This window comes from Daphnia pulex, chromosome 3 (assembly GCF_021134715.1).
Source record: "Daphnia pulex isolate KAP4 chromosome 3, ASM2113471v1".
NCBI classification, from domain to species: Eukaryota; Metazoa; Arthropoda; class Branchiopoda; order Diplostraca; family Daphniidae; genus Daphnia; species Daphnia pulex.
In genome coordinates, this window is record NC_060019.1 from 2798520 (window position 1) to 2935554 (window position 137035).

General features: G+C 38.8%; 8 protein-coding genes and 4 long non-coding RNA genes across 16 annotated transcripts; 7 read left to right on the top strand and 5 right to left on the bottom strand.

Annotated features, from left to right (window-relative positions):
- Positions 1–19372: 19372 nt before the first annotated feature.
- Positions 19373–20012, top strand: LOC124189942. The gene is made up of 3 exons (XR_006872724.1): positions 19373–19701; positions 19759–19884; positions 19948–20012. It is a non-coding gene; the product is annotated as an uncharacterized LOC124189942 (long non-coding RNA).
- Positions 20013–20343: 331 nt separating this feature from the next.
- On the top strand, positions 20344–21322 carry LOC124189930. Its single transcript, XM_046582445.1, has 5 exons — positions 20344–20371; positions 20426–20654; positions 20715–20833; positions 20888–21237; positions 21296–21322. Exons 1-5 carry the CDS (start codon positions 20344–20346, stop codon positions 21320–21322), a joined length of 753 nt encoding a protein of 250 aa, XP_046438401.1.
- Positions 21323–21409: 87 nt separating this feature from the next.
- Positions 21410–22331, bottom strand: LOC124189943. Its single transcript, XM_046582452.1, has 2 exons — positions 22036–22331; positions 21410–21980 (listed from the first exon to the last, which is right to left on the bottom strand). The coding sequence occupies exons 1-2, from the start codon at positions 22328–22330 to the stop codon at positions 21769–21771; spliced, it is 507 nt and encodes a 168-aa protein (XP_046438408.1). The 5' UTR covers position 22331; the 3' UTR covers positions 21410–21768.
- Positions 22332–32953: 10622 nt separating this feature from the next.
- LOC124189931 (putative nuclease HARBI1) lies at positions 32954–34014 on the top strand. The gene is made up of 4 exons (XM_046582446.1): positions 32954–33182; positions 33272–33501; positions 33566–33706; positions 33781–34014. The coding sequence occupies exons 1-4, from the start codon at positions 32954–32956 to the stop codon at positions 34012–34014; spliced, it is 834 nt and encodes a 277-aa protein (XP_046438402.1).
- Positions 34015–36122: 2108 nt separating this feature from the next.
- On the top strand, positions 36123–37056 carry LOC124190022. Its single transcript, XM_046582535.1, has 5 exons — positions 36123–36166; positions 36224–36341; positions 36438–36481; positions 36537–36692; positions 36755–37056. The coding sequence occupies exons 2-5, from the start codon at positions 36308–36310 to the stop codon at positions 36998–37000; spliced, it is 480 nt and encodes a 159-aa protein (XP_046438491.1). The 5' UTR covers positions 36123–36166; positions 36224–36307; the 3' UTR covers positions 37001–37056.
- An 8077-nt stretch (positions 37057–45133) lies between these two features.
- Positions 45134–45999, top strand: LOC124190242. The gene is made up of 3 exons (XR_006872923.1): positions 45134–45303; positions 45379–45700; positions 45762–45999. It is a non-coding gene; the product is annotated as an uncharacterized LOC124190242 (long non-coding RNA).
- A 6370-nt stretch (positions 46000–52369) lies between these two features.
- LOC124189933 lies at positions 52370–54025 on the bottom strand. Its single transcript, XM_046582447.1, has 7 exons — positions 53496–54025; positions 53178–53402; positions 53016–53096; positions 52875–52955; positions 52734–52814; positions 52440–52673; positions 52370–52374 (listed from the first exon to the last, which is right to left on the bottom strand). The coding sequence occupies exons 3-7, from the start codon at positions 53074–53076 to the stop codon at positions 52370–52372; spliced, it is 462 nt and encodes a 153-aa protein (XP_046438403.1). The 5' UTR covers positions 53077–53096; positions 53178–53402; positions 53496–54025.
- A 15-nt stretch (positions 54026–54040) lies between these two features.
- On the top strand, positions 54041–55426 carry LOC124190133 (thymidylate kinase-like). 2 transcript variants are annotated; one of them, XM_046582695.1, is made up of 8 exons: positions 54041–54091; positions 54256–54352; positions 54426–54480; positions 54552–54569; positions 54639–54729; positions 54798–54888; positions 54960–55148; positions 55202–55426. In XM_046582695.1, exons 2-8 carry the CDS (start codon positions 54281–54283, stop codon positions 55313–55315), a joined length of 630 nt encoding a protein of 209 aa, XP_046438651.1. In that variant the 5' UTR covers positions 54041–54091; positions 54256–54280; the 3' UTR covers positions 55316–55426. The 2 variants fall into 2 exon arrangements, with proteins under 2 accessions (XP_046438651.1, XP_046438650.1); XM_046582694.1 differs by lacking the exon at positions 54041–54091 and having other exon boundaries at positions 54100–54352.
- Positions 55427–57027: 1601 nt separating this feature from the next.
- On the bottom strand, positions 57028–57992 carry LOC124189936 (histidine-rich protein PFHRP-II-like). Its single transcript, XM_046582448.1, has 3 exons — positions 57989–57992; positions 57138–57793; positions 57028–57057 (listed from the first exon to the last, which is right to left on the bottom strand). Exons 1-3 carry the CDS (start codon positions 57990–57992, stop codon positions 57028–57030), a joined length of 690 nt encoding a protein of 229 aa, XP_046438404.1.
- Positions 57993–63809: 5817 nt separating this feature from the next.
- On the top strand, positions 63810–65132 carry LOC124191562 (lysine-specific demethylase 4C-like). Of its 4 annotated transcripts, none has more exons than XM_046584855.1 (3): positions 63810–63919; positions 64351–64538; positions 64602–65132. In XM_046584855.1, exons 2-3 carry the CDS (start codon positions 64407–64409, stop codon positions 64956–64958), a joined length of 489 nt encoding a protein of 162 aa, XP_046440811.1. In that variant the 5' UTR covers positions 63810–63919; positions 64351–64406; the 3' UTR covers positions 64959–65132. The 4 variants fall into 4 exon arrangements, with proteins under 4 accessions (XP_046440811.1, XP_046440809.1, XP_046440810.1 ...); XM_046584853.1 differs by having other exon boundaries at positions 63810–63891; XM_046584854.1 differs by lacking the exon at positions 63810–63919 and adding an exon at positions 63986–64132.
- An 18631-nt stretch (positions 65133–83763) lies between these two features.
- Positions 83764–84878, bottom strand: LOC124189915. The gene is made up of 2 exons (XR_006872711.1): positions 84802–84878; positions 83764–84671 (listed from the first exon to the last, which is right to left on the bottom strand). It is a non-coding gene; the product is annotated as an uncharacterized LOC124189915 (long non-coding RNA).
- Positions 84879–130819: 45941 nt separating this feature from the next.
- On the bottom strand, positions 130820–131687 carry LOC124190018. Its single transcript, XR_006872785.1, has 2 exons — positions 131321–131687; positions 130820–131239 (listed from the first exon to the last, which is right to left on the bottom strand). It is a non-coding gene; the product is annotated as an uncharacterized LOC124190018 (long non-coding RNA).
- Between the last annotated feature and the right edge of the window lie 5348 nt (positions 131688–137035).

Below are 137035 nucleotides of genomic sequence, written 5' to 3' on the forward strand. Positions count from 1 at the left end.
GAAACTGGTTGCTAAATGTTGGGTTATTGCAGCAATCCAACTCAGAATTTGACTGTTTCTGGTGCAAGCATTCAACAATCGGGTAATTTTCTATCGTCGTTCTATAAGTAGTATTTATAATATTTGATTGTAAATTATAAATTTAGATTTGAGCACATCATTATATACATCAGTAAATGGGAGATGGTAAACATATCAAATAGTGAGAAAAATGGCAGCCAACTAACGACAAATTCGACTGTTCCAAATAGAAGTATTCAACAATCTGGTAACTTTCCATCACCGTCACATCAGAATTATTTTCAATTTTATTTGTAAATTCTTTTTAAAGGTTTGAGTTTATCTTCATACACAGTAAATGGAGCGATGGCGAATGAATCAAATCGTGAGAGCAATGGTAGTCATATGCATTTAAAAACTCTTCTGCTGGCGGTGCTAACTTACGAAGACCTGATAATATTCTATGACATTTTATAAATTATCAATTAACTATATAATTGTTAATTATGTTTATGGTTTAAGTTCGTCATAAACAGCAAATGAAGTCCTTATGAGCCAAACCGTGTAAACTTAGACATCATGTACCCAGCTAAGAATTTTACATGTGAATTTAAGTAAACGTGAATTTTTAGTGTCTAAAATGAAATCGTTCGTGAACTTCTTCGAGCTTACGTTCAAAATATATAATTATACGTTATAATTTATGTTATAAATCTCACAACATACTTAATGCAACATTTAAAATTTGTACCTTTTATAGAAACTTATAGTTACTTGGAAAACAAAATGAATTCTTTGTCAACTAGTATCCAAGAAGTAAAAGATTTACTAAAGACAATTTTTCTAATGATTCAAAAGCCATTACATACTCCTAAAAAATTCCAACAAAAATGTAAAATATTTTTTGGACAACGTTAAGGGGTTGATACAAAATATGCCTTTTGATGAAGTGGAAAAGTTAGTGGCGCTTGAAAAAGTTTTGATGGGAGAGAAACACTCCAGAATTTGCATGTTATGTTCGGTTGAAATTATATTCTTTTAAAATGTAAATGTTAGTAATTATTTCTCTCATAGGTCTGCTACCTAGTGAACCAATTTAAAACTGCAACACTCAAGCAATTTTTGTGAGTCCTATCTGGAGAAAGATTTCTACAGAAAAATTGATGCAAGTACAGTGGAAAACTTGACGAGGAGACGATCAAAGAAACGGAATTTCCAAAATGATTCATCTCGTCTCAGTGATTGGAGGCAAGAAAGCATAGTTTTGGTAAGCACAGACATTTTATTTAACTCTGATTTTGTTCCAGTTTCTCTTGGACTTTACTGCCGAAACAAAAAGTTGAAGAACCTTTGATAGTTGAACTTAAAGACTTCATTCAGAAGGCGAGAAGTCAAGGCGGGTCACGGTTTCGTACTACCAATAAGATTTCTCATTCTGAAGCGATGAACAACCATCTTGCTGCTCTGGAGAAAGATCCTGATTGTCGTGCTGAGTCAGTTGTGACTTCAACAATCAAATCGCTCGCGTCTGTTTTATCATCGGATTTCAAAGCGTTCCAATTCCAATGAGCACTTAGGGCGACACATAAAAGTGTTATATTCGTCCTTTACACAGAAACTGAAACTTTGTCTTTAAAATTTGATTTCTTATATTATTATGAAATATTATTTTTTTAATTGGATTTTTTAAATCCTTAATTTTGAAATATTTTGGAAAATCAAACAGCTTACCACCTTAGTTGTTGCTGGTAAAAACTGAGTATTCTAAAAAGCCTAAGATATATGATTTATTTTTCCATTTTTTCAGTCAAACAATGTCGAAAATTCATGCAACTTTCCCAAGCATATTTTACGATTTATGCAACGGTTACATCCATAAATAATGGATAAGTTTCCGAAAACCATTCACTTGGGTACCTATGAGTAGAGGTTGCTGCGTCTTACCACTTCTTCATCAAGCTTGATAATCAGGTACTATAATATTATTATTACCATAGTGCTGACTTTGTAATTTGAAGATAATTTTTCGAGGGCCTTCTACATTCATTACCTAGTGATGGTTCAACATCATCTGAGACGCAATGTATTTCTATTATCGCAGCTTCTCCATCACCATCTTTAAATACAAAAACACGGCATTGTTACTATGCTGATTTCTAAACTTGTATTTGATTTACAAACCTAATCTATGCTGTGCCAATCTCGTCGTTTCATTATTGAATTCATTTAGTAGCTCCACTGTTGGATGAGTGCCTATTATCCGTATTCAAAAAAATTTCTATGACCTCATCTGATATTTAACTTGACAAGACACAGATCTCCTCGTAAAAGGGCTCATTCTAATTATGCAGAGCTTTCGTCATAGATATTTCTCCAAAATGAAAAAAATAAACAAACGACAGTTGTCAAACCACCCAAATTTCATAAAGTGTTTTTTTTTTGTTTAACAGACAATGTGTGTGGTTTTTAAATGATTTTCATCCTCTTCTTTTCAGGTAGGTGAAAAAGTAAAACAAATATAGCTAGTGGTACAGCTAGCCCCTCTCCCATGGTTACGCGCAATCTCCCCTGTCCGACCCCCCTTCTGGCAGGCTTTGGCTGCGCTTCAGTCCCGTAAAACTCAAAATTTGCAACGTAAACACTTGTTAAAAATTGTTAGTTTTATCTGAACTGATTTGTTTTGGTGCCCCAAATGAAGGCGGGGCAGAACGGAAGAATGACGGGCCTTGTGTCCACTGTTCAGAATGGTTGGGTTGCATTTTTTAATGCTGGGCTTCTTGTCTCCACTCGTTGGAGCCTTTCGTCGCCTCAGTGGCTTGGTTTGTCTCGTCATCGTTGTATAGGGGGGTTCAAAGTTGCCATCTTGGCACGTTATTTCTGGACCCGTAGTGCAGCACAACTGGAAAGCATTGGCTTATTTAGATTTTTTGGTGGAAACTGTGTTGTAGTTTAAGTTTGTTTAAGTTTGTTGTTTATGAAAATAACAGAACTTTCAAATTTTTCAAAGAATTCGGATGGTGAAGAAAAGTGTAGGTTATTGGAAAAGTTATCCCTATTACAAATTAACGATTCAAATTGGATTGACGACGATCTTTGGAAAAATACCATGATGATCTCATTGTTATTCCACCAGTACCTTGGCCAAATTTTATAGACTATTTCCAAAATGGGAGAAGTATAATAACTGGAGAGAAACTGTATGTTGACAAAATCGTAATATATCAGCCATGGAGCAGAGTCTAGAAAACAATTGATTCTGAGACTTTTCTGCATTGCAGCTTACAGCAACGCAGTCGTCATTAAAGCAAAAGGGTGTTATCATGAAATGCTTATGTTTTTTTTATTTTAATCGACTGTTACATTCTTCTTTTCTTAGGTTACAGCATTTTAAACACTGAGTGTTACATATTATCCTTGGGTCACTTGTGCTAAAGATGGCATGGTGCAGTTTGCCCATTGTACATGTACTGAAGGATAAAATTCCACCTAATGTTCATCTTTTAATAGATTATAAATATTAAATAGTACTATGTAAAATATGATTTAGTCTAGTTGAAATGCATGTGTACGCATCTAGCCACACTTTTGCATGCATTAATTTTGGACAATATAAACAAAAGTTGCACTGAGCAAAAATGTGGTTGGATTGAAAACACTTCTAAGCCGGTAGAGTAATGAAAAATGTTAAATATATGGTTGCATGAATAATCATTACCTTTCATAGGAATGCTTTACACGAGTAGTAATCTTCGGTAGACAATTGATTTCTTTAATTTTCAAGGTCAACGTTTCCAGAGCCTACTGAAGAACAGGTAAAAAAGCCAGAAAAAGACTGGCAGAAATGGAAAAAAAAACAGCTGCGATAGGGGCTTCTGATTCTGACAACTACACTGACTAAATATTCCAGATGCAGTAAAGAATCCCCCACCACCTTCGTTCAAAAACCTTTTCAGGAAAGAGCTATCTGGGGCACAATATGACTCTGTGTTGAAGGTGTGTAAAGATTAGGTGTAAAATGTGTGTAAAAAGTAAAAAGGTGTGTAAAAATACCAACACTGTTAAGTCAACTCAACAATAACAATTGCACTATTATTGAAAGACTAACTCGACAACAACAGGAAAGTAAATATTGGTCCATATACAGACTAGAACAGATTACCTCCTTATTCTTTAATAAATAAAATTTGTTATCCATCCCAAATCTGATTGAAATATGGGAGTATTTATGTTAAACAAATGTTTGACAATTTGAAACTACAATTTTTTGCTTCTAACTTTAAATTTCAACTAGATAAAAATTGGAGAAACTACCAGAATATTACCTCCTTCCCTTAGATGGGGAATAGAAAACGAGTCAGTAGCACGTGATGCCTTTTTGTTATTTCTTATAGAAGAAGACACTATTCTAACTTTCAGTATTCCGATTATGAGTAATATTTGTGTAACGCCATTGTTCAAATTTAACGAAATTTAATTTCTAGTGTAAGACAAAAATCGAAAATTAAATGGATTACCACTAAAAGAGAGTAGGAATTATGGCACGATCGACAATGGGATTGTTGAAAATACAAATGTGTACCGTCAGCCACACGGAATTTACTGCACAAATCCCGCTCACCAATGATCAGTTTGTAACATCAAAATGGATGTCTTGATTTGTGAGATTTGCCGTAAAACTGGTGCCCAAATAGTATCATTGAAAAAAGAGATAGAGTTTACCGAATTTGACGCCGCTACTAACATTTTATCCGGTGTTCTTCGTGGTTCTGGTTTCCAGATCATCAAATGGTTCGTGATTCCAAAAAGTGTTTTTGTTTCACTACGAGAAACAGTTATACGCAACAAAAAGTAAGTTTGAGAACGGAACGTCTCTTTTCACTCTGCTTTTTCATCTCGCTCTTCTTTTGCAATTTTATTATACTGGTGGAACTTATGAGTTGACAATAACTTTAAACAAAATAACATGCAAATTACCTTCCAATTCTATAACAATGTGGTTTGCTTTGTTCGAACAAATAGGGCGTAACACATTAGGAGACGATCACGTTTAGTTCTAACTATAAATAATATTTCTCATTATTCTCGTATTAAAAGGCCCAATTATTGACCAATTGTAGAGGCACTAGTCACAAAATCTTCGACGTATTACCTTTTGCTACTGGAATTCCTTTCTTTTTTAATATTGACCAGCTACCCAACGTGAGCCAAATGTTTCATCGGGCGTAACATTCAACTTTCTGCTTGAAAAACTTTATTGTACAAGGCAATATTCTATTTGCTCTCTCCACAGAGATCGATAGATGAGTCGCTCGGTAAGAAATTGTTTGAAGTCAGTCTAGTTACGCCATTTAGCAACGAATTAATAATTAATTTAAGCTCGTAATGTCATGTCATTCAATGTGACAATTCAATGTAACACCGAATTAAAAATGTCATTTCATGTCATTCTAATGAAAAATACTACATTTTTTTGAAAAAACTTGAGCTATCTCAAAGCCAAGACCAAAATTGATTTAGGATCTATTCTTTTCTTCCTATCTGATTGTGATAAACACGCCAGAGCAGAGGAAGGGATGGTCACCAAATGGACGGGTGATTGTTTGTGGTGAGGAGAAATGTGTCATTGAAATGAAATGCCCTTATGCCTTGGTACAACAAGCAACAATAATTGATTCGAATTTCCTACTTTGCAAAAGTGAATTAGATGGTGAACTATTTGTTAAAAATATCATCAGTACTATTTCTAAATGCAGTTACAAATATTTGTTGTTGGTGCAAAGGTTTCTGGTAATTTACACTTTAAAGATCTTTTCAAAATTCTGGTTCTCTTCTCCAGTTCATTTATGGAACATTACATCTCGCAATCCAGGTTATTCTGGGAACCATCTTACCAGAGTTTTTTTTATGCTACTTTAATAACAAGAATTGTATAGTATTTTAAATCAGATGAAGCTGAAAAGAATTACCAAATTGTGGAATTGTGATATGTGTACTGCGGTCCAACAAAATCAGAAGAAAAGAGAGCACTTCAAAGAAGGAATTGTAATTAAATTAACATTTTATCTTACATCTTCGTCCTTTAAATATATGCTACAAATACAGAAGTTAATCTCGAGGCATAATACTAAAATTTCAATAATTTAATGCACACGCTTATCAATATCTATACACGCTTCAATATTCAATGCGCGCACAATTTTATCCAAAAAAGAAATTTCTTTTTCGTCTGTGAACAGCATTTCATGGTGCAATGGTCCACTGAGAACTGAAAAACACTGTTCCAATTACTCTTTCCACATGTATTCTAACTTAAAATTCTTCGACTTTTAATTGACTTAGATGAGAACGCTTGCTTTTGAATTTTTCTGCATTACAAAGGTTTTTAAATCATTTATTATAAAACCTCTGTCAGTGCTGAGTACGAGGTCACCTTCTTTGAAATTTTCAATATATCCGGAATCCTCAACTATAAATTGATCACTTCAACGACCACCATATCCTAGTGATATAAATGAAACATTTCCTTGGCTGGTGATTGAAATTAAAAATTTGATTGTGTTGTTGTTTTTATATGACGAAAAAGTTGAAGCGCGTTCTCTAAAGTTGGTAGGTCGATGAACAAAAATCTCAAAACAATACATAATTGATTAAAATCAATGAAAATGTTCCCGAAAAATCATTGGAAGAGTTGTTATTATTTGTCGTTCACCAGGCCATAAAAGAACGCGGGCACTAATACCTGGTGCATCCCTGATACCCATGTGTGCACATATTTAGATGCAGTTGAATAGGGTTGGTGCATGAATAAGGGATTCGATTGAAAAAAATACCATTAGAATCAGTTTTTCACGTTGATTCTCATGGTATTTTTTAAAATTTTTTAAATAATAATTTCCCCCCATAATCTCACTTCAAAGTTCAGATTAGCTCCCCCCATTTTAAAACGGACCCCACGCCATTTTTGGTGGGCGATCTTTAAAATCTGATGAATTTCCCCCCTTTTCACCCTTTTCGTCTTTTGCCTTTCGGCTCTAAGGGCAAAAGAGTGGGTATAGGCAGCACGAAAAAGGGTGAAAAGGGGGGAAAAAGGGCAAACTTGCTTGCTGATGAAAATTTTGTCTCAGGTAAAGCCTTTATCCGAGACAAAATGTTTCGAAAAAATTAAATTCTCACATGATAAATCAAGTCTGTTTGAAGGGTCGATGAAAGCCAATGCTGAAAAGCCAATGCTTTTCAGTTGTGGCTGCATTACGGATCCAGAAATAACGTGCCAAGAAGGCAACCTCGAACCCCCCCCCCCCCCCTATAGATTAAAACCATCAAAGCTGCTGCTATAAAATTGACCGGGGTTGAAGTCTAGATTGACATCTGTCGGTTTGTCACGAGAAAAACCTGATTTTGATCGTCAGGTTAACATGAACGATGACAAATATTTTTTTCTTGACATTGTCATTGGATTCCTTGGGCTCTTCTCCTGTGAATTCTGTTTTGCGGCCGCTGAACTCTACACGTTTTTTCTGAATGGCTCCGTGTCCGTTGGCATCAATTTTTTTCGGAACGCTCTGTCTCTTTTTGCGGCCGTGACAGCCCATCAAGCTGTTCATTCGGGTTTCGATGGCTTTCATGTCCTTTTTGTATTTTTCGTTAGTCCCTCTTTTCTCATTTTCCAATAAAGGCTCAATATTGAAGTTCGGCCTCTTCGTGTTTCTCTTGTCTTCGCCATCTGCTCAGCTTGTTGCTGCATTTTTTATTGAAGCTCAGCGTTACGTTTGATTTTTCGGAAAGTTTCGCGGAATTGATGGTCTTTTCCGTCTTAGTTGCCGTCGCTTTTAATAGTTGTTCTTCGACGTTTCTCCTCAACTGAATTTCTTGGCGTAGACGCTGCTGAATCTCGTTCATGATGACGGCGGATTTGGGAACTTGGCTTCTTGATTTCGAAACTGATGTTCCAACGATAGAGTTGACGATCGACGGCTGGCCTCTTGACATGTTGTTAAGAGTGGCTTCGTCGACAAAGACTGAGTGGACGGAGGATCGTGGTGTGCGGATATATCTGTCAATATGCTCATATACTACCATCGTTATCACTTCCAACCTTTTAATCCATTCATCTGGATTTGCGTCTTCTTCTGCGTTACAATCTGGTGCATTCACATATCACTTGTTAGCCGCTATGCAGTCTTCTAATTGGTCGGCCAGTGACGCGCGATGAACAGCTAGCTCTTGTTTACTGCCAAAATTAGCGATGTGTTTGATTAATCAATTAGTGTGTCTGTTCTTTTCGCACATGCGCTCTCTCGCTTCAAATGCTTGGCACTAGTGAGCGGTGGAAATTCACTGTTGTCGGAGGTTTGGCAGAATTTGTCGAATGGGCCTGGCTGATTTTCGAAGTTGATGGCCATCTTCTATTTTGAGAAGCAGAAAGTTTGTTTGAACCGTGAATGGAGACATGATGAAGACGATAATGAAAGAATTATAATTAAGAGATGAACGATGATGAGATGAACGACGTTTGGCTTTACTGCACCCCCACTCGCATGACAGCCAGCTGGTCTTGCGTGGTGTGGGTACCGTAAAGATTGAGACGGATTGCGGAATTTGTTCCAATCGATTGCGGAAGGTGGAGTCAAATGCGGAATTCGGAGGCGGATGTTCGGAGGCGGTTCCTAAATATTTGGGATTAGATAGGAAATTCAGTTCCCCCAATAAGTTTTCTCAAGAATTCAAAATGAAGAATTATTTCCCCCGATTTCTTGTAAATCCTTCCAGTCCTTGGCTTTATGAACATTTTTATACTGAAGCCTTCGGCTCAACTACTTCTTTGAAGGGTGTTAACATAACATTACCTAACCTAACATAACATAACCTGTTGGGTCTTATTAATTTTCAAAATAAACCAATGGTTTTAATTAAAAAGACCGCTAAATGGCGCTGTATTTGGTCCAAAAAATGACCGCTAGATGGCGCTACTAATTGCCAAAACATAACCGCTAAATAGCGCTGCAAAATCACTATGATTCTTAGAGAAAAACATAATAGACTGGCCTCTATTATGAAACTATTCTTGACGAGCCTCCGGCTCTGTCCAAAGAAACCTATTTTCTTAGGTGTTAACATCTTTTAATATCACCCAACCTGACCGGGCCTAACCTAACCTAAATTACACTTTTTATCACCCGAAATATTTGGGATTGTATAGAAAATTCAGTTCCCCCAAATGAGTTTTCTCAAACATTCAAAATGAAGAATTGTAATTCATTCCAGTCCTTGGCTATAATTTTCCAAGCAAAGTATTGCAAAACCTCCGGCTTTATGAACATTTTTCTGAAGCCTTCGGCTCAATTACTTCTTTGAAAGGTTTTTACATAACATTACCGAACCTAACCTACCCTAACCTGTTGTGTCTTATTCATTTTCAAAATAAACCTATGGTGTTTATTAGAATAACCGCTAAAATGGCGCTGTATTTGGTCCCAAAAAGCGGCCGCTAGATGACGCTACTAATTGCCAAAAAAATGACCGTTAAATAGCGCTGCAAAATCACTATGATTCTTAGAGAAAAACATAATAGACTGGCCTCTATTATAAAACTATTCTTGACAAGCCTCCGGCTCTATTTAATGAAACCTATTTTCTTAGGTGTTCAACATTTTTTAATATAACCCAACCTGACCGGGCCTAACCTAACCTAACCTACACTTTTTATCATCCTAAATATTTGGGATTAAATAGGAAATTCAGTTTTCCCAATAAGTTTTCTCAAGAATTCAAAATGAAGAATTATTTTTCTAAATCCTTCCAGTCCTTGGCTATAATTTTTTCCAAACAAAGTATTGCAAAACCTCCGGTTTTATGAATATTTTCATTCTGAAGCCTTTGGCTACTAATTACCAAAAGAAGACCACTTAATAACGTTGCAAAATTCACAAAATGACCGCTAGATGGCGCTGCATTTAGTTCAAAGATGACCGCTATATGGCGTTGCAATAAGTTAGAAAATGACCGCTAGATGGCGCTGCAAATAGTTCAAAAAATGACCGCTAGATGGCGCTGCATATTGTCCAAATCATGACCATTAAATGACACTGTTACGACCACTAAATAGCGCCGTAAATAATTCAGAAGATGGCCATGGCGCATCTAATAAAATGGGAAAAGATCTTCTATAACAATTAACGGCACTTTCCATGCCCACAAAAATAACTCCTAAAAAAATCCAGGCAAAAATCTTTAAGTCCTAGAACACGAATAAATTTCTGTTTTCTTGGTTAAATATTTAAAAAAAATTAAAAAAAGTTGTATTAAAAGAAAGTATGAAAAAGCTCTGAATTATACACACTTGTTTCTTAAGTTATTTGAAAGAAAGAACATTTGAATGAGAAATTTTGTTTTTGTTTTGTATCCATTGGAGTCCCCCTAGTTGTCGGGTATATCCACCTCCATTTTTTACTTTTTTTCCGAACAATTAATTACGATTGATTATGGCCCTCTTTACTACCCCATCTCGGGTTTGAGTAAAGATTACCACCTTTTGGAACACTTCCCCCCTGGCCAGAGCATACTGCTCTCCCGCCTCACGAACCACCCTAACATGTTGTGGTTCTTCGACCAACGGTTGTTGGTTTTCCGGCTCGGGATCTCCTTCCTCCTCTTGGCGCTCGTTTCGGGCCCTAATTCCCTCTAAAAGGGCTCTAAATTCAGGATGACGTTTCTCTTCCCATTCCATTTCCACATCAAGATCTTGAGATGTGGACCATGGCTTGGTTTGCTTCCTTAAAAACCTGATTGCTGCCGCTCGCTTATGATAAAAATCATTAAAATTAGGCACCATGTTCGGCGCATAAGATTGATGAAGAGCTGCATAGACAGACAAAACATCATTCTTAAGGAATCCAGGAAAGATGTCACGAAGACTGCATAGAGCAATTTTAGCTGCCCTGAAAAAGTAATGAACTTGTTGAATTAAAGGAGTCACGACATGGCCACAGGATGGCTCCGATGTTGGAGTGCTGTTACAATGAGCTACCTCCAAAGCTATTCCTCCTTCAGTGACATTAACAAGATCCCAAGCACAATAAAGACCCTTCCGGGCTGCCCCATCGATCTCCTCACTTCTCTCAATAAATACACGACCATCCACGGTCTGGTAAAGGTCCTTAAACCCTTCCATACGTGGAAATTTCTGATAAATTCTGTTCTGGAACACTACACGGTCTCCCATTTTGTTGTACTAGCGAGAAAAATAAAATCTCTCCAATTTGTACTCTTTTCCAGGAGCGATTTTTGACACGTCTGGTTGGTTTGGTTGTTTTGCAAAGAGTAATTCTCCCGATAAATCCCTAAAATGAATATCTTTGCAGCGCTCACCCTGGGCCCAAAAACTTTTTTTTAATTATGAAAAAATATTTTCTTATTCAGTTTTTTATGCTGAATCCGAAGATTTTTTTATATTTGCTCTACGACGTACGGGAAGCTATTTAGCGTACCGTTGGTCCTACAGACCTGGAATTTTTACTATCTTAAAGAACTTTTTATGCTGATCACTAATCTAATTTAGCAGCTCAACCTCTGCTGCTCCGAATACCTCACCTCTACTGCAATCGTTTCCGTCACTGAAACCTCAGACTTCCTAGACACCCTTGTTGTTCAAGAAGTTAGTGTACGTTCATCAACCGATGAAAAAATGGTCGATTCGAGTTTCTTCCTCGACGGGGACAAAACCTTCAATTCAGTTCCTGCTAGACAAGACAAGTCGACTATTTGAAGAACCAAAGACCCAGCAAATGATCTTCCCGAGCTATCACCTGAGCAACTACCGGTCGATCCAGTTGCTTTAGCGTTGAATCACCTACCTGTGCCGAACGAAGAACAAACACCAATTATCTCAGCCCATTTACCTAAAACCCCACCACCAGATGGAGACACCACAGTTTCAAATTTACCGAGAAAAGTCATAGAAGCTTACCTAGTACCCGTCGAGAGCGAGAGCTTCCCACAGATATCAATCGATGACATTCGAGCAGAATATTTATGAAAAAAAATATCTAGTATGGTATTTGCTTTCAAACCGCTTGCTGCAACAAAATATTGTTGAATGATTGAACTTGGAAACACATTTCTTATACTTTCATTATACCGCCGGATGATTAAATTTATAGGGGTGCGTTGGACTCCTCGACGTCTCTCTGTGATGTACCTCTCTCCTTAGTAAAACCTTGTCAGCTTGTCTGATGTAAAGCAGGCTTTCAACAGCATGCTCAAAGTCCACCGGCTCTGAATGCAGCTCATCCGCCTGGCTTAGCCATTGTTTTGAATCAAATTCCATCTGGTGGCCCTTTTTTCCGCTTGCCTTAAGCTTAGCTGTTTTTTAACATGTTGGAAAACTGCCTCTATCTTCATTCTAAAAAAATGAATAACAAACAAAACTGCCTTCATTCTAACTGCTTCCGCCTCATCAGTATCCTAAATAGTTCCAGGCCAAACTCAAAGGCTTGGAATCTTCCCAGAACTGGTTCAGTCCGAGTCAACATGGCTTCAGGCCTGGTTTTTCAACTGAGACAGCCTCTCTTCTTAAGCTAACCGAAACCGATAAGAAAAATAAAATCTTCACTTGCTGTGCCTTTTTAGATATCGTGTCAGCCTTTGCGTGGCTTTACACCCAGCCATCCTGAACGGCTGGATATAAAAAACATTGTCCTCCTCGTCTGGTAAAGATTCTAGGTTGTTCCTTAGCTCCCGATCCAGTACTTTGACGAACTCTCGGTCCTCTTATGTTGCTAAAACTGAGCTCGGTTGCGGTGTTGCAAGGCAGTGTTCTCTCGCCTCGTAATAGAAAGAAAAAGTAAGAAATTGCTAATTTTTTGCAAAATAAAATTTCCAACAGGTACAGTTTCTTTGACGAAGTAAGTGTTACTTTGTAATACCTTTACACTAATAATTTGCTATTTTTTTACAGCAATTTGTCTTTGAGCCCACTGGAATTCGTAACGAGCACATGGCAGTGCGGATCGACATATCAAACAAACTTGGGGATGTCTTCGAGGCATCAGCAGGAGCCATGTATGTGGATAGCTTCAGTTCATATGAAACTATTTAACTATTTTCACCTTTTCTCCAGAATAGATTGGGTAAACCAGCAATTTTTTAAATAGTTCTATCTTTATAAATGCTCCTGTCATTCAACACGTGGAAGTGCTAAGTCGCCCAGCAAACTTTAGGTAATCTTATTATACCCCGTATCTACTCTAAATATCTTTATATTAAGATAATCAATTTTTAAATGTTATTACAATTTTTAGGGACTTGGGTTTCTTTAGCAATAGCGAGCATTGGCTCGTCTTAGAATCGGATTCCTTGATTTCAAAGGGGCGGGGTTTATTGCCCAAACGGCTAAGAAGGCGGAATCTAGCTATGCTCTTATGTATTTCGAGGTGAGTGTCGATTTAAAAAAAAAAAACTAACGCGTTGTTACTTATCATTGTTATTCTTTTAAAGCCAGGGAGTCAGCATACAGTTCCGGCCGCACTCCGTGGAGTTTAAGTAATTAGAGAAATGGATTTCCTTCGAAAATCTAATTCGACCTTTGTCAAAAACTAAAATGATTGTCTGATCTAAATCTGATAATCAAACTGATGTTCAAAATGAAATTTGAGAGCGGAAAGGATTAGATTATAGGACTGGAAAAGGTAAGCGTGTTGATTGTCTAATAAATTTCTTGTCAATCCTAATAGCTAATTTTCGCATCGCTTACTTCGTGAACTGATAACTGTCAAAAGAAATTGAAAAAAAAAATTCCCAAAATTTGGGTGCGCGGGTTGCAGGTGTGCTTACGAAAATAAATTCCTTCATCAAAAAGTAAAAAGAATCGGTACCCAATAACACTGTTTCGGCCCCACTCTGCGGAGTTTAACTTATATTTAGAAATTGATTTCCTTACGAAAATATACTCAACTATAAAAAAAAATTGTGTGTTAGTCAAACTGATGTTAAAAATTTAATTTGAGACCGAGAAGATTTCTATACATTAAAGTACAAAAAGGAATAAAATATAAAATCGAGCAAAAGCCTCGAGCACCTCAATAAAAAACTAGTCATCCCAACCAAGAATTGACGAAATGTAAAAGCAATCCAAAAGACAAATTTAAACGAACGGCGTGATGATTACGACAATTAGTATCCAAACTTCTTACTAAAACCACCTGTCATTGGGACTCTCGCGTAACGCCCTTCTTTATAAAACAACCATGGTTCCCTTTTTTCTTCACAATTATTGTTTTTGGGCTTCGGCTTTCCGTAGAAAGCGAGTGATGAAAGCTGTTCAACGCCCTTTTGCCCTAGCTTTTTTGAGTCTTCATAATTCTACGTCAAATGACGCGGTCCTCATCCTAGCCAAATTGCTTCCCTTACACCTCAAAGTTGAGGAAATGGTTTCAAATAAATCCTTTTCTGTCCATGCTTCTCTGCTGCCTCACTCCTCTTTTCTAGTTGCTGTCGATGTTCCTGCCATGATCTCGCCCTCCCATATTCACCTTCCAATTGATCACTTCGGCATCACCGTGAGAAACTGCTGCACTTAGGATTTTTGTATCTCTGGAATTATGCTCGGTCCATTGCCACCAGGAAATAATCGGCACCAAGACCGTCGAAAAAACTTTCAAAATATAAGGTTGATTATTTGAACGAAAAAAAGAAGTCGTAATCAGCAAAATGAAAGAAGCATTCGGAGTTTGCGACATGGTCGAATTGCAATTGAAAGGAAGGGATTTTTAAACAGATGAATTGGCATGAAATCAATAGACCGGATACTGTTTTCTACGAAAAGTGCCATATTTGCAATAAAAAACATTTGAAAATTTCACTGAAAATGGCTCACGAGCTTAGTTGCAAGAACGTTGCTGAGTTTATTTCTGTTTTGGTGGGAATACGTTGTTCGTCGTCTGGACCGTCTCAGTGAATTCCAAATTACAACTTAACCGCGGAGTAAAGTATAAAAACCATTGTTTCGATATTAAAGCTGAAGAATTTCTAAAATATCTGCAAGTTATTGTTGATGATTTCAAAGAACTACGAGAGAAATGTGATGTAGCCATCAATACAGGATACCAAAGGTTTGGAAATTCCATCACTGCAGTTAACCATTATCAAAAGCATTTAGATTTCCCCAAAAATGATCAAAAAGAAGAAGTTTCGCAAACCACCTCTTTTAAAATGGCTATCGAAATTTTCCAAGGTCCAATGGACGATCCGCAATGGACTCAAGACAGAAAGTCTTTAATGATATTTTATAAAAGAAAAATTACAGAAGCATTCGGAGTTTGCGACATGGTCGAATTGCAATTGAAAGGAAGAAGAATTTTTAAACAAATGAATTGGCATGAAATCGATAGACTGGATACTGTTTTCTACGAAACATTCCATAATTGCAGCAAAAAACATTTGAAAGTTTACCTGAAAATGGCTCACGAGCTGGGTTGCAAGAACGATGCTTAGTTTATTTCTGTTTTGGTGGGAATACGTTGTTCGTCGTCTGGACCGTCTCAGTGAATCCCAAATTACAACTTAACCGCGGAGTAAAGCCAAAAAACCATTGTTTAGATATTAAAGCTGAAGAATTTCTAAAAAATCCGCAAGTAATTGTTGATGATTTCAAAGAACAACGAGAGAAATGTGATGCAGCCAATACAGGATGCCAAAGGTTTGGAAATTCCATCACTGCAGCTAATCATTATCAAAAGCATTTAAATTTCCCAAAAAATGATCAAAAAGTAAAAGTTTCGCAAACCACCTCTTTTAAAATGGCTATCGAAATTTGCCAAGGTCCAATTGACGATCCGCAATGGACTCAAGACCGAAAGTCTTTAATGATATTTTATTTAAAAAAATGAAATAAGCCTTCGGAGTTTGCGACATGGTACAATTGCAATTGAGAGGAAGACAAATTTTTAAACAGATGAATTGGCATGAAATCGATAGACTGGAAACTGTTTTCTACGAAAAGTGCCATAATTGCAGCAAAAAACATTTGAAAGTTTTCCTGAAAATGGCTCACGAGCTTAGTTGCAAGAACGTTGCTGAGTTTATTTATGTTTTGGTGGGAATACGTTGTTCGTCGTCTGAACCATCTCGGTGAATCCCAAATTACAACTTAACCACGGAGTAAAGCCGAAAAACTATTGTTTCGATATTAAAGCTGAAGAATTTCTAAAAAAATCCACAAGAAATTGTGGATGATTTCAAAGACGTACGAGAGAAATGTGATGCAGCCAATACAGGATACCAAAGGTTTGGAAATTCCATCACTGCAGTTAACCATTATCGAAAGCATTTAAATTTCCCCAAAATTGATCAAAAAGTAGAAGTTTCGCAAACCACCTATTTTAAAATGGCTATCGAAATTTGCCAAGGTCCAATTGACGATCCGCAATGGACTCAAGACAGAAAGTCTTTAATGATATTTTATAAAAGAAAAAATATGAATCGGCTACGCGTTGCCACTTCTTGAAATCTCATTTGTGTCCAAAGCGCACAGCCTCTTTAAAAACGCTGTACGGTAATTTGCTACTTGGTAAACAAATGAAATTTAAAGAAGTGGCAACGCAGGATGTCCAACAACTCTATTGTTTCACGAAAAACATCAACATGGCCTCTCCGTCTAGCCTTTCTACACATTTCTTGACCCCACCACAAAGTAAAATAGTCTGCTCAGACTTGATGATTCTCGATGGTTTGCACCGTTTGCTAAAATAGTATGAATCAATTGGAAAAATCAAAAATCGAATCTTTACAAATAATTTTAAATTTTATAAAAAATGCAACTAACATTTTAAAAATGCTAAAGAAAAAATTGACATATTCTGCTATTTTTTAATTAAAAATTTTCTTGATTTACTTTTTTATGGGTATTGAGAAGAGACTCTCTAAAAAAACTAGGCTAACTTCCGAAGTTGCCAGTTTTATTTAAGCGAAAAATTGTTTTGACACGATTTTGTAATTACTCTTGCATTGCGGCTTATGGATTTTCGCCAGTGCCATTACTAGTTTAGAATTTTTCCCATTTAATACATCTCTATTTCCCATTCATAATTGGATGCCTTCATTATCAGGTGAGATTTTCGTGTTTGTTTCCCCTCGATATTCATTGAAGTTTATTTATTGTTAATTTTTAAGAAAAAGGCAATTTGTTTACGAAAACCACATCCTGCCTCGAGGATATAGAGAACCCCACGCACCCCGTCTCATCTTAGTTTCTTCTTCGTCTCTTCTATCCATTCTTCCCTTGGGGCAAGAAATTACACCTATCCCTTGGCACCTCCGCCAACCCACGGCATCCACCTGTCCCATTTGGCGCCATCTGCCGTGGCCTCTTCATAGCCCAACATACTGACGAGCGTCGGTCACGATCTTTCAGATCTTCAGGACGCCGACGTTCCGGAAGATAGCGTCAATGATACCGACAGTAAGAGAAGAATGCCTCCGGCAGCAAGTAAGTTGATCTTACATTTATTTCAGACTAGACTAGACGACGTTATAAAATGAAAAAAGAGAGAAAGAGGATCTTTGAGGGGTACTAGACGATCCTGACTAGGATTATTTTAATTGTGTTTCCTTATTTCTTTTGATACTTAACTTAAATCTCATCCGTCTTTCCATCCAGATTGGGTGAGAGCACAGGGACCTAAAGAGCCGTTGCTCCATGCCAAGCCATTCAAGTTGGCGCTCAAGAAATCCGGTGCTTTCAGATTGGCCAGTAACTCACCGTCAAATCATCCCACGCTGACGGTCAATACTCCGACCCAGGACTCGTCTCCGAACAGGATCAGTTACCGCCTCCTCCGCCACCGACAGCATCAAACTCTTATCTGACTTCTCATTCTGAATTCTGACACCTATCTTGATTTCGCTGGTCATCAAGCTAAACCTAAAGTAGCAACATTGAAAGTTTGATTTTCAACAATAAAATGGCCTCATTCCGGCAACTCAGATATCGTTCGGTTCGAGTGACAGCACAGTAGCCCTAAAATTTCTGTTGCCTCACAGTTATCGAAGGTATCGGACTTCAATCGGGACAGGATGGCAAGGAATAGAGATGTGTAGCCAAGTTACAACATCAATTGTTCACAGTTTAATAAACTGATGTCAAGTAGGTCCTTTCATTTCAATCATTTGTTTGTGTTTAAAGATATTTTTAAGTTATTTCTAGGGAATTCGAAAAAGCTAAAAAAAACAGTGTTGATTCTGCTCAAGTAAACTCGGGAAAGAGTGGCCGCCTAAATCACCCTTAATCTTTATGAATCCATTGTCACTTCATACAGATAGACAGATAAACATTATAGTTTCCATGTGGTGCAAATAACTATTTGACTGTTTATTCTCTTTTTATTGCTTGTTGAGTATTCTGGTTGTGCTGAAATTTTACTAAGAAAAATGCACTCAAGTGTTCTTTTAAACGGATCCATGCAGAAAGAGGAAAAATCAGACAAAGTAACAAGAATGTTCCACCACAGTAAATATATCTTAAACAATATGTCAAACTGAATCCGATAAATTATAATTTTTGATTTCATCAAGTACTTTTCATGAAACCAAACTCTGATTCCAATACACAAATTCCAAACAAACACCACTTTTTTTACAGTTTTTCGCAACGAGAAGCTCAGTTGCTTTATAGAACTTCTTTCTGTTTCGCCGTAGTTTTCTTGGCTTTCTTTGCGGGTGCAGGAGTGGCAATTAACGTTTCTTCTACTTCCCATAGCCCAGCACTTGAAGAAGGCATCGATTTAGAATCAACTTCAGCCACCTCCCATGTTTAATCCTCTTTATTCAGGTCTAAATACTAACGGATCAACCATTCTTGTAAGATTTAAACAGTTAATTGGTTGGGGATGAAATGAAACTTACATCATGCGACTCTTTCTCTTTCCTTCGTATGACTCGCTTCCCTCTAAAGTGTAGATTGAAGGATTATTTTTTTGAAATTTTTCTCGGATATATTTCTAATCGATGTCGCCGATGTTTTGGTTTCTACATTTTTTTATCAGACCGAGTATTAAATGTTTATCCTCATCAGACCACCCAAGTTTTCAAATTTCAGGGTTCAGTTTTCGTTTGTAGTTACGGAAGCAGTCAAAGGGTTAAACGACCCTTATTTATCCCTGTCCGACTTCAAATTAATCCCCTTTGTTCCCGTATTTACTAACGGATTCCTGAATGAAAAAGTTTTTTTTTTTTTGTTGTAAACAAAAATCAAATTTAGATTACTACTATAGACCTTATTCCAATGCAAAAGTATGGGTCAAGCCGACCCCCTAGCGGCGCGTTTCAGTGTGAAGGAGTGCCGTGAACAGCCGCTTCTGTTTTTGCTCGCCCGATGTGGTTTGCGCATAGCCTTCTCAATGGTAGCAGGCGACTACCACATTTTTCGTAAGTTTTCTGTCATTTGTTAGATTACGCGATTTCGAACAACATACAAGAAATGGGAAAGATAAGAATGTGTTGTATTTGTGGTATTTCTTCAGATTTTATAAAAAGAAGGATAGAAATTCCCGTAGTTTTTTTAATTTTCCAAACCCGAAAATCAAAAAGTTAGTGCCATTAAGGATCTGTTGGAAAGGAGGCTTGTTGCATGGAAAGAAGTTGTTGGAACTAATTATGATAATGTCCCTATTGGACTGACTTGTGTTTGTTCTGACCACTTCCAATCAGGTAAACTGTAGTTGTATTAAAACACTGAAAACTTTTATGTAACATAATGTATTTTAGGTAAACCAGCTCATTTTTGCAATGAAAACGATATTGATTGGATACCATCAAAGAATTTGGATCTGTTGGTCACTAACAAAACAAGAAACACTCAAAATGCTAACGAACATTCACACAATGACAATGGTAGATACATTTTGATAACATTTATGTTAACTACTTTTGATTAACCAATAGTGTGATTTCCAGATGAAGAATCAAATGTTGATGTCACCTTACTTGATGATGATAGTAATGTTGGTTGTTTTTTATTGAGCTCACAACGACTCCCAACTGTCAGATTGTGCTTCCTTCATCAACAGTGACATAGCTTCATCATCGGACATTGTTGAAAACTACAGCACTGCAGCTACAGAGTACAGCAGTTCACAGACTAATCGTAGTAAGAACAGTAAAATGAAATTGAATTAACAATTAAATGTATTCTAATCAGCATATGTTGTAGGTATAGATTTCATTTCAACAGCCTTGAAATACAGAAATGAAATAACAAGCTTGATCAACGACTTGAGAAAAGCTGGTGTTAAAAACCCACAAGAATGTAAGTTGGGTGACTTTATTAATTTTCATGAACAGGATACTGAAATGCAGGAGAATAGTGAACGTCATATAGGTAATTGCAGTGTAACAGTTGTTGATTACTACTACTAAGACATATCTTGTTTAGATGATTCTCAAACCGCTAATAATGCCACCACTTCCTTTGCCACGGACAGTTCAACGGAAGGTTCACAAGACGAACTGGGCGTCTCTGCTGATAATTCCAAGCCCGCGGATAACGATACACAACAACTGAAGGAGTTAATTGCTTCATTGGAAGAAAAATTACAAAAGAAAAAACTGATTAATCAGATCACAGATAACGATAAGATGACTAAGTTTTATACTGGTCTCAAGTCATGGAAGCTTTTTCTGATTATTTATAGATTTGTGTTGCCTGGGATTCAATTTTTTAGTTCGCCAAACACAAGCAAGAAATCACTTCCTCCAATGGAGCAGTTTCTCCTAGTTTTGATGCGCTTACGTTTGAACCTATCCGAACAAGATTTGGCATATAGATTCAACATATCTCAGGGTACGGTTTCCAAACACTTAAGGCTCTGGATTGACGTAATGTTCGTTCGCTTAGGAAGTGTTTTAATGTTGTGGCCAACTCCCGAAAGTCTTTTGAATTCAACACCTACTCCTTTCAAGAAGAAGTTTCCCCGATGCGTTAGCATTATTGATTGTTTTGAAATTGGTATTGAAAGATTTAAACACTTACTAGCCCGTTGCTCAACGTACTCACATTACAAAGGAAGAAATACCATTAAATCCCTCATTTCTATTACTCCTCGCGGAGCAATTTCTTTCATTTCGCAAGGCTACGGAGGTCGTAGTACAGATGTACAAATCACTTTAGATCCTAAAAATCGGAGTAACGAAAAGTTTTTTGACAACATTAGAGAAGGCGATGAGATTCTGGCTGATAGAGGTTGGGTAGGTCCATTGATTGATCAGGAAATTAAATTGAGAAAAGCTACTCTAATTACACCAGCATTTCTTGGCCGAAGATCCCGTTTGACAAGACACGAAACTGTTTTCTCCCGTAAGGTATCAAATGTCAGAATTCACGTAGAGCGAGTAATAGGAAAATTGCGCATGACTTACACTATCTTGAACAATAAAGTTCCAGTAAATTTATTGAGATCGGATGAAGAAAAAATTACCCTCTTTGATAAATTGTCTATGTGTGTTGCTGCTTGCACAACGCTAATCCTAGCGTTGTTCCTGGCTCTTAAACAACTGTACCACTGCTCAAGTGTGTCATTTTAGACGCGATTGAATAAACTTAAGATAGTCTTGTTTTCAATTTGTAATGTTCAAATTTTTACTACATTCAAGGCTTTAGGAGGTCTTCCACGCCTTTTTTTCATCACATATTCTGAACCGCTTGCAGCGTTGGAACGTTTTAAGGTAAGATCCACTTCGTCCAGTGATCCAGTTGCTTGTCTTTTCGTATTCCTCTTTTTAGAAACAGCAGACACCATATCGTAATCCGTCATTTTCTTTCTGTTGTTTTTGTCCTGGTCTTTTGCTACTCCTACTAATGATGGATGCCTTTGGTGTTGGATAACTTGGCAGTCGGTCTGTGGTGGCGAAAACAGTTGCCGTATCCTTTATTGAAGCCAGGGTCGCTTTGTTTGATTCCTTCATAGCAACAGGTGAGCCATTGTTCATACCTGAAATGTAAAAAGAATTATTTTTGGTCATTACTGAAATGCGTATTCCAAATACCGTTTGAAGAATGAATAACGTCATATGACATAAACGGATCAACGTAATTAAGTACAGGTTGAATGACTAGGGGATGATTTGTTTGAATAGCTGATGAATTGACTAGGGAAATGTTTGTAGATATTTTTGATGAATTGACTCGTGGAGTATTAGTTGTACTTGGCAATGAATCTTCCTTTTTCTTCTTTGCTTCTTCTCTCTTCTTTTTAGCATCTTCTTTTTTACAATAAATGCACTTCCAAGTTGCAGGAAAAATCTTCGATTTCGTACATGATTTGTGGAATTCTTGAAACATACAAAAGTTGCCAGCGCAACGAACAACCTCATCTTTCTTCAGCGGATCTTGACAGTCACAAATGAATTGGTTGCGATTCCTATTGATGTTTGTAGAAATAAAGGTTGTCGCAGGTTCCGTAGAAGGGGACTTTTTTACTTAACTGTATCGCTTGGACACTAATTCAGGAAAAATGAAACTAAGAAAAAACAGCTTCGATTTAGCAACCATCATTGAGATTAAATCTTCATCACGTTCTATCTGGACAAGTTTAATTTCACTTACTCCGTTGTAAACGCCGAATATCCCTTTTTGACTCTCAGTAACGTACAGCTGTAACTGAAATTGAAAGACGTATTCATGGTTTTTCACTAGATAAATTTCTTGAGTTTCTGGATTGATTTGAAGGAAGAAAGATTTTTCAGTTTTAACACGTTCCTCGATGTCTTTTCCTTGTAAAGTAGATGGGCATTTTATCTCCAATACACAACGGCCACAGCAGTCACATTCTGTTAAGCGATCTGGCGATGCCCCGACATAAGACGTAGAGAGGGCAATGACAAAGCCGACCTGTTTCAACGAAAAGTTTTTGTGAAGGTTGTTGTCTAGGATTTGTTTCTCAATAAGTTTAGCTGCAATTGGTTCGTTCTTCAATCCGTATCTAATTTATAAAGAAATGAAGATTAATTTGGATCATTCAAAGTTACTTCTACGAACTATACAAGTAATACCTGGTTGATTTGTTCCCTGTAAAGTTATTCAATTCCGGGTAACACATCTCAAGAATAAAGTTGATATCTCCTGGTGTAAGCTGAGATTGAAATTTGAAGTTAGATACGCGCTTTATCTTTGTTCCTGTTATGCGACCAGCTCGTTGCTTCTTCCACTCACTACCAGCACTTTGGTCTCTTGTTGCAATCTCAACAGCCTCTTGATCTTCTTTACGCTGGACGACATCGTTTGAAATATACGCTCGCATTCGTCGTTAACCACGACTTCAGGTTTTTCCTTCAAACTCTGGATTAAATAGTTCTGTAGTATGATTTGGAACATTGTGCGTTTCTGCTAATGACTTGAATCTGTCAGAGTATTCATTAATATAAGATAGACAAACAGGTAAAAAAGGTAGCTCTGCAAGCTCTGCCAAAAATTGATTGTACTCTTCTGCAGTAACTGGAGGATTATCAATTACCACATTGGCGTGTTTTCTTTTTGTTATGACAGATAAATCTGCAACTTTTCCAACAGTGACCTGTACATACATCATAAAATAATGTACATTGTATGAGTAAATTATATTTGATAAAATAAAATCTAGCAATAACTCACAGGTCCTTTGCCTGGTTTGTTCCACTCGCAAGCTTTTGATGTTGGTGCTAGTTGATCTTCATCAGCATTCCCAGAAGTTTCAGTTCTACGACTGGGGAGTTCATGCTCAGCAACAGCAAGTTGCAGCAATGCACTTACATGAATGCAGACTCTCCCAAGCCTATTTTAATACAACAATAAATGATTAGTAGCACACATATAAACTGTTGCCAACAATTGATTACCCAGCAGCACAGTCACAATATGCAACTTTAACTTTTCCATCACAATGTATTGCAGCCCACGGTGTTGTTGGGTTAATTCCTAAAGATTGTGAGTGAGTTATGTGACTGCGAATGATCCCAGTGCCATTTGGAAGTGGAAAGGCAAGAAGTTTCTCGGCAAAAGTGTTATCAACATATTGGGGAGAACCGTTTAGATTTTTGTATGCCTCAAACTTCTCACCATTACTGCCATTCCGTTCAATAACTAAATATAGAACTAAATGTTTCTTTTTTATTGGAGGAAGCACTTCTTTCACTTTCTTTCCACTTTTATACACTGATAGGGGAATTGTAAGTGGGTCAACACACCCTAATTCTTTTAAAAAATCACAGTAGAACTTCTTCTCCCCTGGGACTAAACCCTCAGCAAATTTAGAGAGCTTTAAACTACACATACTTGTATCACTAGTGATAATCCAGCATAATTGTTTAATCTAACAAATGACAGAAAACTTACGAAAATGTGGTAGTCGCCTGCTACCATTGAGAAGGCTATGCGCAAACCACATCGGGCGAGCAAAAACAGAAGCGGCTGTTCACGGCACTCCTTCACACTGAAACGCGCCGCTAGGGGGTCGGCTTGACCCATACTTTTGCATTGGAATAAGGTCTATACTAAACATTTGCCTTAAATTCTTGATTTGAGAAAGGAGATTTGGGGGGAGGGGTCTTCACCTTAATTTTATCGTATTCCATTCCAGCTAAATGTAAGAGCCGCAGCAAAACATTGGCGACCAGGAAGTGTCAGAAATGTTCAACGGAAGTGTGGTAGAGGAGGTGAAATCAGGGCCATGTCAGCGGATTCATTCTCTTTTCGAAGGGCGATGTTTCCTGCAGAGCTATCTTTATTCTTAAAGGATAGCTTCCTACACTACAGTCCCCTCCATAAGTATGGGATCACCCAACGCCGTTCAATAAGGTGACGTGTATTTTTCAAGTTGGTTTTTTGGGTGGCAAAAAGTGTAAAGATGCCATAAATTCACCAAACTTAGAATTTATGTTATTTTACGTTCTTTGTTTTGTCTGAATTTTTTTCAGATTTTTTCGTCTATTTTTTAGACCTATAAAAGTGGCGCAGAAAATATCGGATCACTCCGACGCCACACGTGTTGTCTTATGGGCCAAACTTGCTTTTTACATTGTTTTTTATACATTTAACTTTTAAGAAGGAATTTTTTTTTTAAACCATATTTACATTTCTCTTACATACATTAACTGTAAGTTTTTCATGATGATCTGAACCATTTTCAAATTTTCACAGATTTACTTATTTCCCGAGTTTCTAAATCAGAGACTACAGAAAAGTTCATATACGGTTTACAACTTCTCTCAGCTGGCGTAGGCAAAAAAAATTTTCTTTTTTCAGGTACACCTTTGGGAGTCACAATCTCTCTTACAGCCACATTTTATTATTTGCAACAAATCTGTTGGTTTTGCTTCAATGTTTGTTAGTCTTGGCAACAGCATTTCGTTCTTCATCACCCATCCCTAATCACAAGAATTCAGTGAATAACCCATCCATGATTGAACCTATTATTTAAAATTTGCATGTTATTAATGATTTCATATTGTTACGTAGCTGAATATGATTTTATACCTGAAAATATACTCGCTGACTGTGGAACTGAAGCGCGGGAAGTTGAGGGAATTTCTTGTTGATTCACAAATGAAGTAGCAATAGATGTCTTGCGCTGAAATTATTTGTATCTCAGTGTGTCCATTGTAGGTCCACCATAGATTATGAAAATTGCAACTTCCCGAGCTTTCTTAATTACATCAATCGCAGCTTCTTTTTAATAGAATTAAGCTCCCATATTTTGGAAAGTATGTCTTCAACTGAATCATTCTCTTTGAAGACATTTTCTGATACATTTATCAGAAGACAATGAACGGTAGGAAATTGTATCAGCCAGCCATCCCTCACGCTCCTGCGATAGGCTTTGGAGATGGCATGTAGGGAAGAAAGCTGCATAGCAAAAAAGGCTCCGAAAGCAGGCAGGGGTGGCTTGGAAATATCTTAGTCATTGGTCTTGTATGTAGAAAGTAGCAGTTTTATAAGCTGTAAATTATTGTAGCAGCGAAAAATCACGCTGGGTGGAGGACGCAGAGTACAGCAAGCTACTTCCATCATGCAGACCATTGACTGTGAAGAAGAAGTCTCGTCTTCCCCAACTTACATATCGTCAGAGTCGTATTTTAGAGGGGAGAGGAAGAAGGCAGGAAAAACCAGTTGTAGCTGATAAGAGCCCATTTTATTCAGTGCAGTAGCAAAGTCCGGTGACCTCACCTACTTGCAGCTCCAAGGAGAAGATATTCGAGAGGATAAACAACCTACAGTGGAGACAGTTTTAAAAGCATTGATTATAGAGGAAGGGCCATAAAACGCGTTTCTCTGTTGATTCAAATTTTCTATAGTCCCAAAGATTTTGTTGCAATTTTCTCTCATCACCGGTTTTCCTAATAATGAAATGAATCCTAATCCTAATGAAATATTTATAGTCTGAATTTTTAAGAAAATATGTAGTCATAATCTTCATGTTCAATCACTAGCAAAACAATCCAAAAAAGACGAGGACGATTTCACTTTGACTTGCAACGCAGCTTTTGACTGCGACCTCGACGAGCTTATAGCCCTAGACAGAGGCTCAGTTTTAGCCAAATTCAAAATCCATTTTTCTAACGCGAAAGAACAAGCTGAGGTGGCTTACAATGATTACCACCGCCTTACAGACGAACTCACTGCGATCCGTGCCAACTCAACACGTTCAAATTTGCTTTGGCCGATAAGAACGTCCAATTTTTCAAAACATCACGCTCGAACCAATTGGTTATAGTATAAAAAACAGTCAAGGCACACGCCTTTATACCCAACGCCTATCCGGTACAGACTGGCGGGCTCGACGATCCACCCTATTCTAGCCCACCTAAGTCAGTAGCTATCCCAAGGGCCGAACCCGCAAAGACAGTTTCCACCAAGTCAGCGGCTGTCGATACGAAGCCAACGTTAATCGCGTGGCTAAATAAAGTCTCATTGGATAAGATTGAGTCCCTCATGAACCTTGATTTCGATGGCCCGACAGTTCAAAAATGCAAAAAAGGTGAAGGTAGAGTTACTCTTACGTTCAAGGACGTAGCCAATACGGACAAAGCGATAACCTGAATCAACCAGAATAGTCAGCAAATCCTTCTCAAATCGGTCTCCGTCCTAAAAAAAAACTTATCCATCTATCGAACGCCTGAACGGTCTAGCGATCAAGGCAATAACTGGTGCGGGCAGCCAAATCAAAAAGCGTCTGCGGAGCGCCACGATTATGGAATCGTTACAGAAAGAAAATCCATCCCTTTTAGGCCATTTAGTGTACGCAGAATTTATCAAACCAGCCCGATAACCGATAACTTTTAAATATGAAAGGGTATAAAAAGAATAAAAAGACAGCGATGCGTAAATTTTCCGTGAATGATCAGTCTCTCTAGTGGTAAGCATAGCAACTACTTGTTCAGAGATGATAAATTTATGCGTTGCTGTTTTTGTAATCTTTTTATGCCCTTTCAAATTTAAAAAATAACAAATTTTTGTGCAACCCCATTCTAGGGGAAAAGCGAAATGTAACCAAAGGGGTCGCGTATTTTTTTTCATGTTCCCAGTTTTGAACCTCCCCTCCAAAAATCTTGGCCTTTCCCCCCTTTTTCACCTTTTTTCTTGCTGCCCCCACCACCTCTTTTGCCCTAAGGGCCTAAAGGCGAAAGACGAAAAGGGTGAAAAGGTGGTAAAAAGAGCAACTTTCATCACATTTCAAGGACCGCCCACCAAAAATGGCGTGGGGTCCGTTATAAAGTGGAGGGACCTAATCTCAACTTTGAAGTGAGATTACGGGGGGGGACAATTATTTTAAAAATAAATAAAAAATACCATGAGAATCAGCGTGAAAAACTGATTCTAATGGTATTTATTTAAAAGGAATCCCTTATTCATGCAAGGATCCTATTCTTTCGCAACGTACTTCGGGAACAGCTAACGCTGGGTTGGAAGAACGAGTGGAGAACGTCAACGTCAATTGCCCCGCTAACCAAACGTTTCGTCAAAAATGCGATGCAATTAATTACGCCAAATTAAGTGAATCCCGCACGAGTTAATCGCATATACATCACTAGCGACATGCGCGTGAAGACAGCACTATATCTAGCGAAAACAATTTTATTTAATTATTTTTTGCGCAATGAGCCACCAAAAACAAGGAATCGCCGACCTTAGCGCTTAAATAGCGACGGGCCCTTGCTAAGCGCTAAAATACGGACGGGCGTGCGCTACTCATCGAAAAGATCGCTGCAATCATTCCTTGTCACACTGATACGACCTGACCGCGCATATGGCGTTTTTCCAGGCGAGTTCTGTCGTTGAACAGGCGCGGTATTTGTCGTTGTATGCCGACCCTACATTCCGATCCGTCTTCGCAATCGTTATCGCGGACCCACGGCCAAGTGCGGTGGATGCAGTGCACGAGTCGTTGCTACTTTCATCCGCCTCCTTAATGTGTCGACGATAAGGGCCACTGATCAGCCGGGAAAGATCGACTTTTGACTATATTCTCCTGGTGTCAAATTAAGGGGATACCCGGTCAGTCCAGAATTAAGCGACGAAATAAAATAACGCAATGTATTCCAGTCGATGCAAGAATTGCGTCCTTTTAATTAAATTTAGTGCTTGTGCACGTTTCGTAACTATTGCAACGAAATGAATGGTGCTAAATTTAGCGCATTGCGCGCAATCTAATAGCAAAAAAACATCGCTAGCGCCATACGTGCTTAGATGGCGCTAGATCTAGCGCAAAACATTTCAATTCATTATTTTTCGCGTAATGAGCCGCCGAAAACAGCGAACGGGCGACAACGCTGAAATAGCGGACGAACCACCGATAACCGCTTAAATAACGGACGGGCTCGCGTTACTCGTTCGATTTGTCACCGCAATCGTTTTTACTTGTCCTTTAAATTGAATTTAGAGCGTTGCGCATTTAGTAGGGTTATTTAAGCGGTTGCACGTTTTTTAATTAATGATTTTAAAAAATGCTTGGTGATGGATGATACAAATTAAGTGCGTCGCGCGCAAGAATCCACTTTGTAGTTCTGGATTAAAACTGGCTATAAAGAAAGTGGAGATGTGGCATGAAGTTATTATTTTGACCCCTATGTGTCTGCCGTTTTTAACAACTTCCCAACTTACTATTGAATTTTTTGTGGTTTTTTTATTAAACTGTTTTCGGTTTTCATATGAACTTTTTGCTTTTATATAAAATTTGTTGTGGTTTTTATAGTTCTATTAGTTTTATATTCTTTTCTGTTTTATTTATTGATATTTCGAAAAAAAATTGAAATTGAAAAGTGGCAGTTTTGGGCCACCATAGTTTTGGGCTCCCATTACCCGAAGAGTTACTGGTCAAAGTTTCGTTTGCAGTATGGTTTACATGGGCACCCTCAGTTCTCGTAACACTACACAGATGGCTTTTTGCAGTTATCGTAACACTACATAGATGGATGCACTAGTTTTTTTAAATTATTGATTGTAATCAAAATTTTTATTACATTTCAATAGCTCTACTACGTAGCTGAGGATATTTTACATCTTTGATGAAAATTTGGCTGATATCTATTCAGGCGTTTGATCAGACGGAGAAATTGCTACTTTTTGACAGAATTTCAGTAGCTGTTATAGCATACGATAAATACCACAGAGACATGTGAACTGTAGGCAGCGATAAACCTTACTTGAACATGAATATAAAAAACTTGAACTGGAATAATACTTGAATATAAAAAATTTCTTGAATATAAATAACTCTCGTGTTGAATGCTTGTTTGATTGTTTGATCCAAGTAGTGAAGTGCCAATTATAAATGCCATAAGTGAGCCCAAATTTTTATTTCAAACCATTACTTCATACCTTTATCACCCTTTATTCTTACATTCTGACAACGTGAGTGCGAAATATTACATAATCATTAATTACTGCTCGATTTTAATCGTGTTGTACTTTTCTTTTTTTAATTATCATCTAGATAAAGGATTATTGTTTGATAGAAGTTACTGTGTGCTACCAAAAAACACAATCAGTCTCCAGTTTATGAAGTGAGTGCGATTAATTTCAAATGTTTTTAACTGCCTAACATTTTCTTTGGATCTTATCTAGGCTGATGTTTCTTCATCAATCCTTCATCAATAAAAATCCATTTCTCTACTAGTTTTGGCTAAACGTCCAGCATTGTTGACACAGCAAAATATTTGAAGTTCCCTTGGATTATTGTTTAATAGATGTCACCGTGTGCTTCCAACTAACACAATCAATCTTTAGTTTTTGAAGTGAGTTCAAATAATTTCAAATGTTTTTAACTTGCCTAACATTTTCTTTGGATCTCATCTAGGCTGACGTTTCTTCATCAATCCTTCATCAATATTCATCCATTTTTCTACTAGTTTTGGCCAAACGTCCAGCATTGTTGACTTATAAGAAAATTTGAAGTTCCCTACTTCAATTATGAACCCACTACCTAGTTCAGTAAAAAAGTCCCAGCGTTTAAGAGTTTTGAGAGACGATTTGGTATATTAATTTTTTTTGTCAACAAATAATTTGTCTAATTATTGTTAAATGTTTTTAACAGAATCACCCAGCTAGTGTTTCACAGCTTACGCTGTCATCAGTTAAACGGAGTATGGGAGAACTGGTAAAAAACCTACACTAGTCACTGAAACAAGTCGGAGGTAATTCGACAATTAAGAAATCATGAATCATCTAATTGAATTGATGATTTCAAATTATGTTTAGTTTTGATACCGTAGATGACGGCAGTGTCTCTTTAGATTATGATGAGTACGCTTCAAAACCTAAAAATAAGCGCAGACCTGTCTATCGAATAATGAAGCTTCTTCGTCTAGAAAACCCACAGTATTGATTGAAGTTAGTCTAAGGTTAACAAGGCAAATGAAAAGGGATGCAGCTGGATAATTTATTCATTATCATATTTTCCTTAATCATTAACACCTTTTTAGTTCTGGAACTCATGTGGGAGACAGCAGCATCTCTATTGAATATGATGAGAACGCTCCGATAGCAAAAAAAAACGTCGAGTTCCGTCGCTGATTGTTGGCCCACCTGTGGCCTGTCTGTCAAATTTTGAAGCTTCTTCAACTGAAAACCTCGCAGTTATGAATGGCCATCAAAGGTAACATGACGAACAATAAGGCATACATGGTTAATTTACTGATTATCGCATTTTCTTTGACTTTAAACCCTTTTAGTTCTGGAACTCATGTGGGAGAGAACAGCATCTCAATTGATTATGACGAGAACGCTCCAAAAACTAAAAAAAAGCGTAGAGTTCCGTCATTGAGTCCATCTTCGTCAAACGTTAAAGGAACTCGAGTGGAAAGATCTTTGGCAAGCACAAAAAGGAGCTCAAAGAGCAATCAACAACATCGCAATTCGTCAAATCAAAATTATCAGAACAAGACAAATTCATTTTTTACTGATGAAGAGCTGTTGGAACTAGACAAATTTGGTTTGCCGGAGCCGGTCACACCTGAAAACATCAGAATCATAACGAATCGTCTTCACGAAGCATACCACGAAGAGAAGATAGTGTGCGTAGTGTGCGACCAAATTTGCCGAATCTAAAAATCAAGAACATTGAATTTAGATGAACTACCACCAAGTTTCTTCACAGTACTTCTAAAGCCAACCGGAAAAGATGGAGAGGCGCCAGTGCGCCACCATAAACTCGTCGGTCAATACGATGTTTCTCGTCACTTTCCTGGTGATCGGAGATTTAAACATCTTCTACTATCACCCAGAGGATTATTGATGCATGTTGGCGACTGTCAGCAGAAATCGGATTGTTGCTGTTCTCCCCAACTTAATATCTGTGTGGCCTCGGGTTGTTTACAAGCGCTACGTCGGGGAAAATGTCCCAAGTTTGCCATAGCGCAAGGAAATTGGATCGGTCAGTTACCTCCCCATCTAAGCAACATGGCTTATGGGACCTTGGCTTTACTGCGGCTGATTCAGTCATTTGGACACATGGTTTCATACTACAGTTCTACAAGTCCAACTGGTGGTACTAGACTAACTGGCCATCTTTATTCGACCAGACTTAACACAACGCTTGTGAGACAACGGATCCCATTAGAACCACGAGATGCGCCTGTAAAAGCTCTTCTTGTTTCTCCATTTGCCTCGGATAAATCAGCGTCAGCAAGAGCAAAAATAGCCAGAACTAAACAAGACTACATAATTGAACCGGAGAAAATCAAGCAAACGCTTCAATTTTGGCGCGACGTCGACAACATAATTATGGCTAATATAGAACTTGATGACGCATGTCTGGATGGTTTGCCGAGAGATGACGTGTCGCCGGCAATGTTCATGATAGACGACGAAACCCTCCCAACATCTGACGGCGAAACATCTGATACTGAAGCAAGCAACGAAGTGGGAATTCCCTCTACTTAAAGATTGTGTGGTGGACCGTCGTTGTTAAGATCAATCTCCATCTAAAAAAATTAGTTTTCTTACGCTGGTTTTTCTTGATGGTAGTGGGGAAATTCGACCTACAATTTGGCGTGAAAATTTGGATTTGTGGCAACAACGCTTAATAGTCAACAAAGTGTATGACGTCTCAAATTTTAAGGTACTCAAATCTGAACAAAGGTATTCAAGAATTAGGCCTGGGGCCGTATTCTAGCCTTGACTTAAGCACGGAATTTTTTCTTAACTTACTGTTTTTTGCTTAAAAATCCAATTTATGCTTGGATTTTCCTAAAACCGTATTCTAGCTTTTTTCAACTCACCTTTTTTGCTTAAGAAATATTTTTAACTTGTCTTTTTAAGCTTAAGTTAGCAAATTTTTGTAATCCAACTATTTGTTGGATTACAGCGGTTATTTTCTTAAAATTCCGTGCTTAGGTTAATGCTAAAAGCTACTGTTGTCCTAATTTTAGTATTTCCCGTGTCATTGTTTTGATTATCAAGTAACATCATCGAGTGGTCCAGTGAGAATTGAAGATGAATAACATCGATGAGTTTGAACGTCACATTGATGTTTTGAACGAAGTCTTAAATAGTGACATTGACAGTGATGCGAATGAGGATGAATTGTATGAACAACGAATAGAAGTGAGAAGGAGAATGGTTCCATTTTATCGTCAACGTGCTGACATTTTTGATCTATTTGACGATAATCAAATTTACAAAGTATTTAGATTCGATAAAGCTTCTATTTGGTATATCGAAGGTATTCTCTATTTCATATTATAAGTATAGTCTTAAGGTACTACAATATTTTCATGTGTATTAACTCTTGTATTGGCTGATTAACCATAGGACTCATTTCCGACAAATTGGGCCGCAAGTTGTTTGGTCAAAGATGTTTGTTACCTATTGAACAAATACTTGTATCACTTCAATTTTATGCCAATGGAACATTCCAATCAACTGTTGGAAATGTGTTGAAGATAAGTCAGTCATCGGTCTCAAGATGTGTGAGAGATGTTTCTAAAGCTTTGTGTGACATAGCTTCCGATCACATATTCTTTCCTGACAATCTCTTAGAGGTATAAGTATTGTTGACAACCATCAGTGAAAAGTTTAATAATAGTTAATAATTATTATGTACAGATTCAACTAGGCTTTACTGACATAGCAAATCTTAGAGGTGTAGTAGGGAGTGTCGATGGCACTCACATAAGAATTGCTAGGCCCCATCTCAATGAAGAGATCTATGTCAACCGAAAAGGTTACCACTCAATCAATGTGCAAGTGAGATAAATACAAAATAAAAGTTTATTTCAACGCCATACCATTACTAACACATTCATTGTACCACCTTTTAGGGGATTTGTGATGCAGAGTGCAATTTTTTAAGTGTAAGTGCCTCAAAGCCAGGCAGTAGTCACGATGCAAATGTGTTTGCAGATAGTGCGATTGGCCAGGCTTTCAAGAACAACGAGTTTGGCCAATCTTATCTCTTAGGCGATAGTGGCTATGCTTGTACTCCGTTTCTCCTTACGCCATACTCTCAACCCCAAGGAAGAGCTGAGGTATATAGGTTTCTCAGCTTTGTTTGATTCTCAAAAAGATTGATGATCCCATTTATCAGTTTGTAAACTAAACTTTGTAGGAACGATTTAATACGGCTCACAAGAATACTCGCAACACCGTTGAACGCATTTTTGGCACAGTTAAACGACGTTTTCACTGCTTACATGGAGAAATTCGCCTTCAACCCGGCCGTACTTGTCGGTAGGCATAATCACTGAAAACTTAGTCCGCTTACCTCTATCCAATTTTTAAATTTCATAGAGTAATTATGGCTTGTTGTGTTTTACACAACATTGCGCGAAAGAGGAAGCAGCCTGACTTCGATGAAGGGGTAGAAGAAGGAGAATTGTTTGAAATTAGAATGCCTCCCGAAATTAATGACTTAAACGAAAATGTCAATCAAGAAAGACTTCGGCTGCGACGTGAAGGATTCGCAAAGCGACAAAGAATAACACTTACTCAATTTACGTATTAGACGTGTTGTTGTGTATTAGATTCGCAAAGCGACAAAGAATAATAACACTTAATCAATTTACGTATTACACGTGTTGTTGTGTATTAAACTGCATCTTTACACTTTCCGTACATGATATCGTAGAGATCTTTGGGGATTTCATCGTGTCTCATTGGGTCATCCATTATTTTACGTGCTGTCATGATGGAATTAAGAACGTCAAATCTATCACGAAGAAGACGTTTTGATGATGACAAATCAGATTTTTCGCATAGTTGACGTTTAGAACGATTAACTGTCTCACGTAAACTACAAGTAGGGGAATTTTGTTTCGGTTGGTTTGACAACAATCTAACACTTGAGATGCCTAAAGACGTAGAAGGACGTTTAAGTAATGATGGTGAATGACTTTTAAGGCTAATTTCCGTTGAAGACTGGGAACGGCTGGATGCTAGATTGTCTTCGTAATCTTCTTCGTCTTCTTGGAACTCTTCCACAGATTTGCGATTGTAGATTGCCATAGCCATTAGTAATTCGGGATCATCAGGCTCTATGTCTAATGCAATCTTTACGTTTTCATGATTAGAGCACGAAGGAAGGGGCTGAGAATCGTCAATACTCGGCGCATCCTTTTCATTGTTGGATCTTTCAATAAGCTCTTGAGTTGGGTCATTAGCAGTATCAGACTGCACCCCTCCCTATTATTCGAAATGCATAATAAATTTTAATTGAAACTCTGGTTAGCTAATATAGAATGATAAGTACTGTAATAGAGTTGCCTGCAAGGGCAGCATTGTTTTTGCCGAAGAGTTCATTTAACATTTTAAGATGCAACGGTTTCAGAATTACTTGTGGGCCACCTCCTAATAAAAAAATTTTTAAACGTCATACTTCAATAACATAAACTCTGCTATAATAGGCTACCTGTCTCACTTAAACTACGTTTATATTCAGCAATCTTAGCAGTTGCTATTGCTTTGATGTTACCAAATTTCTTTTTCGTCTCCTTCACATCATGAAGTGGTTCATCGGGGCAGGCATGTGCTAAGGCTTCTACAATTTGTGTCCAAGCACGTTTTTTGTGTTCTTTGGTAATACCCGGCTTCAAGGCACCAAGAATAACACCCTAGACCGATTACAATCAACAATCAAGTTTACATTAAACTAATAAGCAACACAATTACCTTTCTAGCGATGTACTCATCCACTAAATTTTCTACTTGTAATGCCGACCACGCTTTTTCTTTTGTCGCTGGGGCCATTTCAATCTCTCTAGTCTTTCACTATCACAATAAACACAGTTCAAGATACAAACTTTCAATCAAAAAGTCTTATAACTTTCAAAAATCAAACTATAGATTCTAGCTCTAGCAGACGCGTTGGTATTCTTGTAACAACAATAAACTAAACAGCATCTACTGCTATACAATTAATATGAAACGAATATTCCTATTGGCTGCGACAAGCCCCGCCCTCTAAGAAATTAAAAAATTCTATGCTTGAAAAATCTGATCTTATGATTCGAACTTATACTAAGTTCAGAAATAAAAGTAAGAAAATTTAAGCTAGAATACGTGTTTATTGAAACGACGAACTTACATTTTTTCCTAGCTTACGTGAGAAAATTTTTTAAGAAATTTTAGTAAGTTTAAGACCAGAATTTAAGCCAAGGCTAGAATACGGCCCCTGGTAAATACCAAATCAATTTTGACAAATGGACCAAGGTAAAGTTTTATCTATTCATTTTGAACTCAATTTGTATAATTTATTCATTTCTGTAGTGTGACGCTGTTGGCGACAGTGATCTGATTCCAAATTTCCCTGTGTTGAATTGGCAGTTAAAAACTTTTAGTGAGATTCAAACAATGAATCGTTACAGTAAAGATGTTATCATCGTAGGTATGTACCTAAATCCAGTGCAGTATGTTATATTATTTTTTTCCATTCCAGACATATTTGGCCTGTATATTGACTGTTATTTTTCCGGTATTTCAGAAAACCAACAATTGGTCATTTGCAATGAACTGGGAGGGAAGCGAGTAAGTAATTTGAATTCTGCCTACCTTTAATGCAGCTATTAATTTTTTTTTACAGGTATTCATAGACAAGATACAGCTTATTCTTGGCCAGCTAGGCAACTACAAAAAAGTTCTCGTCAAGGGCAAGACCATCCTCAGGTTAAAGGGTATCAAGATGTGGGGTTTTGAAACTCCGCTTCAAGCTGATGTTTATCAAGACACTGTCATTGAGGTATGTTATTCACATTAACCATAAAGATCATAAACTAAATTTTCTTTTTGTCATGCAATTAGGTGTTAACTTCTTCAGATGACTGCTTGCCTTTAGCATTCAAGGAATGGCTGGAGGAAATTTTTGATAGTGATGATGAGAACGACCAAGAGAAAGACCTGCTGAAAGAGGTAGGCCTGAAGGAGAAAGACTTGAAGGAGAGAGACTTGAAGGAGAAAGACTTGAAGGAGAAAAACTTGAAGCAGAAAGACTTGAAGCAGAAAGACCTCGAAGGGAAGAAAGATCAGCTTTCAGATGAAGATAATTAACTGGAGAAAGAGTTAATAAAATGTGTTTTGTATAACTCAAGTCCGTGACACTAGAATAAATCTCCAATGAAATGACATTTTGTTGTATTGTTATATTTGACACATCTTTATATTATTTATTGGTATTATTTTATTGAGTTGCTTTGATTTAAATTACTTATAGTGTTTATATTTACACTCCAATCCTTCGGGTACCTTGAGGCGTACGTACGCTGCCTACAGTAATAGACTGCCAGAATTACTTACATGTATTTTTTGGGAGGTTGAATTTCGTCTGTAAAAACAAATAAATTTGAACACTAACATTTTTAAGTATAGTTGTAATTTTGACCGCTAGATAGCGGTGGCGCTTTTTTTTATTTATTAATTTTTTTTTTGCCGTAACACTTACGATGTTGCGCCTTACATATGGCAACTTGCAGAACGATCACTTTCGCCATTTTGTTTCTTTGTAAAAAAAGGCACCATACGCCATCTAGTGTCATAATCGCAAATAATTTTCATTTTGTGAGGGGTTCGTTTGACTTTTTCCTATAAGAATGATTAAAAGATTTAATTATAAGAGATAATTAGAAAAAATAATTAGAGAGAAAAATTAAAATGAAAATTGATTAAAAAAATACGCAAAATCGTCAATTGCCCTTAACAACTTTCTACCTGACTAAACACTTTCCCTGACTGTACAAGATACCGTAAAGGGCTTAAATACCGTATTTTTTTTCGGCTGAACTTGTTTGAATTACTGTTATTTAGGTCATCAAGTTTCGTTTCCTTAGTTTTAATTTTCGCTAGTTTCGTTTTACAGTCGTTCGTATTCTTTCCATAAAGGAAAAAAAAACACAGATCCTCAAAAACTAGTTAAATCTCTCATTTTTACCTGATAGCCTTATTCATGTTTAAAGTGGTTTCCATGGCTGGACAGAATCCTACTTTAAATTCTTCCCCGACAATAATACTGGAAACACAGTTTGGAACAACTTTGCCACCCATTGACTCTATAGTCTTAACGGATCCCAATTCTGGGACCCTTGAATCCATGGAAACTGACGACGACTCTCGAACAATAAATTCAAATTCAAACGACTTGGTAAAATGGTAATCAGCCCCCAAGAGACCAAGAACAAAACAATTAAAACCGACATTGACAGCTAAGAACTCTCGACCGTCAAAGACAGATATAGCACCAGACCCCAAAAAATAAAAAATAAATAAATAAATGGCAAAACTTAAAGTTGTATTAATTTATACGGGGGGTTTGAAGTCGGTCGAGGAACGTCAACTTCTATTTAACTTTTGCAGGGACGGCTACTTTGATATTGTGGGACTTCAAGAGTTGACTTTTCATGCTTGTCCCATTATTGAAAGTATTAGCTATCACTTGTTCACAAATTTGGGTCCCAACAAAAATGGTAGTGCCATTCTATTACGACATGGCTTGAACCATTAGCAACCTTTGCTAGATCCCGATTGAAGGCTTATCTCTATCGACTTGGAACCGTTTACATTTATAAACATCTATATGCTCCGTCGGGTAGACAAGCACGTTTGCAGATAATTTTACAAGTATCTGCTTACAACCGGTGCTTATTAGTGACCATCAGTCGATACAGTCCCAGTTTAAATGCAATCTGGATCTCCCTTGTAGAAAAAAATCCAGTACTAGTTTATGGAAATTAAACACCTTATTATTGTCTCGGAAAAAAATTTTCAGCATAAAATAACTAAATTTGTTTCATAATCCTCAAATCATCCTCTTAGGGAAGGGAATGTAGCAAATTGGCGACACTAGTTTTGTACTTACCTTCAAATCTTTACTCCAACACCAATTAAGATTGACTCGTTGAGCGAGGCACCTTCAGTTTTGCACCGGACACTGATTATTAAATTAATGATTTTATGTACACCCATTGTATTATTATTTCCATATTTTATGTAGTAATTTTCATTTTATACGCAAGAGTTTAAGTTATATATAAATTTGTGCAATAGCATTAACTTTAGCTTGAGAATATATATATTAAAACTGCTTTTATCCATAACCATTGCATCGTTATTCATTAACGATTAACCTCAATTTTCTTTTTTAGATAAATAAAAGTCAGGTTTCCTTACACCCAACTTCCTTCTAGATCCTTTCCCAATCGCGAACACGTTTATTATTTGTTTCACATAAAATCTCCTCAATTTCTTTTAGTTCCTTCTTAACATATAAACGGTAAATGCATAGACACACTGAAAATTTAAAAAAAAATGGGTGAAACTTCCGTAACACGACACCACCCATTAGGAACAGCCAGCACATATCAACTTGAAGCAAAAATTATTTTACCAACATAGGCTGTAAAATACCACACTGGACTGCAACTTCGGGAGCACAATCTATAACCAAAGTAAAATGAAATTATATCATCGATGGAAATGCTGTATGATAAAACAAATTATGCTACTTTATATTATTTCAAATGAAGTTAACCGATATATTCTATGAAAACATTATCTGATACCTGTTATTGAAACGGATATTTGCAGGAAACTAGATATCTCATTTAAGATTTGTTGTTATTGCGTGGTGTAAGATTGTGCATGAAAACTTCTCTAGTTTTGCCTAAACTTTAACTTTACTAACTTCTGGACGTGGTGGACAGCACGGCTTCCAAGATTCTTCTACAAATAAATAATAGCAATTAACAATTAAATATAACAATTATGCAAACGGAGTTTACTCGACGTGCAAAAAATTCGTCACACTCACCATCACCAACCCTTCAAAAATAGAAACATCTGCCAATCCAGCTAACATCAAAAGTCCCAACAAAGGATAATGGGGTACCTTTCTTTCAAAACCCTTCAAGTAACAGAGAAGAAGGCTATCCAGAGAACATAATTCAGAGAACACATAATTTGGAGAACAGTTAAACAACAAATAAATCAACATACACTCAAATGGATCAACGAAGTTAGACCGCAAACAGATATAAAAATTGAACATAATAATCATTAAAAGATTCTTCTCAGTTTGAATTTGACATTCCAATAATGGGGTCGGGGGAACCCAACAAAGTAATGGCATCCTAATAACGAAGGTGAAAATCTTGCCAGAAGCGGCCTTCTTGCCAGTTGAGAAGGCATAATCAATCTTCAATTTCATTCCAACAGCTTCAGCAGGGTGAACTTGCGTTCAGAGCAGGGCAGCCTTCATGGAGAAGGCGCCAGTCGTGCTGCACCAACAACTGCAAATACGTAGTTGCGTGTTTGCATGAATCCCATGACGAGGAAACCGGGAAGACCACCATGCAAGTTTATTTCCGATGGCATGAAGTATTCGTTAATATACTTGGCAATAGAGGCCTTGCCGGTGTAAGTCTCGCAGTTTTAAAATTCAACGTGGGATTCCATGCCCAAGAGTTCGTTGGTTTTTTACGAACCACTTGTCCTGTTAGGAAATTAATTCATTTGTATTTTGTCAAATAATACAACATCTAGGATTCAAAAATTAGCTTTGCGGAATTGCTCACCTAGGGTTACCAAGCTTTGGGTTCGCACTCGAAGCAAGTTTCCTTGAAGCAACAGTCTTATTGCTCGTGAATAGTTAGGGAAGGGGTTTCTCTTCGTTGGGAGTGTTTTTCTTGATTTTGCCCTAGCTGTCGGAGGGAGAGAAAAATGGTGGCGGGCAAGTGGACGCGATATCCGCGAGCCTTGATGATCCCCTGGGAAACTCTCGAGAGGATTGTAAACGATTTTGCTTGGTGACTTCCAAATCGGCCTGTATGGAGCGGCCGTGTGTGTTGGGCTGGTTAACGTTGGCATATGCAAACTGGCGGCGATTGAATCCAGGATTTCTCACGGCACCAACGGAGAGACCGACATCGTTGGTCCTTCAGCTGATGTGTTGTCCACCAAGCATGGCCATGCTGCGGTCGATTCCAAATTATGGGAGATCATCTCGGCCAATCCCTTTCCATCCACCAGTCCAGTGATTTCTTCCATGGTCATATGACGGTCGATCAAAGCGTATCTTGAGAGCGCAAAAGAACTCAACAAGATCCGTCTTCATGGGAGCATGGTGGCGAAAACAACTTTCATGGTATTTTGTAAAAGATCCAGTGGGGTATCCAGCTTGAAGTCTTTGGGATTTAGTTTAAAAGACGGATGTAGATGGCCTGAATTGAGATTAGATTGCAAAATTGCCTAATTTTACGAAGCTATGCTGTTTACCTAAACAGCTATCAGTTCTTTAAATTTAAGATAAAGTGGAACGATTAAAAAAAATTTTATTTTCTGAGAGTAAATTATTAACTTAAATAATAAAAGTAGTGTCAAAATAGAAATGGCCCTAATCAGGGCAATGTCTTCCTAGAGAATCCCACTGTTCTACAATTCGAAGCGGTTATTTACCTAGTTTACGTGATTCCAGTCCCTCACGAGATTCATCAACTGTAGAAAGCGATGATGATTAAGCTTTCTCGTGTTATTATTTCATCATGTTACATGTTTGTTTTTTACAAATGTTTTGATTGTTTTGCATAATACTAAAATTATTATGTGAAATACAAAGAACATTATGCACAACTTATTCTGTTTATTTTATTATTGTCTAGATAAAGTAACGCAACTGATTCGGTAGCTTATGGCCAGGAGACGAATAGATTCCAAAACCCGTAATTTGGAAGTTTCCTGAAAACTATCGTTGGTAGCTTCACGGCTTGGAAATTGGAAGTTTGATGGAAAATTCAATGAAGTTTTTTCAAAGCTAGACACCCTTGGTATTTACCTAATCTTTAAAGGAAGCTGTCTGGTAGGTGCCTGGTAACAACTGGTGCCGGTTAAGAGCATTCTAAAACCTAGCAGGAAAAATTTTTTAAGAATATGTGGGTTGTGGATAAAATTCAAGTGAAATAAATCTATTGAGAACCGAAGGAAAGGAATAAATAAAAAAGTGCAGTAAATGGCATCACAAAAGAAAGAAAAAATCCTTGAACGGTAGCGAATGGAAATCAAGTCCTAGCATAGACAGACAAGACGGCACACTTAAGATAAGAAAAGACTATGAGGAATTGCCCAATCAATATTTCACTCAGAGGTAGCATAATGTCCTAGATGTAGATGAAGATGCAATCAAAGATGATGAAAGACACAGTTCTTCCGCTCCCAGATCACTCATAACCTGGGTTACAGCCCCAGTCACAATTAACCGTGTTTTGTTGGCTGAAAGGTTACCCAGTACTGGCCTGAAAGGTACCGGTCTGAAGGGACAAACTGAACGCCATACATTGTTAATTGTGTAATTAGCCTAGTTATTTATAAATTGTTTAGTTATACTTGGACGAAAATATCATTCCGTTAGGAATCACTTGAGCTACCAGACTAAACCGATAATTGTTTTCTAGTTCTCTAGTCCACCATTCACTCTGCCAATAATATGTAATTTTTGTCTTTAAACTAAACTGTAGGTCCGATGTGATTACAAACCTGACAAGAAAGCAATTGAAACCGATCCTTCCCTCGCCGATGTTCTTCCATGTCTAGCTGAATCGCAGACTAGAGAAGGAATGAGATTGCATCGGTTAGAGCATAAAACTCCCAGGTAAGAAATTAAGAGTAAGGGAGAATTGTCCTGATTGACACGCACTTAATTTTCTTTTCTTTCAATAGGTACCAGTGTGAATAAATACATGTTATCTATCGTATAAAGACCCAAACAATTTTAATCGCCACATCAGGGACAAACATAGAAACATCAATCCAGTAATCATCCATAGAATTTCATCCCGGAATGTCCACACAAAATCTCCTCCCAGCAAGGTTGTTTTAAAATAATTCTTTCTTAAATTAAGTCACTCAATAATTTTCATTGTAGTCTAGGGTCATTCACGACATTTCCATCGAAGCATTGAGGGATCTGCGTAAAAAAATGGCAAATTTTGAACGAAAGGTAGGCGAAATACAAATCGAGAAAGAGGATCTTCAAGGGAAAGTGATTGAGATGGACAACACCGTGAGCTAGGTTATGAGGGAGTTGAACGAGATTAAGGGAAAGTTGAACGAATTCGAAAGAAAGGTGGGCAACCTAAAAGATAAGGATGGCGACTAAGAACTTCAAAAATCAGCAGAAAGACGTGGAGCTCCAACAAGATAAGGCAAAATCTTAATTACTCAAATTTTAAATGCTTTATCCATGTCAAATAATTTATTTTGTGTAGACTAAACGTAGTGAGTTGGAACTCCAAATTAGAACACTTCACCATAAAGAGATGGATCGTACAGAGAAATTACGGGCATTTGTCAGAGTTCACTCTCATCAAAATGAACATGTGCCAATCGAAAAAATGAGCCTTCTCAAAGATTTGTCTGACAATACTCTTGAAGTGCCCAAAACTACACATAGCAGTAATACCCAAGGCAACAACCTCGGCGCTCCCGACAAAGGCAGTTTTTTACTACGCCTTTGACTTCAAGGACAAAATCCACTATTCCCGGTGTAGAGTTCCATTTTGATCGAGTTTTCTCCACCAAGGACTCTCAAGTGGAAGTGTTTATGCGTGTCAAACTCTTTTACAGTCAACTGTTAGCGGATTCGATTCCGCAATTTTTTCATATGGTCATCCTGGGTCTGGTACGACTCAAACTTATACCATTGAAGGTAAATTCTTCATTTATTTGCAAATAAATGTTAAAATTAATTATTTTCTCTTTCTTATCAGGTGGGCCCACTGGATATGAATCCGCAGGATTGATTCCAAGCAGCGTGTAGTTTTTTTGCTGAATTTCAATCACTTAAATCAAAAGGATGGGAATTTAAATTAGAGGGTCTCTTTTTATACTTTCTTCTTTTTCTAAAACTACAGAGCCACGTTTTTCGAAACGTTTTCCACCAACGGAGAAAGGTAAGTAAAAAAAATACCTACTAGTTTTTTTTCTTCCTTCGTCGTCTACTAAACTGAACCTCAATTGGTTACCAACCCTTAACTGTTTTAATAACCCTTATCAGCTGGAATAAGTTCACCCCTGCATGGAAATCTGATGTCCACCACACCAAACTCTTTCTTATCAATACTTGGAGTGGTAAAGATTCTGTGTTTTTAAGGTTTTGTTGTTTGTTTACCTTTAACTAATGATTACACTGTCTCTTTTGTAGGCTATTGCACGATCACGTTCATCCTCTGCCATTTTTGAACGAATTCCACCTCGACAGCTAATATTATTCAGAATACTGAATTCCTTCAGCCAAACAGAATTGAGAGGGAACATGTTGCGAAGAAAGAACAAGAGCAACAGCACAACATGACATTTTCTTTATTGCAGACTATGACCCAGTCCAGATTTTCTCGAGTATATATGTTCTCTTTCTATACAGGTGGACCCACTGGCGCTGAATCTGCTGGACTCATTCCACGTAGTATGGTGTACATTTTAAACCAGAGAAATATCTTAAAAGGAAAAGTATGGCAGAAATTTCGTAAAAGCTTTAAAGGATACATCCCTAAAATTCATTGGCATTTCCTTGCCCCGTACGTCCTCTTTATTTCGTCCTTTTTATCTTTCTACAGAACGGATCATTACTTCTCGAATGGATGTGAATAGATGTTTGTTTGTGGCTCAGATGAAGTCTGCCACCAAAAATATTTTACAACCACCGATCCTGTGTGTCGTTCGTAACCTCTACACCACTGCACACCACTGCACTTACGACCGCCATTTTTTTTACAATGTGTTTCCGGAAATTTGTGCGAGATATTGTGGTGAAAGTGCTAGTGTTTTTTTGTGTTACCTTGTGCGTTTTTTTGGTTTTATTTTCACCTCTGTGTTTTTTTTTTCAATTGTGTGTGTTTGACCACGCCACTTACGCAACCAAGCTCAAGGCCAGCCGTGATTCACCACCACCACCCCCCCCCCCCCCCAAAGATAAGACTGTTCTATCGTTGCTTGACCATTTTCCGAATGCCATTCTGCCAAATACGTTCCAATCCTCTCATCCACACACACACACACAGTATTATCATTGCAGTTGTGTGCGAGTGATTGCGGTGAAAGTGCCTGTGTTTGTTGTGGCACCTTGATTGTTTTTTTTACCTCTGTGTTTTTTTTCTTCAATTGTGTGTGTGACCGCCTCATTTACGCAACCTGTGGAAGAAATCCACTCGTTGACTTGGCTATAAAAAAGGCGGCCGTAAAAAACGAAGGGGGGATAGTATGGGTAGGTATAAACCCACTGTTAATTGAGGTGGAGTTGAATTACGTGAAAGATGAACAACAAAGAGACAAGTGAAGTGGAGGAGCTCCTGCGAAAAGAAAACGATTTTGAGGTTGCTCCAATCTGGGAAATTTAGCTATCCAAGATGACAACCTCGAACCACTCTTATTTTCAAATTCATTTTTAGGTACGTTGTGTTATAAAAAAAAAGTCTGACGAGTAATGCAATGCTACATTTGCATACGGGATCCTCGGAAGACAAGAAATGGAGGATCACCGAGTTTCCGAACATACGTAAACGGTCCGTTAACGTTAAATTTAAGCAAATACAAATGTATTTTGTTTTACTTGTCAGAGTCTATCAGTGCACCTATCCAGCTGAGTGGTGCTACTTTTCCTCAGATAGGAAGTCCAATATGGGTCGCCATTACACGATCGGCTCCTCTTGCTCCTCTGGTCTAAGTTAAGGACCAAGAAAGGGTATTATATAATTTGTTGGATACAATTAGGTAATTTATTAAGCCTTTTCTTTGTTTACGTGTTGTTAATAATCTCGCTTCCTATTTGCAGGAATTTAGACTTGACAGCTTCTCTTCTGGAAAACAGCTTAGAGAGAGGACAGTGAAATAGGACTGAAACGTAATAGGACTACGTTTTAGGACAAGTCGAAATAGGACTGCTTTTAGCAACTGAATATTGCTAGTCCTATTTCTCCATACGAACAGTCTTATTTCTACCTTCCTGTAGTTCTATTTCTACCAGTCCTATTTCACCAGGTACGAGATCTGGCATCCTTATCAGTTTGCTAGATATACAGTCATCCGTGAAAGTTTCTTGAACAGGCAAATGGCTCTCTATGTTTTAAGTTTAATTTGACGGAAGGGATACTACGGTGCCTACCGTACCCCCAGTATTTTGCGCCTTTTTCTCTTTTTCTTTCGTAGGTAAAGGAAGAGAAGAATATAAAGAAAAAGAGAAAAGGGCGTAAAATATCGGGGGTACGGTAGGCACCGTAGTATCCCTTCCGTCAAATTAAACTTAAAACATAGAGAGCCATTTGCCTGTTCAAGAAACTTTCACGGATGACTGTATATCGATATGCTAGAGCGGTGCTGAGATCCGCCACCGGTCATATACTATTCAGTCAATGAAACCATGTTAGTAATAGACCTGTTCGTTTTTAATTTGTTACTTTTATATTTCAAAATTTTTTAAACTTTTTTTTATGAAAAGGTTGAATGCAATGATATAAATAAAGCCCATTTGTCAGAAATATCAATTTGAAATACAATTTAAGGTGAACTTGGAAATAAGCTATTGTGTTAAAAGTTTCGAGTTTTACGGGACTGACGCGCAGCCCAAGCCGGCCAGAAAGGGGGTCGGACGGGGGGTATTGCACCTACCCATGGGAGAGGGGTAAGTGAAGGGGGGTTTACCTGGACCATACCATACGGTACCATGTTTTCCCTTTTTCTTTAAGTCAACGGTGATGTAATGGTAAGCCATCCGTTCTACCATGGTGGTGGACAGAAGTTCGATTCTCGGTCAAGGGGAGATAAATAAAAGTTAAATTTTGAAAATTTTGAATTACAACAGCTTCAGTCACTGTAATATCAATCGGTAACATGTTGCATTATATAAGTCAATATCTAAGCTAATGAATAGCAAAAAGCTCAAAAAAGCTCAAATCAGCAATGGGGTATTGGTCATCAATTTGAGTTTCGAATCTTGTTCTATCCGATATTGAAAACTAAGTTTGAATTTTTGAAAATAAACATCGTCCAAAAGCTTCCCGCAACCACGCAATCACGCAACAATCACGCACATAGCGGCAGATGTCTAAATGAAAAAAGTTTACTTATGGAAAGCAGAATTGTAACAAGATTAGTTACGGGAAATACTCTAAGGAAATATGTCTAACAAACTAAGTCTCTCAGTGGAAGAAATCCCTATGTATTTTGAAGATTTACCTGCTGCAGCTTCAACGCCATTGGAGCCTTTTGCAGGAGTAGTAGACTCCATTTTAGATAAGTCAATTTGAGTTAATTTTTTCTATGAGTTTATTTTTTCCTACTTTTTTATATTTTTTGATTTCCCCCTTTATTTTACACATGTTAAGTAGAACAACGAAAAAATGAGAAGGACGAGGAGGAGTCAACCATCAACAAAAGGTTATGCAACGAGGGGGGCGGCTCAGTGAACGTACATGCGGATGAAACATACAAAGGTATAATTTTTTTAATTTTTTTTTGTTTAAATTTAAACATAGCAATATAGGCGTTAATCTTTATTAATTTTTATTTAAACTTATCAATTATAGAGAGGGTAGAAGAACGAATTGACGGTGAAGAAAAGGGAAAAGACGAAGAAGGTGAAGACGAAGAAGAGGAAGGCGGGTGAGATCCTGCGATTGACGGGATCGACGGATCCCAAATCTGGTTTGAAGAGGAGGAGGAGGAGATTTACCATGAGGAGCCTGAAAAATGAGGAGCATGTGAAATTGATTGAGTTGTGAATTTTTTTTCCCAAATCATTTTTTTTTCATTCAGACCGAGGATCAACAATCCATCTTATAATGATAGCTATGGCTGATGGAGAGCCACCTCACAGACATAAGCTGTTTGTCTTCATGACTCAGCAACTTGGTAGCTGTTATCGCTTTTCACAGCGTAAAGAATTTAAAAAATGGCGTGTAATGATGACGATCTTCGGTAAGTAAACCCAAAATTTTTTAATAATTAATAATTAGATTTAATTGTTATTTATTTTTATAGGAGATCCTTGGCGTAATCAGTCTGCCATCCATGAAAATGTAGAAGAGGCGAAGGATTTTTGCGTCAGGAATTATATCACGTTCCTGTTAGAGGAAGAGATAATGAATTTGTAATTTTTTTTTTTAATTCTAAAATTTTATTTATTTTATTTATTTATATTACATTCTTAAATTAAATTATATCTTTTCTATTCTACATTCAGGAATTATCTCCCTGGAAGAGATTTTGATGACTATCAAATTTTCATCAAGGAAAACCTGCAACCGGGGGGTGGCGTATACCCCCACGTTGCACAAGTAGAATTAGACAAAGTCTTTAAAAAAAAATGTGGAAAAAAAGGGAATTTACATATCCCAAAGGATACAAGCATGCTTGCACACTGGTTGTGGACCTTCCATTTGGATTAAGTATGTTAAAATATTTTGTTTTTATTTATTTGTACATTTTTGGTAATAATGTTTTATTTCTATTTTACAGAGTACGATGTCACCATCATAGATGCGGTGAAGGACAACGCCATAACAGATGCATATCTGAAGATTTTCGAAACACTCTATCAGAGCGGAAAAATTAATGGATACGTTTTCCGCCAAAAGGAACCAGTTGCAGCTGATCATCTACCTATTGTGACTACCAGTACTGTCACAGCAGGTGTTCAATTCTGTAGTTCCGATGTTCGTTACCGCTCCCGCCCTTTGGAGGGCTACCAAGTTATTTTCGAGGGCCCTGCAGCCAAAGATGAAAGTTTCAAGACATTGGCCAAATCGGAAGATGCATTTTTAATCGAAAAAGATAAGAAAAAGGTGGAAATGGAAGAAAAGAAGAGATTCCTATTTGTAGGAGTTTATTACATTGTAATGAATCACCATCACTTACTGATGTATTTTTTTTTTACTTTTATAGATTTCAATCAACGAATGATTAGTGTTTTAAAGCATGTTCTAACAATTTTAACGCAAATAGGCATGCTAACAAATTTCATCCAGAGGAGTTCACTGAGACTGAGGGTCCTGCTTTAAGCAAAGCAAGGTTTTACTGTTAATAACTTTGGCATTCAATTAAATTTTAGGTACGTTGTAACCTAGAAACGTCGGAGGGGGAGAAATGCGACATAACATTAGCGAAGGGGATTGAAGGAGAAAATGGCAATGGAGCACAGACTAGCAGTGCATACAACGTAAAGGATCCGATATCCTTTATCACCATTTCAACACATTTTTTTTTACAGATTGGTGTTATGTTACATGTGGTTACAAACGTAATATTCCAAAACACATGAAAGATTTTCATCCTGAAGAATATGTGAGTAAAACGAAGAGGGATCCACTTGTCAATGAGGCTCTTAAAAAGGTGGCCGTCAAAAACCCCACAAAAATCCAATTGGTGACGTGGGTATAATTGGGGTTTATGGGTAAAATTCATTGTTCTTGTCCCGTACGTCCTTTTTATTTTTATTTCCCCCTTCATAAATCAGGAAATTAAGGGGAGGGAGAGCGAAAGACAGCGATCTGTCGATGTGAGAGCTGGACGTGGTCTGCCGTTTCTACTTTCTAGAACAAAGAAAATGTGATTTTTAAAAATTGGGGGTTGAGAAAGGGTTGCAAAAAATGAGGGGGGGTGCAACATTGCAACATAAATTTTTGTAAGAAAATTTGGCAGGCAGGCACGTAGACGTGTACGGCCATAATAGCTATAGACTTCTGGTCTCTTCTCGGCTGTGTTGGCTTCCCTATCCCGGTTTAAGGGTAAGAGTAGTCCGATTTTCAGATATTTTAGGGCGGAGCCTATCAGAATTGTGAAGTGAAAACGTTAAAAAGAGCCATCTAGGCTGTACGAAGCGGTACGAAGTAGCTGGACGTAGTAGCTGACACACTCACTAAAGGCGCTTTTTAAAGTTTCCATATCGGACTACTTTTACCCTAAAACCAGAGTTATAGATGTATGGTAGAACCACAAAGTTGTAGCCAATATCGCGAATCGAAAGTGGAAAAATGAGCTTAAGTATCGATTTATACCTTATTGTCAGCGCCAACAGCGACCATCTACTGAAACTTTGTTGATTTTGGTACTGGAAAAAAAATGTGTTTCCCAACACACCCGCTGTGGCTCTGCAACTAAGGTATGGCCAGAACACTTCCAGGGGGAAAAGCCGAAAAGGCAATGGAAGGCCTTTCCATATAAGTGGTTCTACCATCATCTGTGGCTCTGCTAAAAACCGGGATAGGGAAGCCAACACAACACAGCCGAGAAGAGAACAGGGGTTACGGAAAATTGACGAAAAAAATAAATTAAAACTAAATAGCCCTGTTTACACGCGATAATTCTGCCCTTTTGGTAGCCAAACGGCTGGAACTAGGGCTGTGGCCCGGGCGATGAAAACTAGGGCTGTGGCCCGGGCGATGAAAACCCGGGCCACCGCCCGGGCTGAACGAAAAAAAAACCAACCCGACTCGACCCACCGAGGCATTTTTTTAACGGGGCGGGCGACGGGTTAAACCCCCGGGTCCGCGGGCCAACCCGAGCGGTGGCGCCATCTAGTAGTCACATAGAAAAGCTCGTAATTCTCTATGCCTGTCAAAATATTGCCGCCAAATGCTCTACGATAATTTCGTAGCATGAAAAGTAGGATAAGTGGTAGAAAAGGGCGTTCAGGGGTGTTCAGAAGACAGAATTGATGTGTCACTGTTGGAAGAAGAAGATAATTAAGAAATTTAGGGAATTTTTTAAAGTTTGTAAAAAAAAAGTGTGTTTGACCCGATTTTTTACCCGGGCCGTTACCCGGCCGGTAAAATTTTTTTGACCCATGGGTCGGCCCGGTTCGAGTCCAATTTGCTCTGTTGGCCCAACCCGCGGAAGAAGAAAAACCCATCTAAAAAACCTATTTAAAAAAAAACGCTAAAAAACGTCCGAGCCACAGCCCTAGCTGGAACCCGATAAAAAATGTCATTGCTAGGACTGTGGCCCGGAGCTTATTGGGCGGTTTTTTTTTTAATGGGTTGCCTAGATGGGTTTTTCTTCAAACACGGGTTGGTTCGGCCCGGGCCAACCCATGGGTCAAAAAATATTAACAGGATGGGTCACGGCCCGGGTTTTTAACGGGTCAATCATACTTTTTCATCATCTTTTCAGTCTGTTTATCAATAAATGGCAAAATTTCCTAACGTATAAAAATTGAATTTTTATTCTGTTTTAAATGAACCAAAAAAAAATTAATACATGAGAATTGATGTAAACATACATCAATGAAACGAAAAGAAACTTGGAACTAAGTGTTGGAAGTGAAAATCCGAATTAACTGAGTTATCGAACAAATACAAAAAAATTGTTTTTAAAAATCTTCTTCTTCTTCGTTTTCCAAAAGTTGAAAAGTAAGGTATCAAAGTTTTCTTCCATAAATCGTAGACTTCTTTTACCCCCACTAATCCTGCTTTGTACCATGAACGTAGACAGATTAGGGCTTCAACGGTCTCAGGCTTCAAGCTCATTCTCGAAATGCCAAAAATATCCTTGCCAACAGTAAAGGCCCTCTCGCTAGCTGCGCTTGTCGCTGGAATGCTGAGGAGATCTCTAGCCATTAAACAGCAAATTAAAAGATAGAATAATTGATACCTTTCGATGGAGCTGAACTTGACTGATTGGTTATTTCTGTGCTTGTTGCAGGAAGTGCATCTGCATCATCCATCTCATTCTCATCATCACTTTCAATGCTTATGTTAATTGGTAAACTTCTTTTTTTCCCAGCAGAATTGCTCGATTTAGACAAACTTTGAGGTTTACGCGTTAACTGCTCGCCATTATTAGAAGTAGATTTACGTTTAGACATACTGCCTTCACCACTTCATGTGTTCTGCACTTCTGCCTTTTGAAGCTCTAGCGCGTGTCAGCGTCTACTTAAAACGTGATGACTGAACATCGAATGTCTGCAACACTGCAATGCATGGATTTAAGCTATCCTATCCCTCCAGATCTTTCTGGCCCTTTCTAGCTGTGAGATTCTTTATTTGACCAATAGATGGCGCCACATCTCGGGTTGGCCCGTGGACCCGGCGGTTCGACCCATCACCCGCCCCGTTAAAAAAATGCCTCGATGGGTTGAGTCGGGTTGCGTTATTTTTTCCTTTAGCCCGAACTTTGGCCCGGGCTTTCATGGCCCGGGCCACAGCCCTACTCATTGCCATGGTGTATTAGTATGGTGGGGGAACTTATGGTTGGAATCGGCTATCTCGGCTGAAGCCAGTGGTCACCTATGATCAGCGCTGCCTGGTGGACAATTGGGTGAACTATGAGCTAAAAACCCCCTTGAATGCTGTCAACGGTTTGAAAATTCTCTAAGTCCGATTGCTTGTAACCTATAACCAACTTGTAACCAACTTAGTAACCTATAATATCCTATTTTGATTGTTATTAGACTAAGTAGATTTGTGTTATATTAAAATTGTATGAAATAACCAAAAATATGAAAATAAATTGAAGCAAAGAAATTTAATTGAGATTACTTTGTATTTACATGCGCTGTAGTTCCGAGTTTGAAACTTATAACAACTACTAACATAAAATATAACAACAGTTTGAGACACTGTATAGTGTTTTGAAATACCAGGAAGAGTAGAACTGACAGGCACAGGAACTGAATCAATCAGAGTGACAGGCACAGGAACTGAATCAATCAGAGTGTCGTCTTCAACAATCGCTTGGCTTGACCCAGGATCTAATTTTACAAAATGAAATATAACAACAGTTTGAAACACTGTATAGTGTTTTGAACTACCAGGAAGAGCATAAGTGACAGGCACAGGAACTGAAACCATGATAGTGTCATCCTCAACAGTGGCTTGGCTTGACCCAGGATCTAATTTAAAAAAATGTAATGTAACAACAGTTTGAGACACTGTATAGTGTTTTGAAATACCAGGAAGGGCAGAAGTGACAGGCACAGGAACTGAATCAATCAGAGTGTCGTCTTCAACAGTGGCTTGGCTTGGCCCAGGATCTAATTTTAAGAAATGAAATATATCAACAGTTTGAATCACTGTACAGTGTTTTGAAATACCTGTTAGAACAGTAGTTATTGGCACAGGAGCATAACCCATCAGAGTGTCGTCTTCAAACATCACATGGCTGGAACCAAAATCTAATAAGAAAATAACAAATAAAAAAATTATTGATTTAAAGGAAATTGCTCAATCAACATAAGTTGTTGATAAAGTTATACCTGAGAGAGCATTTGTGCAAAGCAATTTAGTTGTAGGTTGGGAACTGTTCCTATGATCTGTGTGGTGAATAGTAGTTAACTGATTTTGAACAATGCTGGAAATAGGTGTCCCCAAAATTGACGTAATTGTTTTGCATCTTGGCTGCAGTTTCTTCTTCTTCACAGGACCATTTAGAGGCAAATCTTCCAATGCTGGGCGTCTGTTGTTCTGTTGTCTTGTAGGCCCTGAAAAAAATATGTTGCGAGGCCCTGAAAAAAATATGTTGCGTGTGAGTTATACTGACTGAAGAGTGAAGCAATTATAATTTACATTGTTACCTAAAAGATGCTTTGGTGCAGCTCCATCTTTCAGTCGTCATCGTTGTTGTGGATGAAATTGGCCTAAAATAAATTTACCCTTCAAGATGTCATCTTCATCAAAATGACGCCAGCACAAGCGTGACGAGGCCAAAAGCCCCATTTTTGGAAGAATCACTCTCCATTCCTCTAGACGATGTTTTGGAATTGTAAAGAATATAGCTGGACCATTTTCTTGGTCTCTGCCAGTACAACAATCTTCTATGAAACACCGTTTCACCATTTTTAGATAACTTTCAAATCACACATCAATGAAACGGTTACATCGCATTCATACGTAATGGCCGTATTCGAACGAACGAGAACCGAAATTCCTAAATTATGAAAGAAGTTAGTATTTTGGTTCATAGAGGGCACCGACAATACGTGACCAGCCCTGCAATTGGCTGTTAGGAATTTCGACTTTTGCACTAAGCTCCGCCTCTTGTCCGGAAACTGGCTTCATTCGAGATAGCCGATTCCAACAAAAGTTCCCCCACCATACTAATACACCATGTCATTGCTAATTGGTATTCATCGGAAGAGATCTGGCAACACGGTCCTGTCATGTTCGTCTGGTAAGTTTTCGAAAGTGACAAAAGGACTCTTTTTTTTTATTAAGTTCTTGTTCTTGTTGTTCTTTCTTGGGAAGTGTCAAATCAGCAGATTTTACTGCTTAACTTAACTGTTACGCACTTTTATTATTCCAGCCATCGACAAGTTATTTTTATACTTATTTTAGAGGTATACACTAATATTGCAATAAAATGATAAAAAGAGGCGCACTCATCGTATTAGAAGGATGTGATCGGTCAGGAAAAACTACTCAATGTCAAAAGGTAAAACATTTGTATTAATAAACATCTTAAAAATCAAATAAACAAAGTGCATTTGTTGAATAAATACCACAAGGCAATCAGGTGGTTACAAGAAAGCAACAAAGAAGCTCATCTAATGAGATTTCCAGGTAGCGAAATGTTTAATATTTTAATGTTGATATACTTCTTTAAATGATCTCAAAATCCTCTCAAATTTCAGATCGATCAACTATCATTGGTAAATCTCTACCACAATTTCAACCTAATTAACATATAGATTGAAAGTATTCTTTTTACATCCTTACAGGGAGTCTTATCAATAAATACTTGGAATGCAGCACAGAATTAGATGATCATGCAATCCATTTGCTCTTTTCAGCCAATCGATGGGAACTGTTGTACGTCTTTTTTAGTTTTCCTGTTTAAATTTTTCTATGCATTTAAGGTTAAATATTTCTACACACAGGCCAGACATTAAAAAATTATTGCAGAAAGGCACAAATGTTATCGTGGATCGTTACTCATATTCAGGAATTGCCTTCTCTGCCGCTAAACCTGTATATATAACAAGGATTTTCAGCTAAAATTATTCTTGTAAAACTCTAACTTGCCTTATACTTTGTTATAGAACATGGACTTAAGGTGGTGCCAACAATCAGACAGTGGTTTGTTGAAACCTGATCTGGTAATATTTCTTGATATTGATCCCGTTGAGGCACAAACTAGGGGACAGTATGGATCTGAACGCTACGAAAATCTCGAGATGCAGAAAGTTGTCCGATCAAACTATCTGAAGCTTCAAGATGAATCATGGAGGGTAATGCCATAATAAAATATTCTAGAATACTCCTTATAATGTTTTATTTTCAGGTTGTAGATGCCAGCAGATCTATGGAAGAAGTCGGGCGTGATGTCTGTCGATTGGTTCAGGAAGCATTAGACAATATAACACCCGATTCCGCATTGAAGCAACTGTGGATTTAATTTGTGTCAAATAATTTTGAAGTTTATTCACTTGTGTAACGACGAAAGCCCTTAGTGTATTTCGGATCCATTAATTTTAAAATTAAAATAAATTGTTAGTCATATTTTGAAGGAGCTGTATCCTGTATTTTAGTGCGATCGACGCTTTCATGAAATAGTAGAGAATATTGTAGTATACGTTCCTTGCAGAAAATCCGTAGATCGGTAAAGCATACCGATGCAGCATACATACAGCTACATAATGGTTTGTTGCTTTTACTTAACTTCACTGCCGTTGCGGTTAATCCCGTCTAATCAGTGGCTGCCATGGTATCCCCAAGTACCAGTAAAAGGTGACAATGTTTATTTTTTTAAGATTTTTAACTTTTTTTAGTCGTTCATTGGGTTAAGACGTCCTTCAGTTAAAAACTCAATTTTTTTCATTTTTTTATTTTAGCTGGATCTAATATTTCAGGAATTCAGGTTGTTATTTTTTTTCCTTCTGGGAAACGACGACTTTAAGTGCAAAACTAAAAAAAAAATTGTTTTAGATTTCAGGATATAAATTTCTTATTTTTTGGGGGGAATCGGTTGAAAAATCGATTTTTTTTTCTGCTCTGACCGTAGAGTAGAGTGAGTAGTTACGTATTTCTACCCAACAGTAATTTCTTGCACATTTTCCCCTCTCCAGCCAGTTTCATTCATTTCTCATGTACTGACTAAATCTGAAATTCAAGTTCTCCTGTATAAATCCGGAACAAGCTTGAAAACCAAACGTTACAGGGAGGGAATGATGAATCAAATGGGTGTGTTTGGTTATGAGGGTGATATCCTAAGAGTGCCAAACACACAGCGACCAAAGTTGTCGGACAAAGTAGAGAGGCGTTGCTGGGCTCACGGGAGACGAGATTGGACGTTTGCGTGCCGATGAATGGCCTCCGTGTTGAGTAAGGGTCAGGGGTCGGCTATACATAGACGGACGCAGACGACAATATCGAGAAATGCGCCCAGTATATGCACTGTATATACCTTAAAATCCGGCTAAAATCAGCCAGACCCCAGTCAGCATGACCGCTGGTGTCCATCGTCTGTCATTCGAAGGGCCTAGATCTGCTATCCAGAATTCCGTCCTATACAACAACGACAAGAGAGAAACATCACAACAACTTTGGTCGGCTACATCATTTTCTCCGAGTTAATTCCCCCCCCCCTAAAAAAAACTCGATTTTCTTCCTCTAAAACAAAAATTTTAATTAAATTTTTCACGCCCAATATATATAGAGAGAGCGATAATAATCAGACCTATTAAATTCTGTTTCTTTTTATTGTTTGACATAGAATGCAATTAGAAAGACGAGATAAGATTATACATAACAATATTAAATATTATTTTATCAAAATGAGCGCCTCAGCTTCTTTTTCTGTTCATTTTTCAAAAGCTGCTGCATATTATTTCTAGGCCGTTACGTGCCGTTTCATGTGTAGGGCAACACAAGGGGCAAGATGGTCGGATCTGGAGAATGCCCGTTCGCAGAGTCGGCACTGGAAGGGCCGGTCGCCATTGTGTTTGCGGTACTGGCGGGTGAGCTCGTTGGAGCGGGGGAAAATCCATCCGCATCCCTTCCAAGAGCACTGGTACGGCTTCGCGCCCGTGTGCGTCGGCAGGTGGGCCTTCAGGTGCGACGACTTCGTGTACGTCTTGGCGCATCCAGCAAACGAGCGAAAATGAGTCGTCACTTTCTTACGGCCTCATCGCTTCCGCCCTGCGCGAATGTTTCGCGTTCAATTTTCAAAATTAAACAGAAAAAAAAACGCGGGAGAAATTTGAAATTCAAATATTTACCGCGCTTGGCTTTGACGGAAGGGCCGGCCTGTTGGCCGGCATCAGAGGTTGCTGTTGCTGTTGCGGAGTGGGTTGATGGCTGAGATGCGGATGATGATGATGCTGATTCAATTGCAGTTGATTGTGATGATGAGCGGCGGAGTTGAGCGTCTCCAGAGGAGCAACGACCCGGGGCGAAGAGGGTGGCGTCGAGACGGACACCCTCCCGCCTTGCCCCTGATGGCGGTGGTGATGAGCAAACGGTGAGTGATGGACGGAGAACCTGCCGGCCGCCAGATGATGAGCCGGCCCGCCTTGATGCGGATGATGCAAACTGTTGGCGTGATGGGCCAGCGGGACGGCCACCGATCGGTGGTAGTGGTGATAAGCCGACGGATGGTGAGGATGGTGGCCGAATCTGGCGTAACTCCCGTTGTTGTTGCTGTTGCCGTTTGCGACGGTGACGGACTGCTGATCGACGCGCTGCCGCCCGTGTTGTTGCCGTGAATCTAATGGTGATGATTTGAATTTCCCGTCGGCTGCCCATAAATCCTGGCCGACCTCTGATAGCCTCCGCCGCCATCGGTCGCCGACAGGTTCTGCTGGTGATGGAACGACGAAGAGGCCGCCGGATAGTAGCCCGGATGATGATGATGATGATGCTGGACTGACGGATGCTGGACGTGATGATATTGCAGATCATTATTGCCGAAATAGGACGACGACGATATAAATATTCTGCAGCATTTCTTAAACTTATTCGACCGGATTCAAACATGGGAATCAAGCGTGGCCGTTGTGGCCTGTAGCAGTAAGCTACTATAATCACACGATTGACCAAGAAACATTCAAGAACAATTTCAGCTACATACCCATTTAAGGCTATGATCGATTTCCAGAGATGGTACAAACCGGATTTACGGAAACGGAACGAAAGAAGGCCCATCACTTCTAGCTGTCCTATTACTGATGAGATCCACTCCCTCTTCTTATTCTAATGGTCTCATCAAGGGCACTGACGCAACTGTACTAGCTAGTGCAAAGAATTCATCAGATAGTGATCACGTCAACGCGATCTCCATTTCAAGACAGAAATTTTCAGAAATGGTCCCAGTTGGGAACGCTACTTACACTTAAACGAAATTAAGGAGAAAAAAAATTAACGTTAACACGTCACTCTATACAGTCAATAATAATAAAAATCGTAATGATGACGCTCCGTAAATGCCACGCGCCGAAAAATGTATTTTTTTTTAAGGGAGAGAACTCAGAAGAGTAAAGAAATGGGAAATTCCAGGGGAAGTTTAAAAGTAGTAAAGAGTAATTTCTATATTCACAAGTCATTTCCAGTTTATAGCCTTAATTTTTCTCAATTTTTCCGGTCATTTTCTTCCAGTCGCTTTTTTTCCGTGTTATTCTTCCGGTCACATCCTTCCGCGTTATTCTTCTAGTTCACTTCTTCCATGTTCTTTTTCCCGTTCCTTTCTTCCGGTCAACTTTTCACTCGAAATACTAAAACTGGTTAGCGCTGCATGTACTTCTAAACGAAATTCCCTTTCTCCTTCCCCTCCCTGGCGCCTACTTTTTTCTTTTTTAAAACATTAGTTTAATGGCGTTTTTTTAAACCATTAAAGTAGCCTTCATCCCATGTTATTGTTGTTGCTGCCACTAATGTAATTGACAAAGCACCTTGGATCGATTTATTTCGTTGGCCCTTTTTTCTAGGTGGAAGCTTTATGCCGCTATATGCCCCAACCCAACTGAACTTCTCACTGCGTCGGTTGAAACTTTTGCCGTGAAGCCGCAAACCTTGCAAAGGTAGGGGAAAAAACAACACTAGGCCTAGTAATGATTTTTGTAAGCATTTGCCTACCGACTGTAAATAGCTTTTCGTTTGGTTTTGCATCTCATTATAATTTCAAGTGTCCCTCTATTTTATTTCCGTGTCATCACCAAAGGTAGTGAAATTTATGGATGCTAGATGGCGTAGTGTTTCGAATTATGCGCGGGATTTGAATTGAATTTGTTAAAAAAAAAATTGATTTGGGAGTTTGTTGTTTTATTTACATATTTCATGTTTTCCCAATATTTTGTCTTCAACTAATACAGTTATTTGTATCATCCTAGGAACTAGGTTTTCTTCGTCTAAAACTGATCAGCGAGCAACCGTTGCGCTTGTTTTCCCATTTTCAACTCGGATGACTACAGTTCACTCCACATCTCTTGCCATGACGTCCCCCGTGTATGTTCATGTGACTGTATTCACAAAGGTGCAGCGCAAGATCAGTTGTCCAGTCAACATCCACTGTTTCGAAAGTTAAGGTAAAGCCCAAGCTAATTGTCTTTTTTTTTTCGAGTTGTCATTTAAAAAAAATATATAATTCCTCAGTCATAATTCACATAGCAAGAATTTGTTTGGCGTTCTCCTTTTGGTGCCAAGAGAAGCGAAATTCTTACACTCCGTTAGACTCTTTAAGATCGACAAAACGAGAATCGATCACTTTCCAGTGTTATTTTTATTGTTAAAGTCGAAAGCGTTTTCTTTATGACAAAGCGTTTGCACTTCGCTAGCTGGTTTTTTGCAAACTAGGCCATTCTGTAACATTTTGGGAATTTTTTTAGAAGTCTGGACTGTTGTTAATTTCTTTAAAGCATTATTTTTGAGTCATCTACTCGCTTTCCTGTACACCCTTTATTGATTGAATAAGTTGGAACTAGCATTCCTATCGAGCTTTATTTTCGAGTTGAACTTAAGCAACTGTCATAAAGTACACGTCAGAATAGACTGAATGACCTTTGAAACATGAAATGGCGAATACTAACGAACCCTTTTTATCGCGGGCTACTACTTCCTCAATCCAGTTGAATGTTTATTCCCACTCTCTTTTACGATGGAAATTTGTGTCAATCAGTGACCCCACGTCCGTGTATTTTTGTCAATTCCTATAAATGTTCAAGTTGTAGCTCAAGGCCATGAGAAAAACGATTGCAAAATTTTACCCGTGACGAAATAAGCGTTTGACCCCGTGTTTGACATGTTGAGGCGCATGAAATCAATTAAATAGGAAAGTTGCCAATTGTTAAGCAATGAGCATTATACTTCATGAACTTGGGCCTCGTCGTGTATACTTTTCTTGCCATTATATGACATCTGATAAACTATAAATCTGCCAACATTAAAACGCGCTACCGCTCAGTTTCAGGGAGAACAATCGCTTTAATAGGCCTACTAGCTTAGCTAGGATTTTTAGTATCTTCCAGTATCGTACGACGTAACGTCAAATTATGACGTAATAATTGGTGATATCATCGTTGACGTTAATATTCTTAGATAAGAATGTTTTGAAAATAAATAAATGTCATTAAATGTAATTGCACATCATTATCTATTTTAATTATCTATTTTAATTATCCAGTTAATTTATGATTTCTACTTCCGGCGTTAGTCAGTTATTAAGATTCCAAGTACTCGTGCAACCAATCTAACTCTTAAGAATCCGTTTCCCAGATTTTATACGGTAACATCGGAAGGCTGAACTAAATTAAATAATAAAATGCAAATATTTTAAATTTATCTGACTATCTCTCTTCCTATAGCGCTTGTTGATGAATCGTTATTAAGTCTGCTTTTCCTCTGGGTACCCAGTGCAAAAATGGCTATGGCAATATCTTTTCTTACCGGCGGTAAGAAAGAAGAGATGTTCGTTTGACAAATCAAGTGTTGTTTGGCGTGTTTTCTTACCTTTAAATCTACATTGATTTACCACGAGCCTACTTTGACATTCACCACCATTCGCATTCAAATCAGCAAATCTTATAAAAAAGAAGCTAACTGTAACTCATTAGAATTTCCTTATTTTTTCGTAACTTTTGGTACATGAACTTCTTTCATTACGTCCTTGTTTAATAACTTAAAAAGTAAATAGAAATAGTGCTGATTTAAAAAATTGTAATTACAAGTTGTTCTAGGTTTAAATGATAAAATGACTTTACTTCATTCGAATACTAAAACTAAACTATAATTGACACCTGGTGGATTGATGCCGAATCGGTTAAAAAGACGGTGCCGAATTGTCACTAGATAGTGCCAAAAATTTTTTATGACGAGTCAGTGCCGAATCGTCTGGACACCCTTTAATTTAACCGTCTTGGCATCGTCATTTTCTTGTGACTGTCACAACCATTCAAGATTTTTGTCGAAATAATTTTGCTAGCTTTATTACTAAGGATAGGTATTATAAATTCTGGATATTTTCCAGTTAATAATAACGTTAATTTCGTGATACCCATAATGCTGCTTGACTGATGTGAAAGTAGGTGCAAACTTGTTCACATGCAGAAGGAGTTAGTGGGTATTTGTGAGAACACTGGGTCAAGGAAATTTCAATTCTTAATAATGCGTGCCCATTTTACAGTGAACTGGCATAAGTGTCTCAGTAAACATAAATGTCATAGGTAGATTCTTGTGTCCTGATAGGCTGTAATCCTTAAGCCAGCCGCTTTATGCGCCGACTGAAAATGTTCATTGATAGAAACTGAAATTGGTGCTGAAACTTTCGTCATTGCCTGATAACTGATAAAATTGCGAGAAAAGAATAGGAAAACGAAAACAGACGTGCTGCAAACGGTCAAGCCCTTTCGCTTTACGCCAATCAGTTTATTAGTTTTTGCGAGGCAATCAGTCAATCACCAATTCGTGTGGAATATTTACCGAAGTTTTGAATATAGAACTCTTAAGTTTCATACGCGAGGGTGTCATCACGTCGATTTCTAACTATTTCGGAATCGATGACAGAGTGCTACGAGGTGTTATTTTTAAATGGTTTTCACCGTCGAGTGCTGGATTGACCAAAGATTTATACATTCAGGTCGTGACGTATAGTAACATTTATTTTGGTTAATAGCGCTCATTGCTCAGCGCATTCAAATTCATTTGAGTTTAATCAGCCATTGTCTGCTTTTCTCTCAATAAAATTTTATCTAAAAAATACGATAAAATGCTCCCGGAAGCGTTTTAATAAAATGTAAGATTGCGAATTTAAAGTCAAAGTCATATGTTAGTTATTTTATATCAGTACATATCTGTGAAGAAAGCCGCGTAGGAACTAAGATATAATGCTTGGCATGGACACATATGAGAAGATAATGTATTTACCTGATAACTCAGTTTATATCATCAGGCCTGAAGAAATGACCGAAATGACTAATGCTGTTCATGATCGGAAACGGTAGCAGAGATTACGCGACCGTTTTTATAGTGAAAACTGTTATGGGAATGGAATAATAATATGACATCAGCTTTCTAGTTCTTACGGCTGTTTGTGTGCACATGTACAACGCCTTGTTAGCATACCTGCATACCCGTGCATACTCACAGTGTCGGAAAAAAGTTATCGTTTTTATCCGGTGTTTATCGTTGTGGGAGAAAGGTTATTTTATTCAGGCCAAAGAAATTTTATTCGTCAGAGTGCGACTTTGATGAGGGGGGTGGGGGATGACAGCCAGTGCATAAAGCGAAGATTTAAATTTGGAGTACGTTATTGCCTTCAATTTGCTGAGAAGAAATTCGGAGAGGAAAGAAAATTTGAGAGGAAAGTATTCATTTTCTTGAGACTGATAATTTGAAATGTCGGTATACTTTTAGAAAAGAAATTGCCCTAAATAAGATTTTATCGCATTTCAGTTATATACGATAGTAACAGGAAAATATTTTTTTTTCAATGTTTTTAAACGAGAGATGGCGAAACCCTGAATTGAGAACGTTAATAATGGGATTTCAAATTATATTATAATATCGTTCCGCGGTGTACCCTTGACTCATGATAGGATAAATTCATTAAAAATCTGAAACAACTATATTGCCAGACACGGACTGATGGAGATGGGGGCAGTGAGTGAGTGGGTTGACTGGGTTCCGTCTTCCGTGATAATTTTTAAAGAAAGGGACGTGTAATCGGAAATTCGGGATATTATAAGCAATATGTTAACACGTTTTAACACAAAACTGTTTCTGGAAATCTCATTTATTTTGGGGAGTAATTTAATAAATTGGACGAGTAAAAATGTTGAAATTGGTGGCTTGTTCGAATAATGAGCTTCATGGTTCACGATGAGTTTCGTCGTGTTTCAGCCACTATAAAGTTACATTTATTCATTTGGCCGCATATTGTGACGCGTAGCGTTTTATCGTAAATAGCAACAACAAATTTTTTTCACCATTTTTTCTCGCACTTTTCACTTCTAAACATTATTTACTTATTTGTTATTTCTTTGCACTCGTAGGTTGAAATTTTGACATTTAACATTCTGAACTGAAGCACAAGGGACGCATTGGGCCAGCGCCAGCTTAGCATTTGTTACGTAGGTAGGTCTAAAGGTAGAATAGAGAGCATTAATAACATTAACACATGATTTTAAACGGTGCCCGTGTTTAAATAGCTTAACTTTTTTCCCGTCGAATTCGAAGCTTCATTATTCCCCGATAACCCGTCAAGTTATCGGACTTTGGCACTGCGCCATGAATTTCAATTTTTGGGTACTGACGTGCAACCAGCTTTTTTAACGTATAATTGTTGGAGAGATTATTAAATTCCTGAAATTCTACAAAAAAGTAGGTAGAAAAGCGGTCGTGCAAAGTCGATTGAAAAGAAAAAGAAATAATAAAACTTTCGTTTTTACTCGCTAGGTGGCATGTTGATGTCACTGTCGTCTGCATTCTATTTTCTTGTTGCAAGGACCGTGAGAACACGAGGACACGAGATCGTGAGATCGTCTTGTAAATACTGAAGACAATTTCCATAAAGGTGCAAAAATTTTAAACTAAATCAGATAACAGTAAATGACGCATAAATTGGATTGATTGACATAGCTCAGCTACCATGTACCGGCTCTCTAATGACCAACAGAACAGATGCTGAAAAAATCTAAACACACTTGTTTGTTTGTTAAATTTTGAAAAACCTTACTTACTCAATAAATTGCTCTTATGTGGTATGATTCTGAGAGTGGTACTAAAAGTAGGTTTATCGTAAAATTTACTCCAGAGTGTCAACCACTAACAATTTTTTTCTAGTTATTATTTGCTATGGTTATTATGTTTAAAGCACCCCTAGTTAGTTATTTATATGTAAAACTCAAAATCCCCCCCCCCCCCCCCCCCAGAAAATAATGATTGTTTTAGTTTGAATCACATACCTCTGATCTCTTCTAAGCCTTTTTATTATTTACCCTCCAGGTCTATTTCGGGGAGTGACAAGTTTTGCAAATAACTCTGCCGATCTACTCTACAAAATGCAACAGCAACCAGCAACAAGAGGATGGCTTCGCAGAGACTTGTTAGCCAAGGGTTTAAATTTTCCTCAAGATTTAACTGTTGGTCATCAAGTTTATGCTAGACATCCTGAATCAGGTGAATATTGCCTGGTAAGTCTCGCTAAGGTTTTTAATGCTGCAAGTTGTACTAACGATTTCCTTTTTTCATTTAAGGGTAATGTGACAGATAATTCAAAGGCTGTAACCTACTACTCTGTTGTTTTCAACGATGGGACAAGCAGTCATGACACTTATCCGGAAGACATCCTCAATTACAATTGCACTGAGGACGGCCCTCCTCCAATAGGAGCCGCTGTCGAATTCATGTGTTTCGGGAAGCGTCACGTCGGCTACCTACGTAGCATTTCTGAGCGCCAGCTCTACACATTGAGTTTCCTTGATGGAGAGGGTACTGTCGTTACCGCCGAGCGACAAGAATTTTATCATCCCGACGAAGGACTTCCCAGCGATCTTAAAAATAAATTGGACAAGCCAGGGTATCTACCCCAACGCACACGGATTGACCCCTAAATCGAAGTGAGTCGAAACACAGAAATCAAGCATTCCCTTTTTATTTTTTAAATCGCCCTGACTCGAGTTTTCTTTACCTCAATCTCCCTCTCAGTCTCAACTGTGTATCAAAAGAAAACGAACTTTTATTTGCCGTCCTAGCTGTTATTAGCTTCGAATAAATGATGGAAAATATGTCTTGTGTTGCGGTTCATCAGTATTTTTTCGTGATATTTCAATATGTTGTAGAGTAATTTTCCACTTTCGGAATAGCCACAGGACTCTTTCGCTAAGACATGGTAATAAAGAAATAGGTTAACATGCAGTTAACGTCCAACGCTGCCTGGGGGCAAACATATATATAGTTCATTTTTTTGCGCCTAATTTCGTTCATCCTTGAAGGCACACTCCCTAAGTACATTAATCCTTAAGTTTAATTTCAAATTCATGTTTCATAGTTATTTGGTGAAACTCTGGAAAAATATTCAAAAACTGGTCTGGAAATCTCATTTGTGTCCAAATTGGCCAATGATCGTAAAGCCTCTTTAAAACCCTGTACGATGATTGGCCATTTTGGACACAAATGAGATTTCCAGACCTGGCAACGCAGGATGTGTAACTGCTCCATAGGGGGCTAAAATGCGGAATCCGCTGTGGATGCCACCAGGGGACACCACTAGATTTCAAATCGTCATAGGCTAAAGTTGTGCAAGTTTTAAGTTTATCTAGATTTTAATGCTTGTTTTATTTAAAAAATAGGCAGTAATAAATTAAATAGAAATTTTATAATGCAAACAAATTAAGAAAATGTTCCTGTATTCTCTTAAACATTCACGCATAGAAAACATCAAACTAATATTAAAAATAAAAATAGACATTAATTCCGAAAACAATTATCGGCGGAATGTCGTAGATAACTAGACCTCTTATAACAAGTTATAAAACAACGCTTCAATCAGAACCTCTGAGAATCTAATTATAATTAGGATTTCGCAAATAAAATAGGGTCTTAAAACGTGTAAAGGCCTACGTTTAAATATTGAGGATACACAAGACACGGAAGCACATAGGACGGTCAAGTCCATCACAACATGTGATATTAACAAGCGATCCACGATTCAAGTAGACCGAAATCATGGAGGGGCTTTCCAGATCTAAATCCGGAAAAGGCCTTAAAAATATAAAAAAAATATAGGCATGTTTGTCTTCGCACGCCGGATTTACCTGCGTTTGCAGAATTACAAAATTCCCACCCGATTAGGAGTTATTCAGCTCTAAAGTTTGGGTTTTTGAATTTTGTCAGAAAGTGGGGGGGCTTTGACATCCATTTTCGGAAAAGCGGGGGAGCTAGGGAAAAAACTAATTTTTCAAAAGGTTTATTGCATACTCAACCACCGAAATCCAAAAGGAATTTCCTTTCCGGATTTTATTGGTTGAGATGTGACTGATTTAGTGAAAGGATAATTTAGCTGGTTTCCCTCCCTGGCTTGCAGCCATTTTTTCGTACGGTCCGCTGCGCTCCTGGCGGAAGCCAGCAGAAGGTCTTATATATCGGCCTTCACATTAGACCCATTGCATTTATACAGGCCTTCATATATAGTGAACCCAGATTTCTTATTGGCCGATTGGTTTTTTTGTTCGTCTCCTGTAGCAGACGTTTCTAGACAGAATCGACCACGCTACGAACGAAATTCTTCTGCTACAGGAGACAACAAAAAAACCAGTCACAAACAAAAATTAATTAAAAATTAACCAGATGGAATTGGGGATAGAAATAAAAATTAGGTAATAGAGAAATGAATAAAGTATTCACTGTTAGGAAGAAAAGGGGGAAAATCAAAGTTATAGGTAAGAAAACAACTTTTTTAACGGGAAGAAGTTGGTTTTTCCATAAGACGCTGTAGGCGACACAGATCAAGTTGGACACAAATGAGATTTTCGAATTTGCGGAGAATGCGCAACGCAGGATGTCCAACTACTCCATTGCCTTTAGAGCGTAACGTGACATCATTGTTGCTTCGTCACAGATTATTAGGCTAGCATCACGAATCAATTGTGCGCCGTATTCATGTTCTTCTATTCTTGATGTTGTGGTCTCGGTAATGGGTGGGTAGATTTGAAATTTGGAATGGTAAGTGGCTCCGTTTGTTAAAAGCGTAGCAGCGATTCCAGTTGACGCCACCGAGATCACTTTTTTCCCTTGACCTTGCAGGACGTTGATGAGGGTGTTGTACAGAAACGTCTTCCCAGTGCCACCTGGACCGTCTAAGAAAAATGTACGTGGCTGAATCAAGTTTGTGCTGGGTGCATTAATAGAATGCATAATTTGGTCGAATGCTTCACGCTGGGATGTGTTTAGTTGGGCCACCATTCTCTCCCCCATTAATCTTCTTTCTTGCCTTGTTATCACGCTATTTTCACCGTTTTCGTTGGAAAACCAGCTGATAAATCATTTGAAAATCTGGCAACGGCAGATTGAAGTCTTCTAAAAGTCGACCGTTCATCTTCAGACTGTCTTGAATGCACTTGAGCGCCAGATTCTTCGCGATTTCAGCATCGTGTCCGCTTCTAGTGTAGTCCTCAATCATAAATGGAAGATTGTTTTCAAAAAGAAGAAAGGCGTTCGTCGGTGAACACAGACAGCAAATGTCAACAAAAAGTTGCCTCAATTCCGTAGGCATTTGAAATGCGGCAGCCTCCTGCATGACTCGTTCCCAAGTACTGTCCTCTTCAAGAAGGTTTCTCGAGATGGCAGCAGCCCTGAAACACGACATATCGAATTGATTTAGAAAAATAATAATGTAGATATAGAGCTTAAAAACTTACTTGAACGTTGGATGCTCAACACCCCTGTGAATTTTTAGATTCTCAAAGCTTGTCGCCCCTTTGACGTTCAAAGGAAGCAAGAGAAGACAGAATAGTTATATTTGCCGAATGCTGACAGAGTAGATCCTGCTGAGTAAGTTGGTTTGTCTTTTGCGAGGCTTCCAAGTACCGTCAAACACATAATGCAGGGGGATTTCTCTGTAGAACATGTCTCTGGCAGCAGGAGTGGTTCGATTCAAAATAAACCAAGCTGTCAGAGTGGTGTTTTTAGAGGCAGCTTTGTCCAATCCAGGTGTGAAAAAGACTAGCTCTTCTTGTGGAAGATGAACTGCTAGTCGTTGGATTGTATGGGATTTGTAGGCCAAAGGGAACTTTGACAAACGCCAGAAGGCTTCGGGTGCGCAGACGTACCTATTGTCCCGGTATTGAGCTATTTCATCCCACTTAATTGCAGATCCAGTACCTTGTTTTTTCGCACCCTGAGCCCCTTGTTCTTGCGTACCTTGGGCACCTTGTTCTTGCGTTCCTTGGGAACCTTGTTCTTGCGTACCATGGGCACCCTGTGTCCCGGTGATTGTTTTGGTTCCTTGACAGTCGACCCCCTTATGTATGTATTTGAAAAGATACCTAATGCTTTTGATGGATGCGCAGTACGTGACGTTGATGTGCGCGTTGAATTTCAAACAAAGGTATGGATTGTAAGGGACAACCCATCTGTTGTCCACCTGATAAATCTTGTTGTTCCGCTTTAAGGGATGTGTTTGTCCAGCTCTTCTGCGATACGTAGGGAACCCGTTGTTGCTCATGACAGTCTCAGAAACGAATTCTTTTGGGAAGGATTTGGTACATTCGCCATCATCCATGCACGGTGATTTGTCATTGAGATCTTTTCCACACGGTCCATGAATCATGTTGGACATGATGATTTCATAAAGTCTTGGGTGGGTTTCCTTATCAGGAATTTCTGCACAAATAGTTCGGTCGATGTTGGCTGATGTTCTGGGTATGTCGGGTTCGTCGATCCAGATGAGCATATGACAATGAGGGAGTTCAGGCTTCTGAAATTCGATAACGTGGATTCTTGCAGTAACTGCGCCAACAATTTGACGTTTTTGAATGTCTTCGACTATCTCATTTTTCTTCAAGTTATAAACTCTTGCTACGACATCAGGTCTGTCCGAAGCAGAGGGGTACCAAGGGATGCTCAGATGCTGTTTGTGATTTCTTGCCACCACGTGCATGTACAATCTAAGTTATAAAATACCTAAAATGAATATGTAAACAACAAGGGTAAATCACTTTTTGAACGAAGGTTCACCTGTAACAGGTTGATTATGAAAAAATCGATCTTTTACACGATAGGGACTTAAAGATACAATGAACGGCCCTAGAAGCTAAAAAAAATTTAACTAGCGCGCGCCCATGAGGCGGCGTTTAAGATACGCAAACTAATAGTGTTTGCGAATTTGATTATTAGGCCTGTATGGATATAATGATTGAGATTTATTTCGATTATGGCCACGCTATTGGGCATTTCATTATTTCCCGGGAATGGCTATTCATGCCAATTTGTGATTTTTTACGAAATAAATTGTTAAATTGCAATATTCTTGGAAAAAAATTGTAAAATAACCGAACGGTGTGATTTATTTTAATAATAAATATTTATATCTATTTAAAAATCTAAATCAGTCAATAGTATGTTACAAATCACTTATAAATAGGTCTACCTCAACCTATCGATATAATATATACGTAACTGTACTGTCGTGTACATCATAAATAGCGTGCTCTTCATTTTTCGTTGCACGAGGTTCAGAGTCTACAACTTCAATCAAGGTATTCTTTTTTAATTCGTAAGAGCACCATCTAGAAATTCTTTTTTTTAGATCTTAATTTTTTTTTACCTTAACCCTTTTGAAAAACCCTTGAGGCCTAAATTGAAGGTCGAATTCAATAAAATAGCTCAACTTTGTCGAATTGTTGCGGACTAACTATAAATTTAACCTCTCTGATTTTCAGATATGGTGTAAATCAATGTTTCTTTAATAATTAAAAAAAAAACGCGGTTACTCTACGAGGTCGCAGATTTCTGCTTCCGATTTTTTAAATCGGAAGCTTTTACACACTTTACATCAAATTTACTATACTTAAAATTAATTAAATAAAAAAAACAAATACAACCAATCGAAAGATCTTGAAAAACTGTTAAAGAATCTTTTATTTTAAATTCTTAAAAAATTAAATGGTCCGGTAAAAAGAACAATGGTCCGGTACACGCCATTGTTCTTAAGATACAGAATGGCTATTTTCATGGCTCAGAACAGCTGATGGAGGTTCAAGACTGCCTCCGAGACCACATTCCCATTCGGTGTACCGGGTTGACTTTTGTAATGGGTCAAACCCTCCTTCACTCGTTGTCTATCCGGAGTAAGGTTGACAACGTCAAAAGCACCCGCGTGTCAACCCCTCCCCACTTTCTCTACCCTCTTATTATACACTCGACCATCCCTTAAAAACAAATCGCATTGGCCATTTACCCGAGGGAATCTTCGCTAAAATCAATCCCTCTTCCTCAACTTTGTCCATAATGAAAAAACAGAAATAAAACACTTGAAACAACTGATCTTAAAATCTCTCTGCGGAGCAGTTGTTAGGCACATCCGTTCAGTAAAGAAGTCTGCTTCTTCCCCAGCCCAGCTTTATTATAAAAAAAATTAAATATTCGGCATAAAAACTATACACACTTTTGATAAATATATTACTTATCATCTCCACTAAGTTTTTATACAAAAAGTCTTCATTATTTATGACTTTTAACTTAAATAACTTGAATTTAATGAACCTCGCCTAGCTTTACGTAAAATAATAATAAAAAAAAAACTGTACTTAAAGGTTGATGGCTGAGTTGAGGAAGGGAACACCAAACTAAAAGGTGTTTCCATCCAAGCTTGACGATACCGAATAATTTTTAGTTCGGTAATTTCCCAATTTATTAACTATTAAGGGGGTGAAGGAATCTATAATTCCTGCAAAATTATTTTGTTTTGTTTCTCAATGCCTATTTTTTATTCCCTAAATCGACCACATCGCTTTTTACGAATGATGTCTGCTTGCTGGTGCTTCGAAGTCCGAAGAAGAAGGTCCGATTTCCAATGACTTTTTTAAAAATGAAGTTAATTGAAATGGTCAATGACAGATTTGATATTTTGATTATTGTTCATCTCTTTTTCAGCCTTCTCGAGTTGTGCTTGCTTCCAAGGATGTTTTTTCAAAGTAAAAACATTTACCTTTTTAAAGATACCTCAAGATATTGAACTTTTTCTTATTTTTGTTCATAGATAAAATTGCGAAATTTGCTCAAAGAGAGAAACCAACGCTGATTTTGTATTGGAAATTTTATGAGCTTTTCACATCCGAAAAGTTCTTTATTTGGAATCTCATTATTCTTTATTTAGTATTAATTTGGACAAATTATGTGAACATTTTAGCTTAGACGACGTCTGACTGCAGTCAGAAACTAATGCACATGATTACGTGGCAACATCGCGAGCTGTCATAACAAAAACCAAGTTTTTCCTTAACCAAGCTGTGGTACCCTTGGAGCCAAACAGTGTTTTTGGGAGACATTTTTCTGTTCAGTTTGGCGGTTATTTTCGTCTCAACAGTGGATGAAAGTCTTCCATCCCTGCCACACTTCATTCTTGGATAAATTGTCTTCATTGCACCTAAAATAAAAAATAATTTTTATTAAATGTTGGAGAATTACGAAGTATTTCAAATTACCTCGGATCTCCTTCAGCTCTTTGGGATCCATTGCAATCTTCAGTTTGTTCCCGATTGTGGATTCCTTGTGAGTTGGTTTGTACAGTTCAAAGAAGTTTGAATCTTGGTACAGTTCTTTAAAGAACTCAAGTATTCCCCTTTCCGGTTTTTTGCATTTCTCTTTTACTGATAATTTCACACTCTCCTTTATTGGAAAGCTTCCCAAAAAAAAACAGTATATGCAGAATTAGTAATTTATGAATATTATATGTAAAATGTATATTACACATAAGTTGTACAGTGTACGCAATTACCTCTGGCGCATAGAATCCAGCTTGATTTTTCTTAAGTTCTTCAAGCCTATCTTGAATTGCTTGTACGGACACCGTAAAAGTTTCCTCTGGTGCATCGAAGGTTGCCGCAGTTTTCATCAGCCTCTTCTGCATATTTCTCAATTTCTTCTTCATCTCATAATTCTTCTTCTTGAAAGACATCACTTTCTGAAAATAAATGATATGGAATAAAGTTTTAAAAAATTTCATGACAAATATTACCTTCTTCAAAAGACAATTTTTTTAAAGGCAGTTGTCAACTTCATCTGTAATAAAGAAGTTTGACGAAAACCTTTCCTTTTTTTCTCGCGGTTTGCCGGTTTGCCATTGTCGCCAAATGGGTTTGCCTCTGGTTGACCCAAGGAACGTTGAACGTTGATCCCCACTAACTTTTTATGCCACTTTTATTCATTATTTTTAGCTTTTTGCTATAAAAAACCTGAATTTTATAACCCTCGCCGAGCTGTGCAAGACCACGCTGCAACTTGGCATTAAAATATTCGGCATAAAAACTATACAGCCTTTAGGAAATTATACATAGGAAATTGTCCAAAACAATTACAAGAAACAGGACGCATCACCGTTATAATTTTAAGCATGGGTATATTTACAGAAAGACACAAAATTCTCGTTTGACTTTCTTTGCTTGCATAACAGAAAAAATATTTACACAATACAAAAATACAATGGTTCGTTGATGGCGGACGCCATTTTTTCCTTCAAAATTGCTGGGCTGGAATAATATGGAAAATGACTGGAATGGTATGAGTTGGGCCGAAGTATAAAACTCGTCAGCTCGGTCATCTGGAAGAAGAGCATATTCCACCCACTTAAACTTCTGGGATAACGCCTTGCAGCCAATTGTTTGCATGTAAACGATATATATGTAACACCGTTAGATAAGTTGTATTATAACTCACCGCCTTTATAACTTAACATTGTTCCTTGCTTCAAGTATATATCTATATTTTCATCGTCGAATTCGTCCTCTATGCGTCCTTATTCGCGGACAAAAAGGAACTGTTGGATGTAAACATCCAATAGTTTCAACGATAGAAGAAGATAGTGAAATATGTTTGTTAAAAAAATGTATTCATCATGAAATAATTTGACAAGTAAGGAAAGCAGAAATTATATTGGAAACATTTATGACAAAATATAATTCAATTTTGTGGTTTAGGGTGGTAAACTTCTTCAGTATCTGAAAATTAAAACAGATGTTAAAACTTCTACTTCTTCGACTTCTAGAACCGCTTTCAATATCCTCACTCCATCTCCACCTTCTTCAGTTTCTTCATCCACCACATCATTTTCCGATTTCGCCCCACCGTCAACTATTTCCTCTGTCTTGAGTTTCTTCATCCTCCACTTCTTCCGATTCTGCACCACCTTCAACTTCATCTCCTACTTTTTCAGTTTCCTCATTCCAGTCTACTCCGACGTTCCAAATTTTCCACAAACCTCTGACGCTGGTGCAAAAGCTGGCCAAAATTCCCTCAAGATCTTGGATCAATTGGCGAGTCGGTTAAATTATCAAGGCTTTTAACCTGCCACCACAAAAATAGGTAAAACAACGAAAGTAAAAGAAAACTCTTCTTTAAACATTAATTAACTTTTTCATCAAACGCTCTTTGAAGTCCGGAAAATCCGGACATAAGTACGTTGGGCACTTACTCGTCATGTGAGCTATCTGTGTAAGCGATTACGTTGGGTGGGCCGATTATGGCTAGAAGGGAGTTGAAAGTAGACGCGAGTGCTGTAGGTTGGCTTTGGCTTGCTTTTTTATAAGGGGGAACCATTTGGTGATATGGAGAGTAGGGGACTAGGGTGCAGGCGGAGAAGATAATTGGCAGGGATTGAAGATTGGTGTCCCCGAGGAACTTGACGTTTTTGGTGTTAGGGATTCTTTGATCATTTAGGAAAAGTAGTAGGTCTTCACCGGGGTCATAGGCGTGGGTGAAAACGACTCAGGAGGATTCCAAAGCTGAGAATTCGAATTTCCACTTGCATTTGGCCATTTTGTCAAAGTAGGGTTTGCTGGATTATTTCTGCATTCTACAGGATGTGTGACTGTGGTGTAGAATTTGACGTCGTTTACGTATAGTTCGAGGTTGATGTTTTGGGTGGGGGGATTCGGAAAGTGGTAGAGCATAAGTTTCAATAGGATGGGACTGATCACGGAACCTTGAGGGACACATTTACTGATGGGTTTGGAATCAGAATGGTGGCTGCATAGCCGGACACAAATTGAGCGGTTGTGGATGAAGTTCGTAAGCCAGCCGAGGCATATGCCTCGTATGTCAAGTTTGCCGAGTTTGTAGAGAAGGAGGCCTGATTTGATGCAGTAGTCCAGTTTTATTAGGTTGTCGGTGGTGCTGTGCTGTTTTCAGAAGCCTGCCTGCTCTGGGCTAAGAAGGTTTTGGTGCTCGACGAACCATGACAGACGGTTGGTAATGATCCTTTCGAATATTTTTCTGAAACAGGATGTGAGGCTGGTGGGCCTTAGGAATTGGGATCATCAGACGGTTTGCCGGGCTTGGCAAGGGGGGTAACTATGGTTTTTTTCCACACTTCAGGAACGTAAGCGTTGCTGTAAAGAGTGTTGAAAAGTCGAAGGAAGTTTTTTTTTGTTGTTTGGGGATAGATTCTTGATCATTTTATTGTGGATTAAGTCGAGGTAATTGCTTTGCTTAAGTTTTTCCTTGTTGCTTGTTCCAGCTCATTCAGGGTTAAGTAACCGTTCTGGTTGTTTGGGGAGTTTTTTGAGATTTGGGAGTGAATGTGAATGTGAACGTCCTTGGCATAATGTGTCTGGAGGGTTGGTTGGACAGCTGAAAAGATTTAGGAAATTGTCAGCGATATCATTTATCGAGGTGAGCTAGTCCCCGTTGGGTGTAGTTATGGAGGGGGAATAGGAATACTGTTGTTACCTCGGCCGATCATTGCTTTCATAAAGGTCCAGATTGCTCTTTGTCTGGCTTGGATTTGATGAAAAGTCTTTTTTCTTGTGGTTTCTTCCCTTTTCCATGCAGCTCTTTTTACGGACGATGGATGGATGGATCTTTGCAGTGACAGTTGAAAAGTTTATTCTCCCATTTTTACTTACTAGCGATTTGCAATTTTTATTGGGTTTGTTGAATTGGCTTCGGATTAGAGAATTGGAAAGAAGATTAAGCAAGTTCTTCGTGGAGAGTGATTCAAGAAGAAGGAAGAGTCACCCGGAATTGTTTTGATCTTATTCCAGGTGAGAGGTGAAAATGAATTTTCTTTCCAAAAAAAGCGGTTGCCAATTAAGCAGACAGAGCTTGGTTGATACTGCAGATGAAAAGATTGAGAAGATTGATGATGCAGAAGGAAAGGCTGAGATTGAAACATCTGCAATCGCCAACCAGGCTGTTTTACTCTCAACATCTCCTGATAAGGCGACGAATTCCACCAATCACGACATCCCGTTCATAACCGTCGAGACAACAGCGACTGAAGACCCTACAGTTTCAGCAGTGGGTGAGAAGATTCCTACGACATTGGAAGTTTCTACAATCTCGACGGATGGTGAATCAAATTTACAGGCTAAACTCCAAGAAAAAAAGAAGGAAGTTTCCTTGGAAAGAAATCAGCTTATAACTGAGCGATGAAGTTGGAAGATTTCTTACAGGATAGGTAATATTTCATTCTGTATTTTGCAATCCTGCTACACGTCACACAAAGACACCTTTGAGTTGGAGATGTACCTTCACCAGGAAGGGACTGGGGAGCTGAACGATTGCCTAGGTTGTTGGCTGAACTCAAAGACGAGCTTAAGTCACTCAAGCTCTCGGATACTATCGTCACATTGCATCAAGATACTCAAACGAACATCATCGACGAAATATCAACTGCTTAGGCTTACACTAGCACACACCAAATTCCCGAGCAGCCTCACCTCTGCTGCATCGAACACCTCACCTCTACTACAATCGCTTCCGTCACTGAAACCTCATACTGCAGACTGTCATACTGCATACTGCAGACACCCTTGTTGTTCCAGAGGATAGTGTCTGTTCATCAACCGATGAAAAATTGGTCGATTCGAGTCTATTCCTCAACGAGAACAAATGCTACGATTCAGTAGTTCCTGCTGGACAAGACAAGTCGACTATTGTAACAACCGAAGACCCAGAAAAAGATCTTCCAGAATTATCACCTGAGCAACTACCGGTTTATCCAGTTGCTCTAGCGTTGAATCACCTGCCTGTGACGAACGAAAAACAAACACGAATCATCTTCGACCAAAACTCTCCACCCAAAAACAGATGGAAACACCACAGTTTCAAATTTACTGAGACCAGTCATAGAAGTACCCGTCGAGGACGAGAGCTTCCCACAGATTTCACTGGAAGACATTCCGGCAGAAATATTTATGAAAAAATATATCTAGTATGGTATTTGCTTTCAAACTGCTTGTTGCAACAAAATATTGTTGAATAAATGACTTTGGACACACTTTTCTTACACTTATATTATACTGTCGGATGATTAAATTTCCTGCGGTGCGTTGGACTCCTCAACGTCTTTCTGTGATGTATCTCCCTCCTTAGGAAAACCTTTTAGCTTGTCTGATGTAAAGAAGGCTTTCGACAGCATGTGTTTCTCAAAGTCCATCGGCTCTGATTGCATCTCATCCGTCTGGCTTAGCCATTGTTTTGAATCAAATTTCATCTGATAGCCCATTTTTCTGCTTGCCTTAAACTTAGCTATTTACCAACGTGTTGGAAAACTGCCTCTATCGTCATTCTAAAAAAAGAATAACAAACAAAACTACCTTCATCCTAATTGCTTCCGCCTCATCAGTATCCTAAACAGCCTCTCCAAGATGTTTGAGAAACTCATTCTGGCCAAACTCAAATGCTTGGCATCTACACAGAACTGGTTCAGTCCCAGTCAACATGGCTTGGCCTGGTTATTCAACGGAGACAGCCTCTCTTTGTCTTCTTAAGCAAACCGAAGCCAATAAGAAAAATAAAATCTCAACTTGTTGTGCCTTTTTAGATATCAAGCCTTTCACGCGGCTTGACACCCAGCAATCCTAAACAGCTTGATACAAAATATATTGTCCTCCTCGTCGGGTAAAGATGTTAGGTTGTTTCTTTAGCGATTCAAACTATTTGGAACTTTTCTAAATTATATTGGGAGATTCACAAAAGGAAAAGAATAACAAAAACGTAAGCATCGGAAGAAAAAGTATGGAAAAACAAAGTACAGTAAAATTTATTTTTTAGCTATCGATCTACGTCGTCTGAATCTTTAGAATCTTCTTCCGACACCGACTTTCAGCGGAAAAAAGAAAAAAAAGAGGAAAAAAGGTTCAATAAAGTCAAGTCAGTCATTGACACGGATTGGTACCCAGCCATACTAAACAGCTTCATAAAAAAAGATTTTACTCGTCGTCTGGTAAAGATTTTAGGTTTTTTCCTTAGCTCCTGCTTCAGTACTCTGACCAACTCTCGGTCCTCTTTTGTTTCCAAAACTGAGCTCGGTTACGGCGTTACAAGAAAGTGTTCTCTCGCCTTTCCTATGGAACATACTGATAGAAAAGAGTTGCTAAGTCTTAACTTCCCTTTTTTCTTCTGCTTCATAGCTTATGTGGACGACATTGTTCTCTGTTAAAAAATTTTAACTGCTTTTGCTAATCTCCAATCACTGTGTGATTCCTCTGTAGCTTTGGGCAGGACGGTAAAGCTAAATTTTAATGGCTGATGCAAATCCTTGATAGGATGGCTGAAGTTCATTGTATGAAAAATGCGCCTGCAATCAAACATTACAAATGTCACAATCAAAATTTGTATCAGCTTAATAAATAATTTTACCATAAAAAACATTGTGCATGGAGAATTCCCCAGGTTAGCTGAACAAATCCATAGGTGAATTAGACTGCAACGAAGAAGAAGAAGGTGAAGCTAAGAGTTCAACTGGCTGTTAATCCTACTTTAAAAAATTAATCATGTGACGATAACAAAAATTACAGAAGTATAGCTAAACTACACAAACTCTTTGAATTATTATTATTAATGTTACAAAGTAATCTACAGTTGGCAAGCTTTACAAATTAACAAAACAATTAGGAAGTTGATTGAAAACATTACCTCAGTTGTTCCAAAGTTTTTCTTTATTGGACGAAACACACAGAAGTACAGGTAACAAGAAGAACACCCTTAACCAGCTGCTTGTATAAAACCTACAAGCACACTGAGCAGCAAGCTTGCAAAGAAACTAAGAAAACTAAGAAAACTTAACCAGGCTGTTAATTCTATTTCAAACACTCAATTACTATCGAGGAACAATGTCTCAAATAGAATTTAAAAATGTAAAAAGTTAAGTTGAACTAAGCAATCCTTTTACAAGGTAGAAAACTAAAAAAATCTACAACAAATAAGTTTAAGAGGTAGGCACCAATTAATTAAATCTGTAGTTTCACAGTAAGAAAGTTGAATTACATATTTGTCTTAATTTTTATATAGTTAGTGGAGTCAAGATAATTTTTGACTGGGAACAAAATACAACACGAAATTTTTTTCATGAGCTTAGTTTTTATAATTTTCTTTTTTTTTGTAAAAACCCTTCTGAGAAATAATTATTTTTACTGTAAAAAAAAATGTCAAAATTTGAAAATGTATTATAATTGTGATAAGAAATAGAAATATTTTTTTTACAGCTAATAAATGTTTCCCGTTTTTTTATTGATTAGGGTTCAAATTTTGAATGTTTAGTAGTTTTGAATGTTAGCTTTAACGATTGTTTAGTAATTAAATATACTATGAGGGACTATGCCTCAAATTTTATAAAATCACCAAAAAGTGTTTACAAGGGACCTTATGGCGGATAGTCCCTCAGTAAACTCATTATATCTAGTCATGTATTTTTCTTCAAATTTTTATCTTTTGTACAAAATTAGTTAAGATGAAATTTCCTAAATGTAAAAGTTGTTTTTAAAAATATTTAATAGCTCTTTAGTTTTTTAATGATAAAGTTTGCCAAAAAAAATTATTCGACACTATAGTTCATGAAAATGCGGCCGCATGCAGGTGGCGTTTAGTTGTTTGTTTATCTTTACGAATTTCAAATGTTTGTTATGTGAACAACATGTCTTTTAAAGTGTGTATTTTGTGTAATGAAGAATCTGGTGATTTATTAGTAGTTGGAGAAATCGGAATAAAAAGTTTGAAAGAGGCAGCTAAGGCAAGAGCAGAAGAAGACCGTGCTTTAAACTTTAATTCTGGAGTACTTGTGCATGAAAAGTGCAGGAAAAATTACGTGAATAAAAGTAACATTGCAAAATGGAAGAATAAGCAAGAAAACCATAACAAAAAATCGTCAAAATGTACAAGATCTCATGATCCACTTGAAGAGTGTTGTATTCTTTGTGGCTTTCCACTGTTCAGCAGAACAGTTGTTGAAAAAGAAATTCACATCGTGAAAAATCAAGCAGTTCTGGAATCATTTAGGAATATCTGTATTCGAAGAAAAGATGCCTGGGCTACAGAGATTCTGTCAAGAGTGAGTTCTGTTGGTTCATCGTTCAACAACATTTCTTATCATGAACATGTTCTGTGAATTTAGGAACAGAAGAAGAAGTCAACCTAAAAGTTTGCAGTCAAATGAAAGCAAGTTGACAAAACAAAAACAATTACGATTGGGAAGACCAGTAGATGAGATTCGACAACAAGTGTTCTCTCGTATCTGCGATCACCTAGGAAACATCAATGAAGACGAAACATACACACTATAAAAGTTATGTGACATGATGGTTGATTTTGGTTGTTGTGAGCCATATAGTCCAACATATTTAAAGAAAAAATTGATTGAAAAGTTTGGAGATAATCTAATCGTCACATCAACATCAGGATTGTCAGATATTGTTACTTTATCGCCAACATCAAGCAAAGTATTAAGAGAATACCATGAAAGCAAGACACAAAACGAAGAAGAAGAAAACATTCGGATAATTCAAGCTGCTGGTCGAATTATTCGTGATGAAATTGTAAGAAAGAATTGTAGTACCGAAAGTTACGATATTGACGACATTTTGTCAAGTCCAGAAGAATCTTTATCGTTTTGTACAATTAAGTTACAAATATTACTTGGAGAAATATTGGTCGCAAAGGAAAGCAAAAAAAAATTATGTCAATCGGTCAATCAATCATGCAAGCTGCCCGTCCGCGCTCACTGATTGCGCCCTTGCAGGTTTTTTTGTTATTGTACAGCTTAACTATTTTTACTAATTATGCAATTGTATCCTTTAGATCGGCATAGCAGTTCAACTGCACAGCCAGTATTCGTCAAAAATACTGATTGACCATCTCCACGCATTGGGCTTTTGTTCATCTTACTGTGAAGTAGTAAGATTTGAAAGAAACGCTGCTGTAATGAGTAATACAGTAATGGACGTAAAGGAGAATTCGTTTGTGCAACACATTGCCGACAATGCCGATCATGATACTTGCACATTTGATGGCAAAGGAACGTTTCACGCTATGGCTATAATCGCAGCTGTTACTCCTGGTTCAAAAAAGACAAAATGTTGCGTTCCCAGAAGAGAAGTATATTAAAAACACTTGATTAAATTAACAGTACCTTTTTTAATGAACAATTCTTACTCGTAGGTAAAAGATGAAGCTATCAGGGCGGCTGGAGAAATCCCTATTATACCACACACTATCGACGAAAGTGTGCTTGGTAGGATATCTTATCAACACTTAAACTGGGAGAGATTTCAAGATAACGAAAAATACTTTTACCAGCTATGGCTAGTTTCTTAGTTTCTAAAACAGCCTAAACCAGGATGGCATGGTTCTATGCAAAACGCAATGATGGCTCGTAATCATCCTGGGAAAGCAGAGATTGTTTTCCTTCCAATTATAGATATGCCGGCAAGCAATGATACCACCATCAACTCAACTTAAATGTTCATCGCCACCCAGGCCAAGAAATACGGATTAACTCCAAAAGTAACGTTCGGCCAGCAGTTGTGGTGGAAGGCTATGCAGATAATAGAAAATGCCAGTTTGCAATGCCCTCTTAGAGAAATGATTTGCAAACTTGGTGGCTTCCATACCATGGGCAGTTTTTTAGCATGTATTGGACATTTGATGGACGGCAGTGGGCTACATGAACTAATTGATCTGATTTATGCGGCAAACACGACTCCTCATATTTTAAGTGGGAAAGCTATTTCTAGAGCAATTAGAGCCCATATCATTGTGGAATCAGCTCTGCACATCGTACTCCATGAAGAGCATTTATCCAATGACAGCGAGAAAGAGGTATAATTCTTCGTATAACACAATATTTTACTAGCTTTCATTAATGTAACATAAATTTTGTAGGTGTTATCGGAGAATGATTTGCCTGATTCAACCTCGACTTAAAAGCTGTCAATTAACCACCGTAACGAATTGAAGATTCTTCTTGGTGAAATGTTACGAGGAGAACTGTCGGACAATGGGAAAAAATTGGAATCTTCTCAAGCTTATCGCAAACTAGAAGAAATTACAAACAGAAACATCGCTATTCAACGTCATTCGAAAACTGCACAGCTGTGGCTACAGTATATGGACATGGTTCGACTTTTGCGACAGTTCATAAAAGCAGAAAGAACCGGGAATTGGAAATTTCACCTAAAAATTCTGACTGACATTCTGCCATTCTTTGCTGCAGCTGGACACAACAACTACTTGAAGTCTGGATATTTGTATGTTCAGAAAATGAGAGCACTTAACACAACTAACCCGAAAGTAGAAGAATTATTTCTCTCAGGACTACACGTAGTTCGACGTTCTGGGCGTTTTTTGTCTGCGCTTTCTGCGGATTTAGTAATTGAGCAGGTTTTTATGCGCACAATGAAAACATCAGGTAATGAAGTAATTAACAGGGTACGTGGGTGACTATATTCAAATTTTTTTCATTTTTAATCACATTATAGGAGGATTTACTAGGAGAACCGGTATCACAGAGACTCAGCGACTCGTTTGGATTATGTGCCGACCAATGTGCTCAACAGTAACCTCTTTGATGATGAATCTCACTGGGAAACAACACACAACCAGCGATCAGCATAAGGAATTTGGTGACTCCCGTCAAACAAGAGATTGCAGCGATACCCAGAAGGTCGTAGACTACCTTGAAAATGTCACCCCTTTCAACGGTGATCCCAACATTTTGCGGAACGTGGAAACTGGTGTATCGGCTGGAAATAAAATTAATGTTCATCAAGCTAAACTTGTAGGCGACAAAATAGTATCTGCTATGTCAGGAAATGCTGTTTCTGAATACACTCCTCGCAAGGTCAACAATGCATAGTAATGACATCAAAGTGTCCATCATTAAACGACGATAAACAGACGATGGTCGATCCAGCACTCTTGTTCCAGCGACTAACAACAGTAGCAAGAAGGTATCAGAATGACGAAGCAGAGTATTTCAAATATGAGTTATGCTCACACCCTCTATCATTGTTTGATAAAAATTGTCTCCTGCGTTCAGCAGAAAAAGCATGAGTTGGCGAAAGCGATTGCTGTTGGTGAACTATGATCCACTGACGGAAAAAGATGAACATGAACAATCTAGCTCAACGTACGTCATCGACGGTGGAGGTATTTTGCATCGGATTAATTGGGTAAAAAATGCGACAAATGAAGAAATATTTCAGCGGTATGCATCCTACCTGGAAAATAGATATGGTTTAGCAAAGATAGTATTTGATAGCTATAGTAAAGCTTCCACAAAGGATATGGCGCATCTAAAACGATCAAGAACTTCTGGAAGAGAAGTGTTCTTCACTCCGTCAATGAAGTTGACAACAACAAAAGAAGAGTTTTTGTCTTGTACTGAAAATAAATCAAGATTTATTAAAGAACTCGCTAGGTACCTTACGACAAAAGGATTTGAGACAACTCACGCGGAAGGTGATGCTGATTTACTAATCGTTAAAACAGCAATCTTGTCGTCCAAAACAAATAAAACTATTCTTATTGGTGAAGACACTGACCTGCTTTGTCTATTGCTGCATTATTCAAGTGAAACAATCTTTCCAATTAACTTCAAAAGTGAACCGAAAAAAGAAAAATTGGAAAAATGTGGAACCTGACTAAATTAAGCAAGTTGTCGGCGAATTAATTTGCAACAACATTTTGTTTGCTCATGCAGTACTGGGGTGCGATACAACGTCGAAGGCTTATGGAGTTTGTAAAGCTAAGTCTCTAAAGCTATTGTCAACCAACACTACTTTTCAAATGATGGCAGAAAAATTCTATGAACAAGATGCTTTAATTGACGTAATTAAGAAAGCTGGGGAACTTGCCATGATCTTAATCTATGGTGGATCTACAAATGAAGGAATAGACACACTGAGATATAAAGAATTTTAGCGTAAAATATCTATTGCTACTTCATTTGTGAATCCACAAGAAATCCTTCAGCTGCTCTTCAGTTTCACAGTCAGCGGGTATATTTTCAGGTATATAACCATATTCAACTACGTAACAATTTAAAGTAATTAATAAACATTACATTTTAAATAATAGATTCAATCGTGGTTGGGGTTTTCACTGCATGCTTGTGATTGGGGATGGGTGATGAAACACGATATGCTGTGGCCAAGGCTAACAAACATAGAAGCAGCACCAAAAGATTTGTTATAAATTATAAAAGGTGGTTGTAAGGGAGATTGTGACTCCCAACGGTGTACCTGCAGAAAAAATGGTATTCCTTGCAGTTTTGCTTGTAAAAACTGCAAGGGAACTACATGACGGAATGCCGAAGTTGATGATATTTTGGTTGAAGATGATGAATCCGTTTGTTAGTCACTGTTTCACAAATTTACCACTCTAACAACAATGTGAGCACTGAAAATAAACAGAATTCTTGAAAGATAACGTAAATAATACTGAAATTGAATTATATAATCCTTCACCCCCTTAATAGTTTACGTATTGGGGAATTACGAAGCTGAAATCATTCGGCATTGTCAAGCTAAAGGAAGAAAACACCACCAGTCCTGGTCTTCCCCCGCCTTACCATTAACTTTCAAGTTTCAAGTATAGTTTTTTTTAAATTATTATTTGCTTATTTCTGTTTTTTTTTTAAATTTTTATTGTACTTCGGGGGATTGGACACTTGACAAAAATTATCGCAATAAATTTATTTGAAATGTTTCTTTTCTTTTTAAATTTCAGGTACCCCCCCCCTCCCCTCCAGGCCCCCACACCTAAACTTTGGTAAGTTTAGTTACGTTTCCGTCTTTTTTTGTTGGGTGAAGAGGCCAGAAAGTAGGATAATAAAATGTTTTTTTTTTAAATTACAGCCTTTCTTGCCTCTCCCCTATGGCAAACCCAGAAGTTAACCTACACAACGGGCCTCTCCTTCTCCCCCTGTGAGGGAGGGCCAGGATCTTCACCCACCTGACCACCATGAAGCACATCAGGAATATTCAGGTGTTTTAGAGATTCCCCGAAATCCTCAGGCAAGGGAACTATGGCGAGCTGCCCCGCCCCTTGAACGAGTTGCAGTTGCTGCTCCGCCCCGTGGATTGGTGATTGCTCCACACCTTGGACATGTTGTTGTTCCGCACAATGGATGGGTAGTTGGTCCGCCCCATGGACGTGTTGTTGCTCCCCCCCATGGATGGTTAGTTGCTCCACATCGTGGACGTATTGTTGCTCCGCACAATCGATGGGTGGTAGCTCCGCATCGTGGACGGGTTGCTGCTCATCCCCGTGGACAAGCGGCTCCAGCAGCTCCATTCCCGTTAATACGCGACCTCCTTATGAGGCCACCGCTATTCCAACCGGATGAAAATGAAGAAAAAAATCATTAAAAATTATTTTTTTTTATGTACAAATTAGTTGATTAATTATTAAATACACACTGTGTAAGCAAATTAGCAAATGTACCTAAACATATTTTACCTTTTATTTATTTCGTTTCCGTCGTTGCACATCCATCGAGCACAACGAACTTGACCTTTCTAGTTGCTACCATACCCTTGCTTACAGTTGTATGTCGTCTGCGTCTTCACGCATGGACTACTCTATACTAAAGGACTGGACTCTTCGATGATTCCTATGTCGGCCGTGTAATTTTTTTTACGTCGATATCAGAAAAAGCATTAAAAAACAGCTATCGACTTATTAATTATCCCTATACTTAAAATCAAGCATGTAAAAGATATTTATATTTTACTTGCAAGAAAAGGCTGAAGAAGGGGAAGTTCGGCGACTTGACTCATTCGCCATCTACCCACCAATCAGCCTAAGCTCTTGTAAGTTGTGTCTGCAAGTAAGAAGATTTGATCATCAGCTGTTGATATCGGCAACAAACAACACGTGCAGCCTTGTATGCACTTGTAAACAGAGCATTAGTAAGAACTTGGGATGTTTGGCGGGTAGATGGCAAATGAGTCAAGTCGCCGAACTTCCCCTTCTCCGAAAAATCAAACCTTAATGGGACATTCCAAGCCAAAACGAAAAAACCTTGCCGCGGTCATATTCCAGAATAAATTTTCGTTATGATAAATCTTGAATATAGGTCAAAATAAGATCACTTATCACTTTATCAAGCAAATCCAAAAATGTTGGATAAAAAAATCAAAAATCAAAAATCGAAATCAAAATAATTTTTTTTATTTGCCATACTATTTACAAAATACTCAAGAACGTCGTTAACGAATACTTTATTTTCAAATCCCAACATTAAAATACACTTTTGTAATCGCATATAATATTTTTTAATTTTTTACCTATAGAAAATCCCATTGAAGTTTTAATTTTTACCGTACCACAGAAAATGATTATAACTCAAAAACGAAAAATAACACACATCCAAATTTTTTATATGTTTTTGAAGACATACTAAGCTATACAAAGTGTAATTTTCACACACACAAAAGTTTCAACACCCTTTCTGTGAATTAAAAAAAAAGTCCATTTTCCGTTGACGGAACTGCAAAATCTCCTAAACGAAAATAACTTGGAAGAAAGAGCAAAGCTACCGGTAGGTAGGAATGCTGAATCCTCAACATATTCTAGAGAAAAAGCTAATTAACGCACATGTTAGCAGTCATTATGGGACCAGAAGTTCAAAGCAAAATATATCTTCTGCTGATGTAAACCCGATGCGACCTGAAACCTCTCGTTTTTCTTCAAAAAGTATTAGTCGATTGACTGCATCCGTCACAAGTGGTCCAGGAAAGAGAATGTTTGTGGGTAAAAGCAACAATGAAGCTCTCCATACACGACATGGAATCCGATTGCGCAATCTACAAACAGAGCACTCGAAACCCATCAAGGATAAGGTGAAAAAAGTTTCGACGCCAAAAAAGTTATGTCGACGGAATTAGAAAATCCTTCCAATTATCATTACAGAAAGCATTATAATTATCCTACAGGTGGCACCGAAGGCAGTAATTATTATTATTCTCTCCCCCCCCCCCCCACCCCGATACGAACGTAGTCAGTGTGCAGCCAGGTTTAGCCGAAATTGAAGACCAAGGAAAAGGTTATGTCTACACCAGAGATTGTAATTTATTATCGTCAGCTGATAAGCAAAAAGACGTGGATTATTCTAATAAAAAATCCGACAAACAGGGAAAGTCTAGCGGGTTTTTTAATTTTCTGAAATAAAAATACCAGGGTTTATTTGATTGGTTCGAGAAAAAAAACGAAATTTTAAATATATGTTGAACAAAATCGTCATTTTCCTGAAATTTTGAAATCCCAGTCGTCTACACCATGGGTGCGTATGTATATACTATGCAAAAGCAAACTCTTTATAATTGCAAATACATTTCAGCTTATTATTTAAAGTTACAATCGATTGACTTTTACTTTCAGTTTTCGTGCTTTGGCTTTGAGTTAAAGTGCAGTGTTTGGCCATATAACTGTACTATGTTATTGAGAATTTATCTCATGTATGTTAGTTATATTGATTTAATTTTTCTCCTTGGATTTTTTATATTTCGTGTTATAAAGACTTACGGTACTACCAATCAAAAAGCATTTCAAGTTTAAAAATCAAGGCGATAGCCGATAGGTTTTACTTTATTTGACAGGTGATAGGATATTAGGAACAGATGGTCCACTTATCGAACCACCAGATTATTCCCAGCAGGCACGGAAAAATCATCGGACAGAGAGAACTCATCTCGAAATCTACTCAGCTAAAGGTTTTTTACGTGGCTAGACCTTTGATTTCACTCTGGAGACTTATCGATCCCTCTACAGAAGAAGGCAGAATGTTGGAGAACGCAATCGAGCTCTGGGCGGAAGCCCATTTCTTTATCTCCAAGGACAGAATAGAAAACGTAATGAATAGCGTTTACTCAATATTCAAGAATTTTCTCAAGGATCCTTCAAAATTTCTCCGACTGAGGTCAGTCATCTTTTTGGTCCGAATTTTACGTCGACCTTGTTGCAGGCAGCGGATGAAGACGGCAAGCTACAAAAAGTAGCTTCATTTGGTAGGAGCGGACGCTCGGGTCAAAAGACGTCACAGAAAAGGTCCGACAAGCCCGAAGAGCAACGCCCTGGAACTTCGCGTCAAGGAGAGCAGAAGGAAAAATATTCGTATCAAACACGGTATGTGAAAATCACTTCTCAATCGTTTTTTTTTCTGTCGATCATGTTATGCCATGTACAACTGCTGAGCATCTCCACCCAGTCTTGTGCCAGTCATTCACGATTCTTCCCCCCAATTTCCGACATTTAATATAGTTGGCCAATTGGTAGGCGCTAGACTTAGATTATTTTCTAAAGAATGGCGGTTGGTCACCAATGACCCATGAGTTTTGCAAATCGTGGACACTGGATTTCACATCGATTTTATTTCAAGTTCTTTTCAGTCTACGGATCCGGGGGAGTGCACAATGGGCCCGCAAATGGAAGCAGTCTGCGACAAGAAAGTGGCAGACATACTCAGAAAAAAGGCAATCTCAGTAGCCCCAGACACCCCGGTATCCGTTAATCCCACTATAAAATGGAAAGGCTAGATGTGGTAAAAAAACTTGTTGAAAAAAGAGGACTGGATGGCCAAATTGGATTTACGGGACGCGTATCTCACAGTTCCAGTATGGAACGCCAACCAACCTTTTTTAAGGTTACGTTGGAAAGGGATAGCCTATCAATTTGTTTGTTTGCCCTTTGGTTTAGTCCCAGCCCCACGCGTCTTTACAAAAATTTTAAAACTGGTTATGACGGCCTTGCACTCTAGAGGACATAGGGTGATCATATATCTGGACGATATACTTTTCCTGAATGAAAAAAAGGGAGGGACTGGTGGCGGATGTCAAGATGGCGTCGGATCTCCTTCAAAGACTGGGTTTTCTCATTAACTGGGAAAAATCGCTCCCTACCCCCACCCAGTTGCTGGAATTTTTGGGAATAATTTTGAACTCCCTGTCCTTGGCTTTTATGCTGCCGTCGGCAAAAAGAGAAAAGACGCACAAACTGTGTGTTCAGGCCCTAAACAACAACATAATTAAATTAAGAGACCTTGCGAAAGTGATGGGCAATTTCTCTTGGGCCATTCCGGTCTCGCCGTTCGCCCAGACCCACTACAGGAAAGTGCAGTCAGAACTAATTTGAATGTTAGGCAGAAATGGCGGCGATTTTGAAAAATATTTAGTTCTATTGGAAGAAGCGAAAGCCGACCTCTGTTGGTGGATCAAATCATGGATTCATCAGAAAGAAAAGTTATTTTTCAGGGCAAACCGGATATGACGATCTTTTCAGACGCTTCTCTCTGGTTGGGGAGCAGTGTGCAACGGATCACAGCTCGAGGGCCGTGGTCAACCGAGGACGCGTCGCGACATATTAATGAACTGGAATTGCTGGCCGCATTTTTTGCACTCCAATCATTTACAGCGTTTGCGTCCAACATTTTCATACCGATACAAATGGATAATAGTACCGCTGTCTGTTACGTAAACTGAGGAGGAGGCACCCGTTCGAAATCTCTATCTTTTCTAGACGGCCAGATTTCATCGTGGTGTGAGACTCGTCATCTTACGATTCATGCAGGGTATTTGCCAGGCCACCTCAACGTGATCACCGACAAAGAATCAAGAACGAGACCAGACAGCATTGACTGGGCGCTAAATGAAGCAGTCTTCTCAACCCTGAACGATTGGAAGTGCCAAGTGGATCTGTTTTCTGCGGTCTGGAACTGCAACCTTCCCAAATTTTACGCCTGGACGCCACAACCGGGAGCAACCGGAGCGGACGCTTTCTCAGTGAGATGCAAAGGACTGAATGCCTACGCCTTCCCCCTTTCAGACTTCTCCCTAGGAGCTTAGCCAAGATTCGCAGGGAGCGGGCGACGGTATTTCTCGTGATACCATATTGGCCCAGCGCCCGATGGTATTCTCTGCTTCTGGATCTGGCAGTGGACGTGGTGAAAGTTCTTAGATCGAACAAGAAGTTGCTGAAGTCACCACAAGAAGGTGTGGCACACACACTCCTTCTTTACTGATCGTGTGGAAGTTATCCGGTGACGATTTCAAGACCAAGGCTTTTCGAAGGAAGTGGTCGTGCTTTTGCTGGGCTACCAATTGAATTTGACGCAGTTGTCAAAGAAGCTAGCAACGCTGTTAGCGCTCGCAACATTCCTCAGAGTCTCGGAACTGAGCTCCATTCTACGACAATTGGTGAGGTTTTCTAACTCTGGAGTTTCTTTTTCCCTCGGGCGACCGAGAAAGGCGCAGAACGGTGGTGCTTTGCGTACAATTGTGGTCGACAAGCTGAGTGACCTGCTTATTCGTCCAGTTCAATGCTTGGGAAGTTACATCTACTTAACAGATGTAAAGAGGAACGAAAAAAACGGCTTTTTTCTTCTTTAAGGGGTCATCGCTCCCTTCAATCACGTTTCTGCCAGCTCCGTAAGTCGCTGGATCAGATCATTGCTTTTACAGCCGGAAAAGATTCGTCTTTTACAGCCCACTGAACTAGGAGTGCGGCCGCATCTCAAGCAGTAGCGCAAGGGTTTCCGATTGACTCGATTTTAGTGGCAGGTGACTGGGCATCAACCTTCACTCGGTTTTACAGGCTCCCTACGACCACTAATTTATCGATTTCACATGCTGTTTGAGCAAAAATTTCCGATCCACCGATCTTTGAAATCACTGTAAATTTGACACGGAGTTTTTATAATTTGTAAATTGCTCGAGGGAAATTAAATTGCGCTTTAGCAATTGCAATTATAAGAATAAAAAATGGATTCAGACTTTTACAGTCTCCCGAGCCCATCTCCCAGCCAACCCACCCAGATCTGTTTAAAAGTATCTTTGTATTTTTGTCTGTAAAACTCACAACAGGGGCAGGGGTGCAGGACGAGGCGGTCAAGGCGGTCAAGGCCAATCGAGGAGTGTCAAGGAAACGGCGAAATAGAGTTTGGAGTCTAACAAAAGTTTTAGGTTCAAGTCCAACATAAGTGTTTCAGTTTCAGTTCATTCACCCAGAAATGTTTGTCAGTTTTTGTTTTGTCTTGACTTCCAAAAACCCCCTTTTTTCGTTTTGTCCGCACTCAGAAGCTACAGGTCTGAGGTTGTTGGGTGCCCTAGGCGCGAAAAAAGACGACGTCGATGTCGTCTGCAAAGAGTGATACTTCACATCCGTCGTCTGGGTTTGGGAAATCGGACATCATTATGTTGAATAGTAGCGGGCTCAGTACACATCCTTGGGATACTCCTCTCTTGAGTTTTCTATCTGGTGATAGGCTGTTGTCCACTCGTACGGCGGTGTTTCTTTCTGTTATGAAGTTCTTTATCCAGCGTAGTACTGGGCCATACATTTTGAGTTTCGTTATTTTGTAGAGAAGTCCAGTAATCCAGGTGCTGTCATAGTCTTTTGCGAGGTCCAGGAATATTGCCGATGTTGTTTTCTTGTTTTCGAATCCTGTGTTGATTGCGGTTTCTAGCCGTAGTAGGTTATCGTTCGTGGTACATCCGTTTCTGAATCCTGTCTGGAATATTGGTAGTAGTTTTTTTTATGTACCATTTTAGTCTGTTGTTGATCATTCTTTCCATCAGTTTGCCCAGGCAAGACGCGAGGGATATTGGTCTGTAGGACTCTGGTAGGTTTGCTGGTTTGTTTGGTTTGAGTATGGGGACTACAGCGGCGTTTTCCAGTCTGGGGGTTTGATATCCAGTGTTGAGAGAGATGTTCAGCAGTTTCAGTAGGGTGGTGCGATTGTTTTGATTCAGGTTTTTAAGCATTTCGTTGTGTATCCTGTCTCTACCCATGGCTTTGTTTGGTAGTCCTGTGAGGTTGGTCTCCAGTTCCGTGATTGATATTGGGTAATGAGTGGGTGGCTTTCTTTATTTTGCATTGCGTCTTGTATTTTTTGTTCGTACAGTTTGGTACGGTCGTCTTTTCTGTCCTCTCGTTCAGTCGGGCAAAATTGTTCAAGCAGGATTTTTGATTTTTCTGATGGGTCCGTTGTCTGGTCTCCGTTTGGTTTCGTTATTGGTGCGGTTGTTCGGGGGGGTTGATGGTTTGTTTGTCATTTGTTTGGCAAATCTCCAAAAGGCTGTAGTGTTCTTGTCCATTGATGCGATGTGGTTGCTCCATGTCTGGTTTTTTGCTGCCATGATTGTTCTTTTTTTGATTGCTTCTAATTTGTTAAGGTTGTTTTTGTCTGAGAGGAGGGTGGAGCGCCATAACTTGTAGGCCTTTCTTGCTTCTCTTGTAGTTTTCTTGCAGAGGGGTGTCCACCATGGTTTTTCGGGTTCTTTGTTTATTCTTTTTGGTTTGAAGTGTTTGTCCGAGGCTTCGATGATGGCGTTGTAGAGTGATTGGTATGCTTCATTGGGGGTTTCTGCTGCTGTTAGGATTCCAGGTGTGGTTTTGCTCTCGATGTCTTCGTTCCATTTCTCCCATCGGTTCCGGTTGAATTTCCCGTGTACGTTGGGTTTTTTGATTGGGGAGGAGCCGATGCTAAGACTGGTGATGACAGGGAGGTGGTCGCTTCCTCAGTATGGTCCTACGTTGATGTTGGTTAGATTTGCTAGGTCTGGGGAGCTGAAAATTAGGTCTGTGGTGGAGCTCTCTTTTCCGTTTGGGTTTGGGCGTGTCCCGAGGTTTTTCGGGGTGGATAGGGTAATTCTTTCGTCGTCTAGAAGTATTTCTGCTATCTGCTTCCCGCAGCGGCTTTGTTGGTGGTCATCTTCCCATACTGCAGAGTGGGCGTTAAGATCACCTCCGATCACGTAGCTGTTGGTTGTGGTGTTGAGAATGTCTGTGATGTCTTGTTTGGTGTTTGCGTTCCCGTCTGGGCAGTATACTGAGATGATGTCGATTGATTTGTTGTTTTTTTTTTTTTATTTTATAGTTGTTCCTACTGCTTCTACGTTTGGTGTCTGTGGGAGTATCATCGGAGCTGCTTGTATGGATTTCTTCACTAGGATTGCTACTCCTCCACCGTGGGTATTTCGGTTTAGGTAATAGGTGTTAAATGCGGTAAATTTCGGTATGTATTCGTCTCTCCAAAATGTTTCACTGAGTAATACAATGTGTGGATTCAGGCATCTGATGTTAAATTTAAATTCTTGGAGTTTACTTTTGAAGAGTTTGCGGGCGTTCCATTGGATGATTTTGAGTAGTTTCGTCATTTTCGGGCCTTTACCGTGGTGTTGGTGGTTGGTTTATCCGGGGGTTTGGCTAGAGGGCGGGTGGCTTGCAGTAGGGCTGTGATGTTGGCCAGTTGTGCGTGACTTGACTCGAATCCTGTGGCCATGTCGATCTTTTTTTTTTCGATTGTTTGTGGCAGCTCTACTAGGGGGGCTATTTTTTCTTGGATGTCCTGGACGGTGGCTTCCAGGGTTTCGAGTCTTGCGTTGGTTTGAGGGTGGTGTACTGAGATGGTTTCAATTTGTGATCTCAGTTTCGCGACTTTCCTTCTTAAGGTCATCCATTTCTTGATCGGGGTTGGCGGTAGAGTGCATTCTTGGTAGTTGGGGTGGTCTCGCTGGTTCAGGGTTGCTTAGTAGTTTGCTTGCTTCTGCAATTGGGATTCTTTTTTTTTCATGCCAATTTGATTATTTGTTGTCTGTTGTTGTACTTTGGGCAATCGAGGGTTCCAGCTGCATGTCCCGGTTTGGCGCATGCAGGGCATTTTGGTGGGGTTTTGCAGGGGTCTGATGGTGGGTGGGTTTGTGAGCATTGTTTGCAGATGGGGGTGGGGGGGGGTTATGCAGGTTTTTTCTGGGTGTCCAAACGTCCAGCATTTACGGCACAGTGCTGGTCTTGGGATGAACTATTTGACGGGGAAGATTTTGTGGGCCATGATGACTTCTCTGGGGAGTTGCGGGGTTTTGAAGAAGAGCGTGACTGTTTTCAGTGGGGTTCTGCTGCCATCTAGTGCTGGGGCCGTAAAACGTTGTACCTTCGTGAATCCTTGGTCAGCCAGTAGGAATAGGATGTCTTCTTATGAATCTTGGGTGGGGACGTTCCGGAGAACTCCTCTGAGCGAGGCTCCAGAGGCAAAATTGCATTTGATTTCAAATTGTTTCAGTACCTTAAGCTCCAGGAGTTTACTTTTTTGTGATGATGAAGTTGGTTATACGTTAAGGTATTCTTGATGTGTCCACTTTGTGTCCGCTTTGACTTGACCGATGGTATCTGTTAGGGCGTTCATGAAGGCCAGTTTTTCGGTGATGCCTAGTAGTAAGAAGGATTTTGGCTTGCTGATGAGTAGGATGACGATCGGTGCACCGCTGCATGGCTGGTCGAAGAGGTCTGAGTATCGGGGATGTCCGGGTCGTGGGATGTGGTTGTCTCACAACCACTACAACCGACGAAGAAGGTGACTTTTCGAGCCTTCAAGTCAATTGTTATTTAGGAATTTGCAGAAGATCTTGCATCCTTGCCGCTTTTCACAGATCCAGCATCGACACCGGACGGCTGAGTTCAACTTTAACGCCAACTCAACCCTGAACAGCTTTCCACGCCCGTTATCATACACTGCAATGATGGCGGAAAAGCTTCAAGAATATTCCGATATCCCAACGGGAAGCCATGCGACAAGCAAGCTTCACAGCAGCTGGAAACCCAAAAGATGCAATGGTACTTAGAGCAGGCGACCTGTCCGTGATTCCACATGACTAGATCCAACAGTCCAGATTACTAGGAATACAACCGCTGTCAGGCCGCTCGGTAACATGCACGCTACCTAACAGCTCGTCAACTAGTAAGAATGGAGTCATTTTCAGGGTTCCCATAGGTGATAAAGAAGAGGAGATCCTAGAAGCACTACAAGAACAGGAAGTAACCAAAGTAAAGAGGCTACCAATCAGAAACAGACCGGAGATCCAATCCAAAACAGTTATCCTTACGTTCGCCACCACCATCCATAACAGAGTAAGGATTGCATCGATGAGTTTTAGGGTACAAATCTCAGTCCCAAATCCTTACAACTGGTCAAAGTACGGAAAACTAGACCACTCAACATCCAGGTGTAACGCAACTCAACAGGTATTCAAGAAATGCAGCAAACCCCACCCACCATCCCAAGCGTGCTCTTCACAGTGCATAAACTGCATCAGTGAGGCTCATGAATCCTGAGCAAACGACTGTCTCGCCTACATGAAAATGAAGAAAATCGTTAAGATGGCCTAACTAGAAGGCATAACCATAGAAGAAGCCAGAACCAGGCTACAGCTCCTCACGAACGGATTATCCAGAAGACCAGGGTCGGGACCACCAATGCAGATCAACTCCAACCAGGAAGCAGAGATGGCAGCAATAAAGTAACAACTCAAAGCCCTGCAACGGGAAATGAAATTAGTCAGAGAAGCAACTATTCCAAGAATAGAGAAGAAAATCATAGAACGAATTCAAATGCATTCAGTGGAATGCCAGAGGTCTCAATAAATCTAAGTTAGAACAATTCCTCAATTTTTTGTCTAAAACAAAACCCAGAAATCGTATTGCTCAGCAAAACCTACTGGGCAAGCCCGTTCAATGTTAAGCTTAAATCGTACCACACACTTAAGAAGAATTGACCCAATCGTATTGGAGGAAAAGTGGCGATTTTAGTTCAAAAAGCACTTCAGTTTCAAGCCTTGGAAATCATGACGTTCACCACCGTTGAAGAAATCGGTGTGAAAATCTTCTGCCAAAAATACGAGGAAATCAACTTCATCTCAGCATACGTGCCGAAAGGGGACTGCGGAATCGAAGATATCGTGCCACTGCTTCACTACCCCGACGTATTTGTAACAACTGGAAATTTCAAGGGCCATCACGGCGCATGGGAGACAGACACGAGGCCCAACAAGGCAGGATGGTCAATGAACGAGGCCCTAATCCAGCATAAACGCAAAACGCCTGCATCATCACTCCCATAGACTTGGGAACTAGAGTCGACCCATAAACCGGTAAGAACTCCACTATCGACCTAACTTTTACATCACCGGGGCTAGCAATCACAGCAACTATCAAGCTAGGCCCATACCTCGGCAATGACCACTTCCGGGTCATCACCACCCAGAACGCTGCAGCAAGCAAGCTGAGCGGCCTTCCACCCACATGGATCATAGACGAGAAGAATAATGGCCGGCCTGGAACAACACAATAGAGGAACACCTAGCGAAGGCAAATTTCACCTCTATAGATGACCCAGACGAGGTGATGGAAATCTTCACGGAAAGCCCTGGAATCAGCCAACGGAAAAATTTCAAAAAGGTCAACCCGGAAGGAACAACCAGACAGAAACCGAGAAGACCGTGGTGGAACGAAAACTTTACCAACCTGGTGAAGAAGGCAAGAAAATTATTCAAGACATGGAGAAAGTCACCTCTATCGGCTGAGGCAAGGTCCGAATGGAACAAAGCAGAGGAACGGAAAAAGAAAGGGATTCTTTCAGCTACAAAACAGGCCTGGACCAGCTTCATTAACGAACTAGGCCCAAAGGATCAACCAAAATTGTGGGCATTTGTCAAAAGTATAACGGGCAAAGGATCAGCCCCCACACCCGACGGTAGACCCAACAAATCAACGAGGTAATCTCCAACGACCCCAGCAAAAATGCCCAAGCTTTCCTGAATCAATTAAGCTCTGTTCACCCCACCGACACCCAAACAACCGAAAATATGAGGAAACGATTACCAGGCTCACCCAATCGGACTCCTCAACCACCCAATAACCCCCAATCCAGACCCCCTCAAAGACCCAATAACTATGGAAGAAATTGAAAGGAGCCTACTTAGATCGAAAAACAACGCAGTCGGAACGGACCTACAAAATGAAGATCAAAATGTTAAGAAAGCTGTCGGAAACTAACAAGAAATAAATACAGCACCTACTAAACGTTCTACTTGCAAACGTGGCCGTCCCAACAAAATGGAAAGAGTCAACAATAATACCTCTCCTGAAGCCAGGCAAATCAGAAGAGGATCCAAGCTCATACAGACCGATGGCCCTTACTTCATGTCTCTTTAAGACGATGGAAAGGATATAGCAAACTGACTCCATTGGTTCCTGGAAACTAAAACCAAAATATACATTGATTAAGCAGGATTCAGACGAGAATGCAGCACGACGGACCATATATTGAAACTAGAAACGGAAATCATCTTAAGCTTCAGCGAAAAGCGCTCTAGAGTGGACGTGTTTCTAGACATATCAAAAGCTTATGACACAGTGTGGAACCAAGGCCTGCTCTACAAGATGGCAAAACTTGGGATCATTGGCCAGATATTCGCCTGGATGAAGATATTCCTGACAGACCGGACAATGAAAGTGAGAATCGGCAACAAGCTGTCCACAGGAAAGATATTAGAGAACACAGTACCACAGGGAGCGGCATTGAGAACCTACATTGTTCAACATCATGATGTCGGATTTTCCAACCCACAGCTATAAAAAAAAACAATGCTATTCGTGGACGACATCATGATATTCACGAAAACTAAAAGACCCAGCGAAGCGGAAGCAATACTACAGCCATCCATGGACGATGCCCACCGTTTAGGAAGGAAATAGAAATTCAAATTCACCCCGACAAATCAGGAATTATCACTTTCACAAGATCCTAAAAAACCAGGGGAAGAGCCACTACTGTTCCTGAATGACCACAGGATCAACCCGAAAAAATCGACCAAGTTCCTAGGGGTTACTTTCGATCAAAAGTTGAGGTGGAAACAGCATATCGACAACGTAATCAACAGTTGCATGAGAGCTCAAAATCTGTGTAAAATCCTAGCCAACACCAAAGCCGGACCACCCACCCAAACACTCATCCTACTCTTCAACAGCCTTATTCAAAGCAAAATAGATTACGGACTGATAGCGTATGAAAATATCAGCAAGACCTCCCTGGAAAAACGGGAAATAGCCTTACGGGCTATTATCAGAATAATCCTCGGCTCGAAAATATCTACATCTAAAGAGATCCTATACGCAGAATCGGACACTGGACCTACCGCAACAAGAAGTAAATGGCTAACGCTAAAGCTTAAAACCCGATGTACAGCACAGCAAAGATGCTCTTCGACAAAACAACGGAATACCCCAAAAGAAGCACTCCGGGTCTAAGAGACGAAATGCGGTACATACGGAAGCAGGGATTAGTCACGTCCGAGAACAGCCACCAACCTGGACCAGCTACAACTACCCTCCGCCCAGCAGGCAAACCCCCTGCAAAACAGGATGGCTATAACTAAGAAGGACGCAGTAAATAAACGGGAAGCAACAGTGGAGCTATTCAGAACCCTTCACCTAGAAACCTCGGCCTAAACGCTGTCCATCTTCACAGACGGGTCAAAATCAACAACAGCACAAACAACAGCATGCTTATTACACATTCTAGATAGAAACCTATCGCAATCCTAGTCCCTCAGCAACCAAACAAGCATATTCTTGGAAGAACTACTAGCTATTAACTTAGCCCTGGACCTCCCCTACAAATAAAATGAATCCGCGCCGGAAGAGATGATATTCTGCGACTCAAGCTCGGTAATCAAAACCATCACCTCCACCAACCCTGGCAACAACGATATTTTGCGCCACATCAGAGAAACCATAGCCAGCCTCAGCTCCAGCGGCTGGCGATATCACTAACTTGGATTCCATGCCACGTAAGCATTGAAGGAAATGAAGAAGCAGACAGACTGGCACAATGCGAATGCACCAACCCATCAGGAACAAAAGCGGACTACCCCCTCTCCCCATAAAATAGGACTACTAAGAGCCGACTGGAAAGAGAATCTCCTGGGCAACCTCAAGAAATGCCAGAAAACCTGCATTCAAGTAATGACCAAAACAGGGCTAATTGACTGGTTCCACCACAAGGACAGAGCAACAATGGTCTGACTACATAGGCTAAGGTCAGGGCACAACCACCTTAACTCCTTCAACCACAGAATGGATAAGGAGGCAGACCTAAGCTGTAGGAAGGGATGCAAGGTGATAGAAAACGCCAAACACATCCTAATCGACTTCTTCGCAACTGAAAACCATCGCCAAGAGATCCACCTGCTGCTAGCCAACCTCAACGTGACCATGGACGTAAATACAATACTCGGGCTCAACAGAGCACTGGGAGGTAAGACGCAGTTCAAAATCAGGGACGCCCTGGCAAAATTCCTAAAGATCACACCTAGAAAACATTATCTAACAAGAGGAGCATGCGTATCACCAACAGAAGATCCGAAGAAGTTGTGGAAGGAGTGGTGGCAGAAAAAAACCAGCCAGAAGGAAGCACCCAAGGGAATAAGGCCACCCAAGAAGCCCCGTTGTCATCAGGCAAGACAAAACCAACAAGCAGCATGGCCAGTGACCAGTAGCAGAAAGAGTGTTCTTGTAGATATTTAAGTTGGTTTCCTTCCGTCTTAATGAAGAAATCTGCCAAATAATGCTGGAAAAGCTGCCCAGAATAAAGGATGATGTTAAAATTGCCCCGAATAGACATCCGGTAGAGGTAATAATCACATTGCGTGACTCTTGTCTTTTTGCCTTGTTATTAAAAAGCACATTTATTAATAAATTTAAAAAAAATAATTGTTCGTAAAATTTCATTACCACGTCTTCTGCTTATGCTTTGGTCTTCGGGATCACCCACTGTTTCTTCAAAATTTAATTCTTGATCCTCAGCCTCCTCTGTAGCAGTTTCACCACCTGGTCCCCTTTCATTGGATACCACATCTGGATCTTCTTCTTCGTCGTTTTCTCCTTCTGCTTCCCTCCTTTCATCATTCGTTCTGTAAAGTATGTTTGGGTTCCATCCGCTGTCACCGCTTGGAAAGAGCAAGGGATAGCTCATAGGGTCGCACATTGATTTGTTTGGGTCAATTTGAATGAATCTCCGTCCTCTTGGCGGAATCAGAAGATGGCCGCGAATGTCTCGATCTGAAGGAGGAGCTCCATCAACGCTTTTGAAAACGACACCAATCTCATTATTTGTTGAATTATTGTATCGCCTTTGATCTTGGGTTTTGTCATTGTGAATTAGCATTGAAACAGCAAATTGATCTCGATTCTCAGCTACGGCATTCCGCTGTTCTTCTTCAAAGAGTTGGCGCATCGATTTGTACAAATGGGCGTACGGATTTATTTCGCGAAGCATAGTGTCCAATGCAATCATCACCCATCGCTCGCAACCTACATTTGCCTCGTTGTGCAGTCGGATGTTTGTCGCCTGAGCCAAATCCACGAAGTAAAGATCAGCATATCGTGGGTTCTTTGAATCTTGACCAACAGAGCTCGTCGTGTGGTACACCATTCCATGGATACGACAGCAATATGGTCCCTTACCAGGCGGAGTAGTAACGTTGGCACGGATCGATGCAAACGCAAGTGCACAATTGTAGTTCCGTATTTTCTTCATAAAGTTTACTCCTTGGGGGTGACTGTTAGTCAAAAGGCTTTTGAGAAATTCGGGACATTCCTTTAGATCAGGGAGACTAACTTTGCCTTTATTGCAACAATTAGAGAATTTGTTATCGCTGGACATCTCTTTTTTGAAATGGAGAGCGTGACAGTATCCGCATTTTCAGTCCATCCTATCACAGTCATGAGTGGGAATACTGTCTTCACGTAATACTTCTCTTTGAGCCAATCGGTGAGTTCTTGATTTGTTGTTTGTCTTGTTTGTTGACGAAGTTCCCTCAAGAATTCTTCGCGATATGCACGCTCGGTTTCTGTTTCTACCGGAACTATTTCAGCGTGTGGTTGAATGTCGTCATCGTTTAGATCCTCTGTAATAGCCTCCTCTAAAGGGACGTCAGGCCCGTCCATGTCTTGTTGCTGGTCTGTTTCCATTGTCTCCTCTAAAGGTGCTCCGAGCCCGTCCGGGTTTTGTTGTTGGTCTGCTTCATCTTCGTTTGGTTCTCCTTCCTGGACCGGTGGCACAAAGTCAGCTTGCGCAGCTCTTCCGTCAGGTTCCGCAGGATTCAGTCGACGTCTTTTTTCACGTTGATGCCTATCATATTCTCTTTGTTGCGCCAATCGTTTCTCTTTAACAGCAGGAGATTCGTTTTGTCTTCGTTCTTGTTATTTTTGAGCTTTTGTATTTTTCTCCTCTTGTGTAAGAGTTCGTTTCGGAGGCATTCTCCAATTGATGCCAAAACAGTTCTAAACCAAAACCTAGTGAAAATGCAAAAAAATATTTCAGTTTTAGTACAATTGTTATCGTTTAAGTACATTTTGGAACATGATAGTATAAACAGTGAATTTTTTTCAAGAAATTTCTGAGATTTTAAATTCGTGAAAGGCTAAATAGGCGACTTTAAACAAAACTAAATCTCCAGAGCACTCCTAGATGGCTCACCTAAATCTTCATAAAAGTGGCGCATCTAGCGGTCAAAATTACAACTCTAAAAATTAGAATTTTCGAAGTAATGCTAAACCATATAAATATCTTAATTCTACAAAATTTCATTTTTGGTACAATTGTTATAATTGAAATACATTTTGGAACTATATAGCCTTAGCTGTGAATTGTTTTAATGAAATTATTTAGTTTCTGAGATTGTAACATTTGTGAGAAGGTAAAAAGGAGACTTAAAACAACACTAAATCTCCAGAGCACTCCTAGATGGCACACCTTTGCTACAATCATAATAAAAATGGCGCCTCTAGCGGTCAAAATTTCAATTATAAAAGTTAAAATTTTCGAATTTGTAAAAATCATATAAATATTTTACTTGTGATCTTATCTGATCTTGTGATCCGTGGAAAATATTTGTCACGCGCAACACTTTGCTTAATTCGTAATACTAAACAATATAAATATCTTAATTTTACAAATATAATTTTTGTTACAATTGTTATGATTGAAGTACATTTTGGAACTATATGGCATTAACTGTGAATTGTTTTAATGAAATTATTTAGTTTCTGAGATTGTAACGTTCGTGAGAGGCTAAAATTGCGACTTATTAAACTAAATCTCTGGAGCACTCCTAGATGGCGCACCTTTGATACAATCTTCATAAAAGTGGCGCATCTAGCGGTCAAAAATTTAAACTCTAAAAGGTAAAATTTTCGAATTCGAAACAAAATCATATAAATATTTTACTTGTGATCTTACGGATCTGGAAAATATTTGTCACTCATTAAAACGATTTTAACCAGGTATGTTTTAAAGAAATCGAAATTTCATGCAACGACCCTATTCGTAACGCTAAACCATATAAATATCTTAATTTTACAAATTTCATTTTTGCTACAATTGTTATTATTGAAGACCATTTTGAAACTATATAGCATTAACTGTGAATTGTTGTAATGCAATTATTTAGTTTCTGAGATTGTAACGTTCGTGAGAGGCTAAAATGGCGACTTATTAAACAAAATCGCCAGAGCACTCCTAGATGGCGCAACTTTACTACAATTCATAATAGTGGCGCATCTAGCGGTCAAAATTATTAAAATTTTCGAATTCGTTATTTAAATTTACATAAATATACAACTTTTGATCTTGTAAAAGATTAGCCACGCACAACACTTTGCTTAATTCATAATTCAAAATCATAAATATCTTACTCGTGATGTTGATAAATCCGGTAAAATATTTGCAACGCACGACAATTTGCTTAATTCGTAATTCAAAATCAAAAATATTTTACTTGTGATGTTAATAATTCCGGTAAAATATTTGCCACGTTCAACACCATTCGAATCGAAGACACGACTGAAGATTTGAACAAATTTCCTCCCCAAAAATGTTTGTACTGTCGTCTGTTTTATACGCAATAAACTTAGAAATTGATTACGTTAATGTTGCCTTTACAAATATTTCATTTAGATAGATTGCAATATGATTATGACAATGTTGCATTTACAAAACGCCCTCTACTTTCTTGCTGATTCAAAGCATCAACTATAACTAAGTTTTACGAAATGACTGAAGCAGGCAACATATCCGGTAAGTGAAAAAAATTTTTGTATTCGTGTTGTAATTCTAATTAAATGTAATATTAACAAAATGTTTATTTTTTTTATTTTCTAGATTCCGATTTGGCTGAGGGTTTTAGCGAAGATGACGAATTGGACAAAACCCTCAGCCAAATAGACTTCTCCGTCCTCACCGCCTCTCCCAGCACGCCGAGTGCCTCAACTTCCCTCCCTAGCACTTCTACAGCCTCCCCCCGCCCCGATTCTCCAAGCCTCGCCAGTACGCCAACAAAAAAAAAATTCATTTTTGAATTGGTTCATTTTGAGGCGAAACGGCGAAAAAAGTCAAATTGTGTGTTTTGTACTCTTCAAAAAATCTGTCAAATATAATAAACACAGTTGAAGTTGCCAGCGCTTTAGTAATTTCAAATAATTAGAGACAAAGAAGTTAATAATGGGATAGAATATAAATGTCTCGCATTGACCTGATAAAGTAATCTGCCCAAACTTGGTAGTATTCTTGAAGAAGATACCCTAATTTTAAAAAATAAATAAATAAATGAGAAATAATAATATTAAAGTTCAATTAATTTATGAAAAATACCCTTAGAGAGTAAGCATTCTCTCCGCGTAATCGCTGCTGAGTTTGCTCATTTCCGACAAAAAGCTGACATCCGGCGAAAATGTCTGCACTGCCCGTTCATCAACTGAACGGAAATTCCTGAAGGAGAAATGAAATGATGGTAATTATTGCGAAGGATCTTTTGCAGTATATAAAGCAATCAGTAAAAATTACCATCACTTCATCCTCCAACAGCCAACAGACACCAGACACCAGACCCGACGCAGAGAATGGCCAGCAACAAAGAAGACATACTATCTGTAAGTAGAAAACAAAAAATTAAATTTAAAATTAGTGCTAATTATGATTATTATTACATTTTAGATGCTGAGTCACATGACTCGTAGTGAACTGCAGGACATTCTCCTTAAATCCGGCGAATTCCAAATACTTTATACTCACGTAATAACTAAAAATTATTATTTAATTTAAATTTACTAACCATTTTTTTAATTGTAGAGATCCTGGGAGGACGACACTCTAGTGCCGTATTTGGAGCAAAAGGTCGCCCTGTCCTGGTTCAGTAGCAGCAGCAGCAACAGCAGTAGCAGCAACAGCAGCAGCAGCAACTACACAGTAATAATTAAAAATGAACATTTAGTGTGAATTCCCCTTACTCTTTATTGTGTTCCTCTTGTTACTCATTGTGTTCAACTTGGTCCTCGATTCCAACTTCTTCTTCTCCTCCCATGGCTTGCCCCAAACCTTCTTCTTCTTCCTCGCAGGCCTCTCCCATGTATTGGTCTTCTTCTTCTTACTCGCAGTCCCAGTTTCAGTATTCCCAAACACTGTCATCATTTTCTTCGCAATCCAACTTTGCAACCCAGTTGGTATTCCTGTTCCATTTCTGATCTTTACATGTTTTTTTTTCAGGACATGCCACCATTGGAAGAAATTCCTGCCAAATGGAACGGTAAAACAAACTGGGTGCCAAAGTTGGATGATGCTGAAGATAGTGATGACAGCGCCTGGAAAATTTAGAGCTGGGACTGCGAGCCAGAAGAAGAAGACCAAAACATGGGAGATGCCTGCGAGGAAGAAGAAGAAGGTTTGGGGCAAGCCATGGGAGGAGAAGAAGAAGTTGGAATCGAGGACAAAGTTGAACAAAATGAAGAGGGAGGAGAATTCAAGTTGGAATAGTTAATGTCTCTTACATCTCACATCTGTATGATGAAAATCTAAAAATACATGAAATTTAAAAGTGTTTGTTTTGCTTCTTTTCCTTTTTTCTTTTCTTTTCTTGTTCTTCTTTTCATCTGTCACACGAACACCACTTTTATAAGAGGTGAGTGATTTTAAGTTTTTTTTCATCTGTCACACTAACACCATTAAATTAAAAACTCATTCCAAACTTAAAATTTAAAACTTAAAATCATCACTCACCTCTTGTAAACGTAATTATTATCAACGCAATACCACTGAAAAGAAGCAAAACAACAAACCAGACTTAGTGTTTGTCTGCTTCGGTTACCGTGACAACGCAACTCTACGGCAACCCAAGGCCTTCTTCCCTGAGGGTAAAGAACCAAAAACAGGTAGAAACTCTGGGAACCAATCACCGCGTGAGCACAAGTTTTTTAGCTCCGCCCAATAGGCTTATTCTTTTATAGTATAGGAATAGTATAGGATGTTTTTAGGTTAATTGTATGTTTAGAAATTATTATTGTTTAAAATTATTGTTTTTCAGCGTTGCCACTGAAATTATTATTAATTATTTACTACTTACTTACTACACGACCACGTCTATGTAGGCGGGATATGAAGTCATCGTCTAGACGTATGGAAGGAATGAACTCGTCGAGGACATGCCGACCATGTGGCAAACGGCGTAGACGATCAGCATCGTCTCCGTGTCGTCGCCAAAGACGTTCCACGTGTCCACGAAGACGTTGAACGTGTTAATCGGGAGCCAGCTGGACCAAATATCCATTCAAAAATTTCAAATCAAATTTCCCAAAAACCCGAGAAAGGTGGATTTTTCTATTATATACCATAATTTTATATAGCCCTTCCCCTTGTCCGGTCAGGATAACAAGTAACAGCTGTATGACAAACGGGTTAAAAGAAAAACATGTTCATGGATAGCTGCGCCGCGGGGAATTTTACCATGCCGACAATTTGCAGTATGAAAGGTGGTCTACAGTTAAAAGCAGGAAAGCACATAGGCGGTTTAAGGGCTGCTTTAATGTGACCAAAGTGAAGCCACCAAAAATTGTGAGGCACACTGTTACTGTTCCTGTTCTTGTTCCTGTTCCTGTTCCTGTTCCTGTTCCTGTCACTGTTACTGTTACTGCTACACTGTCACTGTTACTGTCACTGTTTCCTATCACTGTTACTGTTCCTACTTCACTCTATAACTTTGAACGACTGCAATTTTATACATTTTTCGCCACATAACCTCTCTCTTTTTTCAAAATTTATTCTCCACGGCACCAACGATTTTTTCCTACCAATAATCATCGTGTCCGAATAAGGAATGTAGTAGAATACAAAAATAAATAAAAGCTGTTGTCCTTTGGTGCGTATTTGCGGTAGGCTCGTTCGATCTAGAGGGAGCGACCGCGCCCACTTTCGCCGTTGAAGGCACGGTTTAGCGTGTCCAACCGACGGCGTTTGTCCGCTCGATGTCGTCCCCCCCTCACAACCGCTTTGCCTGGAACGGTGACTCCATGTCCCCACTACTCTTGTCCACTTTGGTTGCCTTTTTTTACATTTTTGGGACGTGCACGGAGCGGTGGGAACAGTTGGAACTATTGGAAGTGTATTAGAAGTGTTGAAACTTGAAAGCGTTGTAAGTGTTGAAAGTGTTGGGAAGGGGAGGAGGGGAGAGGGTAATTTTGCGCAACCGCGCCCACTGCCCGCACTCGACATAGGATCTGGCCTAGGGTGTTTAATATTTAACTAATATTTTTTTTACGAACCTTTGTTCTGGGGTGTTTAGTATAAAAAAAAAATGTGTTACCAAGTTTGAGGTCTAAACATTTTTTTACCCCTCCCCTTTCGATAAAAACCCGAAAAAGTGTCTAGAAAGGGCCAAATTATTATTTTTATCATAATCGATCCATAATTCCGTAGCGAACAGAAAATATGTAATTTAACGCATCATTTCTTCTATGTGGTCACCAAGTTTCATCACTCTACCATTATTTTTAAACCCCCCTTAACTTAAGTAGTAATCCTCGTCCACTTCTGGATTTCAATTTTTGATTCTGGCGCCATCTTTGGTCGTCGGCAGCACGGTTCAGAGCATCTGAACGATGACGTTTGGCCACTCCATGTTGTGTGGTTCAATTTTTTTGGAATCACAGAAACGTCTACACCTTTAGATTCAGACGGTAGTGGAAGACTCGGTGTCGTCATTGCAACTTCACTATTGCCCCGTTTTCCCAAACCGTAGCTGAGCTCGCCATCATCACCTCGGGCAACCGAGAGGATCGGGGAACCGATTATTTTAACGACACCTATGGGAGGGAGTATGAACGTTAAGATTCATAATTTAGGTTTAAACTGTGGGAGCGAGAACAGGATGGGAAATATGTATTTTGAAACCTTGTGGAAGAAAAACTTCCTTCTACAGAAACAACATTGTTTTCCAATTACAAAATATTGTAAAGGTCTAAAAGCGATATTGACCGAGCGGTGTCGTTGTTGGCAATCTGTTTTCTACCCTACTACTCTCTTTATTTTCCTTTTTTCCGAGCGTTTCGTCCATCTTTTACGTTTAGTTTTCGCTGCCCAGTGGGAGAATTAATAAAATGATTTATTCCCCCCCCCCCAAAAAAAAAATTGCGCAGTGTCAGACGCACCCCCACTGCTCACTAGAGTGAATCACGTGTGTTGGTTGCACTTTTCAAAATGTTTCACCTTTCTGTAGACGTCATAATCATCTGATGAAAACGTTTATAAGAAAAATTGGCACTTACATTCTATATTGCATCTTTCTTTGACCTTGTCGTATAGCGATTCTTTCATCGTATAATTCTGGCGTGTTGGAAATATAACGCCGTTGAGTTTCCTTTGTTGAATAAAAATCAACAATCACTTAAAGGAATCGTGTTCGAGTAGTACAGAATAGTGATATCTGGTGTTGGCTTATTTACCAGCAGCTTTCTTTTTTCTTGGTTCACTGTTTTTGGTTTCCGTAGGCTCACTATTAACACCGTTTTTCCTTCTTCGCTTTCGGTTTTCCATTTTTGGAGATGCACTAATACGAGAGGTGTTTACCGAGCAACCGAGCCCTGGAGATTACAAAGGTTAAATAACACGCGCGGCGGACTCGGGGATATTTCGTACTTTTGCCGCAAGGAGACGAAGGTGTACAACAGTGCCCACGAACAGAGGGTGGGTCTAAGTGAATTCATTGGTCAGTCAGGAGTGTTCAATTTGATTTGGACTTAACAACGAAGCACGTGGTAAGGGATTCCAAGACGAAAGGAGGAGCTTGCAATTCATACATATTCTTTCCTCTCGGGTCTCCTCCATTTCCTGCATCTCAAGAATGAGTGTAGTTTTGTCTTGTTGGTGCTGTCCCGTACAGTGTCTGCCTACACGTTGGTCGTTTGTCTTTAAAGTGTGTTATGTATTTCAGTCCAATTGGTGTGTATTCGTGTCATGTTGTTGGTACCCACGACGGGATGTTCTTCTGAATATGGCTTTGAAGTTTGACGCCCCTTTTCTGGCCATCTTGTGCGTCTTTAGTCTAGAACTCTGGCATGTGCATCCATTGTTCAAATGTAATGGCAGTCAACTGGTAGACTACGCTTTGAATACCTTGACTGCAAAATTTCACACTCCGTTAGGTTTTTCCTGTCTCGATCTTGTGTGGTGTGGCAACACGGTGAGCCGGCTCCCATGCATTCCCCAAACAAGGTTATTCAACAAACACGAGGTGTTGTTCAACGATTGCATACACTACTACTTTTCCGTAACGCCAACCAAAGCCAGGCATGTCGAAAAGAGAAATCTGCGAAAAGAACTTTACATGTGATCAGCATATGGCATTAGATGATTTAATTCCGGGGTTGATACCATTTTGTCGAACATAATCATGTTTGTTTTTCTCGGCACCGTGTGGTGGGCTGCCACACATATGGTATTAGACCTATTAGTGTATTACAGCCAAAAAAAATTTTTTTACTTTTTTTGGGTGCTGAAAAGTATTGCTCTGAGCCTGACTTCCACGTTATTTCAGTTACGATTAAGTGCCTGGCATCCTGAGAGACCTTTCTGCTAGGCGCGAATTGAGCCGAAAATTGTCGCCTACTGTTTGCACTTCAATCAGATCGACAGGTGCTGGGTGTTGGGTTTTGGGTAACGATTATTGCGCCAGGAAAAGTTACAGGTAATAAACTGTGCTTCAATGTTAAATTGGTTTTTCTCCCCAGTTTGAACGAACAACACAGTACACAGCGCCCGCAAACCTGCAGTAGAAAGAGGAAGTAGGTTCACTTTTTGATGGTATTGTTGTCCACCTTCGTCAGGTAAGTGTGAACTGTGTCGAAATTGACGTCTACCATCGACTCAGCTGTGGTTGATTGCGTCTTTACAATTTTTCTCTTGGTCACTTCACATTTTTTTATCTTTGGCAGTTCCACGTTGAATGGGAAACGTTTGACACGTAGCAGTCTACGAGCGTTGCCCCGCCACTCACAGTCGTGTGGTCAGATCCAGCAACGAGAGCACGTCGGATGAGAGTCCGAAAATCGTAACCGCCTTTCGCCACCAAATAATTCACACCCATTTTATTTTCTTAAAACACTTCTTCTTCGTCTTCGTCTTTCAAACACAGAGAATTGTTGCTTTGTCAACGCTACACTTATAGCCCTGTTTTCTCTCGCGAATTTTTGCCGTGACTTTTGTGCGATCGGTAAAAACGTCTTCAACTCCGAAATCCAGGTGGGGTACCAAATTTTCGTTCAGCTGGTTGAAGTCCAACACAGGGGTGTGGCCGCGCTTATTAACGAAATTCATCGGTAAGCAAATTTTTGTTGCCCCGTCGAGCACACGCTACGTTTAGTTAGTAGATTTCAGATTTGCTATTTTGGACTAAAATCTATCTCATGTACAGACTCACACGAAGGCAAATCGTAGCTAAACTTTTAATGAGTGTTTTTATTGTGAGTTAATGGCTTACTTGAGTGAAGTGGATAGGAGGCTTGTGAGGGGACAGCAACAGGACGTCAACGAATTCCTTATGGGCTATTTTCACGGTTGGAGGTTGAACTACGCCTAACAACTTTTCGGCTTTTATTGACAGACACTTCGCTTCTATTCTTGTAAGAACGAACATTCGCAACCAGTAAGCAACAGAGTTTCCCTATTTAGTGACACGTTTCCCCTAGTAACCCAAAACTGCGGCCAGGCCTGGGTATTATCGCAGGATCTGCACCCCGTCAAACGTTTACGAGGTTTTGACGACCTGGTTTATCCATATCCGGCAGCCGACAATTAAATGGGCCGACTGTACGACAGCGTTTCTTTCAGATATTCAGTGCACTAGAACCTGTTTGTTATGCGCATTCGGGAGCTGTACACAACGCATTTCACTTTTGAAAATTCCACCAAAAGCGACGTGCCAGACTCAGTTTTTCTGCCGGTGGTTACTACTGTTTCGTTTCTTCTCTTTCCCACATTAACGGCCATGCACATAGGGTGCAGGTGGTGTGCCTGGGACGATTCCGTGGCTTAAAAAAAACCACCAGATATTCTCCGTTCCGGCAGTGGGGTAAATTCCTTACGCTGTTTCAGAGGAAGTCAGGTCGTCCAGTCTTCACGAATACATCCTACAAGCACACATCACACACGTCGGCGAAGCTATTGAAAACGGTACTGTTGATTGCGCTTTCATTTGTCATTGTTTGTCGTTGTATTTGCAATGTTTTTCTCCCGCTCGCCAGGGCACTACGTCTGTCTAGCGAAGGGTTTTGATGAAGGAATTCGTTGTTTCGACGACGAGCGTGTCACTATTTTGGACGACTGGAATGATTATACTAATTCCGGATGCCTTTATTTCTTCTTGAAGCGTAAGCTGGTTAGAAGCTGCAACTTATGTGTCGCACTACAATACTACACACTACACTACAGCTGTGTGAAACACCGTATGGTCTTTGGGTCTTATTTTTGTTATTACATGTTTTAGAGGAACTAACGTCAAGGAAGGCTAGGTTTAATTAAGAACTACCTCTTAATGCCTTGCTAAGCCCTAAAACAGCGTCTTTCCATCAGTGGTGAGCATGGTGTTCTGTAGTGTTATTTTCCCGTCAAATATCAGCGATGATCATCTAAAGATCCGCACCAACACGTTACTCCACTTTTACGTTGACCTGCCGTCACAAATGTTTTGTGCTGCTGCGTACCAGTAAGCCATCATTTTAAATTTTTTTTTGTTTCACCTTCACACCGATATGAGTTGCTTCACAAGCCACACTGTTGGGCAGTGGCCTAGAGTGGCACGGAATCTCCAATCTAATCAAACTTAACGCCATTCGATAGAGCTCGTTAAGCCGATTCGAATGGTGTATGGGAAAGTTTGTGCAAACGAACGCATCCCTGAGTAAATCGACTTTAAAGTTTTTGGTTTACCGGGCTTCCGTAGCGTCCTTGGCCGCCCCTTTGCGCACCCCTGAGCCCACCCCTCGTCCCTTGAGGGATCACCCCTATTTTATTTCTCGGTACCTGAGAGCCTTTTTTTCGAAAAATTTTTGTCCACTAACGGACTCGAACTCGGAACATCCTTGCTCAATATGTTCTACTAACCGAGAACTATAACCACTACACCATGGAAGTTGTGGTGAGACGGACTTCAAATACATAAAAACACAAAGGTTTTTTTGGCACCTTCTCTTGTTTTTTTTTGTTGACGTGCCCGCAATACCAATAACTCCCGAGAGCCTTTTTTTCGAAAAATTGACTTCAAAAAAGTGACTTCAACTGTGTTACTTCAAACTAACTGTTTCTAACTGAAGGATTGAAAAAAAAACCACAAGTGAGACAACAGAAACATTTTTCAATAGCGGTACTACATGCCAAAAATTGTTCTCATTCCTCAACACATTTCTCAAAATGATATTGCTTTTCATTCCCTTATTTTTTATTACACCAAACTGTTAATTTGTCAACTGTACAGGGTAATTTTTTTTTCTTAGTCTTTTTATCGCACAATTGATTTTCTGGCATCCCCTGTTACACTTGGTTCTATCTGGCAAGCATGCAAAAAACTTACATATCCAAATAATCGAAAGACGACTTTAGACACGCTCCTTAACTTTATGAAGCTCCCTTCTCCTCCTAAGTTTCTTTCGTGCTCTCTGAGAGAAGGTCGACTGTAAACTGCCCCGATTCAATACAGATCGATAGTTCTCTTTCCGTCCGTCTAACTTTATCACTTCATAATGATATGGAGTACTCTGCATATTTTATAAAATTCTAACAATTTTTCGATAAATTGTTTAGTCAGTTTTGTCAGGGATTTTTTTATTTCGCCAAAGTAGGAAACCGAAATAACTTCATCAATATTAAAAAAACGATAAGAAAGATTCGCTTTCATCCATTCGAAAGTTGAAATGCACACAAAATCGTCCAAAACTATTACGGATGTATCACCGTTAATTTTAAGCATGGGTATATTTACGGAAAGACACAAAAATTCTTGATTGACTTTCTTTACTTGCCTAACAGAAAAAAATATTTACACAATACAAAAATTCAATGGTTCGTTGATTTCGGATGTTTTTTTATCCTTCACAATTGCTGGGCTGGAATAGTATAGAAATTGGCTGGAATGGTATGATACTAAATTATTAGAATTATTATTAACTTTTCCTCCCACTTTTTCGCAATGACGCAATTTAATTCCTTGATATTGGTACCGTTAAATTCAACTTTTTTCATATCTCATTGTGACATACACGAATTGATGTATCGTCCAACAATTCAAGATCTTGCAATTTTTGTGTTAATCGATAAAGAATGTCAAATTTCCTTTTCAAACTGGTAGAGCGACATTGCATCCCCCCGATATTACGTCTCCTATGAAAAAAATAAGAGCATATCATATCTTCTTATTTAAGGATTTTTGATGCAAGAGGGACATGTTTAGAAAAAATATTATTCATGGCAATGTTTTATTACTTCACTGTTCGTCTCCAAGTGTAGCAGATGCTGCTACACTTGGAGCTATGATGGGGTTCCTCGGATTCGTGTTCCTTTTAATTTCCGCCTGTTCCATGTAGTATGAATAGTTCCACAATGCCTCTTTGGAACAGAGCTTGCGCCAACTTAAAATAGGCCATTTGGTTGGCATCTGATTTTGATGTTATGCTGATGGATTCAACATAACAAACTGAAATAAAATAAATTTTACTTTTACATTCAAACTAAATATTTAGAAATTACTTACCACGACTAATAGAAATAACACATTTGAAAAAGCATGTGTTATTGTATTTCAAATTTTGTTCTGTTATGGAAGTAACAATATTTTTTTTCTTAATTCTTGAATCATTGTCGATTTTGCTGACCCGTAATTGAAGCTGCCAGGAACAGCATTACGCTCAAAATCCACGGAGTTTTTGCCAAATGGAAGTTTGGCCCACTGAAAACTGAATTTTAAAAAACAAACACGTAGATTAATAATTTGAAAGAAAAATTAATTTTTAAAAAATTACCCCCATTCGCGTGTCATGTAGCCACATTGAATCAGTTTGTTGACTATTCTTGACGCACAAACATTTTTCGCATCATCTTTGACACGGCTTTCGCAAGAATCATCTAGCTCTTCCAAACCTTAAAAGAGAAGAAAAAATTAATACATTTCATGAGGCAGCAAAGGTTTGAAAGACATGAAATACGCGATGAAATGAAAAACAGCTTACCTGGTATTGTAAGCGACACACGATGGGGTATGGTTTCTCCGTCGTGTGTCGCTGTGTACTGGGGTCCCATTTTTAGGTAGGAGTGGAGAAACGCAAATAAATTCTCCCTGATGTTGTCGCTTACTCCAGCAGTGGGCGGTTGCATCACTTGTTGCGGAGGAGGATCAGGCATCACTTGTTGATCAGGAGCTGTGGCCGATGCAGTTTCAACCACACGGTAAATGGGTAAATGTTGTACATTATGATCCAAATCCGGTGCAGAAATGACGGGCAGATTGAGAAGTCGTTGAAATGTAACATTAGTTGGGAAGCCCTCCCTAGGCACATCACACTTCTTTCGGCATAAAGGACATGGTAGCTAAAAAAAGATTAAAGAAATTGAATTGAAAATGGCAAAAATACTTAATTTACTTCATTCCGGATCATTCCAATAAAGTTTTTCAACGCAGCCGAAATGCAATCCATGCAAAATGTGTGCTGGCATGGCAGCACTTTCGGTCTCACGTACTTTCCCATGCACACTCTGCATGTCAGCATTTCGTTAATATCATTCAAAAATTGGTCCATCTTAAAAAAAAGAAAAATTAGCAATGGGCAGCAATTTTGGGCTGGGCCAGAGACTTGAAGTATGGTGCTATAAGCCCCGAAAAATGAAAGAAAGAAAAAAGAGAGGAGTGATGAAACCAAATGGGCAAATGACCAGGTGGTCAGGTCATTTTCCAACATTTGGCTCTACTTCAATCAACATTTTCTTTTCTTGTGGTTCGGTTTTTCCCTGATCATAAAATCGCGCCATATTCAAATTCGGCGCCGGTGCTTATCGGATTCAAAAACTCGAGAAAGAGCCCACCAGAAAAATTATAAAAAAAAACGAAAAAGTAAAAAGAGAAAATAAGAGACAATGGCAGGCAGCCCGTTGCTGTTGCTGTTGCATTTGTGTGTAACCTTTCAAGTGTGAGCTCGAACCTCGTTCTTTTTACGTCTCTTATTTATCCTCTTTGGTCGACGTTACATCCCCTCATGACGACAAGACGTCCCCTTTCATTACACCCTCTCAAAAAACTTAAAACAGAGCAGACACAACATCCCCCGTCTTTACATCCCCTCCAAAAAATAAAAGTCTAGACAAACACATCAACGTCCCCCTGGTATAAATTGTTTAGATTCAAATCCGACACACGGTTCGTCTTTTGAATTACTAAGAATGAAGCATTTCCTGACCATAAACCTTAAATAATTTGAAAGAGAACGGTGGAAACAGAACTTGCCAAAAGGCCAAATGGAGATCCCAGAAGGTCAAGAACTGGGATCCGGTTGTTTCGGTCGAGTCGTCAGAGCCAACGCTGTGGGCATCAAATGCTCTGAAGAAACTGTGACAACAGTGGCCATCAAAATTATCAAACCGATGGCCAAATCTCACGACGTATTGGACGCTCTCATAAGGGAGTTAAAAATTATGATTTATTTGGGATCGCACTTAAATATCGCCAATTTAATGGGGGCCTGTACCAAAACCCACGTTAAAGGTAAAATGCGGTAAATGACCACAATTAAACAGATAAATCAAACAAATATTAATAATAATTGTTTTTGCCACTTGCAGAAGAAATTCTGGTCATCATCGACTTCTGCCGATTCGGCAATTAAAAATCTTATTTAATTAAACACCGGAACAAATTCATCAACCAGTTGAACGAATTAGATAATTTCCTACCCGAGGACGAAACGGTGTAAATCAACACACCATCAGCCAAGTAATAAAAATGAAGGAAAAAGTGAACGACAGTCGTAACTTTTTTTTCTATTCCCTTCTCTATATTATTAATCCCCCTGTTTTAAATGATTGTACCAAACATCTGCTATCTGTCGACAATGAAATTCCGGGACGTAAGTTTACGCTGAAATTCATTTTACGTCCGTGCCATATTCACATGGCTTTAATCGTTTAAAAAGTTGAATGGTCAGAAAATGACATTGAAAACAAGCCCAAATCAAAACGTGCCAGTAAAAACGCAGAAGATTCCGACGCAACTGCCAATCAAATAATAAAACGAGAGACATATTTTCCTGGTCATTGCAAATCGCACGAGGTATGGAATTTTTAGCCAGTAAAAAGGTAAAAGACGCAGTCTCCTGTCAAACGCAAAAATTTAACACTATTTTCCCTACTCACTCGCAGGTATTGCACGGCAATTTGGCCATCCGCAACGTTCTTTTGGCCGATCACGGAGTCGTCAAAGTGGCCGATTCCGGAATGGCCAGGAAAATGAAAGTTACGATGACCAGAAAATAGGAGAGGTAAGGAAGTATATTAACATCAAACATTGATTTAATAATTACTAATTTTATGTTTTGATGATAGGAATGAATGCCAATCAAATGGATGGCCATCGAGTTCCTGACGGACAAAATATTTTCCAGTCAATCGGATGTATGGTCTTACGGGATTCTCTTGTGGTAAATCTTGTTTCTTGGCAAAGTTCCGTATACAGGTGGGAAATCAAATCAATTGAAATTACCATAAAAATGAATGACTGGCACTTGCTATTTCACTTCATTTTCCAGGAATGGATAATGGTTTGGCGTTTGTAAGAGACATCCAAAATGGGTACTGGATGGAGAAACCTGAATATTCGCCAAATTTCTTTGGGGATATAATGAAAAGCTTTTGGCACATAAATCCAAAAGAGAGGCCGACATTCTACCAACTGGCAGAGATGGTGGAAAAATACATCGAGTCACTTTTCGGCTTTGATTATTTCAATTGGAATGAACCAAAACGTGCAAATGAAGTTTTAGGAGAGGCAGTCAATCTCTAAGACATTGTTTAGAATTGACTAAATTGTTTAACAACGAAACTACACAGTCTTAACCAATTAATTATATCCTTCACGATTCTGAAGTTAAACGACAGATTCGGATACGTTCGTTTCATCGACACCTTCCTTGTTTCCATATGAAAAAAGAATACCAACCTCAAACCAACCAAACATGAATAAATTCAGTTATTTTCTGCATGTTCTAAAAATTACGATCCCAGGAAATTGAGTAACATACACATACAAGTGTAAATTGAAATAGTTGAGTTTCCTTGATTGGTGAGAATGGCTTCTACCAACATCAGAAGTTGTCATACCATTTTCTGAGTGGGGGTGTGAATGATACAATGCTTGTATCGCATTTATTCAAAGAGAAACAGAAGTGCCTTTTTTTTCTTTTCCAATTTGGTACAATTTTTGATTCCAAATAACTGCTGCTTTGGCCTTTAATACGTTTTTATCGGCAATTAATCTCAAGTTATACGATCAATTTGAAACATCCGAGTCAACACACTCGGTCAGATCAACTAGAAGCATTCATGAGATCCTCACCATGCCGAGTTCTGAGCGAAAAAAGGCGAGAAAGACGTGATTCAAATCAAATGGCCTAACCGTTCACGGTGGAAACAGGAGGAAGGTGACATAATGGCGCATTGCGAACGAGAGGCTTGTTATAAAGCAAGATTACCTCATGAGCAAAGAAATCAACCAAATATCAAAATTTACCCCAAAAAAGTAGTGGCCCGCCACAAATGCACCATGCCTAGTGTAGAACAGCGTAATAGGGATTTCACGTGTATAAGTTGTGCTCAAGTTCTCCTTGGTCCTTACACAGCACTAACACGGCATTTTAGTAAACAGCATGGTTTTTAAAATAGTAATAAAGAAAGAAATGGCGACATTTTTGTGGGCAAAATGGCTGCACGTACCTAAAATTTTTAACGTTTGCAAATTTTCGCTATTATTTGTCTGTTTGTGAGAAAAGTTCCATTATATTGGATTATGGTTCTTTGAATTGTTAATTGGAATATGTAGACGCAAATGTTGCAAACGGTTTCTGTTGGAAATGGAACTCTTGTTGGCGGTGTCGACCGTTCAACTTCCAAGATTGAGATAAGAGATGACACCTTTGTTGTTGCTAGTTCGTCCTTATATTTCACACTGCCGTATAATACAGCATTTTGGTATTTCAATAGTTGGTTTAGGGTTGAGTAGGGTAGGGAACAATAGATTGAATGGGAAGAGAGGGTAAAATCGGGGCCCTCTGTTGAGGTCCCTACAAATTACACAGAATTAACAGTAGCAATAATGTCGATCACTGTTGGGATGCAATAAATTCCCAACACACTCCCCAGTAGAGCCCGTTCAATTGGCTCGACATCCTGATCGACTTGATATCCGTTGGATTAGAGATCTGAGAATGCGGTTGAAGAAGGATGGCCTGGATTAAGAGGAGCTGTTTCGTTGACTGGCTACGGATTCAGTTAATTGTCCATTCCATTTGATTCCGATTGAGAGTTGGCTGACTCTTTGGAAGTTTGCCACCAGGATCCCATACCGATTGGTGTGTGTTGGAATCTTCTTCAATGTCCTTTAACACAAGAATATTTTTTAGAAGATGTGAAACGATTTTGTTTGGTACCTGGGTTAACGAATAAGAGAACAGCAACTGGTTGATGAGATGTTCTTCTATACTTGGTAACCTTGAGATGCGTTTAGGAGCTGGTTTTACTGGCTCCAAGCGCTTCCGTTTCATTGAGTTTTGTTGATTGGCCAATTCCGGAAGAATTGCTGCTTGACTGCACGGCGATCTGAACTTCGGAATGATTTCTTGGTTGCTTTCTACGTTTGTTGAATTGACAAATGCAGCGGCTTCTTGAGGATTTTCTTTCGAAGCTTCCTGGATTTCTGGCGACGATGATAAATTTCCAGAAGAAGAGAAGTTGGTTTGTTTAAGTTGACTCGGAAAAGAGTTAAGTGTTTCCAGCGATGCAGCTGGCCTTCCCGAGGGGAAAAAAAGAAAGGTAGGAATATCCTTTTCTTTGGAGCCGGCTGGCGGAATCCTAATAATTGAATCTTTAGTTTTTAGACAATTGAATGTGTCAGGAACTTCTGCTTGATAAGTAGGAGTTTCTTGATGACTAAGAGAGTGAGGAGCTTCTGCCGGATTGGCTGGAGCTTTTTGAAGATTGAGAGTACCAGGAGCTTCTGCCGGAGTAGCTGGAGCTTCTAGAATAATGAGAGGACGAGGAGCTTCTGCCGGAGTAGCTGGAGCTTCTTGAATAATGAGTGTGCAAGCAGTTTTTTCGTTGCTAGAGGAGCTCAAGAGATTTTTGGACTCCACTGCATCTACACCATCTAAGTTTGCAAATTTGAGGTTAGTTGCTTTCAGCTCGTCTTCAAACCTTTTTTCGTCTTTGTTTCCACTGGATTTGACCGGAATATCTGAGATTGATAGCCCTTTTTTTGGTCGTTGTTGGAGACTGGCTGTTCCAGGCTCCTTTTCCATCGGGACTTCTTTTGACTGGGCTGATTTGACGTTTTGGTCGCTGTAGCAACTTTTCGCGTTCGATGATGGGATTTTTTCTGCTCCTTCCAGATTTGCTGAGTTTTCTAACTTTGAAACAAAGGAATTATTTTCTTTTATTTCGTTCCTTTCAAACCTTTTTTTGTCGGGATATCCGTCTGGCCCATCCGGAGAATCCGAGAGTGAGTCTCCTTTTTTCGGTGGGTGAGGGAGACTGGCCGTTCCAGTCTCTTTTTCTTCCGTCTGGATATTTTCTTTTGACTGGTATGAAGGGGTGTTTTGAAAACTACAGCTTGTTGTCGTAAGCGACGACACTTCTAGTGGAGTTGGGTTTGGCACTAATACTGCTGCAAATTGAGATGTTGAGAGGGTTTTGAGAATTGACTCTATTACTGGATTTGTTTGAGAAGCTGGCTCCTGAGAAGCTGTTGGTGATAAGTTGACATCTCCTGGAGCGACGGGCACTGAAAAGGCTGTTGAGATGGCTGCGATCACCTGACTGATTATGTCCCGATTGAGTTGTGCTTGGGTTGCTGCCTGGTTTGCTGCCTGGGTTGCTGCCTGATGTTGGAGAATTTGGAGCATTCTTTCTCTGTCCTTCTCCCATTCTTCGTCATCTGCTTCCTTTTCGAGTTTGTCTAACCATTCTCTTCGTTTTTTCTTTAAGATGTGAATTTTGGCGACAATAACATCGTCCATTGTTTGGTACATGGTGTCGATGTCTGCATTGATCTCTTCTTGGTCTTCGCCTTCTTTGTACATTTCAGCCTGGACCCTTTTTGAGAATATCTCATAAGTTTTGTAGAATCCATCTAGCTTTTTTTCTAATTTTTCGACTTCGATAAACGCTTCCAACGTCATTTCTGTTGATTTGTACGTTTCGACGAGGTTAATGATACGGGTGATATGCTTTTTAATTAAAGTTCTTGCGTAATTTGGAGCCATTGTGAGTTGGAGGTGGCTCCTAAGGAGCTGCTGAGAGTACGAAAAGAAGATAATTAGTTTAAATTAATGTTTTGATTAAGTTGATTAGCCTTTTTGTTTGTTGTTCTGCTCGGTCTTCGGAGATTCGTGGTGCCGAATTAAATTCTGCTGTCTTTTCCACTTTCTTTGAATTCCTTTATGTGAAGATATCTGCAAAAACTGAATGATTTTGGAGCTAGGGTAATTTTCTAGCTCCTTACAATCCCACAAACGGCATAATAACAATTTTTAGGAAAGAGAATTTAAAGAGTTTTTGCCGCAAGACGGCGGTTTCTAATTCCCAATTTTGTGCTCAGAGGGCGCTTTGTGCCTTCTCAGAAAAAGAGAAAGATTTCCCTTTAAGCAAACAAAAAATGCAAGAGCGTAAGAGCGCGAGATTTGTTTCGAAATGGCGGAAGGCCTTTGTAAATAGAGAGAGAGAAAAAAAAATTCAAGTTTTAATCACCCTAAGGCGCACACGAGGCGAACGCGTTGAAAGGGTAGAGAATTTTCCCGCGTTTTTTCCAGTTTAAAGGGGAAACCGGCCTAGCCCCCCAAAAAAGAGAATATTTTTCTGTCGTATTTAGAGAGATCGTTGTGCCTTCTGAGACAGAGAGAGATTTACCCAAATGATTGAATAACAAACAATGCAAATTAATTCAAAAAATGAGAGAGATTTGTTTTCGGGAAATGGTCTAAGGCCATAGCAAAGAGAGCGATAATTTATTTAAGTCTTTTCACCCTGGGGCTCACACGAGGCGAACTCATTGAAGGGTTAGAGAAGTTCCCGCGTTTTCCCAATCTAAGAGGTAGGGAAGCAAGCCCCCCCAAAAAAAAATTCTTGAAAGGAAAGAGATTCCCGCGTTATCCCATTTTTAAAGAACGGGCAGTGAACCCAATCAGCTGAGATTCGTTTTTACAATGCCGGGAGGCGTATCAAGAGATAGAGAGGGAATTTAACCTAAGGCTCACACGAGGTGAACACGTTAAAGAGGTAGGGAAGTTCCCAAGTTTGCCCAATCTTAGATATTGGAAAGCAATATCCCCCCAAAAAAAAAAAATTTGTTGAAAGGGAAGAGAGAATAATCAACTTAGGCGATGATAATTTACGTGACAAAAAAAGAAATCCCCCTTCAAAAATGATTTAGGAATCCTATTTTAATTTTAAGAAACTTTGAGGAAATATTTTAGCTTTAATTCAAGAGAGAGAAGAAAAATAATTTACTGTTTAGAGGGATCTATTTGCTTACTAGACCCCTGAGAACAAGTTAAACTCAGAGAGAGAGAAAAAGATTCTAATAAATGACTGACCTGCCATAATTAAACACAATTTTCTTTGATAAATGGCGGCAATGATTAAGCAAAAGGAGATAACGAGAGAAAGATTTGAGTGTGATAGAGCGAAACTAACTTAACACTGGTTGGAGAAAACTCCGGTTCGAAGGACCATGTTGGAAATGGAACTCTTGTTGGCGGTGTCGACCGTTCAACTTCCAAGATTGAGATAAGAGATGACACCTTTGTTGTTGCTAGTTCGTCCTTATATTTCACACTGCCGTATAATACAGCATTTTGGTATTTCAATAGTTGGTTTAGGGTTGAGTAGGGTAGGGAACAATAGATTGAATGGGAAGAGAGGGTAAAATCGGGGCCCTCTGTTGAGGTCCCTACAAATTACACAGAATTAACAGTAGCAATAATGTCGATCACTGTTGGGATGCAATAAATTCCCAACAGTTTCATGGATATTGATTTACCCCACGGGGGTTTTGTTGCTGACCTTGAAGAAATTTCTCAAAATTTTCAATTCTCAATCTCCCTAAGTAAAATAATGTTAAAATTTTCATTTCAGTTTAACATCAGTGAATTAGCAATAAATTTTTTGACATTAAGTTTGATTTGTGCTTTGAAGGAAAATGACGAATGCAAAAAAGTTATATCTTTAAGATCTTAATTGCATCAATAAATAAAAACTTTTTTTCGGTAAATACTTCAATTTTTAGAATCCAGAGGAAATTTTTTATTGATTTTATTGAATGTCCTGTGAGAAATAGAGATGGAATTTTTTTTCCAAAGCCTGTAAAAAGAACCTTTCAATTAAGGTCTGAAAATCTTGACAGGTCCTTTTTCTAAGGATTTATATTTTGATAATTTTTTTTCTGAGAAACCATCGACTGACGGATTTATACCCGGTAACAGGGTTAGTAATCATTTTTCCAGTCACGAATTTTTAAAACGATTTCCTTTCGCGATCAGAATACAGGTTTGTTTATAACGTGGAGGTTAGGAATACAGTAAAGTTAAGAGTAAAGAAGAGGGCAACTTCTGTTACGTTATATTTAATATCCCACCACTTGAAAATTCTCGTAAAAAACATTTTTCCTTTTGCACTGTGAAAACTAAAGATTTGAAGGAACAGGGGTTTGATTTTTTAATTGAACAATTCATGAAAGAACTTTTAATTTTGAAATCCGATGAAGGGATGTTGCTTGACATTCGTTACCGCCCTGGTTTCCTTTTCAAAGGAACATTGGTTGCTTTCTGTGCCAAATAAAGGGAGCACATGAAATTAGTGGTTTTATGAGTCCATCAGCTTAAAAGTTGCGTCGTGTCTGCCACATCAGTAAAAATGAAATTCGAGATCATGGAACGATAGACAACGTCGTGTTTAGAACAAAGCAATCACTTGATTTTCAGGCGCAGGATGCGCTTGATAATTTCCCGAGTGGTAACGAAGTACAGGGGTAAAGGGTGTGTGTCCTTTAAATCAAAACAATTTTCTTCATTTCGGTGAAAACGTTATATTTAATTTTATAGATGACATCACAGAAGAAGTTGGCCCTTTTTGGTTAAATTTTCGCCTTAAAAAGTAGAACATTAACAAGAAAGATTACGGACTTAATGCGGCGTGCTTAAATGAAAGAATTGCGTCATTTCGTTACGGGAGGTACAACTCAACTAACAAACCAAGCCGTTGATTCACGGATGCTAATTTGAACGAGGAAGTTAAAGCAGCTTGCTAAGGAAAGTCTATGCACCGCTCGAAATTTCCCGTGAATGTTTGGGGATAGAATACCTAAAGATATTACCCTCACTATAATTTGTTACTTTAGTTTATTTCAATTTGTGATATTATCTTTGCCCCCCCTATCACAATTGCACACTGTAATACCTTGAAGGATATGATATCAAGGATATTTGAGCAATTCAATTTTTATTTCCTGGTGTCCAACCTATTAATAAAATGCACCACTTGACGCATTACCCTGACATGATGAAACTATGCCGATCCCTTGCTTCGCGCGCGAGTTTCCCGATAGGGTCTTTTTTTAACGGGGGTTAGGTTTTTCTGGGGGGAATTTGACATTTTTCGATTAACCGTTTGATGGGGAATGAAAATAACAGATACAGAAAAGGGAATGAATGGCCGAAAAATGCAATGCTTAGAGTTATCTTGTTCCAGAATGATAAAGGAAAATGATACCATTGATTTCTGGTGGCTGTAGTATGTAGGGAAGTAATAATATCTGAACGTGTTCTACTGATTGATCTGTTTTTTATTGCATTGGTTTGACATATCAGTGTTATCAGTACATGCTCTGTAAAACTCTAACGATACCATTGATTTCTGGTGGATGAGGTAGGCCTACTAGGGAAATAATAATGCTTCAATGTGTTTTACTGATTGATCTTTTGTTTTATTGAATATGTTTGACATGTCAGTGCTACCAGTACATGCTCTGTAAAATTCTTAACGATACTATTGATTTCTGATGGCTGAGTTAGGTCTATGTAGGGAAGTAGCAATGTCACAACAACATGTTCTATTGATTGATCTTTTGTTTGTTGAATAGGTTTAATATGTCAGAGCTACCAGTACATTCTCTGCTTCCAGTTCTGATCAATAGCCATGAGTTGAATACCCGTTTGAATGGACATCATTTTTTCCAGAAATCAAAACTAATTTCAAAATTGACTTCGCTGTTCATGTTCGGCGTGTTATGTTTGTTGATAGATTGGCAATGCCAATTCGTTTGAGGAGTTTTCACGATGAAGAGCTGGATCGTGAGCTCAAACGGCACACGAATAGTTGATGGTTGCTTGCCATGAGAAAGATTTTTGGAAGCTCGTTGATGCCCCTCAACCTCATCAACTTGGTGAACGACCCCTACGCCGAATGCGATAGTAATGGCCTTGTAGAAAACCTTTGCTTTTCAGTTTATTACCATTTTCTGCCTTCGTCTCTCCTCCCCCATTTCCGAGTTATAATTAACACGTCCAACGCATTTTTGTCTTTTTTTTGTTCAGCTTTATGGCTCAAACAATCGCCATGTCGTCCACCTACTACACTGTTTTTCTCGATGCCCGCCGCTTAGCTCAATGACAGCTTTTGCAAGGACCTCAAACGCATTATTTTTTGTTTCACAGCTCCGGCAGCTACCTGCACGGGTGGGCTTCCCCTTTTCAATCGATTTGAATAACTTTGATATACGACATTATATTTGATAACTAAAATTTGAAATCTTATCTCCAGGGTCCGTTTTTGTCCCCCTTCATGTAACAACTTTGCTATTGTAAGATGAAGTGGTCGTTCCTGCCAAAAAATACTCAAAAAAATTTGAGTTCTAGCAAAGCCGTTATGCCTATTGAGAAAAACAAAAGTCTACGCATTCTTAAATGATATTTTCATAACACTTTTTGATTCGAACCTGCCTTTGATAGGTTCAAATCAACAGTCTAAAAATTTTGTTTTCCAAATTGTTTCTTGATTTTCTTTATTTAAAGTGAAATTGATAGACTTAGTCGTACGTAACTTCTGTAAAAAATTTGAGTTTTGTTATTATTTTTTTTAATTCATTTTTTTTTTGTTTTGGGAAGGACTTAGATAAAATTGTGGGATAAATAAAACAATTTTTTTTTTAAATTAAAAAATTGGTTGTCGGCTTATGTCAGGTGCAGGAGACGTTATAGTTATACAGGCTTTGGTGTAACCATAGTAACTGAAGCTTTCTATCTGCCTTATAGTAGTGTTAAAAGCTACCGCTGTTAGCGCTGTGGTTATTTCAGTTTATCCTTCAGTTTTTCTGTTTATATTCTTTAAAATTATAGTGAAACCTATTGGCACGATGAATATCGTGTCAATAGTGGTTGTTCGACGCTATTGACACGATATCCGCTGGGTGGCACTGCATACCGTCAAAAATTTAAATTGCTGCGTTTTCATTTTGAGTGAATAGGCCTTCAGAGTTTATTTTTAGTCAACCATGACGTAGTATAACCAATGACGTACTGAAAAGCAATGAAAAGCAAGCAAGCAACCATGATGTCTTCAGAGTTTATTTTTAGTCAACCATGACGTAGTATAACCAATGACGTACTGAAAGCAATGAAAAGCAAGCAAGCAACCATGATTTCCTCAGAGTTTATTTTTATTCAACCATGACGTAGTATAACCCATTACGTACTGAAAAGCAATGAAAAGCAAGCAAGCAACCATGATGTAGTATAACCAATGACGTACTGAAAAGCAATGAAAAGCAAGCATACAAGCAAGCAACCATACCTACCAGATATGCTGTTTGAATGCTTGTCAACTGAACAATGATGTAGTGAAAAGCAAGCAAGCAACCATACCTTCCAGATAATGTTTGAATGCTTGAATTCTTTACAGCTTATGTTTACGACAACTTTTACAGACATATGTTTGACAGTTTGGTTTTCGCTTAAGATTTTCACAGCAATAATGATACCATATCTGACAGCAATCACAGAATATCCATGGTTCTTCTTTTCGTGTTCCATTTTTCAATTTCAGGTTCTTCAAAACACATTGTTGGCAAGTTGAACAAACATAGTCAACATCAACCTTCCTCTGTTCATTAACTGCATAAATTTTGGAAAAAATTAATTAAATAACAGACATTTTTGCAATGCAACAAAACAAGTGAGCTAACTATTTCTTACTGTGTTTGACAAACTGATCCCAAGTTTCTGTAGTAAACAGATATTCAAATGATTTCAATACACTATTGACATCATTTTCGAATAAAGCTGGACTCATCAAGTTTGTTGACCGAAAATCTTTGATGTCAGCTTTCTCTTTGCTGTCCAACAAGTAGTGAGCTCTTTCGTTTCCCGTTACCCACGACAGGAACACTGTTAAACGGAGATTATTATTTAAAAATTTTTACTTTGGAATTGGATGATTTTTATAAGTTATATTACTTGTGACTTTCTCGTGATTTCTTTTTTTCAGAAACTGTTTAGGACTATATTTGTACCTATCCAGTCTTTTGGTTGTTCTAGGTTTTCCCATCCGCCTTTTGACATTTGTGAGATGTAAACCTTTCAGTTTCTTTAACCTAATTTCGTCTTTTGATAAAGTAACATTTGCTGCAGAAACGACTTGTGAGACGGTTTCTTTTTCACTGATTTCACTCAACTCAGCTAAGGAATCTTCTAAGAGAGTGGCTTCTGAGACGGTTTCTTTTTCACTGAATTTAGTCACGTCAAGTAAGTGATCTTCTGAGAGAGAGGCTTCTGAGACGGTTTCTTTTTCAATGATTTCAGGCACGTCAACTAAGTGATCTTCTGAGATAGTGACTTGTTCTTTATTACCGTTGTTATCCTCTCCAGATTTTTTCACGACTTCAACGTCTGTCGACGTATTTAATGTTGATTCATCTAGACCAAAAAAACATACATTAACAAAACCATAGAACTAACGCACTAATATTACCAATACATACTGAAATTAATTGAAGTGTTGGTTTTCGCGCAGTAAATTAACCTTTTCATGGCTTGCATTTGTCCTTCAAATGCTGGAATAGGTAGATCTTGCAAAGCGTTGCACCAACTTCTTGCTAATAGGTTAGCTTCCAAAAACAAATTTTCTCGACTCACTACTTTAGATTTGAATCTCTTCATTGGAACAACAGTGGACTCATTTGATTCCAGAGTTCGACAGCATTTCACATTTTCACTATTTTCAACATTTCAACAAGAGTTATACGCCGTTTCTGGAAGAGAAACCTTGGTTTCAGTAGCTAAGTAAATCATATGGCTACATGGTAGTCCATATGACATGAAAAAGGAACAGCTGCATGTATGAAAATTGGGTGAAATAACATTTTCACCAAGACAAGAAGTCAGACGGAAGACATCACCTGACTAAAAAACGATTTAGTGAAATGAAAATTAAATTGATTTCTAAATTATTTATACATCATAATTCATACCTGAAAAATAGAATAAGATTTCACTTTTTTCCTACACATTTCCTTTTCGACAAATTTTAATGCATAAGGAGTGACCAATTTGGCTAAACCTTGTAAGACCAGATGAGGTTTCCTAGTTACGAATTTAAGTCTTCCTTCAATTGTTTTTCGCTCGGAATCCATGGTTCGGAAAAGAGATATATCAAGAAGAACTTGAACAACCTGATGAAACGTCACTTGCTTGTGGTTTAACACAGTTTTGATTGTTGAGTGAAACCTAAAAATGTAATCAGTGGGTTATTCCACATATTCAATCAAAATGCTGCGATGAATGTATGTAATTATTCTTTTCTCAACATAACAAATAATTATTACATAGCGCATGGAGTTTATTTTTAGTCAACTATGACGTAGTATGACCAATGACGTACTGAAAAGCAAGCAAACAACCATAACTACCAGACATGAAAGCAAGCAAGCAACCATAACTACCAGACATGAAAGCAAGCAAGCATCCATACCTACCAGACATGAAAGCAAGCAAGCAACCATACCTACCAGATATGCTGTTTGAATGCTTGTCAACTGATCAGTGACGTAGTGAAAAGAAAGCAAGCAACCATACCTTCCAGATGCTGTTTGAATGCTTTTCAACCATGGCGTGAAAAAAACAGCCGCACTCAGTGTTTCTTGAAATAACTTTAAGACAAGGAAGTACCTAAATATATTACCTTTCAAGTCGGTTCGTCGTATTGTTTCCTTTCGTGAACAACGTAGACCGATAAAAGTCGCACCAAACAGCTCTGCAATTGAACCAGTGATTCTTGAAGTATTCCCCTAAATTATTAATATCTGCAGAATTTGTTAAATTGTTATAAAGCAATACTACCAATGAAAAGTACATAGAAAAATAATATTCATTCAAACCTAAACTGCAAAGGTATACTTCTTCAATATCAATTCCGTCTTCGGTGTGAGCATGTAATGCTCTTTGAAAGGACAGATAAATTTCTTCTCGTTCATTTGGTTCAAGCCTGGCTTTGGCAAATCTCGTGTCAATTGCACAAACTACATGAAATTGGCACAGAAGACTGACAGCGTCTGGGAAAACTGCACTGATGCCAGCAAACTCTGAAAAATCCTTATCTGTTAAAACCACCTTGGTGACAGAAACGGCATTATTCTAAATGAAAAGAAAGATCAATAGTCTATTGATTACGTGAAAGCAATATTTGACTTTTAAATCTGAAGAGCTGACTTTATAAATTCAGTGGTCTCTTGTTTTATCCACATATAACAAATTGGCTGCCCTACGCCATAATTATCTTCAACCAACAAGGTATACAAAGGCATTCCTGCATATTTATTCTATATGTGCCATCTAATTCAATCACATGTCCGTACTTTCGAAACAGATCTTTCTGTTTTGAAAGCTGAACGCAGATAATGGTGACGTTATTTTCTTCATCATCCATCACCTTGACAAGGTTGTCAGGATTTTTCGCGTACAAATTTTACACTTCTGCAGCATGTTTCCAGTCATCCTGTTTTACCCCTGTAAAAATCAAAATGACCATTTTTCAATAATAAATAAATAAATTTACATATCACAGTTCACAAAAAAACAAAGAGAACAAACCAAAATATCAGTGATGTTGATCAATTCGTTATGAATGAAATTGAGAAATAAACTTCTACTTCACTTACCACTCAACTTGGTCTTCAAGTTCAAAACATCCATAGTTGAAAGATTTGCACCAAATTCCAACATTAAATTTTTCCGCACCAAAAGAGGTTTCGCACCGGCATCAAGAGATTTTTGAGCAAAAGAAATGGCATCTGGAGTAAGATTTCTGCGGGAAAAAACAAACAATGGTCAATTGAGTTTTTATCACAGAAATGTAAAACAAATGCATTTAAGTTAAAAAATTTAACTATCCTACACGCATTACTACCATAATATAAAACAGGAGAAAACACAACTCCATAAATTGTTACACTGCCAAACATTTTTCCAACCCAGATTAAACGAAAAAAATAGAAACATTTACTCACTTTTTCTTTTGATAAGTGCTGATGTCTTCTTTTGACATAGGGTGATTTTGGTGTTCGACGCACATCGACGAAATTGTGAAATATTTGGCAATCGGTTGGAAGACCACACGGAAAAAAAGGGCACTGGCACGGAAATACCTTTTGATTTGGGCGCTTTCCACCGCATCGATCACGAGGTACGCCATTATGGCAACAAACGACCTTTACGTGTTTAAAACGCCACTTATCGTCAAACACTTTATCGTGATTTTTTAATGTTTGATTATAGTTTGCAATCGTTTGACTATCCACTATTTTAAGTGGCAAAAACACTCCGTTTTCAGTCTTAACATAAAATTTTCAATGTCTTCAAAAGAACGAAATATTTTCCCAGCGACTAATTCCGTAATTGCAGACATAACCGACGAAGTAACATTTACAAATAAAAAAGACACTTGATAGGAGAGACTTTCGTGAAGGCAACTATCACCAGACGACTGCGACTGACAAAACATTTATTTCAAACGAAGCAACTAGTCAGACAAAACGTATTACCCACGACATTTAAAAGAACACTTTCAACGACCAGAAAGTTAAAAGGTTATTTCCAAGAAAGAACAACAATTCTAGGTTTTCTGTGTGGGGAAAAAGCGAATGAGTAAATTAAAAAAAATGAAAGGAAAGAACGGGTAAAACAGATTAATTAATCTTCTGACCGTGAAACGATTTTTGAATATGAAGAGCTGATTTGCCAAAATCAATTAATTGATCATGAAAACGCTGAGCCCTTTCACTAGCCAACATCGTCAATTTAAACTGCTCCGTGATCATTACAGACATTGACTCCTTTCCAAAATGTTTAATTATTTTGTCCATTTCTATTAAGGCATTATCACAACCATCTTGAATGTGATCCAGAACTACCTTAGCTCTTTTAGCTTTAATATCAATAATTTTCCGAAACATCTTTACTCTGAGGAAGCTCGTATTTTCAAGTCGACTTTCTTGAACACAATAATCTAAGGAGCGCTTGGCGTTTTGCAGAAGTTTAAAAATGTGGCGTGGGTCTATCCTCATCCACTTATTACCGGCAACATCCACCGTGATCATGCCCATCTAAATATTTTAGTTAACAATTAAAAGTTAAACCAAAATACACAAATAAAATAAAGACAATACTTTAACCTCTTCTTCAAAGGACATTTTCTCTTGAAGTCTTGAATCATTGCTAGAATCAATACTCATACCATCGTCTTCTGGATTATCAAATTGATTAATAAGATGTTGTGCGTGTATATCACCACCAGCGGCCAGCATACGAATTCTTTCAACAGCATCGTCTTCTTCATTAAACACTTGATCAATTATCCTAGCTGGAACAATCTGTAAATTCCAGTCCGCTTCAACGTTCTGCAATAGAAGACTCGGCTCCAAAATGCCAAGTTGATCCCTTTCAACATTAAGCAAAACAACCATATCATCAAGATTATTCTATTGTGCAAAGGGAATACGTTTGATTAAAATTTCCTTGATTTATTTTTGTACAACATCATTCGCATTTGCAAACGGATCGTCTTCGATATAAGGTGGAGCCATTTGCAATTAAATGAAGAAACTAACTAGGAATATATCCTATTTTGTAACCCTTACAGTTCCAATTGGACAACTACAGAGAAACGTTTTACCAGCAACAGCAACGCTTGGCGAGAAACGAAATCTAGGAAGAAAATGTTCCCAGAAAAAAGCGGGAAAAAGATGTACAAATAGAATTTAGTAATATCAACGTTTAGATTTCTTAGAAGTTTCCGGATGTAGTGTAAAATACATCCAGTAGTCTACCGCAAAACATCAGTACTCCCTCGACGTAACTTCATATTACACGCGATTACACTTTCAAGCGTAGTTCTTCACAGCCTAATTAGAATAAGGCTAATTGACTTAAGAATGGCCTCTCAATCAACAAACTTATCGTTTCAAAGTAGGCGCTTTGAATGCAACTTTGAAGACGAAGGTTCTTTAGTTGCCGCTTACCAGCTCCTTAAATCAACAGAGGGTGTGTCGTTCATTGCAAGAAATAACAAAATTCTTTACGTAGAAGTTGCTACCAAAAAAATAACTTCTGTTTTTTTCAAATCAAACTGATTTGCTCAGCGATATTGAAATTGTTTCCAATCTAAAATAAAATCAGAAGACCTAGTTGAGTTCAATGCAAAATCGATGAGACCAACTCCCCGTGCACAAGGAAATCAACCAAAACATTTAGTGAGCGTCTACAATCAAGTGCGTGAGGGAGAAATTCCCTTGAATTTCACAGGAGAAATTGATTAGATCGTAAAAAAAGACAAGTATGAAATGGTCATATCGAATACTTATTTGGAAAACACCCGGCTGTCGTATTCATTGACACTTAGACCATGGCAAAGAGACGTTGTCAATGCTTTATCGAACCAAAGTGATCGAAAAGTTTTGTGGGTTTTTGATTTCGACGGAAATTCAGGAAAAACCGAGCTCAGTCGTTATCTCATGTATAAATCAAATTACCAGATATTGAAAGTGGGAGAAACACGAGACATTTGCGGCATGATTGAATCAAATAGCAACGGTTACGTTTTCGATTTCGCCAGAAGCGACAACTCAAAAATTAACGATTTTTTCGCACTGATCGAAGACCTCAAAGGTCGATTTCTATTGAGTAACAAGTACAGAGGGTGTGTCAAAACACCGAAATCCAACACCATAGTCGTATTCGCAAACCAATTACCAAATTTGGAACTTCTCAGCATGGATCGCTGGGAATTTTTCAACACCAAACTTGGGTAGTAACTTTATCTTATAATCCCACTAAAAAAATAATTAATTGTCCTTTACCTTTTAGGCGTGTTGGTGTACGAAGCACTGGCCACAAAAAAAAATACTACAGCTGTGAAATCACTCAGCAGACATCATGTGAAGACCTTGATCAAAATCTGAAAATACCAATGAAAAAAACCGATAAAGAAGCGTATGAAGAATATATAAAAAATTTCTTTGTTCGAACTAACATGCACCTTATCGCATCCAACTACCTTGCTTTCCCAAACGCAAAATCTCATGCCAGTCTAATTCACACTCTAATCAGACAGAGTAAAATCGTAGAATTAGAAGCGTTTCTGAACGAAAACGACTGCTTTGCTAACAGCATCACAACATCAGATCATCTGTTTTCTGCTACAACTGTCCCCACTAATGTTTCAACACCCATGGATGCACAATAAAACGATTTTAATCTATTCCTGTTTCCAATCACGATTTCAATCTCCCTTCAATTTATTTTTGCTCCGAGTACATGGTACGGAAAAGAAATGCATAAAATATCAAAATACATAACAAACTGTAACACCAACGGGAAATATGAAATCGCTGTGCTCCTGTGCACTAGCCTAAGTGCTCTTTTAAATAAAAAAATATAAATCTACTTACGTCATGAGTCATGACGTCACCAATAATAGGTAACAAGGCAAAGTCCCTCTACGACCAAAATATTTCAAAAAAAACACCTCATGTTGCGCCACCCAGCGGATATCGTGTCAATAGCACAACAGCTCTTCTTATTGACACGACGAAGTCGTGTCAATAGACCTCAATTATAGGGCCTGCATTTGAAAATCTATAATCATAAATAGAGCCATTCCTGTTTATATGGAACGCCGTTTGTGCTACTATTTTTTAAATAAAATTCTGTGTTTTTTTATATTATTAAACAATTTTTTTTTAATTTAATGTTTTTTTTAATATAATGAATTTTTTTAATATAATGAAACTAATTTTTTCTATAATGAAATCTACTCTTAATAAATTTTCAGCGCTTATGGCTCATACTCTGTATTCATTTTAAACTTGATCTTCATTTAGGTCTTCGTTTACCTTTTGTTCCTTACAGATTTTCCATTCAAACCCCCCAAATGTGGTATTCAGTATACGAATCTATCCAAATCTTAACAGTATATTTGCTTGTGGTACAAATCGAAACGAAGATTTGTATTAACTGTCCTTCTCTCTTAAAGGCTATCACACTCATATGTTGTATAACTTGGCTTTAAATTTCTCGTCTTCAGGGTAGGATTTATTCTCTCCTTTGTTTCCAACGTAGTAAGATCCGTTGAATTCACTAAAATGGATTCCAATTTTATCGTGGTCGATTATTTTTGGGTTATAATTTACTTTAATAGTTTGACCTTGTGAAAAAGTAGACATGAAGGTATAGAATGTATATCAGGATATGTTTGTGTGAGAAATGCTGCCTTGAGTAACGTATGTCATGTCACCGTTTTCTAAGATTACGGAATAGAAAGGGAAGAAAAAGTCCTGATAAGTGCAGTGAAATTGTTTGGGGCATTTCTCGTCCCAATCTGTGATCACACATTGGCTCTTACTGTGATCTTGTGGGCTTGTTTTGAGTACAACGCTCATGCCAAAAGCATGAGTACTGTTACATTGCGTTTTTTTGGTATGCTGGCATCCTGTGGGATAAAATGACAGATTATAGTATACGTTGAAGAGTGGGGCAATATCCGGCAATAACGAAATAAGTATTTTCAAATTTAAGCTCCTTACCATGAATGTGTGGTCGATCATGAAATCTATGAATGCAGTTGGCATAGATAACTTTTATTAAATCCTTAGCCTCAAACATATGCATTTTGTGCTGTATGCATTTGTGTACATAAGTCTCTAGTGGTATGAAAGAGTTCCAAAGACAATCGAATCTCATGAAATTCAATTCAAATTGGACTAACTTCTGTTTAGGTATCGCTTGCAAGGCATTTAGGTGAATGTAGTCGGTATCTTCGTGCCCAATTAAAATGTTGTGTAACGGTACGACGATTTACCAAAAAACTGGTTCACCCACCACTTTAAAATTACTGTTTGGCGGTCGCTGATGAAGCAGCGTGAGGTTGTGCAAGTCGAAGAACAGCCAGCCTCTCCTGGGATTTGTCTCTCTACGACTATAAAAATAAGTTTTATTTTTATCTAATGAAAGTGATGTTTTGTATGTTTAATTTACTTCTCTGCAAGATCTTTTTGGAAGCAGAATCGTCCGTTGTCGGCTAGTAAATCGCTTTGCAAATTGAAGCGATTTAACGTCTCTTTTACAATGACGGCAAGAATTATTGGTTTTCCCACGCGTTCCTGCAACACCTGGAATTACAGTACTAATGGTTTTTATTACTTCCTACACAAAAATTGCACCACTTGACGCATTACTCTGACATGATAAAACTACTTTGGTGACCTAAGAGGTACTGGTGCATGAGATTCGAATCTTTTCATTATAATCTTAAAACGTCGTGCACAGTTCATTGGAAATTTCACAAATATTTGTAAGTCTTTGGCGTGTCATGTGCAGCGTATCAATTGTTTAAACTTGGTTGAGAATTATGTTTAATAAAAAAATTATTGTGGGCCCTCCGGGAAGAAAAAAAATATTCCCATTATTACGTTATCAAATCGATCTCTGTATCTCTCGATCAGGATGGCTCACTGAATCCTTCCGACGTTTGTTCAGTACCAAATTGGGTTTAACTGGACGGTCGGAAGTACCGACCTGGGGTATTTTTTTTAAAATTTTAAATTGGGCAGAGACTCGGAGGCCGAGTGTTGCCCAAGTTTATTACGTCCAAATTTAACAGTGACATATGTACAAGGGGGTTGGCAGAGACACAATTTAGCAAAAAAACGATAAGATAGGGGAGCTCGGCCTGACGGCAGCACTAGTGCGGGCATGTGGTGGGGTTTGCTCTGACAGGGGGAGGGACGATGTGCATATAAACAGAGCGACCAGAGGGAATTTTGGCCTAACGGACGGAAACATTGGCATCGACTCTTCAGGTATTGGCAAAGATCCGACCGGCCTCTCCTCTTGCCCTCCCCGCTAGCACGGAGCCGCATGTTGTGGTGCGGCCACCCGAAATGGTGAAGAAGACCTTTCGAGACATACCACCGTTTATAGGTGCAGACTCAAAAGTAGAGTGGACGTGGGGAGTGGCATCACGGAAACAGACCACGCCTTCCCTCTTCCTGTCCCCACCGACGTGGAGCCGCATATGTTGGTGCGGCCGCCCGTGGCGGCGGGAAACAGACCCTCAAGACATAACACCGTTTATAGATGTAGAATTGAGGGTAGAGAGGAGGCGGGAGTAAATGTAGAGACGAGTTTATGAGAGAAGATGATGAATGGGGGGGGGCTGGATGAACAAACCAAGAAAGTAAAGTAGGAAGAAAACGAACACTCGGACAACGGAGGAAATTGGTTGATGACAGTCTAAAAACGGACTAAGAGAAATAAAATTCCGCCCACGAAATTGCAGGCGACGGCATCCCGTTTGCACAAAACCAGTCTGTGAAGGGAGCCTATCCGCAAGAGTGGCGAAGACTAAGAGTTTGCCCGTCAGTGGACTGAGGTCACCAGTGACAGGAGTCAGTGGGCCCAAACCACAATAACCGGGCAGATAAAAAGCTGAGGAGTGCAGGTGGCCAATAGGAAAAATTAAAAAGACATAGTCAGCGCTCAACACTCGCGTTTTTTGCGGGTGAGGCGTTTGGAGCGAGAAACAAAAACGGCAAGGGCGTTCCATAGAAGGTGTCACTGAGGAAAGATATGAAGAATAGGTGACCAGGGATGACCACTGGAAGAGACGACTTCGACTAGGATTGTTCTGAGAGACGAGAAGATAGGGCAGTGAAGAATGAAATGTGGAATAGTCTCGGAGGGGGCACCACATAGGCAGGAAGCGGAAGGAGAGAGGCCGAAACGGTGTGGATATGAATTTGGGTAGCAGTGTCCGGTGATGAGCTGGGTAGAGGTGGCATTAGTTCTTCGTTCTAGCAGCACATTGGCAGACCGCACAGCTGGGAAGAAGGCTTTGGCACTTAAATTAGTCGATATGGAGGCCCACTCTTTGCTCCAGATGTCCCATAGCGTGGACCTAATCAGCTGTTTCACATGTATTGGGGAAAAATTGGCAAACAAAGTCGAGAAAGGAGAAGGAGCCTCCGCCCAGAAACGGGCCAGGATGAGACCCGGTGATTTAGCTGCAGAAAAACTAGTTTTTCGGAAACAAATATCTCGCACGCAGAGAAAGCTGGCCGGTATTCTCCAATTTCTCCAAGGCAGTAGAAAAGGCTAAGCTCATGCCGGTGCGGAAAGAGATCACTGGGGGAAGTGAGAAATTAAGAACTTCGCGGACTGCACTAGAGTCGGTGAACACAACACAGAAATCAGCCGCACCACGCCTGTGGTGGGCACGAATAAAACAATAGAGGGTGCTGGGAATACTTGGAAGGAGAGGAATAGCCATGGAAGAAAGCAGAGAGCTGAAGAGAAGGATGTTCCAGGTTGGGTAGTTGGTGAGAAGAGGAAAACTGACACGAGGCAGCAAGTGGTCGTTGTTCACGAAGGAGAGGCGTTTGTGAATGAAGTCGCGTGAAGCTATTGAGAAAACCAACCCAGAATGATGAGAGAGGAGACGCAGGGTGTTGATTTCTAGGATCCTGAGGTCAAGAGGTAATAGATTGGAGAGAAGAATGAGGGATTCAGTCGGAGCAGTTTTAAAAGCACAGGTGATGATGCGGCAAATTGTGCGTTGGAATGAGCAAACCTTCTTAATACCAGCTTTTGTTCTCAAAATGGACACCCAGACCGAGCAACCATAGGTAAAGATGGGTTCAACAGCGGATGAATATAGAAAGCGTAAGCGTTTACAATCAACACCAAATGACTACCGAAGACAGCTGCTAACAGCCATCATCGCCCGTTTAGCAGAAACACACTTAGCTTGGATGTGTGTATTATAGTTATGAAAAAAAGTTACGAAACAGAATCAAGTTTTCCCAAATTTGCTGTAATCAGAAATATTATTGCCAAAACCGAATATCAAATTTTCCTCGTCTTGTCTGTTTTAAAAACAATCTCTTTAAACTCTCTCTAACGAAAAAAACATAGTATTGAACATTCTGAATGTTGGTCTGTTGAGCCATTTGACTTTGTTAAAAATTTATCTGTAGATTCAAACAAATATGGGAACCTCCGTCACATTATATAGTAATTTTCTATTTCAATTCATACATTTGATTTAGATCAAACATCGTTCTGTCTGTTTGCCGTCTTTGAATAATCAAAAATACTTACTAAACTCTAAAGTACTAAAAATTGTTGCACAAAATGGATGAAAACTGTAATGGTATAAAAATGTGGAGTGCAAATGAAGTGGAATGCTTTTTTTAAATCAAAGAGATTTGGAGAAAACGTTACTGAGATCCTTAAATGTATATAAATACGTAATTTAACAATTATTGTTGATCTGAAATTATAATTAAATTTATCTTAACTACAATTCAACAAGAAACGAAATTAACGGTTAATCTTTCCTGCTGCTGAATGACACAGAAGTGGCTGCCTGGCTGGCACGGGTTTCAAGCTTTTGTCCAGCTGCTAAGTATAAACGACGTTTATTGGAACTATTGCGTAGTAACAACTGTGCAACCACCCAGAAGCAAGTATATTAAGTGTTCAATCAGCGTAAAGAAACTGACAGCACTGCTGGACCTGGTGATGGATGTGAGGATGAGAGTTTCCCCGTGAAAACGTGTTACTTTCAAGCAAATAAAAATCTCGTAACTGAAAAGCCGCCAAGTTCACAGTAAGTGCTTCAAGGGGTATGTTTGGTTTAAATATCTTTTGTGTTTTACGAAAATTCAGCTAATATGAATTTCATGTAGGATAA

Excerpts from the sequence above, each read along its gene's own strand:
- LOC124189930 (XM_046582445.1), top strand. The coding sequence starts at position 20,344 with ATGCAGGAGAATAGTGAACGTCATATAG. Across the intron at positions 20,372-20,425 it reads GAATAGTGAACGTCATATAG|ATGATTCTCAAACCGCTAAT; the intron begins GTAATTGCAGTG and ends TATCTTGTTTAG. Across the intron at positions 21,238-21,295 it reads TTCTGGCTGATAGAGGTTGG|CATTTCTTGGCCGAAGATCC; the intron begins GTAGGTCCATTG and ends TAATTACACCAG.
- LOC124189931 (XM_046582446.1), top strand. The coding sequence starts at position 32,954 with ATGAATAACATCGATGAGTTTGAACGTCACATTGATGTTTTGAACGAA. Across the intron at positions 33,183-33,271 it reads TTCTATTTGGTATATCGAAG|GACTCATTTCCGACAAATTG; the intron begins GTATTCTCTATT and ends GATTAACCATAG. Across the intron at positions 33,707-33,780 it reads ACCACTCAATCAATGTGCAA|GGGATTTGTGATGCAGAGTG; the intron begins GTGAGATAAATA and ends ACCACCTTTTAG.
- LOC124190022 (XM_046582535.1), top strand. The coding sequence starts at position 36,308 with ATGAATCGTTACAGTAAAGATGTTATCATCGTAG. Across the intron at positions 36,482-36,536 it reads ATGAACTGGGAGGGAAGCGA|GTATTCATAGACAAGATACA; the intron begins GTAAGTAATTTG and ends TTTTTTTTACAG. Across the intron at positions 36,693-36,754 it reads ATCAAGACACTGTCATTGAG|GTGTTAACTTCTTCAGATGA; the intron begins GTATGTTATTCA and ends TCATGCAATTAG.
- LOC124191562 (XM_046584853.1), top strand. The coding sequence starts at position 63,813 with ATGTCACTGTCGTCTGCATTCTATTTTCTTGTTGCAAGGACCGTGAGA. Across the intron at positions 63,892-64,350 it reads CGAGATCGTGAGATCGTCTT|GTCTATTTCGGGGAGTGACA; the intron begins GTAAATACTGAA and ends TTTACCCTCCAG. Across the intron at positions 64,539-64,601 it reads AATCAGGTGAATATTGCCTG|GGTAATGTGACAGATAATTC; the intron begins GTAAGTCTCGCT and ends TTTTCATTTAAG.
- LOC124189933 (XM_046582447.1), bottom strand. The coding sequence starts at position 53,076 with ATGTTTGAAGACGACACTCTGATGGGTTATGCTCCTGTGCCAATAACT. Across the intron at positions 52,956-53,015 it reads AATAACTACTGTTCTAACAG|ATCCTGGGCCAAGCCAAGCC; the intron begins GTATTTCAAAAC and ends TCTTAAAATTAG. Across the intron at positions 52,815-52,874 it reads TGTCACTTCTGCCCTTCCTG|ATCCTGGGTCAAGCCAAGCC; the intron begins GTATTTCAAAAC and ends TTTTTAAATTAG.
- LOC124189936 (XM_046582448.1), bottom strand. Across the intron at positions 57,058-57,137 it reads TTCCGTCAAAGCCAAGCGCG|GGCGGAAGCGATGAGGCCGT; the intron begins GTAAATATTTGA and ends ACATTCGCGCAG.
- LOC124190133 (XM_046582695.1), top strand. The coding sequence starts at position 54,281 with ATGATAAAAAGAGGCGCACTCATCGTATTAGAAGGATGTGATCGGTCA. Across the intron at positions 54,353-54,425 it reads AAACTACTCAATGTCAAAAG|GCAATCAGGTGGTTACAAGA; the intron begins GTAAAACATTTG and ends AAATACCACAAG. Across the intron at positions 54,730-54,797 it reads GCCAATCGATGGGAACTGTT|GCCAGACATTAAAAAATTAT; the intron begins GTACGTCTTTTT and ends TTCTACACACAG.
- LOC124189943 (XM_046582452.1), bottom strand. The coding sequence starts at position 22,330 with ATGTTTCAAGAATTCCACAAATCATGTACGAAATCGAAGATTTTTCCT. Across the intron at positions 21,981-22,035 it reads CGTTATTCATTCTTCAAACG|GTATGAACAATGGCTCACCT; the intron begins GTATTTGGAATA and ends TTTACATTTCAG.